General features: G+C 51.3%; 2 protein-coding genes across 6 annotated transcripts; one reads left to right on the plus strand and one right to left on the minus strand.

Moving 5' to 3' along the window:
- Window positions 1-5,394: 5,394 nt before the first annotated feature.
- NCKAP1L (NCK associated protein 1 like) lies at window positions 5,395-76,281 on the minus strand. Of its 2 annotated transcripts, XM_038378851.2 has the most exons (31): window positions 75,867-76,281; window positions 69,936-70,046; window positions 68,965-69,057; window positions 68,067-68,123; window positions 66,686-66,828; window positions 66,219-66,309; window positions 57,710-57,847; window positions 57,121-57,169; window positions 50,927-51,083; window positions 49,139-49,195; window positions 48,137-48,233; window positions 47,119-47,228; window positions 45,349-45,481; window positions 45,058-45,139; window positions 43,047-43,105; window positions 42,072-42,217; window positions 41,196-41,328; window positions 40,752-40,871; window positions 39,216-39,355; window positions 38,452-38,583; window positions 37,944-38,162; window positions 36,755-36,885; window positions 36,246-36,343; window positions 35,538-35,631; window positions 34,814-34,896; window positions 32,219-32,299; window positions 20,578-20,671; window positions 19,374-19,490; window positions 17,996-18,105; window positions 9,214-9,303; window positions 5,395-6,326 (listed from the first exon to the last, which is right to left on the minus strand). In XM_038378851.2, exons 1-31 carry the CDS (start codon window positions 75,966-75,968, stop codon window positions 6,201-6,203), a joined length of 3,393 nt encoding a protein of 1,130 aa, XP_038234779.1. In that variant the 5' UTR covers window positions 75,969-76,281; the 3' UTR covers window positions 5,395-6,200. The 2 variants fall into 2 exon arrangements, with proteins under 2 accessions (XP_038234779.1, XP_043362735.1); XM_043506800.1 differs by lacking the exons at window positions 5,395-6,326; window positions 9,214-9,303; window positions 17,996-18,105; window positions 19,374-19,490; window positions 20,578-20,671 and adding an exon at window positions 19,964-20,086 and having other exon boundaries at window positions 75,867-76,140.
- LOC119845976 (protein D7-like) lies at window positions 58,963-97,603 on the plus strand. 4 transcript variants are annotated; one of them, XM_043506801.1, is made up of 9 exons: window positions 58,963-59,010; window positions 72,596-72,728; window positions 75,732-75,804; window positions 83,428-83,525; window positions 85,848-85,971; window positions 87,592-87,681; window positions 92,747-92,822; window positions 96,737-96,828; window positions 97,438-97,576. In XM_043506801.1, the coding sequence occupies exons 4-9, from the start codon at window positions 83,433-83,435 to the stop codon at window positions 97,446-97,448; spliced, it is 486 nt and encodes a 161-aa protein (XP_043362736.1). In that variant the 5' UTR covers window positions 58,963-59,010; window positions 72,596-72,728; window positions 75,732-75,804; window positions 83,428-83,432; the 3' UTR covers window positions 97,449-97,576. The 4 variants fall into 4 exon arrangements, 3 of the variants coding, with proteins under 3 accessions (XP_043362736.1, XP_038234934.1, XP_043362737.1); XR_006278394.1 differs by lacking the exons at window positions 58,963-59,010; window positions 72,596-72,728; window positions 75,732-75,804 and adding an exon at window positions 79,655-79,798 and having other exon boundaries at window positions 97,438-97,521; window positions 97,557-97,603; XM_038379006.2 differs by lacking the exons at window positions 58,963-59,010; window positions 72,596-72,728; window positions 75,732-75,804 and adding an exon at window positions 79,656-79,798.
- Window positions 97,604-142,275: the final 44,672 nt, after the last annotated feature.

Genomic DNA, 142,275 nt, shown 5'->3' on the forward strand with positions numbered 1-142,275 from the left:
ACCCTGAAGAGGGATGGGGAGGTAGGGGGAACAGAAATAAATTGAAGAATATAACCCTGAGCCACAATACTGAGGACCCATTGGTCCGATGTTATAGAGGCCCAGGCCGGGAGGAAAGGGGACAGGCAGTTGAAGAAAATCCAGGAAGCAGGATCCAGAACACAGGCTGAAAGGTCGCCCTCGAGCGCACCCTCAAAATGCCCGCTCACCACCTCGCTGGTTGTAGGTGGAGCTCAAATGAGCGGAGACATTGGCTGGTGGCCTTACCAGCGCTTATAGGTCTTGCTCTTCTTGCGGAAGGGCTCCAACCAAGACTGACTTTGCAGCTTAAACCTCTTCCTTGCCAGCCCCGGGGTGTACAGGCCCAGGGTTGCCCTCAAGTCTTTTAGACCATGCAACTTGATGTCTGTTTGTTCAGAGAACAATGCTAGAACGTCGAACGCGAGGTCCTGGATTGACTGTTGAACCTCTGTGGAAATGCCCGAGGATTGTAACCAGGACGCTGATCTCATGGAGATGGCTGCAGCCATGGTTTGTGCCACAGAGTCTGCCGTATCTGAGGCCGATTGGACGGCTGCCCTTGCTACCGCCTTGCCCTCCTCGAGGATTGCCAGGAATTCCTTCCTGGGGTCCTCTGGCAGCAAGTCCGAAGACTTGGCCATGAACTGCCAGATGTTAATGTCATAGTGGCCCAGCAAGGCCAGGTGGTTGGCCACTCGCAGCTAGAGGCTGGAAGATGAATACATTTTTCTTCCAAAGAGATCGAGCCTCTTTGCCGCTTTATTTTTAGGTGTCACACCTGGTTGACTCTGCCTGTCACGGTCATTAACTGCAGACACCACCAGTGAGCTTGGGGCAGGGTGAGTGTACAGGTATTTATAACCCGTAGCAAGCACAGAGTATTTACGTTCTGCCTGCTTGGAAATGGGGGGGGCAGCGATGAAGGCGTCTGCCACAGGGACTTAGTAATTTTAGCTATCCCCTTGTGCACCTGGCAGGGGCTGCCGAACTTAGCACATCGAAGAGAGAATCTGAGGGCTCGGCCAGTTCCTCAGCTTCTAGTCCCAGGTTCAAGGCGACCCTCTTCAAAAGCTCTTGATGAGCCTTGGCATCATTCAAGGAGACCGGGTGAAAGGGCCTAGTAACAGCTTCGTCGGGCAAGGATGAAGAGGAGGCAGGTACCGGCGGGTCTGCCACCACCGATGCCTCCTCCACCCTAATCTCTCCTATACACACTGCAGAGGCCATCTACTCCAGCTCACGCTAGTACGAGCTGCAGAATCTTCAAAAGACATTAAAAAGCCATAAATTTAACGGCTTTTTATACTCTTTTTTTCAGCAAGAGTCAAAAGTACTGAATCTCTTGGAAACAAATAGAAGATACACTGGGACTCAAGTTCAAATTAGTCCAACCTGGGAAAATCTGCTGGCTTTCTCATGAGTGATACTTGACTGTTGTCTTAAAATTACTGCAACCGTTATTACTGGCTTTGGAAAGTATCCACAAAGATAGGACAGATCTAAGTAGTGAGGTTGGTGGACTACTTTTGTTATTAAGTGGAGAGAAGACTATCACCATTCTCTCTTTTGTAAGTCTACTGTTGAATCCACTTGGGTCATTAAACAATGTCATCCAGGCATCTGTTACAATAGTAGTAGATCTTTGTCCAGCAATAGACGCTACCCTTGGATCAATCAGAGATATCCATTGAAAATGTACTGGAAGAAGCAAAGACTTCAGTCCAGAAGTTGACTAATGAAGGTACTTATATTAACTCCTTAAGTGAAGAGGACAAGAAGAGTTTGTTAAGCCAGCTGAAAAAGTACACAGACTTGATTCTTACAAATCTACAATAGTGATTTCTGGATTCTACTCAGCCTCTACGTAGCTTTCACAGATGCCTGTCTTATAAAACACCAACGGTTGAGTGGAGTGAGGCACTACCAGCAATGGGGCTGCCGTGTGATCAGGACAGAATAGAGAATTTTGAACATAGCATGGAATATCATACAATGAATGAATGAAGATTTAACTTAAACTTCTTTATCATCACTAGTGGCTCGACCCGATCTTTGTGCTGTTTCCTGGGATGAAAGAAGTAGGAATTCATCTCTTGCTACTCCCAGTCACAACAGCTACAGCTGAGCGTTCTTCTTCCTCATTGAATAGAATTTTGTGTTCTGAAAGAAGTCGCCTTCTGCCTGATCATGAGCATATCATGAAGGACTGGAAGTAACAGATACACAAGAAGACACCAAAGAGTTGTGCAAAACTACAACAAGAAACTGAGACGGATGTAGATGGAATGCTTCATAGTAGGCTTGAGTAGCCAACTTTAATTTTTGTGATGATTTTAAAACATGCCTTAAATCTAATAAAATGGTCATGAAACATTTTTCAGTTTTTACTATGGTGCCATACAGCCCACCTTCGCCCTCACAGTCTCAACCCTCACCCCCACCCCCTGAATTTTCCAACACCGTCCCCTAATTTCCTGGGGAAAACACTGGGTCCATCTGACGTGGGGCACAATCAGATCAAAACCTCCAAAGCTGTGGTGGGATGGAGCTGTCATCCCACCCCAGCGTCATGTGCAAGCCTGTCCTGAGGACAGGAAGCCAGCTCCTTACTTCCAGCTCCTGTTCATGGGCCTTCAGACTCCCTCCGCCCTGGCCACACTCCCAACCTCAGGAGTCCCAGATGTAGCTCATCTGTGGCCACTAGTTCCACCTCCAGGGGCCTTGGGGGCTTTGCGGATGTGGATCCATCATGATGCCCACAGCGAAGGTTCCCAGAAATGTGCTCCACTCACCGGTGTCCATCAGTATCGGGTCCCACAAACTCCCAGTGCTCTGTCACCTGGCTGGGGCGTCAGCAGCACCGACTGAACCCAATAGCTTTGGATTTAAGTGTGCAAGCTGCAGAGTCATAGCTAAGGAGCTAGACTCCCTGGTGCAAAGGGTGAAGCAGGCTCCCAGGGCTCTGTATATGGAGTAGCCACTGGAGGGAAACAGAGCACCGAGCTGCAAGCGCAGGGGACAAAACATCAGGGGTGCCGAAATGGGGGTGGGCCCAGAGGGCTATGGCCCCATCACTTTTCTCAGCCATAAGTGCAAGCGACAGAGGGGACGGGCCAGAGAGGACTGGAGAGGTGCAAACGAGGGGGGGGCAGTCTTGGGAGGAAGAGGCAGCATGATGGCAGAGGCTGGTGGAGAAGGGGTGGAGTGAGCACGAGGTCTTGGGGAAAGAGGCGGAACGAGGGTGGGGCCTTGGGGAAAGAGGCGAGCGAGGGTGGGGCCTTGGGGAAAGGGGTGGGGTGAGGGCAGGGCCTGGGAAGGGTCAGCGCGATGGCAGTGGCTCAGAGAGAAGGAGCAGGGCCTCAGGGGTGTGGCATGGGGGGCAGGGCCATAGTTCGGGTGCCTTTGCCCCCCCCATCTTTAGGGCGCTTCCACTGCTCCTGCAAAAGAGCCAGGTGATGCTCAATGAAGGTGAAAGCTATGCATTAAACTCTTTGAAGCACAGGCCATAATTAACCTGTGGAACTCACCGCCACAAAGATTTGTGCTTAGTAGGGTTGGATCATGTGAACGTCCAGTCATGGTGGAGGGCATAAAGGATTCCTAGCTGAAGTCAGGCATCAGAGCCAGACTCACAAACAAGCTCAGCTCCATTGAGACACCTAAAGGAAACAGGTGGATTCCTAACATGCTCCAGCCCTGGTAGTTCCTCCTCAACCATGCCATGAGATCTCCCAAGGAGAGGGGCTCTGCTTAGGCTCTGGGACAGCTGGGCAGATTATTCAATAACTTCCCCCAGGGGGCTCTCACCCCTTGGTCTGAGACAGGAGACTGGACTAGCTGGATGCTTGGTCTGATCTGAATCAGCCGGACCCGTGCTCCTTCGGCAAGGCAGAGAGGTTTGCTTTGGAGGCTGTCGTTGCGGGGCTGGGCCAGGGGCAGTGGTGCTGATAGATCATGTGCGTGTGGGTCTAGGGATTGGGTCCCACATCAACAGGGCTCCCAGGGAGCACGTTAGGAGCTGAGCTCAGGCGACGCCATCCTCGGTGGAGATTCAATGTGCCAGGAACTGACTATGGCTGGTTTCAGCACCCCCCTGGCGGCCCCAGACCCGCAGGGCTGAGCGTGGCCCGAGGGCGAACGAAGGGATCTCCAGCTCAAACAGGAATTCTAGTGGGGCATGTCTCTGGCCTGTGCTGTACAGCAGCTGAGACCAGACAGTCACAGTGGTCCCTTCTGGCCTTGAGATCTATGCATGAGTGACCCCTCGTGCCCCGCTCTGCTCTCACTGGGGATGGGGAGGAGTTCACCCTGTCTCCCCCAAGGGAGGATGGATAAGTCCAGGAGGAAAGGTGTGGAGTGGGACTGCCCTGGGGGAAATCCTGTTCCCCCTTCCCCGAGCGCTGGGCTCCCCACTGACCCTCAGTCTGGCAGAGAATTCCAGGGTGGAGACTTTTTAATAAATCAAAATCCTTCCTTTTAAATAACCCCTGAAATGGCTGTGGCCTGGCAGCCCTGACTCTGCGGCCAGCTCCTGGCAAGGAGCAAAGCCATGAAGCGAAGGAGTCTGCACCATGGCTGGGGCTGCATGGGGCCAAGAACTGGCCAGCTGGGGCCAGTTCCCATGGGCGCAAGCCACTGTCCATCCCAGAGGAGGTCTAACCATCCCATCTCCCTGCCCTTCTTGGGGCTTCACTTCATTGCTAGCAAGTTCAGCTGAGGAGCAATTTCCATCTCTCCAGCAAGGGAGAGAGAACAGTTGGGAAGGGGCAGTTAGCTAGTAGGTGGGTCAGTATCATCATCTCCATTATAGAGATGGGCAAACAGGCTCAGAGACGGGCTGGGACTCACTCAAGTCCACAGCAGGGCCGCAAATAGAACACAGGAGTCCTGCTTCCTGCTCCTCTGTTCAAGCCCACTAGACCACACGCCCCTGCCAGAGCTGGGGGTAGAGCCCAGGAGTCCTGACTCCCAGCCTCTGGCTCTAACCACTTCACTATGCTACCTCCCTTTGGAAAGGGGATGCATGTTGCCACGCTGCCTGGAGCAGCTCACAACCGTGAGTGCCGAGTCAGGCAGACTGTCAGAAGCAGGGCAGATACCCCAAGCTGGTGGTATGTTCTGTAATCAGATTTCACCAAGCCAGTAACAAATGTGAACTCCTGAATTGCTGTATCAGCCTTACCATGGAATCACAGACCCTCCACTCAGACTCTCCAGTCTATCTTGCTGCCCATACAAACTGGACTTTGTGATAAGATGATTACTTACACTAAAAATCACAGCACATTTAGGTTGCTCCCAAGAGACTGGCTGTCACTTACCCCAGATCAATTGTACTTTAGATCTTACAAGAAAGACAACGCTGGCAGCCAATTCCACAGTAAACTAAAGATTTATTAGCTAAGAAAAGGAAATGAGAGTTATAGAGATGTTAAAGCAGGTGAACTACACACACAGGTGATTCACAGTTAGTAATGCCAAATGGTGGCAGTCATGTAATAAACTGACAGTTTTCTAAAAGTCTTTTCAGGGTACCCAGATTGTCTCTAGGAATCTCTGCTTTGCATCTGCTACACTTCCCTGTCAGAGTCCATACAGTCTAGAGATGAGAGATCTTTCCTTGAATCCAGACTTCCAGCTTCTCACAGAAAACAAGCTGTCAGGGTCACTACCCACGAGGGCTTTTCCTTTGATGACAGTGAGTGCGGAATTCATTTGCAAGCTTTGACCTCTGGTCATCACACACAATGACCATGCTGTGAAAGTTTTTTATTAGCACTGCACAAGGCTTCTTTCTCGTTTGATGATTTGTTTGCTGGGTTATTTAGTTACAGAGGAAAACACAATATAAATGTTTGCTACTCCATTATAATGGGATACAGAGAAGTGAAAACAATACAAGAAACATCCCACTAGTTTTCATGAAGTTTCAACACCAGCTACACTCTTATACATTTAACAATCACTTTGATCTACACTGATACACAAGGGAATTGGCCTGGGGCTCTGGCATGAGCTGGCACCTGCTCTGCCAGCATCACACATGGGTATGCAAATATGTACAGCCCTTAAGCCCTATGGCAATATGGGAGGCCGCTCCACGACCTGGAAGGTGCGCTCATTTGCAATGCGTCAGGGAAGGGGTGGGCAAAGGGAGTGGGGAGCCCAGGCTGCAGCTGTCAGTGGGCAGGGAGTTTGCTCAGCAGGAAAGCCCTGTGCATCTCGTGGTAGGCATTGCGGAGCAGCACATAGGGGAAGCAGGTCTCCAGCATGTCGACCGTCAGGAAGGACGACTCCTCCACGATCTGAAAGAGACACGCAGAAGAGCAGCATCAGGGCCTGTCCCCACCGCGTGTCCCAGCAAATTGCCCCACAGAGCAGGGGAACCCTGGGCATGGCTGCCACATGGGCCTTCTGGAGACCTCTGGGTATTTCATGGGGTGGCCAGCAGCAGGACTGGCAGTAATAATAGCAATTGCCCTAGAGAGAGCCATGTGGCTGGGCATGTAGACCTCAGGGACTGGGCACCCTAGCGAGTCAGGAGTAAAGGACCAGCTGCAGGGAATGTCAGGGGGAAAGGCTGGGCTGGTGGCTAAGGGACTGCCTGGGGACTCAGCAGACCTGGGTTCTCCCCTGTCTCCCTGGGGAACTCATCTCTGCTCTGTGCCTGAGTTCACCCATCTGTACTAGGGGGTGACCTACAGCAGTGAAGAAGGGATAATTCATTAATCTGTGATCCTGCAGGGCAACAGGCGAGAGAGGGGAGCGGTGACTTTCCTGAAGTCAGGGAGCAAGGCAATGGCAATGCAGGGGATAGAACCCAGGAGTCCTGGCACCCTTTGCATGGAACAGCGAGGCAGGGGAGACCAGTGTCCATAACTGAGTCTCTTGCCCTCCTTTTTGCTCTGCAGATGTTAAGGCTCCAGCTGTGGCAGAAATTCACACTGACCCTTGAGAAAAAGTGCTTCAGAAAGAAAGAACAGTGCTGCCCCTGGGGAATGAGGGGCCGGGAGGGGCCTGTGACGGCTGGACATCAGGGGAAAGCTGGGCCATGTCTCCAGGAGAGTCAAGCACAGCGTTCACATTCAAAAGGGCTTAGCCCGCTCCTTGGATGGGGCCTTCCTTCCCTGAAAGCCCTGGCAGAGCAGGGTGGGCAGACTGGGAGATGGGCGTGGGATCATAACTGGCAGCTCCCCCTTCCCCCACAGCACACCTAGCCATCACCCGTGGCTGGGGGACGAGGACGGGGCATCAAGCCGGGGGCAGAATGTCTCCCCTGAATCTTCCCAGCAGGGAGAGGCTGGGTGAGAGGGGAGCCTCTGACACCAGCGCTGGAGGAATGGAGAGGGGGGCCAATGGGTTTCCTTCTGTCTCTAGTGCATGTGGGTCAGGGGAGATGGACCCAGCACCCTCCATTCACAAGACCAAGGAGCCAGGGACAGGGGTGTAAGAACCGTTTGTACTGGTTCCCCAGCACCTCTCGTTCCAGAACCCCTGGGCCCTGGCCAGGGATGAGCCCAGGGCCTGTGCCCACTCTGCAGTCCCTGCTCCCCAGGCAATGCTGCATGGGGCGGCCCATCCCCCCCAGGCACCCAAGGGGATGGGGGGGGCTCAGAGTGGACATGGACTGCAACAGCCACGGAATCCAGCATCCCCTAACCCAGCTGTGGAATTTCCCTCTCACCCGGCTGCAGCCCTGCTGCCAGGCTCCGTGCTTGCCCGCCTAGGTGTCATAGGCCCATGGGTCTGGCTCAGCAGCCGAGCTAGGCACAAAGCCCATGTGCTGGGCTCAGCAGCACTCTCCCCAGATGGGGACAATGAGCCCAGGCAGCCTCATTCACAAGCTCTGGATTGAAACATTTGCATTTAAATTGCTTTGCTGCCAACACCCTGCTCCCCGAATACCAATCACGGGCAGCAGACAGGGGAGCCCTCGCCATCCCCAGACACAGCCGTCTCCTCCCATCAGGGCAGAAATCAATATCCTTCCAGTGCTAATGGAGACAGATAGCTGGCTGCCCAGCCTGCACGGGGGGTGGGACTGCCTGGCGCAAGGGGGTACAGAGTCTGGTGCCAATGGGGCAGCTCCAGGGGTAGCAGCTGCCTTCTTAGAGACCCCCTCTCACCTGCACCCCCTGCCCCACACATTACAGGGGAAAGACAGGTGCATTAAACGGCCAAGGAGGGGTCTCTCCCCAATGGAGAGCAGCTAGGAAGTGGGGGACAGGGGAGGCTGGGTGCATGCTGTGATCTCAGCCCACTGAAGAAGAGGCTGGACCTGCTGATCTAAATTTCTAGGGACTGAAGCCCGGACTCCTCTGACAGCAACTCAGCAGCCGCACCGAGGGTAAATCCAAGTAAGGGCCAACAGTACCCACAGTTCCAAAACCATCCACCAGGGACCAGTGAGGAGCACACACCAGGGCCCTGGCAGTGCAGGGCAAGAGGCAGTAGCTGTATGAGCCATTTGCTGAGCTCCGGACGCAGCCTGCCTACCGCCTGCTCTCCGACTCCTCGGGGAAACCTGGGCCTGGCAGGGTGACTGTGGAATGCACTGACTGAGGGGCGTGGGCACAGTGCCCACTAGCGCTGGCCCCAGGCACTGCAGCAGCTTTCCTTGTGCAGTGGCAGGGGCTTGTGTGTGGTGTTGGGGGTTCGACCCCCGCTGAGTGCCAGAGCACTCGCCTACACAGGGGGCCGGGTGAGCAAAGAGACAGGGGCTCTGTCCATCTATGGGGCCATGATCTCACCCCAGAGACAGCAGCTCGGTCCCCAGGAGGGGACAGATCAGGCTGCCATGAGAGAGCAGTCACCTGGGAGGCCATGGCCCACCACTGGGGCTGGATGTGAGAACCACCGGAAGCAGCTCGCCCTGCTCTGCCCCCAGCAGCACCAGGGCAGCTGGAAAGCCCAGGCTGTAGGGGGACAGCCTGAAACCTAACCCAAGGCCTGGGAAGGGAGCCTGTCTCTGCTCCGCTGACTGCTTTTATCCCCTGCCCTGGGAATAAGGAGGCAGGTGCAGGAGCTCATGGCTGAAAGCTCTCTGGGAGCCCAGCCTCACCTCCAGTCTGGGAGCAGCTCAGCACCAGGCCACCCAAATCCTACCCAGGCCCAGCGTGCCTGGGGGTGCCTCTTAGCCCAAGTGTCTGCCAGGGGGATCTGTCCATTGTCCCCAGCGCGCAGAGGCCTCACCAGGTGCATCAGCAGGGAGATGGATTCACGGTTCTTGGATCGGAGCTTGTCGGTCTCTTGTCCCAGCTGCAGGAGGCTCACGGACGCCAGCTGTGAGGAGGGAGAGAGAGATGAGCTCTCGGGCTCTGCCCGCGGCGCCTCAGCAGAGTCTCCAGTTAATGAGGGAAGCGAACCCACAGAGCCCCCTGGCCGGGTCTGTTGCTTTGCAGAGCGTGGCTGGGCTAGGGCCTAGGGCAATGCCCCTGGGGCGTGGCGGGGAAGGGGTGGAGTGTCCGCAGTGCGTGGGGAAGGGCGCCGAGGGCACCTGAGGGGCTGAACCTTGCTAAACATGTCTCAGTAATGAAAACTAGCTCTAAAGATTAAGACCTGTTGGCTTCTCCAGTGCCTGGGGATGGGGCAGGGCAGAGGCCTGCCCCGAGCAGGGGCCCTGACGGCTCCTATTCCAGCCCCAGTTTGGCACCGAGCCTGGAGAGGGGGAAAGCGTGCCTGAAGTAGAGACTCACTGGGCACAGGGAGGCGGCTCTTCACCCACCCCCTTTCCTGGCCCCTGGGTTGGGGACCAGCTGGGGAAGCTCCGAGCTGGCAGGGAGCTAGCGCCAGGCCCTTTTGGAGCTTGGAACTGGAACATCAGGGAGCTTGTGACAGAGCAAATCAGTGACCTGCCTTCACCAGGATCAATGGGACCAAAGAGACATCTGGGCTGGGAGACTGTCTCTGACACCAGCCTTAGCTGGGCAGGAGGAGCAAGGTGAAAATGCTCATGGGGCACCTGGTCAGCTGCCAACTGTGCATTGGCCAGAGCTGCAAAAGGGTTTAGCTCCCATTGTTCGAGGGGTGGCGGGGGGGGGGTTCTCCATTGCTCCTACTGGAGGGATTCTCCATTGTTTGCAGTGGTGGGGGCGGGAGGGGGACTCATCATTGTTTGCAGTGGGGGAGAGGGCTCTCCAATGTTCACAGCAGGGGGAGAGGGATTTTCCATTGTTCTCAGTGTGGGGGAGGGGGATTCTCCATTGTTTGCAGTAGGGGAAGGGGAATTCTCCATTGCTGTCAGGGGGAGCTGCTGGGTGTTCAGCACTTTTGACAGTCCCTCCCCACCTGTCCAATCCCATTAGCTGAATCTCAGAACCGGGTCAGCTCCCCATGCAGGGCACAAAGAGAGGGGCAGCCAGAGGCTCCCAGACTCAGGGGATGTTGACACACACCCAGGTGAAAGGCTGGCTTTGCTCTCCCTAGTGCTGGGCCTAGGGTGACCAGACAGCAAGTGTGAAAAATCGGGACGGGGTGGGAGGTAATAGGAGCCTATATAAGAAAAAGCCCCAAATATCGGGACGGTCCCTATAAAATCGGGACATCTGATCACCCTCGCTGGGCCCAGACTCATACCTCCACTTCCACCCGCCTCGCCAGTCCATGTGCGGGATACAACATCCCCCCGATCCCAGCCAGCTGTGGTTTGGGGGGGGCAAGCCACGGCCCGGTCTCCTCGGCCCCTCTCTGCCACTCACACAGTCAGAATTGCTTCTTCCAGAGGCCTGGGCCCACTCCCAGCTCAACCCCCTCCAACAGCCTGGGAGCTGCGTGGTTAGTGCTGCCATGTGCAGGAGATTACAGTCTGAGCCCACGTCTACATGACCGGGTCTGCAACAGTGCTGTAGACAAGCTATTGTAGTGGCATATTGTCAGCACTTCCTACAGCAAGAGAAGGGGTTTTTCCATTGTGCTAGGAGCCCCTCACAGCCCCTCGAGGGACGGTAGCTGGCTTGATGGAAACATTCTTCCCTCGACCTGGCTGCATCTCCACTGGGGGTTGATCACACACCCCTGAGCGCTACAGCTACATCGACCTAAACTTTTAAGTGTAGAACAGGCCAAAACAGACAGACTGACATCTCCGCAAGCAAGCACCCCTTTGCTCCATGCCGGGACACTGGGGTGGACGAGAACAGCGCCCCCAGTGAGTCGCCTGCACCACTGGCCCCAAGCCATGGTGTGATGGAATCCCCACCCCTGAAACATTCCCAGCTGTTGTGGGCTGTTAGCTGCCCAGGGGGACGGCACTGATGATCTAACAGGCTCTGTGATTCTTCATGCCCCCTGTGAAGGGCAACCCGGGCTTGGCACCAGTCCTCCGCATTATTTATCTCTGCAGATGCCTGGACACATCCCCATGCCCTGCATCTGTCTCCAGATCTCTGTGCTGGCCGATGAGTGTGCAGCAGCAGGCAGCGAACGGGCATGCAGAGCACAGATGGTTTGTTTTCAGCTGCCCCCCGCAGCTGAGAGCTCAGCGCTGCCTGCCCTTGGCATGCTCTCACTACCAGCCAGCTGTGAGGCTCTCCACTCCTCCACCAGTGCCTGGGCTTTGCAAAGTGCTTGGATTTCCTCCCTGTAGAATGTGCACATTGATGCAGGGGTCTGCCCTCCGCCACATGAGAATACGTCAATGTATCTGATCTCACACACACCGAGGTCAGTTAGGAGCAGCTTCATTGCAGTAAATGGAGATACACCAGTGCAAGCAAGATCAGGAGCAGGCCTGAGTAACCAGCCCCCCTCAGCAGCTGAACCATGCCAGTCACTCGGTGGCTTGGGCCTGCCAGACCCTTAGCCTAGTGCAGCGGGTCAGGATCTCAAAGTAGGTCAGGGCCTCGTTCTAATAGGGTCACCAGGGCTGCCTTGCTGGACTTGCTGGGGCCAAAGCCCAAGCCCAAGGGCATCATCCCTGGGTGGCAGGGCTCAGGTTACAGGCCCCCCATCTGGGACAGAAGCCCTTGGGCTTCAGTTTTGGCCCCACCAGGCTTTGGAATCCAGCAGGGTTCGGGTGGGCTCAGGCTTCAGTCTCCCCTCCTGGGGTCGTGTAGTGATTTTTGTTGTCAGAAGGGGGTCACAGTGCAATGAAGTTTGAGAACCCTGGCCTCGTGGATACAGCACTGCACTAGGACCCAGGAGACTAGGCCTGTAGTCCTGGCTTCCTGCTGGGTAATAAGGTGACCAGACATCCTGTTTTGAAAGGGTCAGTCCCATATTTAAATCCTCCTGACTTTTTCTTAAAAGCGGGCAAATTATCCTGTATTTTCTGTCTCCCCTGTCATCAGTACGGGCGGGTCCTGCTGTTGGCCGGATCCCTGCTTGCCAGCCACCTGCCCACCAGCGGTGAGTGGGGGGTTCAGTGGCCAACGAAGGGGGTGGGTGTGCAAGGCTGGTGGCTGGGCAAAGCTGCAGCATGCAGGGCTGGCCGCTCTCCCTGCTGGTCTGTCAGCGCAGCCTCTGCTGGTGCTGGCTCTCAGCCAGCAGGGACCTGCTTCCTGTCTCTTTTCCGGCTGGGATTGGCTGTGCACTGCAAGCTGCGGTGACTGGTGAGTGCGGGCCAGTGCCAGCTGGTTACATGTCACCTCTACTGCCCACCCATCGGCCCTTTACGTGTTCCCCCTCTCGCTGTCCTCTCCCTGCTTTGCCCCTTTGCCCCCCTGCTCCCTGGCGGAGCCCGTCCCACTTCCAGCACCGTGCAAAGAACCAGCCCCTGGTCAGAGTGCTCAGCTACCAGCAGCCTGGCCGGCAGGCTCCTTCATTCCCCCACTGCCTCTGGCTGGGCTGGCGCCCCAGGAAAGCCCAAGACCCCCCTGCCCAGGGCGCTGACCAGGAGAAGCCAAGCCCTGCATGTGCCAAAGCCCCGCACAGCGCAGGGGCTTAGAACCCTCTTCACCCGCCCCCCAGGGAGTATGGGGCTGCTCTGTCCCCTAAGCACCCTTCTCTGCTGAGCCACCTCTCTGGCCTGGTTTGCTGAAGCCCCTGCAGTCAGGTTCTGTGGGCCCTGGTGCACAATGCATCCTTAGGGCTTAACCCCTTCCTGCCCATGCTGTAGCCATGGGACAGGAGGCATCTGGATTATGCTGGTGGCCAGCAACAGCCTGGAGGTGTTAGCTGCCTTTCAACACTGTGTGGGCCAGAAGGGACAAGCTGCTTCCATCCACCAGGCGGGGTGATTTGGAGATGAGCTCTGCGAAGACACAGGCCACATCATGCGCACAAACACACCCACATGCCCACACCCATGCACCCCGCACCTGGAGACAGCTCCCATCCCTTCCCTCCCGCCCAAAAGGCTGTTGCTGGCCACATTCTGCTGTGAATCCTGGCAGAAATCTGAGGGGGTGGCGCATGTGACCCTGCATGCCCCTGCCCCACGTGTTGCCTTGGGAAGACGCCTCCCCTATGTGAGAGAGGTGTACGGGAGAGCGTGTGTGTCAACTCTCCCTGTGTGAACCCTAAAGCCTGAAAGATAAGAAGCTAAATAAAAAGAATCCAACTACGCAGGATTTCTTTTTAACAGGAGCTCAGTCACCTTGATGTTAATCTGAGCGTTTGTAAGGCACAGCTCTGATTGGTTGCCGTAGAACTCGCTTGAATATGAGTAATTTTACCAGGTGTCCCGTGTTCAGCATAGGGAAATATGGCCACCCTACTGGGTGACCTTGGGCAAAACTCTCTGCCTTGGATTCCCACCTGTAAAATAGGGACCATGATACTGCCCTCCTTTGTAAGGCACTTCAAGAGCTAGGAATGATTGAGACTGAGGTATTGTTAGCTGGCAACGGTAGTAGTCTGTTATCCTCTAGGTGGACCAGGGAAACACTAGGGGAAATGCAGTTTCAGTTCCCTGTTCTGACACAGACTTCCTGCATGACTGTTACTTGAGGTATGTCCACACTGCAGTTAAACACCCACAGCTGGCCTTGTCAGCTGACATGGGCTATGAGGCTGTTTAACTGTGGTGTCAAGTGGGGTGGGTCCCAGAGTCTGTGCTCAAGCATGAGCCTTAATATCTACACCACAATTCAACAGCCCCAGAGCCCGAACCCGAGTCAGCTGACAAAGGCCAGGCACGCATGCATTTAATAACAGTGTCGACATATCCTTAGTCTCTCTGTGCCTCAATTCCCCAGCCATATGATGGGGATGCTAGCCCTGCCCTGCCCCCGCGGTGCATGTGGGGATAGATACATTAAAGATTGGGAGATGCACAGATGTTATAGCAATGACTAAGCTAGACCGATGCACAATTTACAAGTCTGTTACACTGTGATGCTTCTTCAGTAGGAAGTGAACTGAGAATTAACAACTCGTTACACATTGTGGGCCATCAGGAGATGCCAGCTTTTGGTTACTATCACCCAGGCCAGACCTAAACCAGCAGCTGATCCCTGAGCTCTCAGCAGGGTTTGTGGCTGCAGGTGAAACTCGTCCACAGAAAGTATGGCGCTGGCTCGTTTTGCGATCTCTGATGTTTCTCATCAACAATGAATCAGGTTCACTCCCTAGCTGGCTGTTTTCCCACAGGCCAAAAATAATAGTCTGATGCACAAGTCTTTTCCAATCCCCCAATTCCTCTGTCAATCACTTACTGCGAGCCAGGGAGAATGGCACAGAGATTTTCCCTGGTGTCTGGCCTTGGGACTCCAGAATTGCACGGAGCAAGGGCTCAAAAGCATGAAAAGTCTGAAACACTCGGAGAGAAAAGAACCAGGAGGCACTGGGAACCAGGCAGTGGCTTGTCCCTCGCTAAATTCCCCCAGTTTAACAGATGGGCAGGCAAAACCCTGCCAAGATTGAGCTGTGCAGATAGGAGTAAATTGCAAGCTTATCCAATATGCCATCTTATTGCTCTCCAAAGGCTCTTGCTTGTTTCTCTTTCCTAGGAAGGAATTTAAATGCCTCTGAAGAGCTCAAACAAGAACTCCCCGGGGAAGGAATCACTGTTTATTGACAGCAGCAGCAGCAGCTCCCTGCTACCCTCCCCTGGGGCATGGTTAATTAATTTCTGTTATAGTACAGCAGGCCTAGAGACCCAAAGGACAGGGCTGGCCATGTAAACACTGGGAGACAGCCCCTGTCCTAAAGACCTTACAGTGGAGAAAACAGACAAAGGGGAGGGGGCACAGAGACAGGTGAAGTGACTTGTCCAAGGTCACACATCAGGTCAGTAGCAGAGCCAGGATTAGAACACAGCTCTTCCCAAATCCTAGCCTGGGCCTTACCCACCAGCCTATGCCAGAGCCTCCAGCCAGCCTTTACCCCATGTTCAGTCTGCACCCTGTTTGTTCAGGGGGGAACTGGCTTCCCAGCCAGCCCAGCTGGACTCATTTGGGAATCATCCACCTGGATTTTAAATGAAGCCACCATCCACTTTGGACCGCCCAGAAGAGTTCCTTTCCCCGCCAGAGTGACTGGACTGCTCCATGCACTAGGCCATAAACTTCGTCCTTGTTATGCTCCGGCTCAACCAGGAATTAGCCCCGGGCAGTGCCGTGGCCTGGGCTAGGCAGGAGCTCAGACTACATAGAATCACAAATCAGGATGTAAAGCCTTCAAGTTACAGAGAATCCGCCATTTACACTAGTTTACACCTGCAAGTGACCCATGCCCCATGCTGCAGAGGAAGACGAAACCCCCCACGGTCTCTGCCAATCTGACCTGAGGGAAAATTCCTTCCCAACCCCAGATATGGTGATCTTAGACCCTGAGCATGTGGGCAAGACCCAGAGCTCTCCCCATTTAGTGTCCCATCACTGGCCATTGGAGATATTTGCTGCTAGCTGTCACAGACTGGCTACATGCCATTGTGGGCAGTCCCATCATCCCATCCCCACCAGAAATGTATCAAGCTCAGTCAGCTGTGGTTTTTTGCCCCCACTGAAGGGCTGTGAATAAGAGAAAACCTGAAGAGAGATAACAGCACCAAACTCTGGGCTGGCATCAAACACCATTACATAACTGCCAGAAGCCAGCCATCCCACTTAGCTGTACCCTTCTCTGCTCAGCCCCCCCCCCCCCCCGCGGGCTCCTCTGAAGCCAATCAAGGGTTAGGGGTGCCAGGACCCAGCCGTGTGCCTGCCGGGCATTTTGCAGGTGTGAAAGTGAGGGTACAAACCTTCTCTGTGCTGAAGTTATCCCCCCAGCGGATATCCCCCCACAGCTCTGATTCTGAGGGGTGCTGAGAAGATAAAACACCAGCTAAACCAATATGAGCAGTGGATGCTCAGCACCTTCTGAAAATCAGGCCCAGGAGCCTTGAGGTGGAACCCACAAACAGTGGCCCCCCAAGTCATTCTTATGGATGTGGCTATCACCTCCTGCTATAACTGGGGGCCAGCCGAGCAGCCTGGCAGCTCTACCCCTCCGGCTGCAGGCCACTGAGAAGGGACTCACCCTTGGCTGGCCATAAGAGCTCAATTTGATGTCCTCAATTCTCAGCCCCTGGCTGCCTCTAGCAACCCAAAGCACTTTGCACATGTCAATGTACACCCACAGACTGGTCAGTATCACCCCCCTTTTACAGAAGGGAACAACTGGGGCCAAGAGAAGGGACTTGCCCAAGCTCCCACAGTAGGATCAGGAATAGAACCCAGGAATCCTGATTGCCAGGCCCCCAGCTCTAACCAATAGTCCACACTCTGTTCCTCAAAATAGAAGCCCGGAGTCCTGCCTCCCAGACTGCTGCTTACTCTGGGCCCACACTCCCTTCAGCACTCGGAGTAGATCCCAGGAGTCCTGACCCCAAGTCACCTTTGGCTAATGACGAGACCCCATAGAGCCCTCAGGCACATGCACACCCCATGTGGACGGGTTGGAACTGTTCTCAGTTAAAATCTCAGCTAGCAGAACTCACTGATAAGATTCATGTTCTTGCCAGCAATGGCCAGATTTCCACAGCAGCTCAGCCCCACAGCTCCCACTGGCTGCTTGAGATGGAGATGAGGGGGAGGGGGCTCTAGTGTGCTCAGTGACTCTCCTAATGCGCAGATACGGTGGGGATGGGTTCCCCATCACTTGCATGGGGAGCTGCTGGGTGCCAGGCAGGAGAAGGGAACCAGCTAGCATGTCAGCTACTTGCTCTGTTGCTGCCAGTGGGAATCCCTGGCAGGGAGGTGGCCTGGCTGGAACACAGGTGGCTGTGTCCATCCCTATCGCATTGGACACTCCATGCCAGCTTCCTGTCTGGCAGGGCAGCAGGGACAGCCGCCTACTGGGGCTGTCACCCTTCCCCCAATGCCAGCCTCCTCCAATGCCAGACACCTGGGAGCGGGAGGCCCCTCGGAACCCCGAATCCAAAGTCAGTGGGAGATGAATCAGGCAGGTCCAGCCGGCCTTCCCCTCCCACATCCCTGTGCTGTGATTGCTGCAGGGTGATGCCATCCCCCACAGACCCCTGGCTGCCTTCATGCTTGCTAAACACCTGGCAGTGCCTAGGAGGGGACCAATGATGACCCACCTCGTGGGACCCAGGCAGTATTTGCTGTGGTCACTGTGGGTGAGGCTCTCTGGCCGGTGCTAGGCAGGAGCTCAGACTGGGTGATCAGAATGGTCCCTTCTGGCCTTAGCTGGGGAGCTACCAGCTGTCAGGCAGGACACTGGAGTAGCTGAATCCCTGGCCATTCCCATGTGCCTGGGTTGGACCATTTGGAGGATAAACAGACTGTCTCGGGCATGGCCCACCTAGAAGCAAGAGGTAGCTATGAATTCACTGAGCACTTCATAACCCACATTCTGCAAGCACCAGTTCAGCTGGGGAGAACCATTCAGTTCACCTTTGGAGGCAGTACTCCCAGTACATCCTTGGGAGCAGTACTCACTGCACGCCCTTGGAGGCAGTACTCCCAGTACGCTCTAGAGTGCAATACTCCCAGTACGCTCTAGGGTGCAGTACTCCCAGCATGCCCTCAGGGGCAGTACACCTGGCACACAAGCCCGCTGCGTGGAATTAGACCTGCCCGCAGCCTCTCACCAGCAGGAACTCCTTGAGGTGCGTCTCAATGTTCTTGCTGTGGACGGTGAAGAGCGCGGCAGACACCTGGATGATGGCTTTGGCCAGGCAGTGGATATTGTTGCTGTAACCTGCAGGGAGAAGGAGACGGGGGGCTTGGCACTCACAGCTCACTGAACTGTGTCTGGACAGGGAGGCTCGGCTTGTCTCCCTACAGCACCCCCAGTGCACCCCCAGCTCTGCTATAAAGACACCACCCCCGCCTCTAAGGGCCCGATCCTGGGAGCACTTACACACGTGCATCTCAACCCCACTGAAGTCACTGGGGTGAGTCCAGCGCTTATGGCCTGAAGAGGTATTGGCAGCAGAGCTAGAGAAGAATTAATGCCATCGGCACAGCACTGGGGAGACCGCCTCCGGAATACCGGGGGCAGCTGTGGCCACCCTTGTTGATGGGAATGAGTACCGACTGGCAGAGGCACAGAGAAGGGCTGCTAAGATGGCCAGGGGATGGCGAACTGGTCTTACAGAGGAGACTGGGTCAGCCTAGCAAGTGAGGCTGAGAGGGAGGGGGCTGCTCTCTGCAAACCCTTCGAGGGGGGAAATGCCAGGGATGGAGCAGAGCTATTGAAGCTAAAGGACAAGGCTGACACAGGAACCCCTGGGGATAAACTGGCCAGGGATAAACGGAGACTGGAAATGAGAAGCAGGTTTCTAACCATCAGAGGAACAGCCCCCGCATAGGCAAGAAGCCTCTTGAGTTGGAAGATGGAGCTTGAGGTGTTTAGGAAGGGGATGATCTGGCGGGGCTGCCGGCAATAGTAGGAGTTGGGATGCGAGGGTCCTTCCAATCCTGTATTCCTGGGGCAGGATCAGGGCCTAATGCTGAGAAGTCCCCTGCTTGTCACTGATGTGACGTGCACGAGCAGCCCTGTCCCAGCAGGGAGAAGTGGGCATTTTTCTTCTTTTGTTTCTGTATTTTTCTTGACAAATGAATTATGGAAATAATTAAACACGTCAGTTGGGGCAGGTTCCCTTGAAATGTGAGTCAGGCCTGTGTTAAACAGCTCCGGGACCTCACTCAGCCTTTCCACTAATGCAAGTTGGGGTTGGAGTACGGAACAGCACTTGAAACAAGGGCCCGTTTCCTGGGAGTGTGTGTTTTGTAACAAGAACTTCCACAAACTGCCCTGCAGCCTCAACATTTGCCCCCGCCCCAGGGCCATTCACCCAGGAAAGCAAGGCGGTGTCTTGGGACGCCCCCTGCAGGGCAGGATGGGGAGCTAGTCATGGAGCACTGACGGCAAAAACACAGATGGCGCCACTGGGCCATTTATCGGCATGTGTGGCGGGTGAATAGATTCCGACGTTTGGAAAGCAGCCCATCCCGGCCTCTTACCGTCCATCTCGATGTTGTACATGGAGAAGGGGTCGGAGGCGAGGAGCGGCAGAGATACAGCCACGAAGACCAGCAGCAGACAGGCTGACTTGTACTCCTCCTCAGGGGACAAGCTGTCTATCAGGCAGAGAGGGAGAAGATGTACAACCAGAGATTTCAATAATAAGCTCGATTTACACTGTCCATTCTTCTCCCCGGCTTGGCCACTCGACAGACTTACAAATATATATATATATATATATATATATATATATAAAATCACCCAGCAGCTGTGACAGGCCAGTAAATTATTTGATAGATGGAGTCAGGTCCCTGCTGCTCCGGAGCCTTGAGTTTTGCTGAACATAACTGACAATGCTCAGATTCGCTTAAAGCTGCATGTGTACCATGGAAAAAAATGCCGAACTGGTGGGGTTAGTGAGAGCTCCCTTGGGAGTCCCAGGCCGGTGGGCGGCATGCAGACAGCTGGGGGACCAGAGCCGCAGGGATCCCAGCTGTGTTCTCAGAACATCCCTGGATCAGCTGTGGCACCTGTGACAATGCTACGTGTGTTATTAAGGTGTATTTGTCATCCCTGCCCAATTCCCCCTTCTAATGGGCTTCCGCTAATAACAAGCAGTTAATGAAGAGAACCCAAAGGTCACTATCATCATTCCCATTTTACAGAGGGGAAACTGAGGTACAGAGCAGGGCAGTGACTTGCTCAAGGTCACCTTAGCTCTTGTATCTTCAAAGCACTTGGCGAACTAAGACTTGGTCCTCACTGGAAAGGTGTCCTGTTTTGGGCCTGTCAGGTGTGGGGGGTGATATTGTACTGATATAGTCACACTGGCACCAGCCCTAGGGGGGATGCCATCCCATTCAGGAATAGCTGTACTGGCAATAAAGCCCCTTTAAACTGGAATAACTGCATTCCCGCTGGGTGGGGATGAACTGCTTGGACTAGACTGGGATAGTTAAAATGCTACCACTTTCTAGTGTAGACAGGGCCTAACCCATCCAGGGCCCCTCCCTTGTGGGAGCTGAGTATTGTTACAGACACAAACATCTCTAGCATACATGTCTGTAAACTGGGACAGAAGCATATGTCACAATTCACAATCACATGTTAAAACACAACTGAATGAGCGAGTGCAGCCAGAACCCAGGGCAGTGTCAGCACTGGGAGACTGGGCTAGAGGGCAGCTCCCAGCCTGGCTCTTACCTGTCTTCAGGTTGGAAAGTGCAGTCACCAGTGCTGGGTCAATGTCGCATGGGATCCCGGCAGCCGTGGCCAGCTCGAAGATGCTCAGGGTAACCTGGGGGAAAGACCAGGAGAAGGGAGGTTGTCAGCAAGCCTGGAGAGCTCCCAGGCTCCCTTGCTTCTGTTCCATGTAATGAAACAGCTGCATGTTTATGGGGAAAACAGGGCAGCTGCTTTGAGTGCCTGGTCAGCAGGCCATGAGCTGCTGTGAGCTGGGGAGAAACAAGCCACTTCTGCCACATATTGGCACAGCCTCCAGCAGGGGCCACAGACAGACCTGTCATTCCCTTGGGAGCATCTCCCTTCCATGCAGAGGAGCTGGGTGCCCTGAGCCCACTGGGATGTGGACACTGGAATGTGTGAGGCACCAGAGGCTGAAGAAAATGGAGCCTGGCAGGGATCAGAAACCCTGTGGGTCAGCAGTCAGGACTTTCTCCCTAGAAACATGCAGAGCACAGTGGAAAGGAGCAACAAGCTGGGACCAGCTGCTGAGAACTCTGCTCTCTGGGGTGTCCATCAGCACAGCGGGCAATTACTGGACCCAAACTGTGGCAGAAGTGCTTGATATTAGCTCTTACTACAAGCCCCTGGTGTAGACATGATTTATGCCACTGCAGCTGGCTGGAGGCCAAGTCATAAAGGGCTAGCCCCCCAGTATGGATCTAGGGTTTCAAACAGGAGTGTAGCTCCCCCATCCCACTGCCTGTATCACTACACTGCTATTTTTAGTGCCCTAGCTCACAGAGAGCTAGCGCATGTAGATGTACCTGAGCTGGGAATTATGCTTCGCAGTGGCCGTGCAGAGACCCCTAGGTGTGGGCTAAAGCTAAGGCACTTGAGACAGGAGCCTGCCCCAGGTCTGACTTTGCCATGCCCTGTGCCCAGCCGGGAGCCCATGCCTGGTCTGACCACGCCGTGCCCTGTGCCCAGCCGGGAGCCCGTGCGCGGTCTGACCACGCCATGCCCTGTGCCCAGCCGGGAGCCCGTGCGTGGTCTGACCACGCCATGCCCTGTGCCCAGCCGGGAGTCCGTGCCTAGTAGCAATGGCCGCATTTCCACAGACTCCGTCATTGGAAAAAGCTGCTGCAACTGTGCTGGGAAACGGCTCTGGGATCTCCGCGGGAAGGCGCGTCTCATCACTGGGGGGAGGGGTGCGTCAGTGAGCAGGTCATTCCCCCACCTCCATCAAGTCCAGCCTCAGAGAAGCCGCATCCCTGTCATACCATCAATGTGACACAGACCGAGCCAGGCAGGTATGTCACCCCGATATCCAGCCATCCGCTCAATATCTCCCCAAGAGGGGTTGTGTGTGGTCTCTGCCAAAAGCTAGGAACCAGCAGAGGACCGTGGCTACGGCCAGATGTTTGTACAGGAAACAGTTTGCGAGAGATGCAAAATGTAGCTCTTAGGTTGCAAAACTGCTGCAGTGAAACCTGTCACCTGAGGTGAGGGGGTGTCTCGGGGCTAACGCCATCAACACTGACAGCACTAAACACCTGTGCAGACAGCGTGGCTCACTGGCTGCACGAGGTGAAGACATAAGCATTTACAAAAACCAACCAACCCAGGAGAACACTCTGGGCAGAGACAATTGGAAGAGCCCATAACTGTACAAGAGCAGACAAAATGGCCCTTCAACTCCTGTAAAGTTAGTAAGTAATCTAGCTAGAAAATGCTTTAAGTTTTCTTTATTTTGGCCTGTAAATTAGCTGTGCTGGAGGAAATGTGTATTCCTGTTTTTGTGTCTTTTTGTAACTTAAGGTTTTGCCTAGAGGGATTCCCTATGTTTTGAATCAGACTGCCTGTAAGATTATCTTCCATTCTGATCTTACAGAGTTGTTCTCTTATCTTTTTTTTTTGTTCTTCTAATAAAGTTCTGATTTTTAAGAATCTGATTGGGTTTTTTGGGTCTTAAAAATCCAAGGGGTTTGTGCTCATCTTGTTTATTCTCAAGCCTCCCCAGGAAAGGGGGTGTAAGGGCTTGGGGAGATATTTAGGGGAAATAGGAACTCCAAGTGGTCCTTTCCCTGTTCTTTGTCTAAAACACTTGGTGGTGGCAGCGTTTTACCTAATCCAAGGGCAAAGACTTTGTGCCTTAGGGAAGTTTTAACCTAAGCTGGTAGAAATAAGCTTAGGGGGTCTTTCATGCGGGTCCCCACATCTGTACCCTAGAGTTCAGAGTGGGGAAGGAACCTTGACAAGCCCTAAGAGCAAGGTGCAGCCTCACAACAACCCCTAGAGACAGGCGGCGAGGATCAAAGCCCTAGGCCCTGTTACAGGCTGACGGGCTCTTTAAGGGCAGACAGGGCCCAGCCACCACCAGGACTGATTAGCTGCCTCCCACCAGAGACCTGATTCATATAAAGGGCTCAGCTCAGGGAGAGACTCAAAGAAGCAGGCAGGCTGTGCTGTACAGAGAGACTTGCCTTAGTCCTAGCTGGAGGGCCTGGGGAGTGCGGGGCTGCAGATAGCAGCCCGTGGCAGCTGGCCAGGGCTCCAGGAAGAGTAGCTCTGGGAGCCTGTGCCTTGTACGGGTGTGTCTGTGCTGTGTCTGGGAGTGAGCGACTTCTCGCTGCTTCCTGGTATATCCAGCATGACCTTGCCTTTCCTGCTGCTCCAGTCTCTTACTCAAAAGAAACACACTGAGAACAACAAACCACAACCTTTTCTTTACCTGTGAATCTCTGGGTATCTATGTTAACTGTATACAAGTGCCCGGAGCGTGACCCTTCGCTAACCAGCAAACTGAGTATAGATCCAGCCAACTATGTCACTGTGACGCTCCCCAGCGGTACCCAGGCCCTTCGCTACCACTTGCTCTTAGCGTGAGAGTCTTGTCTGTGCCTGCTGTGGATCAGCTCCGTGACTCCACCAGCCTCTGACAGCACAAGCCTGGTCTCCCAGGCCTGCGCTGGCCTCGCTCTGTCTGTACAGGTCAGCAATAGGCACACACCAGCCCTGAGTGCTCTGAGCGTCACTCTGGAGGGCTCAGCCCTGATCCAGAACAATCACAGAACCCGCCGAGTCTTGCTCCAAGGAACAGTGCACACCAGCTTAGTGGTTTAAACTCAGGATCACCACTCCGCTTAACACACCACACTTAGCTACAGCCACAGTGAAAACGAGAATGAGTTTATTATCAATGATGGTAGGTACGAGGACTGGAAACACAGGGTTACACATGAAACAAAATCATAACACGCTTTCTAGAGCCTCAACTTAACCCACAAGACAGGCTGTCTCTTGCAGCCTAGTTTACCCCCATGCCTTTTCAACCAGCATGGCTGGGATCCCCCTTCATCAGATCGACCTTGCTGGCAGCTTCTTGTCACCAGAGTGTCTCTCTGCATGCCCAGAAATACCAGAGCAGATCTCTGATCTTCTCCTTAAAACAGGCCCCCATCCCCCACTGTCTACCTTTTCCCGTTCCTTTGCTTCTGAAATCTCTGTGAGCTCTTCATTAGCATTTGACTCACTTCATGAAGAGACTTCTGGTGTGACACATACAATGCACCAGGGCGATAAGGTCTCCCATCTCCCGTCTGGAGGAGTTTGTCTCCAAGCATGACTGAGCGGCTTTTAATGATAACATCATTTTCAGCATATATCCAGAACTCCTCACATATTTTCTGCACATACGTCTCACAATGATTGATGTGTGTGACACAGGCTGTAAGCAGACACCTTACATGGCTTTGTTTTGGTGAACTCAGGGCAACCCTGTCCCTCTATGTCCCCCTCTGCCAGCTGGCATCAAGTGGTCCTTGAGTCACAGGGGTGGGGGGCAGGTTGGTATCTTCTCCAGAAAGGGGAGTGTTGTGGACACACTGAGATAATGGTCATTTATCATTTATGTTACGACGATATCTAGATGCTCAATCAAGACCAGGGCGCCAGGAGCTGCACAGACAGAACAAATGCGAATCACTGCCCCAAGGACTTTGTGGTTTAAGGAGGGACCTAGCAGCAGTAACAGCACAGACCAGCTCTGCACTACATCTGTGGCCAGGCAGCGACATGAGGGCAGCTCTCCAGCAGTCTAACAAGCACCAGCTTTCAGTTTCTTATCTGCATCATCCCAGAGCGGGGCGCTGGGGAGGGATTTGAAGCAGGATGAGCTGCTGGCTTTATGGATCTACTCAGGGAGCTTCTCCAGCATGAGGAGGGAGGATGGCGGGGATTATGGGGAATCAGGCTAAGGAGGGTGGGGTCTCTCTGACCTTGTGATATGATAGTAGGTGGGGAGACGTCGGGGGCTAAGCTGTGCAAGGTGGAGGGGGGAAGGGTTTGCCAGAGTGAGGAGAGACATCTGTGTTGGAAGAGGGGTAGCCAAGGGAGGGGTGCTGTGGCCGGGGTGACGACCCAGGCAGATGACCTTAGCAGCAGCATTCCAAATGGACAGGGGAGCGTAGGGGAACTGCAGGCATCCAGGCCAGAAGGGTCATGTTGTAGCTGCAGCATTTGGTGAGAGTTCTGGCCAGGTGAGCAGAGAAGGAAGGTCACAGCTTGGCAATGCTGCAGCAAGACGTGAGATGACACAGGGAACCCTGGTCATACATGGGGAGAGGGTGAATGGCATAATCCGAACCTCGCCCATGGCAGCTCTGTCTGACAGCATGAGCCTTCTCATCTTGTGTGAAACGACAGCTGGCAGGGAGATGCCTGAAGCTACTTCTGTCTATGCAACATGTGAGTTACCTGCAGCACCAGAACATCCCAACATCGGCTCTACCTAGGCAATTATCCAGCTCATCATCCTCATACCGAGCACCTGCTTAACAACCTCTCCTCACCTCCCCTCTCCCCCATGAGGAGGGAACTCCTAGCCCCATTCTACACAGAGGCACAGGATGAATCAAGTGCCTTGCATAAGGTCACGTACAGACTATGTGGCTAAACTGGGAATTGGACCCAGATCTCCCAAATCTTAGTCCAAAGCCTTAACCACACAGCCACCCTCCTCCATCCCCTAGGAAATGGTCATTTCACTGCAACACAATCCCCCAGACAAATCCCTTGACAGGATAAAAACAGAAACTAACAAAGAGGAAAGCGCAGTTGAATATCCAGGAAAGAGGAGAGGGTGCCTGGAATCTGAACCGCTAAGTGCTTGCTGTGAGCTCCTACCGAAGAGCCCCAGAGAACGTGGTCGGGTTCTATGGGCTGTGAGATCCTATGGAAGAGCCCCGGAGAACGTAGTTGGTTTCTATGGGCTGTAGCTCGGCTACACTAGGGAAATGGCATTTTGCTGACACTGGTTGGGAGAGCTGCATTCCGTCCCTCCATGCAGCAATGCAACTGGGCACTAGGCTGCCCCAGATTTGTCCATGGCCCAGTGTGACCCAAAGAGCCCCTTCCCAGTAATAAGGGGAGAGCCTAGCATGATCTGGCCCTAGGTCCAGCCCCACCTCCCTCTCTGTCAGAGGCAGCCACACAGGCTGCTCCTGGGAGCTGGCTGTTTCTGCATCTGCACCATGGATCCGAGAGACCTGCCAGGAGTCTGATACCAGAGTCTGGCAGGTAAATCTAGGGCAGTGTAGGGAGCAGGGCTGGCAGTGGGATAGGAGCAGTGCAGCCGTGGTAGGATCCAGAACTGGTGGAACACGAATGACTCCCGGTGACCCCACAGCCATTACTGCTGGGGGGACTGGGCCCCGGGGTCTCAGTCCAGCTTCTAGTGTCCATGGTGGTGGCCTGTGCCCACTACCTGGCCTCCTGGCTGGGATCTCAGGCTCCCGGCTGGCTATGAACAAGCCCTAATCCTCAGCGGGAAGGAGGCTGATGGGGACTGGATGGGCTGCACTCACTGTGCAGCTTGCTGGGTAGAAGCGGGGGGTGGGCTCCAGGGTGCCCAGGACAGAGCCCTGAACTCACATCGCTCAGATGGGATTATTCTTTAGACAGGTAAAGGGAGAGATGCAGGCAGTCCAGAGAGAGACAGACAGACCGACCTGACACTGAGAGAGACAGATGGTCAGCCATCACACACAAACACACACACACACACACACACACACAGATGGACGGACAGCTCCCTTCATGTCTCAGGAGCCGAGCTCATTGTATGGAGCAAGATAATGAGCTCGCACCTATCGCTCCTCCCTTTCAGCTGCACCTACAGGAATCTGGGGCCTACCGCTTGTGCCAGGAAGAGGGAGGCAGGAATCCTGGATTCCATTCCTGGCTCTACCACTGACCAACTGGCGACCTTGGGCAAGTCACTTCCCCTCCCTCTGCACTGCAACTTCCCCCACTGTAACATGGGGATAACAAGGGAGCCCCTCCATGTGAGCTCATTTGTGTCCCCAAGCACCAGGGTCCAGAAGCCCAGGCTTGTCTGTACTCTGCCACTGAGAGCAGGTCATCCTCAGCTGGCAGCTCCCAGTGCGTACACCAGAGAGCTGATACCCCATGTGTGCTCCAACACAGCCCCTGCCTGACAGCTAAGCCAGCTGCAAATTCCAGCATGACACAGACCCCTCGGCGGCTGGGCTTCCTTTCCCTGTGTCAAGCCCCAAGTCATGCCTGGGAGGGGTGGGTTTTGCTGACCTCAGCATCCGGCTCTCAGCCTCAGCCCCAGTTGTGTTCATAGATTCATAGATTCATAGATACTAAGGTCAGAAGGGACCACTCTGATCATCTAGTCCGACCTCCTGCACAGCGCAGGCCACAGAATGTCACCCACCACTCCTATGAAAAACCTCACCCATGTCTGAGCTATTGAAGTCCTCAAATCATGGTTCAAAACTTCAAGGAGCAGAGAAGCCTCCCTCCAGTCAACCATGCCCCATGCTACAGAGGAAGGTGAAAAACCTCCAGGGCCTCTCCAATCTGCCCTGGAGGAAAATTCCTTCCCAACCCCAAATATGGCGATCAGCCAAACCCTGAGCACATGGGCAAGATTCACCAGCCAGATACCCAGGAAAGAATTTTCTATAGTAAATCGATCCCATCCATCTAATATCCCACAATAATCCCATAATATTGTGTTATCACCCCACAATCTGATAAGGCCCATTGGGCAGCGCTGAGTGTTTGATTACTATCCTTCCACGCCTGCTGAAGGTGAGTAACCCCATTACCATTCTTCTCATCCCTCTATTCTGCTGGGAACCAACCTCCGGCCCTGCTTTCCTGTAATTGCTTTGTGGCTCTGGAGGCATTCGCTCCCTCACTACCGGTGCAAAATGAGTTGCACTCACTCCTGATCCATGCTGCATTGCTGATAATAAAGCCATTAATTCGGCAATGAAAAGTCACCCTACTTACATCCCTCTCACCATCCCCACCCACTGGCTTCACTGGGTGTACAAACACAAGATCGCTTTCTCCACCACTCTAATGCAGCCACCTCTGGGGTTGAACACAGCAGCAACACAACAGGAGAGGACCCATGGGCGCACAAGGAATATTGGTGATGTTGCTGAAATCAACACCCACCCCAAGGCCAAACCCAGACTAAATACCGACCTAGTTACACATCCATGGGTCTGAAATGGAGAATCAGAACATCCCTGGCCCAGCCTGACGTCCTAGCCCAGCGTCTCCATGGAGATCATGGAACAGAATAACCCAGTTCCCTCCCATTTCCAGCTTGACGTTGTTTGAAGATCTGGCCCCACAGCACCACCGCACAGTTCTGACCTGCCTGAATACCCCAGGTGAGCCCAAAGGGGCCAGCATGGCAACTTGCCGGACCCATCCCACCGTCTTTGAACACTCTCCTGCCTGTAACACGGTGCCCATCCCAGCTGTACAGAGAGGGGCTCCCCCCCAGCTCTGCCCCAGCAAACGCAGCCCCAGATGGCCCTGTCTTTAAACCTGCCACAGCACAAGGGAGCACCTAGCCAGAGGTCTAATGTCCTGTCTGCTACTGCCCCCTGGGGCTCATGCAGGGTATGACCACCCTGACACAATTACCCAGGTACTGATATTCTCCCAGCTCTGCTCAGGGCTCTTCCCTGCAGATAACACCACACTGCCCAGAGACCCAGCCCTCCCTGGGTGTTTCTCAGGCTTGTTCTCTGGCTGGTCCCCATCAATGGCCCTGGGAAGCACAAGCAGTAAAACGGGACAGCGCCTAGATGCATCCATCCCTCCTGCCTGTATTGGCCAAACTCCTGGGGATCTGCGCCGGTGGCATCCATCCTCTTGCACATGGATCAGGACACATGGCTGTGTCTCCCAGCCTTGCACACCTGTGTCTTGCTCCCAGCAATGCTCCCTGTATGCTCCTCACCACTGCTTGGACCCCAGCCAAGCGGGCGTTTGCATGTAGTGTGCTGGCAGATTCATGGAATTTCCCTCTCCAGGCCACTCAGTCCAGGCTGGGCCCTCTGGCTGCTAGAGGCACCATTTGGGCCTCCCTGCTCTTTCTAGCCAGGTGGCTGCTGACACCACACTAGTTCTACTGCAGCAGCCAGTTTCTTCCTCGCAGGTTCTCCATGCTCTGAGGGTGCAGCCCATTGTCCTGGGGAACAGCGGAGGGCCTGTCTCTGGCTGAGAGGATGAGGGATGGATACAGCAGCCCCAGGCATGCTGGGGACAGAGCTGCCAATCCCACCTGCACCTTCCCCACTGCTCCTGCATGCTCATCCCCCGTGACAGTGCCACAACCCCAGCTCTCAAAGCACTGGGCCAGCCCAGTCCTGCACAAGGACACTGGGGTCAAGGGGGGCATGGAGGACAGCACCCAACCAGCAGCTCCAGGCAGCTCTTCCCTATGCTCTCTATGTTTCTTGGCTCCCCTCCATCTCTCACTGATCATCACTGGCTCCAGCTGCATTAGCCTAGCCCCATGGTCCATCTGCCAGGTGCAAGTGGCATCCAGGCCTGGAGTGACTCATTCCCAGCCCTGCTGAGCACCTCCACATCTGACAGGCCTCAGCATGACAGATTAGCTCAGCCTGCAGATGGCAGGTGTGTGCTGCCATCACAAGATCCGGTGGCCGGAGCCCCTGTGTGATCTGCCTGAATCCAGCCAGGATGACAGGGGGGTGTGGCATGGGCCAATGTGCCACATGGCCAGATCCAATGCCCTCCTCTCAGTGCTGCGAAACCCATCTTGCTAAATGGAGCTGGAGTGGGGTTCCCAGCCCTCTGTCCATGGTTCTGAAATATGGGCAAGTGCTGGCGTGTGCTTCTCTGGCGGCGTGGGCATGTTCATACCCAGCTAGCCCAATGCCTGGCCATCACACACCACTACTTGACTGTCTATGGACTGTTGTACAGTAAATACCCCACTGCACCTCTGCATTCACACCCTGCATCATTAACACACCAAACCTGCCCAGCTCTGCATTCACACCCTGCGTCGTTCACACCCTGCATTAACACACACGCTGCCCAGCTCTGATTTCACACTGTGTCATTAACACACACATGCTCCCCAGCTCTGCATTCACACCCTGCATCTTTAACAAACACCCTGCTGTATTCTGCATTCACACCCTGCGTCATTAACACTCACCCTGCTCTGCTCTGCATTCCCACCCTGCGTCATTAATACACATCCTGCCCAGCTCTGCATTCACACCCTGCATCATTAACAAACACCCTGCCTGCATTCACACCCTGCATCATTAATACACACCTGCTCTGCTCTGCATTCACACCCTGCATCATTAACACACACCTGCTCTGCTCTGCATTCACTCCTTGCATCATTAAACACACACCCTGCTCTGCTCTGCATTTACACTCCACATCATTAACAAACACTCTGCTCTGCATTCATACTTTTTGTCAGTAACACACATGTGCTGCTCTGCTCTGCATTCCCACCCTGCATCATTAACACACACCTGCTCTGCTCTGCCACTACCCTCAGGCCGACCTTTCAAATATCAGTTCAAAGGATGGGTCCCATCTAACAGGCATGTCCCCTTGGTGCCCCTGAGGATCCCACAACACCAGCTTCTTTAGGTTGAAAATGGAGCCCAGCCAGGAAAGTACAATTTGAACTGGCAGCCACTAAACACAACCCTGTGAGCCACCACCTTGGGAGGGACCCGCCACGCCAGAATGTTCCCATCCCCCAAAGCCAGCAGGAGCCCACCGTGCTCGTACATCATGCCACGCCCCCAGGGACCAGCGCAAGAGTGGTATGGACCAGTCAGTGCCAACTGTATCTGCACATCCCAGCTCTGCCCAACTAGGAGCTGCCCATGCTGAGCCCAGGGCAAACTCTGGCTTACAGGGTTAAGTTCATCAAGTCCCACAATATGCTCCAACCCCAAGGACACAGCGTGTGTTTAGACCTCTCCACATGACAGAGCATCCCCAGACCCTGCCACCTGGCAGCGCAGCGTCTCTGTTCAGAGCAACGGTGCTGGCCGGGCTGGGGGCATGGCGCAGGGCTGAGCACAACACGCCACATGCCTCGGCAGCGCTCGGTGCAGCTCTGCCTAGCCCGAGAGAGGCCCCCAGCTGACCTGCACATCAGGCTGCCTGGGCACCTGCTCTCCAGAGGAGACTTCACTCCCACCCAGGGCTGGAGGTCAACGATCCCGCCAGGGCCCGGACACAAGATTGTCCGGCCAGGGCAGCCCTGGGGACTGCGGGCTGAACCACAACCCACTGATGGCAGAGGAGTTTTGCCACCAAGGCCCATGGGGCTGAGATGACACGTCCCCAGAGTCCTCCTCTGGCCAGTCACCCTCTGGTAGTGGACCCCCCCCCCGGGGCTTATGCCCCCAGCACAGCCTCCAAGAGAGGCCCACTCAGCCCTGGCACCAGGGTGGGAGTTGGGGGGTGTCTCCATTTCTTACCCTGGGTCTCTGCACCATTCGAGGCCTGGGTTCCCTCAGGGCAGGGCAGAGGATTCGCGGTGAGCTCTGAGCACTTCTCCCCTCTGCAGCAGCCCACAGCAGCTGCAATCACTGGCCCTGGCACAGGTAGCCACTAGCCCCAGCACTCCCCGCCTGGAGACTGCAGTTAGTGACCCGGGGAGGCTGCTGCTGGCTGGGACGATGCTGAGAGCTCTGTGGGCACTGCAGCACGCTGGGCCCAGGCCCTGCAAGGCGACAGTTCAGACAGACCCAGACTCCCTTTGTGGCGGGCAGGCGTCCAGCATCACCATCTCTGCTGCATGGGCAGGGGCTAAACTCAGACCCAGAGTTTCCATCACGCTCATGGATAAATATTAACCCAGGTGCAGAGGAGAGATCCCTGGTTCATGCAGCAGCAGCACCCCTCGCTCATCCTCGACTGGGTCTGCAGACCCCCGGCCGCCACTCCTGAGAACCTGAGCCAGGCAGCCACAAGGGGGCTAGATAGGAGGGTCAAAGCGAGCTGTGCTGGGGGTTGGAGGGGAGCTGTGATTTTTGTCTCTTGGGGGAGGGAGCGTCTCCCATGTGACTGGACAAACCCCCCAGCCCGTGGTTAGGAGGCTGCGGGGCGTGGCACACGCTGCCTCATGCTGGATCCCCAACTTGGGTAAAGGCCCCTGGCAGGAGGAGGGCCGCCCTGGCCAGTTGCCCCAGGGCCCTGGAGTGGACAGCTGCGGGAGGCTGCCCGCCCAGCAGCCCAGCCTGTTCTCTGATCTATCTGCTTAGCCGCAGAGCCTACCCACAGCAGAGAGAAGCGCGAGGGTCGCCCCCACCTTTATGTCTGTGTCTGGGGTGACAAAGTCCTTCAGGCACTCGATGGGGCCCATCAGAAACGGGCAGCGGTTGGAGAAGACCTGCAGCGAGGAGAGAGCCAGCTCTTGAGATGGCAATGGACACAGGTCGTCCCCTTCTCATGTAGCAGCCCCTGGCACCTGCCCCATTGCTCTGCCCTCCCTCTCTGCATCACAGTACCTATGATGATGCCCATACAAGCTCCCTTCCCTCTGCCCTTCCACCCCACAGGCTCCAATGGTATTGCATAAACTGTGCCAGGAGCACTTCACCCACCACTGATATGCAGCCACCGCTGGGGTGCCACAGCTGTTTAACAACTGCCCAGCAGCCAAGTGCAGGAAATGAGAAATGCAGTGGTTCTCCAAGCACTGAGGTTCTCCAAGCACTGCACAGGTGTTAGCCAATGAACTCTCCCCGCAGCCCCCGGAGAGGGGCTGGGGCCAGTTACTGTCCCTGCTTTTGAGAGGCCACCTGGGCAGAGCTGGGATCAGCTGCAGGAGTGTCTGGCCCCAGAGGCCTGTCCTAGGGAGGGATGCAGGACACTGACCACTCCTGCCCTGCTACATCCCCAGCAACAATAGGGCTGGGGGGGTCAGTAACTCCCCTCCACCGCAGCCCCATAATGCTCCACGAAGAGTGTGAAAGGCCAGCTCTCCAGCCCTGCCCCACACAGCTCCGATGCTGCCTTCCGGGCTGGTGCACAGTAGGAGCAGCCAACTCCTTGCCCCCAGCCTCGGGGGAGTGGCTGGAGCATGTGGCTCTCACAGTCGTCAGAGGCAGGGGTGACACAAAGCCGTCCCTCCCCCATTTCAGGTGCTCTCTGATCCCACGCTAACACATGCCCTCTGACACTCCCACACAGGGAGGGTGACACAGCCCCACCCCATGCCGCACTAGTGCAAATCACCCTGGGGGGTGAGGCAGAGGAGGATCACTGGGGACTCCCTGCGCTGCCACTTTGCACAGGGGCAAGTGACACACACCATGCCAGGTAGGCATGGATCGGGCATCAACTGTATTTCCTGGCAGTGCAGGGGCAGGGACTGCAGGAGCTTCCAGACTCAAACATCCCAGACTCAACAGTACTGAAGCATCTTTAAGGCCATCAGATTTTATGCTCATCCTGTCCTCCTCACGGCTGCACCAGGCTGTGAGCTGGTCACGTTACACCCATTGTCTGACCCTTGCTGCCCTCCCGCATCCTCCCCGGGACCCACTGGGCTCCCTCTACAACCAGGCTGTGCTAACAATTCCGCTGATGGTGTGTGAGCTGGGGCCGTCCTGCAGGGCCAGTGGGGACAGGACCCAGCTCCCTTATCCAGCGCTGGGCCGACCAAGGGCTGGTGGGGACAGGACCCAGCCCTCTTGCCCGGCGCTGGGCCAGCCCTGCAGTGGGAATGGGAGCACAAGGCTCTAGTCGGGGCTAGCAGATTTGCACCAGCCTTCCAGTGTGACAGTTCTCCGCTGTCCCTGTGCCTTGTACAGCCATTCACCCCGTGTGACAGTGGGTGCACGCTGCTCCCTGTTCCCAGTTGGACCTGAACTGTGACCCAAGTGGCAGGACGGTGCATGGGGCTGCAGCGCCCAGAAACAGGGAGCTCTGGAGAAGGGACTCAGCAGCACCAGACCCTCCCAGCATCCCAAATCCACCTGTCTGCATCTCCCCTGCCCCAAGCCCAGACCCTCCCGGCCTCAGGGCACACAGACCAGACTGGCCAGAAAGACATTGCCTTAGCTGGCTCTGAGCAAGCGTCAGCACAGGTTGTGTGCTAGGGGTGGAGCCAGGGGCAGGAGGGGGCAGAGCTAGAGTGTCACGTCCACACATATTTTGAGCTGTGCTGCAGCTCAGCTTGGCCGGCTACAAATTAGAGCAACCCCCAGGGCTGCTGCTCTAAGGGTCTGTGTACACTGCCATGAGACACCAGCGGCTGGCCTGGGCTCGCGGGGCTGTGTAACTGCAGTGTAGACATTTGGGACCCTCCCACTTCTCTGGGTAATTCACCCTCTGGAGCATCCTAGAGCCACCAGGGCTCAATACAGCTCACCCCCAGCTCGCCCCACAGAGACTCTCACTCCAGAGTCACGAGACAATTAACAAATGAGCAGGCCACAGCGGTTCCATATCTCAATGGGCCATATCTGGGTGCCTCACAGTTTCCCCACGCATCTCTGTGGGGCGGGGCAGGGCTAAGATCCCCATGGGACCGATGGAAACAGAGGCCCAGAGACCCACACTCACAGGGTCACCCAGGGATTGGGTGATAAAGCAAGGAATTAAACCTGGATCTCCCAAGTACCCATGCTAGCGCCCCGACCATTGGGCCAGTCTTCCTCTCTTCCTGGCCTCATGTTGCCAGCCACAGATGGGACAGGCCCAGCCTTGCGTGGGTGCTCCCCGCAGATGGATCAGCATCTCCCTCGCTCTGCCCCCCCGAGATGGGCCTGCCTTGGCCTTGCACCCCCCCACACACACACAGATGGGCCGGCTCTGGCCTCGCTCAGGCCCCCCCAGCCCCCCAGACAATCTGGCCCTTGCCTTGCACAGCACCCGCCCTAGACAGATCAGCACCCACCTCACGCAGCCCAGTCTGTGCCATGGAGCGGAAGCTCAGGATCTCCCCAATGATGGTCATTCTTTTCAGCACATTGTCAGCAGCTGGGGGAGAGCGGGGGGGGGTGAATTGCAAGGACACACAGGAGATGGGGCGGAGTAAAACACACAGAGTACAACATACCCCTTGGTCTATGCCTGTGAACTGCTTACATCTCACTAGCACCCCTCACTCCAACCCTCAGCCCCCCTTCTGAGCCCTCACCCCAACTCTCAGCCCCCTCCTGAGCCCCCAGCTCTGCCAGTGTCCCTCACCCCAACCCTCAGCCCCCTCCTGAGCCCCCAACTCTGCCAGTGCCCATCAACCAACCCACAGCCCCCTCCTGAGCCCTCACTGCAAGTTCTGCCAGTGTCCCTCACCCCAACCCTCAGCCCCCCTCCTGAGCCCCCAGCTCTGCCAGTGTCCCTCACCCCAACCCTCAGCCCCCTCCTGAGCCCCCAGCTCTGCCAGTGCCCCTCACCCCAACCCCCAGCTCCCTCCTGAGCCCCCAGCTCTGCCAGTGCCTCTCACCTCAACCATCAGTCCTGTTCCCCTCCCTCCGCTATTCCCCACCTGAATCTCCTCTCCATTCAGTGCTCATTGCAGCTCAGCCCTGAACTCCATCCTCGGCTGGCTGTGGATCGGGAAGGGGGTTCAATGCAGATGCCAGGGAGGGGGCGATGGGGGCGGGGGGAATGACACTTACACGTCAGCCTGGGCAGCAATGATGCCATCTGCTCAGGTCTGTAGAAGTTGGAGCGGATCTGCACCAGCACGTCCATGTTCTCGGTCACCAGTTTCTGCAACAGAAACAATCACCATGGTAAATGGGGGCCAGCCAGACCCAGAGCCAGCCAGACCCAGAGCCAGCCAGGCCCGACTGACCCAGAACCAGAACCAGCCAGGCCCAAATCACCCAATGCAAGAACCAGCCAAGCCCCATTCAGCCAGAGCCAGGGGCTGCTGCCATGGGACTCTTCCCTGGTATCATTATTTTGCCCAGTGCCAGCACCTCCAGCTCTGAAGGGAACTCCCAGACACGGATGTACTGAGCCCCATATAACAATCACATGAACCTAGGAGCGGTGGCCCTGTGCTCCCCGCAGTTAGCTGGGAGCTGAGGGGATATCTCCACTGGGGACACAGCAAGTCAGTGACAGGTCTGGCTATAAAGCCCAGGAGTCCTGGCTCCGAGACCCCCTGCTCTACCCCGCTACTCCACATCTCTCCCAAAGAGCCCAGGAGTCCTGGTTCCCAGCCCTCCTGCTCTACTGCGCTAACCCCATACTGCTCCCAGAGAACCCAGGAGTCCTGGCCCCTCTGCTCTAAGCACTGACTCCCACTGCCTGCCCAGCCCATAGCCCTGGGGAGTTGAGTGCAGCCAGCAGCGACTCCTCCTGCCCCAGCCTCCTACCTTCAGCTCCACCACCTGTGAGGTGATGTGCCACATGAGGTTGTCGCTCAGGAACTTCATGCCATAGGGACCCAGTAGCTCGGCCAGCGCCCGCATCTCTGGAGGGAGGGGAGCAGATCATTCACGGGGCGTTAGCTCCTTCTGGCCTGCTTGGGTCACGCCCAGGCCCTCGCACACCCCAGAATGGCTTGTTGTCCCCAGCCCCATCTCCAGAACCGTCCCGCTGCCATGCGTCCCCAGCCTCAGCCCCAGAGCCGGCCTCCGCCATGCATTCCCAACCCCGTTCCCAGAGCCGGGCACCATGTATCCCTATCCCCGTCCCCAGAGCCAGCCGACCTGTCACTGCATGTCTCCACCCCCTGTCCCCAGAGCCGGCTGTCCTGCCGCCACACATCCTCACTCCCGTCCCCAGAACCATCCAGAGCCAACTGTCTGACTGCCGAGCAGCACCCTCTGCATCCCGCCGTCATGCGGCCCCATCATCAGGACATGGAGCTGCCACAGCTCACCTGAGACGTCTGAGAACTCCTCTGCACTGAAGCTCTGCTCCCCCTCCCTGGGGACACTGATGAAGGCCTGCATGGCCGGAGAAAGCACAATTGCCCCAGTGCTGGCCTGGCGCAGCAGCGCCTCCAGGTACCTGCATGGAGCCAAAGAGCATCCACTTACACTGGACACCCAGGCCCAGCACTGTTCTCCCAGCCGGCTCCTAGTCTGCCCTGCCAGAGCGCAAACTCCCTTGTACTGGTGTGTGAGCATGGGATGGGATTGAGGGGCACTGGCAGAGCTGTGTGGGAGCCCAGGGCTGGGAATCAGAGTCTGCGGGTCAGGATTGAGGGGCACTGGCAGAGCTGTGCGGGGAGCCCAGAGCTGGGATATCAGGGGGCTGCAGGTCAGGACTGAGGGGCACTGGCAGAGCTGGGGGGGAGTCCAGAGGTGGGATAGCAGGGGGCCGCGGGTCAGGATTGAGGGACACTGGCTAAGGGAAGCTCTCACATGGGCAGCCTGCCCTCTCCTTGGCTCTAGAAGTAGGTTTTTGTTCCTTCTCCTCCACAGCCCTATTTGCCCAGAAAGTGCGAGATCGAGGGGCTTGTGTCTCCCATTGCTGCCCCATACAGGGCAGGGCCACCCGTCGCTCTCCAAGCACCGGCTTTCCAGCCCCATGGAATCCCCAGGTGCACAGAACCACAGAAATATGGGGCTTGAAAGGACCACAAGAGGCCACATAGGCCAGGCCTCTGAGCAGAGGCAGGGCACCGGGACCTTTCCTGATGGGTTTGTCCAACCAGTTCCTACAAATCTCCAGTGATGGGGATTCTACAATCCCCTCAGAGCCTGTTCCAGAGCCCAGCGACCCCAAGAGTCAGGAAGCTTTTCCCACTATCTAACCAAGATGTCCCTGGCTGCAAACAGGATTCCTTCATGTCTCATCAATGCACATGGAAACCAACTGGGCATCGGCCTTATTCAGAACAGCCCTGACCGTAGCTGAAGACTGTTGTCAAGTCCCCCTTTGGCCTTCTCTGCTCTACACTTGACATGCCCAAGACTTTCAACCTCTCCTCATAGATCAGCTTTTCCCACTTTCCCCATTCCTCCAGGCATCTCACAGGCTCTCCCGCCCCATGGCTCAGGGGTACTCAGGGCTCTCTCCTGCCCCGTAGTCCAGGCCAAGCTGCCCCCAGCCCAGGCACCCACCAGTTGGTGTAGATGGTGGTGAGGGTCTGCTCCCCGCTGGAGTCCAGGGGCTGTGTCTGCTGAAGCAGGACGTTGCGGATGATGCGGCTGGCGTCCACACACGTGAACTGCCCCAGTGACTGGATGAAAGTGATGTAGGAGCGCAGGCCGGCCAGCACCTCAGAGGGCCGTGCAATCTCCTGCGTAGCCTCGTTGTAGTTGACCATCCACACAAAGGATCTGTAAGGGGATGGGGGGCTCAGAGGGGGCCCAGCACAGACCCCCACCACCTCCCCCCTGAAAGCACCCAGCCCCCTTCCGTGTTCCCTCCAAATGGGCATCTCCCAGCATAACTCAGCTCAGAAGCTGGCTGGGGCTTGTGGATGTAACAGCACCAATAGCCAACTCAGTCTCCCCTGCCTAAGGGCCATGGGCAGGATCACGCCACATCCCCCTCCCCACCTGTCTGCCTGAGGGCCATGGGCAGGGACATGCAACGCTCAGCCAGTCAGCCACGGGGCCCACGTACCTGTTGAGCCGTGTCTCCAGGTGGCTGCTGAGGTACTCGGCAGGCGTGACCACGTGCTCAAACACGGTGAAGTTGGGGACGTGGTTGATGCTCAGGGAGAGCTCGCTCAGCATCTGGTGCAGCTTGTCCATGCTGGGGGCAGAGACACCAGCACAGTCACCGCTCACCGCAAATGGCTCTGGGGCCCGGGCCCAGGACCCTTCCCCACACTTATCAGCCCAACGCACCCTAGTGCCCAGACCCCAAATGCGGTGGGATCATTCAAATGAATGGGAAAGTGGGCAGCCCGGACGCCTGGGTTCACCATCCCCTATGCTCTGAGGGACGACAGGCAGTCCAGACACTTGGGTTCACCCCACCTCCGCTCCGAGGAGCAACAGGCAGCCTGGATGCCTGGGTTCACCCCACCTCTGCTCCGAGCAGCGATGAGCAGCCCGGATGCCTGGGTTCTCCACCCCCTCCGCTCTGAGGAGCAATGGGCAGCCCAGACACCTGGGTTCACTGCCACCTGCGCTCCAAGAGGCGATGGGCAGTCCAATGAACCAAGTGTATCTTGGGCAGTGGGCAGGCTGGGAGTGCTTTTGAAGGGCCAGGTACCAGTGTCGCTTCCCGGATCTGAGCCATCAGCCCCTCTGGGGACCCAGAACCTGTTCCCCCACTGCCCCGTACCCCCAGCCATCTGAGGCACAGGGGAAGGAGTCCTCTGAATGGGGCCCCCCAGCAGCTCTAATGCCCCTTGGGAGCCCCCCGTGCTGTGGGCTTACTTGGTCACCACAATCCGATCCTTCCTCTGGCTCTCGGCCCCCGGTTTGTCCCGCTCCGGCTCCCCCTTCTTGGGGGGCTGCTTGTGGGCCTTCTTGTTCCGTGCCTTGCTGATGGTGGAGGCGCAGTGTTTGGGCAGCAGCTTCCCAGGAAATTGAGACAGGGGCACTGAGTGAGGGAGGGGCTGGGAGCTTGGCGGGCCAGGACTTGGCAGCCCCCTGGATGCACATAGGGTCCCCTCCCACCATGCCCCAGTCCTGGTGTAGGACACACCTCTGACTGTGACAGCACGGCTGTGCCCAGGGTGAATCCCACCTGCCTGGCATCTGGCTCTCCTTGCCACAGAGCCGCTGGCCATGCTGTTGCCCACCCCCGACCGCCACCAGGGCTCAGCAAGCTGCAGTCACTGGCCATTTGGTTCCCTGACAAGGCTACATGACTCCAACCATGGCCATCTCCAGAGCCCCCAGCACCAAGCAGCCCTGCAGGGGTTTCCCATCCTGGAGAGCAGCCTGTGGAGGGCCGGCCACAGCCCTCAGTCAGTGTGCCCGGATGATGAGCAAACCTGATACATGTGACTGCTGCTGTGTGTTCAGGTGCCCCAGACTGGCGCCTCAACCAGATACCCCACCCAGGACCATGCCACACCCTGTGCCACTCGCCTGCCTGCTGAACCCCAGGATGGAAGCTCACCCACGCAGCCCACCCAGTGACATGTCATGCCCCAGAACCCCCCATTGCTCACTGATGTGCCCCCAGTCTGGCAGCTCCCCTGGCACCCCCCAGCACCATGCCGTGCCCCTCAACAACTTGCAGAGGTGCCCCCATGCTGGCAGCTGCCCTGGGCACCCCCCAGCACCATGCCACGCCCCTCACCTGCTCCCAGAGGGGCCTCCATACTGGCAGCTTCCCCGGGGCCCCCAGCACTGTGCCGTGCCCCCCACCTGCTCGCAGAGGGGCCCCCAGGCTGGCAGCTGCTCCTGGCACTGCCCCCTGGGTGGAAGCTCCCCCGGGCACCCACCAGCACCGTGCCATGCCCCTCACTTGCTCATAGAGGTGATCCATGCCCCCAGGGGGAAGCTCCCCTGGAACCCCCCAGCACTATGCCGCCCCCCTCACCTGTTCAGAGAGAGGCCCCCAGACTGGCAGATCCCCCGGGCACCCCTCAGCACTATGCCGCATCCCCACCTGCTCACAGAGGGGCCCCCAGTCTGGCAGATCCCTCTGGGATGCCCCAGCACCGTGCCGCCCCCCTCACCTGCTCACAGAGGGGCCCCCAGTCTGGCAGAGCCCACGGGCACCCTCCAGCACCGTGCCGCTCCCCTCACCTGCTCACAGAGGTGCCCCCAGTCTGGCAGATCCCCCGGGCACCCCCCAGTGCCATGCCACTCCCCTCACCTGCTCACAGAGGGGCCCCCAGTCTGGCAGAGCCCCCGGGCACCCCCCAGCACCTTGCCGCCCCCCTCACCTGCTCACAGAGGTGCCCCCAGTCTGGCAGAGCCCCCTGGGGCCCCCCAGCACCATGCAGCCCCCCTCACCTGCTCACTGAGCTTGCGCTGCTCGGCACACGCATCCATGATGCAGTTGGCAGCCTGCTTGGCGATCTCCTCTAGGAAGTTGTTGCACAGAGCCAGACTGCAGCTCTTCAGGTGGGGATACTGTAGAGAGGCCAGGGACGGCTCACGGCTATGCCTCCCACACTTGGCACCTTCCAGCCATGGATCTCAAATGCCAGCCACTGAGCTTCTTACCCCATGGGGGAGGCAGTTGGCACCCCTGCCCCTCCTCCCATGCATTGTCTTGTGTGTCCCCCGCCTGCTCCTCACCCACACATCTCCCCTCCTCCCCTCAAGTTCTCCCCATATGCATCATCATGCATGCCCCCCAGCCCTCCCACAGGGGGTTCTCTTCCCTTTTATATTGCCCCCCATGTGCCCCACGAATGCATTACCGCGCATGCCCCCAGCAACAGTGGCACGCACCTCCTCTGGGCACATGGGGTGGGTGCAGTGGGCAAAGTGTCTGCAGATGAGCGGGAAGGCGATGGTGAAGCGCAGCATGGCCGGCTCCTCCATGGTCAGAGCAAACAGCTTCTCAAAGGGGCGGATGTAGAAACTGTCGGGTAGAAGGACACATCAGCGCAGGTGGGGCAGAGAGAGTCTGCCTGCAAATCTGTGTGCACACACACGTGTCTTTCCATGTAGGTGTGTGCGTGTGATTCCGTGTTTGTTTGTGTTTGATTCCATGTGAATGTGATTCTGTGTTTGTGTGATTCCATGTGAATGTGATTCCGTATTTGTGTGTGTATGTTTGTGATTCCGTGTTTGTGTGTATGTGTGTGATTCCAGGTGCATGTGGTTCCGTGTTTGTATGTGCGTGTCTGACTCTGTGTGAGCAACACCACCCCAGCCCCTTCACATCCCGCTCAGGGACCTGGATCCCACTGGCTGCTGTGCCCTCTGCAGCTGCCATCTCTGTCCCTCAGACTCTGGATCAGAGGCAGGTTCCACCTGCGTGATGCCATGTGCACACGTGTGTGTGTGGTTCCCTATGGGAGGGCTGTGGGTCTGAATAGGCCGAGCCCAGGACCAGAAGCCAGGCCTTAGCAACACTGTTCGGCTAGCTGCACCAACTCTCCCCACCCACCATCTGACTGTCCAGGGCTCCCAGAGTGACCCCTGCACAGAAACGTCAGCAAACAAGCCTCACACCACGGCTCCGAGGGCAGCAGATCCTCTCCCGCAAAACATGGTGTGATGGGGAAACTGAGGCACTGATGGGGTTGAGGCAGGGCCAGCACCGGCCCCAGGGCTCTGCCCGGTGCTGGCCTGCCCACGACAGGTGCTGTGCATACACACCAGAAGGCCGACAGATCCGACGTCTCCACTACCAGCTCCTCCAGTGAGTCCAGCATCTTGGAGTGGAACATGATGAGGTTCATCACACGGCCCACGTCCGGGCTCTCACACAGCTGCATGGGGGCCTTGGCCACACTGGTGTAAGCCTGAGGGGCGATGGGGGGCAGAGAAGTGGGTGAAAAAGAGCCCAGCTCCAGGGTTCAGGGCAGCCACATCACCCCTCCCCCACCATCAGCCCTGCGGCCCCCCAAGTCGAGCAGAGTGACTCTGTTAGCTGCCAGGACAGGGCGCTGTGCGCTTGGTGCTGCTGGCTCCAAGGTCAAGCCCCGCCAGCTTCCGCTCCCTGTTGCCTTTCCCATGGGCCTGTGGCTGGGCAGGGAGAGCTCCCAGGGCAGGGGAGCCCAGAGTCAGGCCCTGGCCCTAGTTAGTGAACAGAAATGGAGCAGAACTGATGTGGGTGTGGCAAGGGGTAGGGTTGCCAACTGTCTACTCACACAAACCCAAATGCCCTTGCTGCGCCCCTTCTCTGAGGCCACACCCCCACTCACTCCACCATTGCTCACTCTCCCTCATCCTCACTCACTTTCACCAGGCTGGAGAAGGGGGTTGGGGTGTGGGACTCTGTGTGGGCTCTGGGCTGGAGGGTGGGATTGAGGGGTTCAGAGTGTGGGAGGGAGCTCTGGGCTGAGCCTCAGGCAGGTGTTTCGGGTGCAGGAGGGGGTGCAGGCTCTAGGAGGGAGTTTGGGTATGGGAGGGGACTGGGGCAGGGGGTTGGGGAGCAGGAGGGGGTTCGGGGTGCAGGCTGGGTGCGGGAGGTCACGGGTTGCCAGTTGCTGCCTGTCAGGGGGCTGAGCAGGGGAGGGGAGGGGAGGGGAGGGGAGGTGTTGCTGGTGCGGGCCTGGCAGGGGGCTGGGTGGGGTGTGTGCGCCCTGGGAGATGCCCTAAGGGGATGCAAATTTATGGGGAGGGAGTTACCTGCAGCCGGAACCAGTCCAGGCGAAGCCCTGAAAAGTCAAACTTCTCCTTTTTGTCAACTGCAGGAAAGAGAAGCAGCATTAGAGAGCTGGCAGTAGCCGCATGGGCTGGGGGCTCTCCCCTCTGTGCTAGAGTTGCCAACCCTCCAGGATTGGTCTGTAGTCTCCAGGAATAAAAGATTAACCTTTAATTAAAGATTACGTCATGTGATGAAATCCCCAGGAATGCATCCAACCAAAATTGGCAACCCTACTTTCTGTCTTCTTGCCCATAGCAGCAGGGGCAGAGACAGGGCCTTGGGGCTGCAAAGCTACCTGACTCAGTGCACCTGTGCATGGGGCTGCTTGCATGGTGCAGGAGAGCCCAGCTGGCAGGGCTGCTCCCTTCTCTAGGGTGGCTGTGTGACAAAGTGGGACTGTTCTTAATGTTCTCTCTGAATACTGAAGGGGTGCCTCAGTTTCCCCTATGCATTTCTTAAGTCTCTAGGTGATGGAATAAGGGGGTGCAATTGTTATAGAGCAAAGGGCTAGTGTACATAAATGGCCGACACTCTGTCTCCTGGCAACTGATGGCCTGGGCCCTTCCCCCCTGAAAGGCGATAGCTAAAGGTGTTGGAGAACAAAGGAATCAGGTGACCTCCTGGCCTGGGAAAGGGACAAAGCCCAGAGGAGGAGGGGTTGGAGAGTGAGTCAGTTTGGCCCTGGCTGGTGATATGGAGTGAAGTGCAAACGTGATTGTCTGGCTCACTGCCCCCCAAATGGACCCGGCTGAGGGATCCTGTTCTCTGTACCTACAAGCTGTTTTAGACCGTGTTCCTGTCATCTAATAAACCTCTGTTTTACTGGCTGGCTAAGAGTCACATCTGACTGCGGAATTGGGGTGCAGGACCCTCTGGCTTCCCCAGGAGCCCCACCTGGGCGGACTCGCTTTGGGAAGCGCATGGAGGGGCAGAGGATGCTGAATGATCCAAGGTCAGACACAGGAAGGTGGAGGCCGGGTGAGCTGTTTGCCCTGCAGACAGGCTGCTCCCAGAGAGGAGGCTCCCCAGAGTCCTGCCTGGCTGCGTAGGGAGCAGGTCCAGAGCATGGCCTGGGGACGCCGTGACAGGCTGGTCCTGGCCACTGGTCCTGGTTGGCTGCAGCGTACTGCCCTGTCACATCCACTCAATGCGCAGCGCCAGCGGCAGCCAAAAAAGCAAACAGAATGTTGGGAATCATTAGGAAAGGGACAGATAATAAAACTGAAAAAAGCATGTTGCCTCTATAAAAATCCGTGGTACGCCCACACCCTGAATACCACCTGCAGATATGGTCGTCCCATCTCAAAAAAGATATATTGGAATTGGAAAGAGTACAGAAAAGTGCAACAAAAATTATTAGGGGTATGGAACAGCTTCCATATGAGGAGTGATTAATAAGACTTGGACTTTTCAGCTTGGAAAAGAGATGACTAAGGGGGGATATGATAGAGGTCTATAAAATCATGACTGATGTGGAGAAAATAAATAAGGAAGTGTTATTTACTCCTTCTCATGACACAAGAACTAGGGGACACCAAATTAAATTACTAGGCAGCAGGTTTAAAACAAACAAAAGGAAGTATTTCTTCACACAACGCACAGTCAACCTGTGGAACCCTTTGCCGGAGGATGTTGTGAAGACCAAGACTATAACAGGATTCAAAAAAGAACTAGATAAGTACATGGAAGATAGGTCCATCAGTAGCTATTAGCCAGGATGGGCATGGATGGTATCCCTAGCCTCTGTGTGTCAGAAGCTGGGAATGGGTGACAGGGGATGGATCACCTGATGATTACCTGTTCTGTACATTTCCTCTGGGGCACCTGGCATTGGACATTGTCAGAAGGCAGGATACTGGGCTACATGACCTGGTCTGACCCAGGATGGTTGTTCTTTAGTTGTGGGCTGGAGCTGTGGCCTGGGGCCTGAACACCCCCCAGGGGGACCTGCTGCTCCGGGCACAGCAGGGAGCAGTGGGGGCACCTGCATACCTTGTTTCAGGGTGAGAGACGACAGGGTGCTGACAAAGGACGACATGATGATGGACTCCTCCTCAGGGCAGACGGTCAGATTCTGAAAGTGATGGGCACAGCTTAGGGGGGCTTCTTGGAGGCAGCTGGGCAGTCGCATTCCAGGGTGTGGAGAGCCCATGGTGATGCCCAGAGATGGGGCTGGCTACTGCAGGGCTCCCACGCCCCAGAGAACTTTCCCCTCCCAGGGTTGCATGCCTCACTGCTGGAGTCCTGGCTGCATGGATCTCAGAGCCCTTCCCCTCGGTGTACCTGGATGATATCGCTGAGCAGCAGGGCGTCGAAGCGAGCCAGGTACTGGATGTGGTAGCGCTGGATCACGGTGCTGTGCCTGTACACCAGGGTACGCAGCTGCTCCATGAGGAAGAGCAGCTCAGCGATGTGACTGCAGGGGTGACATGGGGCTGGGTCAGGCTCCTCTGAGGGAGACAGAGCTGCCTGGGTTCCTGCAGACAAGAGTCACTGGGGAGTACAACCCTCCCCTCGTATCGCCTCACCTGGGGATGGGCAGGGCTGGATCCGAATCTGACAGCTTCAGGGTATCCTGGAAACGGGGTATCCCAGGGCAGCCCTGTGCCTGTTATGGTGCCATGGGACTCCTGCCACGCCCCCACACAGATGTCCAGACAAGTGCTGACCAACCCACCAGCCAAGCGCACGTCACTTTCCCCTCTAGATTCCATGTCCAGAAGGGACCCCTCTGACCACTGAGTCTGGGCTCCTGCATAGTGCAGGCCACAGGACTTCCCCCAGTTCATTCCTGTTCAAACTCGAGCAGATCTTTTTGAAACTGCCGGTGGCGGAGAACCCCCCACACCCGTGGGTAATCTGTTCCAATGATTTAATTATTTCCAGCCTAAATGTGTCTATCTTCAGCTACCAGCCGCTGGAGCACATCAAACATTTGTCTGCTAAACTGAAGCGTCTCCATGCACCATTTTCAGTTTCCCTGGCCGCAAGTACTATGGACTATGACCTGCTCTTTGTGAAGATAATCCACGGAGCTCCTGCAGTGTTTCGCTAGAGTATTTTCCAATGCTACGGGGCACTGCTTTAGCTCTCCTGGCATGAGTCTGGCCTGCGGTGCTGGGGCTGCCGACTCCCCAATCCCCAGGGCAGGATCCACGACAACTCCCCTTCCCTGCAGGGGTCATTTCCCCTCACTCACTCTCGGCCCGCGTCCCCTCAGCGAGTGCCACTTGGGCCTTGCAGCATCCACGCCCCCTTTGCACTCCTGCGCTGGGGGATGACACACACGCGCTCCTGGCTGAATTGGGCCCAGGATGGTCACCGGAGCAACAAATTGCTGCCATGTCTCTTGGTTCCATTTTCTACCCCCAAACCAATGCCCCCACACTGTGGGGCCCTGAATGGAGACCCCGACCTTCTCCTCTTTCCAGAGGGCCCATGGGTCCAGCACACCCCACTCAGCATGGGGCCCACACGGCCTCCCATGTCTCACAGCAAACAGTGTCTGTCCCCCACCCCCGAGAGCCAGACCCCTTCCAGGGCCTGTCCCCTCCAAGAGCCAGCCCCCCGACCCATGCCTACCCCTCACAGAGCCAGACCCACCATGGGCCTGTCCCCCCAGGAGCCAGACCCCTCCACACTGCCTCCCCTCCCCAGAGCCAGACCTGCCCAGTGCCTCCCCCTCTCCACGCCAGACCCGCAATAGGTCAACCCCCTCTCCCCGCACAGAGCCAGCCCTCACCAATTCCCCTACACACAGGGCCAGACCCCTCAATGCCTGTCCCCCTGCAACAGAGCCAGACTCCCTCAGAGCCCCCCAGCCCCGATAGCCAGACCCACCCAGGGACTGGCCTGCCCCGGACAGTCAGACTCCCCAGGGCCTGTCACCCCCAGAACCAGACCCACCCCCAAGATCCAGACCACCCCAAAGCCTGTACCCCTGCCCCCAACAACCAGACCTCACCTTGGGACATCCCCCCTTGGCCAGGACAGTCTAGACCCCATCCCTGCAGTGCCCACCCCACCCCCCCACAAGACTGGCCCTACCCTGACCTGTCAGCGTAGTCCTCAGGGGTCTTGGTCTTGGTGACATGCTCAGCATGACGCACCAGCCAGTTCATCTCGTCACGGCACAAGGAGAGTGCCATGAAGACGCAGAGAGCCTGGCAGGGCAGAGATCGGTGGGGTCAGCTCCAGGCAGGGACAGCTCTGGCCTGGCTGCATGCCGGGCACCTCACAGGCACCACCGCAAACCAGACAGCAAACGGGGGAGGGGCCGTCAGAGCCAAATACCCCCACCCCCCCACGGGCAGCCAGGGGGAGAGGGGTCGTTCAGGGCTACCTGGGATGCAGGGAATCACTTCACAGGGGCAATGGAAAGGAAACAAACCTCACGGCATGGCCCCGGCCCACATGTGCCCTGGCGGTTAGATTATGTCTGTGTCTGACCATTTCCTCCCTATGACACTGAAGAGGGGCGAGGGGGGGCTCTGCCGAGAGCTAAGAACTAGCTGATTGTCCTGGGATTGCCAGACCTTGGTACGGGAAAACAATGTCAGAGCTATGGGACCTGTGGGCTGTTAGGCTCCAAACTCGAGGAGGGGAAACCTGTCCCAGGGCCAGGGACAGCCCAGGGCTGAGCCCGCTCGCCTTCCTGTCCAGGAGGATGCACCCTTGAGCCTACCCAAGACAAAGGAATCGCAGGGGAGGTCTCGGCTGAGGGCCGAGGGTTCAGACACTGACTGGGACTGAACAAGAGATGAGAGGGAGCACACTGTGTGCTCTGTCCCCGTCACAGGGGGAGACTCGCCAGCGGCCTGGGACTGCTGGAACTGGAGGAGCGCTGCAAGGTCTGATCATTGGGCGAGACCCCTAGTCCCCCAGACCTGGGACTGCAGGGAAGACACTGGAGCACTCCCTGTCAGTGAGACAGGCAGGATGTGGGGTGGACGGACACTGGAATAAAAACACATGGTACCACAGTGACCATACATGTTCACACACATGCACACACACACACACACACAAACTCACTCCCCTTCCCAGTTCCAGCCCTGCCCCGCCCCCTTACCTTGGGGCCCAGCAGCCCAGGCTGGTCGGTCAGCAGCGCCTCCAGCTCCCGCACCGCGTTGCGTAGGAAAGCCCGCCGGTTCCGGTGCAACTGGCCACTGTGCAAGAGGGGAGCAGGTGATTGCACTGGACACTGCGCTGCCCACCCCGACCCCGGTCCCATGCCCACCCCACAGCTCGGCCCAGGACCAGGGAGTCCAAGGCTGCTCACTCCACCATGAATGCAGCTACAAAAGGGCAAGTCCAGTGTCAACCCACAGTCATGCAGGGAGGTTGTGTGGGGCAGCCGCATCAGGGGAGTTACGGTGGGCAAATATCTCTCATCCCTGAAACCAGTGTGCCACAGCAAGGACCCCAAACAGCAGGGACTGTGCAGGGGAGCCCAGGGCTGGGATAGCAGGGGCCGTGGGGTGGGACTGGGGGCACTGTCAGAGCTGGGGGGAGCCCAGGGCTGGGATAGCAGGGGCCATGGGGCGGGGACTGGGGGCACCAGTAGGGTGGTGGGAGGGGCAGGGGCCACGGGGCAGGACTAGGGGCACTGTCAGAGCTGTGGGGGAGCCCGGGGTGGAATAGCAGGGGCCGCGGGGCAGGACTAGGGGCACTGTCAGAGCTGTGGGGGAGCCCAGGGGTGGGATAGCAGGGGCCGCGGGGTGGGACAAGGGGCACTGTCAGAGCTGTGGAGGAGCCCAGGGGCGGGATAGCAGGGGCCGTGGGACAGGACTAGGGGCACTGTCAGAGCTGTGGGGGAGCCCAGGAGTGGGATAGCAGGGGCTGCAGGGCAGGACTGAGGGCACTGATAGGGCAGTGGAGCAGGACTGGAGCAGCACAAGGTGCCGTGTGTTAGCAGAGGCGTGTTGGATGCCTGTCCTGCCCATACTGCAATGGGCACTGGCCAATGCCAAGGGGACCTCCCTGTCACAGGTACTAAACCCCGTCCCTGTGGATGGCCCAGGACCCACGTGTGTATGGGGATGGGAGGGCTCGAGGCCGAGACAGTCTGTACCTGTGCGCCACAGCGTGCTCCTTGCACTCCTTGACATCAGCCACCCGCTTCCCGTACCTGCGGAGAGGGCGAGAGTGAGTGCTGATCGCCAGGGCAGCCCCCAGCCAGCCCTGAGCCCTGGCACAACCCCCAGCGCAGCCCCCCGAAGCAGAGCCCCGGCACAGCCGCCAGCGCAGCTCAGCCCCCTCCCATCCCTGACCCACTGGACTCCAGCACAGGCTTCGCTGCATGTGACAAAGTGGGAATTTTCTGTAATATTTTTATGACACCTGTGCATGCCAGGAAGTTTAGACTTGAAATCAGACAAAGGTTTTTAACCATCAGAGGAGTGAAGTTTTGGAATAGCCTTCCAAGGGAAGCAGTGGGGGCAAAAGATCTATTTGGTTTTAAGATTCTACTTGATAAGTTTATGGAGGAGATGGTATGATGGGATAATGGGATTTTGGTAAGTAATTGATCTTTAAATATTCAGGGTAAATAGGCCAAATCCCCTGAGATGGGATATTAGATGGATGGGATCTGAGTTACCCAGGAAAGAATGTTCTGTAGTATCTGGCTGGTGAATCTTGCCCATATGCTCAGGGTTTAGCCGATCGCCATATTTGGGGTTGGGAAGGAATTTTCCTCCAGGGCAGATTGGAGAGGCCCTGGAGGTTTTTCGCCTTCCTCTGTAGCATGGGGCATGGTTGACTTGAGGGAGGCTTCTCTGCTCCTTGAAGTCTTTAAACCATGATTTAAGGACTTCAATAGCTCAGACATAGGTGAGGTTTTTCATAGGAGTGGGTGGGTCAGATTCTGTGGCCTGCGCTGTGCAGGAGGTCGGACTAGATGATCAGAATGGTCCCTTCTGACCTTAGTATCTATGAATCTATGAATCTATGCCTCAGTTTCCTCCAGAGTGTGCATTGCTATCCAGTGAGGGGGACAAGGGTTAAGTTTGCACTCAGGGCTGGTTAAGAGATGGGGCAGGGGGTGGGGGAAGGCTCGGCTGGCTAACTGATCCTGAATAGGTCACTAAAAGTCTGGCTGAGGCTGACCCATCTCAATGGAAAACCCAGTCGCCAGGACGGTCACACCTCGTGCCCAGCACCCAGTGGGAGGAGAATGCCCCACCTGCCTGGGCAGGGGGAGGTGGGTGCCTGAGTGTTGGCTGCTGGAAGAAACCCCCAGCCCCTGGGAGCTGAGGAAGTCAGAGAGGGAGACATGAGGCCTGAAAAAGGGGCTCCCTGAGGCCCTGGGCTGGTCAGGTCGGCCTGTGCTTTCCTCTTTGGGTCGCTCTGCTGAGGACTCCAGTGCTGGGCTCCAGGGGACACAGCTGGGCTGGGGGACGAGTGTCCAGCCTTGAGGAGGGGACCCGGCTGCACCAGGAGCCTGACTCAGGTGGAGTGGCTGAGCAGAGCTCTCGGCTTGGGTCAGGAGGTTGGAGCCCCGAGGGTCAGTCTCAGGAGGCTGAGAGGCCCCACGGCTGCCCTGGAGGAAGTGAGATCCCCTGGGGGTCTGGCACATCAAAGGGGTCCCTCCAAGGGCCTGTCCCAAAGCTGGGGTGTGGCACCGATCCTGGGATCCAGGACTCTGTACTAGTCACTTTGGGCCCTCCCTGCTCTTCCCCTGGGTCTGGTGGGGATCCCCCTCCAACATCCACCAGCCACCCACCCCCACCAGCTGCCCCTGCCCTCCGCCTCCCTGCCCCGCCACCTGCCTTCCACCTCCCACCTGCCTTTCCCCTTCAACCCCCCTCCATGCCCATGCCAGCCCCCCCCATCAGCATCCCCCCCAGCACCCTGTTACCCTTTCAGACTGCCGAAGAACTCCTCAGCGACCTTGTGGATCTGCAGGGCGTCGTCGCGGATGAGGCTGATGTAGAGCGAGCCCTGCAGGCCCAGCTTCCACAGCTCCAGGCACGGCGGGCTCGAGCTCAGGCAGCCATGGCACAGGAGGAAGCCGACTGCAGGGAGGGGCAGAGGGGACGGGTCAGGGGCACGGCAGGGAGGTGAGGAACACAGGGGGTGGGGCGGCAGGAGGCACAGGGGCTGGGGTGGCAGAGGGGAGGGGTCAGGGGCACGGCAGGGAGGAGAGGAACAAAGGGGGTGGGGCAGCAGGGGGCACAGGGGCTGGGGTGGCAGAGGGCGAGGGCCCTGGGGTGGGGCATGGCAGGGATACAGTAGGTGGAAAGGCAGGGGGAGGAGGGGTCAAGGGCACAGCAGGGAGGTGAGGAACACGGGGTGGGGCGGCAGGGGGCACAGGGGCTGGGGTGGCAGAGGGCGAGGACCCTGGGGTGGGGCATGGCAGGGATATAGTAGGTGGCAGGGCATGGGGAGGAGTTGGCGGGGTGAAGGGCACAAGGGTACAGAAGAAGGAGAAGGGACGCAGCGGGGGGATGTCAGGGGCGCAAGAGGCACAGAGGAGCCACCAACCCCAACTCTCCATCCTGACCCCTCCCATCACTAGGGGGCAAGCAGGCACTGCCAAGCATCCAGAGGTCAGCAGACGCGGGAACTGCTGGGCCAAACGGGGCAGTGATCCCCAGGACTGAGGCCCCAGGTTGGGGCTCCTAGTATGAGGTAATGGGCCGGGCTCTAGGACCGGGCACCTGGCTGGGCTGAGATCCCAGACTGGGCTCCTGGCTGTGCTGTGCTCTCTCTGGTCTCTGGTGCTTGTGACTTTCAGAGAGGTGGGACCTGCCTGATCCCCCAGGACCAGGCTGGTGATGCGGTGAGTGTTAACCCTTCCTTGCCAACTGCCTGCCCACCACACTGGGCGGCCTTGTATTGTGAAGGGGGCAGAAAGCACCAGCCTGTGAGCCACTGGGGAGGGCATGAGCACCAGGAGAGAGAGAGACGCCTAGACAGATGTGGGGGGGCCATTAATATCAGTAAAAAGAAAAGGAGTACTTGTGGCACCTTAGAGACTAACAAATTTATTAGAGCATAAGCTTTCGTGAGCTACAGCTCACTTCATCGGATGCATTTGGTGGAAAAACAGAGGGGAGATTTATATACACACAGAGAACATGAAACAATGGGTTTATCATACACACTGTAAGGAGAGTGATCACTTAAGATAAGCCATCACCAGCAGCAGGGGGGGGAAAGGAGGAAAACCTTTCATGGTGACAAGCAAGGTAGGCCATTTCCAGCAGTTAACAAGAATATCGGAGGAACAGTGGGGGGTGGGGTGGGGGGGAGAAATAACATGGGGAAATAGTTTTACTTTGTGTAATGACTCATCCACTCCCAGTCTCTATTCAAGCCTAAGTTAATTGTATCCAGTTTGCAAATTAATTCCAATTCAGCAGTCTCTCGCGGGAGTCTGTTTTTGAAGTTTTTTGGTGAAGGATAGCCACTCTTAGGTCTGTAATCGAGTGACCAGAGAGATTGAAGTGTTCTCCAACTGGTTTTTGAATGTTATAATTCTTGACGTCTGATTTGTGTCCATTCATTCTTTTACGTAGAGACTGTCCAGTTTGGCCAATGTACATGGCAGAGGGGCATTGCTGGCACATAGAATCATAGAATCATAGAATATCAGGGTTGGAAGGGACCCCAGAAGGTCATCTAGTCCAACCCCCTGCTCAAAGCAGGACCAAGTCCCAGTTAAATCATCCTAGCCAGGGCTTTGTCAAGCCTGACCTTAAAAACCTCTAAGGAAGGAGATTCTACCACCTCCCTAGGTAACGCATTCCAGTGTTTCACCACCCTCTTAGTGAAAAAGTTTTTCCTAATATCCAATCTAAACCTCCCCCATTGCAACTTGAGACCATTACTCCTCGTTCTGTCATCTGCTACCATTGAGAACAGTCTAGAGCCATCCTCTTTGAAACCCCCTTTCAGGTAGTTGAAAGCAGCTATCAAATCCCCCCTCATTCTTCTCTTCTGCAGACTAAACAATCCCAGCTCCCTCAGCCTCTCCTCATAAGTCATGTGCTCTAGACCCCTAATCATTTTTGTTGCCCTTCGCTGTACTCTTTCCAATTTATCCACATCCTTCTTGTAGTGTGGGGCCCAAAACTGGACACAGTACTCCAGATGAGGCCTCACCAATGTCGAATAGAGGGGAACGATCACGTCCCTCGATCTGCTCGCTATGCCCCTACTTATACATCCCAAAATGCCATTGGCCTTCTTGGCAACAAGGGCACACTGCTGACTCATATCTAGCTTCTCGTCCACTGTCACCCCTAGGTCCTTTTCCGCAGAACTGCTGCCGAGCCATTCGGTCCCTAGTCTGTAGCGGTGCATTGGATTCTTCCATCCTAAGTGCAGGACCCTGCACTTATCCTTATTGAACCTCATTAGATTTCTTTTGGCCCAATCTTCCAATTTGTCTAGGTCCTTCTGTATCCTATCCCTCCCCTCCAGCGTATCTACCACTCCTCCCAGTTTAGTATCATCCACAAATTTGCTGAGAGTGCAATCCACACCATCCTCCAGATCATTTATGAAGATATTGAACAAAACGGGCCCCAGGACCGACCCCTGGGGCACTCCACTTGACACCGGCTGCCAACTAGACATGGAGCCATTGATCACTAATCAATAACTAATAACATGATGGCATATATCACATTGGTAGATGCGCAGGTGAACGAGCCTCTGATAGTGTGGCTGATGTGATTAGGCCCTATGATGGTATCCCCTGAATAGATATGTGGACAGAGTTGGCAATGGGCTTTGTTGCAAGGATAGGTTCCTGGGTTAGTGGTTCTGTTGTGTGGTGTGTGGTTGCTGGTGAGTATTTGCTTCAGATTGGGGGGCTGTCAGTAAGCAAGGACTGGCCTGTCTCCCAAGATCTGTGAGAGTGATGGGTCGTCCTTCAGGATAGGTTGTAGATCCTTGATGATGCGTTGGAGAGGTTTTAGTTGGGGGCTGAAGGTGATGGCTAGTGGCGTTCTGTTGTTTTCTTTGTTGGGCCTGTCCTGTAGTAGGTGACTTCTGGGTACTCTTCTGGCTCTGTCAATCTGTTTCTTCACTTCAGCAGGTGGGTATTGTAGTTGTAGGAATGCATGATAGAGATCTTGTAGGTGTTTGTCTCTGTCTGAGGGGTTGGAGCAAATGCAATTATATCACAGAGCTTGGCTGTAGACAATGGATCGAGTGGTATGATCTGGATGAAAGCTAGAGGCATGTAGGTAGGAATAGCGGTCAGTAGGTTTCCGATATAGGGTGGTGTTTATGTGACCACAGCTTATTAGCACCGTAATGTCCAGGAAGTGGATCTCTTGTGTGGACTGGTCCAGGCTGAGGTTGATGGTGGGATGGAAATTGTTGAAATCATGGTGGAATTCCTCAAGGGCTTCTTTTCCATGGGTCCAGATGATGAAGATGTCAACAATGTAGCGCAAGTAGAGTAGGGGCATTAGGGGATGAGAGCTGAGGAAGCGTTGTTCTAAGTCAGCCATAAAAATGTTGGCATACTGTGGGGCCATGCGGGTACCCATCGCAGTGCCGTTGATTTAAAGGTATACATTGTCCCCAAATGTGAAATAGTTATGGGTGAGGACAAAGTCACAAAGTTCAGCCACCAGTTTAGCCGTGACAGTATCGGGGATACTGTTCCTGACGGCTTGTAGCCCATCTTTGTATGGAATGTTGGTGTAGAGGCTTCTACATCCATAGTGGCCAGGATGGTGTTTTTAGGAAAATCACCAATGGATTGTAGTTTCCTCAGGAAGTCAGTGGTGTCTCGAAGATAGCTGGGAGTGCTGGTAACGAAGAGCCTGAGGAGGGAGTCTACATAGCCAGACAATCCTGCTGTCAGGGTGCCAATGCCTGAGATGATGGGGTATCCAGGATTTCCAGGTTTATGGATCTTGGGTAGCAGATAGAATACCCCAGGTCGGGGTTCTAGGGGTGTGTCTGTGCGGATTTGTTCTTGTGCTTTTTCAGGGAGTTTCTTGATCAAATGCTGTAGTTTCTTTTGGTAACTCTCAGTGGGATCAGACAATACCCACCTGCAGAAGTGAAGAAACAGATTGACAGAGCCAGAAGAGTACCCAGAAGTCACCTACTACAGGACAGGCCCAACAAAGAAAATAACAGAACGCCACTAGCCATCACCTTCAGCCCCCAACTAAAACCTCTCCAACGCATGATCAAGGATCTACAACCTATCCTGAAGGATGACCCATCACTCTCACAGACCTTGGGAGACAGGCCAGTCCTTGCTTACTGACAGCCCCCCAATCTGAAGCAAATACTCACCAGCAACCACACACCACACAACAGAACCACTAACCCAGGAACCTATCCTTGCAACAAACCCCGTTGCCAACTCTGTCCACATATCTATTCAGGGGATACCATCATAGGGCCTAATCACATCAGCCACACTATCAGAGGCTCGTTCACCTGTGCATCTACCAATGTGATATATGCCATCATGTGCCAGCAATGCCCCTCTGCCATGTACATTGGCCAAACTGGACAGTCTCTACGTAAAAGAATGAATGGACACAAATCAGACGTCAAGAATTATAACATTCAAAAACCAGTTGGAGAACACTTCAATCTCTCTGGTCACTCGATTACAGACCTGAGAGTGGCTATCCTTCAACAAAAAAGCTTCAAAAACAGACTCCAACGAGAGACTGCTGAATTGGAATTAATTTGCAAACTGGATACAATTAACTTAGGCTTGAATAGAGACTGGGAATGGATGAGTCATTACACAAAGTAAAACTATTTCCCCATGTTTCAGAGTAGCAGCCATGTTAGTCTGTATTCGCAAAAAGAAAAGGAGTACTTGTGGCACCTTAGAGACTAACAAATTTATTAGAGCATAAGCTTTCGTGAGCTACAGCTCACTTCACAAGAATATATGAGGAACAGTGGGGGGTGGGGTGGGAGGGAGAAATTTCCCCATGTTATTTCTCCCCCCCATATATGAGGAACAGTGGGGGGTGGGGTGGGGGGGGAGAAATTTCCCCATGTTATTTCTCCCGCCCACCCCACCTCCCACTGTTCCTCAGATATTCTTGTTAACTGCTGGAATTAGCCTACCTTGCTTGTCACCATGAAAGGTTTTCCTCCTTTCCCCCCCCTGCTGCTGGTGATGGCTTATCTTAAGTGATCACTCTCCTTACAGTGTGTGTGATAAACCCATTGTTTCATGTTCTCTGTGTGTGTATATATCAATCTCCCCTCTGTTTTTTCCACCAAATGCATCCGATGAAGTGAGCTGTAGCTCACGAAAGCTTATGCTCTAATAAATTTGTTAGTCTCTAAGGTGCCACAAGTACTCCTTTTCTTTTTGTGAATACAGACTAACACGGCTGCTACTCTGAAACCTGTCATTAATATCAGTGGAGACTTTCCCTTGGATTCTACTGATTGGTGGGTAGGTGGGTGGATGGATAGATATGGATGGGTGTGTCCCAGGAAGGGGGATGGGCGTGTATTGGCAGGGCAGGGGTGGGGTGGAATGATGAGTGTGTATGGGGATAGGTGTGTATGCGGATGGGTGGGTGGAGGGGTAGGTGCTCATGGGGAACAGGAGAGATGGGTACGTCTGGGGAGTGATGGGTGCATATGCGGATGGGGAAGGATGGGTGCGTATGCAGATGGGTGTGGGTGGGTGGAGGGATGGGTGCATATGGGAATGGGGAGGGGTGGGTGTGTATGGGGATAGGTTGGTGGAGGGATAGTGGGTGCATATGGGGATGGGGAGGGATGGCTGCGTATGGGGAGGAGTGGCTGTGTATGGGGATGAGTACGTATGGGGATCGATGCATATGTGGATGCAGGGGGTGGCTGTGGATGGGGACGGGGAGGGGTGGCTGTATAGTATATGAGGATAGGTGCGTATGGGGACGGGTTGGTGGAGGGGTGGGTGCGCATGGGGAGGGATGGGTGTGTATGGGAATGGGTGCGTATGCAGATGGGTGCGGATGGGATGGGGAGGGGTGGGTGCGTATGCGGATGGGTGGGTGGAGGGGTAGGTGCAGATGGGGATGGGCCCTTCCCGCCAGGTGTGGCGTGACTCACTCAGTATCCAGCGCTCCATCACCTCCAGTGACAGGTACTCGCAGGCCATCTGGGGAGAGAGCGGCCATTCCTCAGCGTTGCTCTCTGCAGCCCTTCCCAGCCACCCACCACCAGGAACAGGCACTGGGGCAGAGCCACTGTCCTGGCTCTCGACCCTCACTCTCTTCTCGGCCCTGTGAGCTGGCCCAGCTTCTGCCCTCCCAGCCCCGCCCCCATGGCCAAGCACTTGGGATCACTAGGTCCTACCTGAATGGCTACCTGGGCCGGATCTTGGCAAGGGCCTGGCTGTGGCAAGCACAACCTGGTGGCTCCCAGCCCTGTCGTCACGGGCACCAAGAGGCACCCTGGCATGGCGGCCTGCCCTCGGCTCCACACAGTCAGGGATCGGAGCAGCCCCACTGCCATGCATGCTGGGAGTCCCTACACTGGCCCCTACACTACTGGTCTGCCCCCGCCCCCTGGGATCCCCTCAGCTGGGCGAGCCGACTGCGGGCAGAGCCATCGTACAGTGTCCTGTGCGCAACACCCCCCGAGCTCTGTGCTCAGGGCCCCCCGTAACGGCCCCCAGGCCCTGGAAGGCCAGACTCACAACGTCCGAGCTGGCTGGGCTCAGCATGGTGGCAGAGTTGTTGATCAGGCTCAGGAGCTGGTCGCTGCGCCACTGCTCGGCCGACTGGTTCCTCCGGGCAAAGAGGAAATGGAGAGACAGGAGGGCGCTGGTCACAACCTGGAGGGGGGCAGGGGGCAGTTAGCAGGGGCAGCAGCAGCAACAGCAACAACTACAACTACACAGCCTCCTAGCAGGAAGGCTGGGAGCCAGAAAGGGGCCTATAACCATGTGCTGCCCCCGGGAGAGGATAGCACCACAGAGGGCATGGGGCAGGTCATGGGGCCAGGCATAAGGCAGGATGTGGAGCTAGGTTTGGAGTTGGATGCGGGGCCAGGCCTAATGGGGCAGGTTCAGATCTCAGCTGCTCCTGGCTGCGAAACTGGAGTGAGCCGGGTGCTGTCCATTCCACACCTCTGGCCTTGCACACATTGCCCCACAAGCAGCGTCCAGCCCCCTCACATGCACCGTCAGCATAAGCACACAGGAAAACCAGGCCAGGCTGGAACAATTGCACGCCGCTTGTGCCTTACTGAATTCCAGGTGGCAGGCGGGCACAAGCCTGTCTGAATCTAAAGGCCCCTCCCCAAACCTTACAGGAGGAGCCACTGAACCCAGGGTTCAACTGAGGACAACTAAGGAAGAACAGGGTCGGGAGTGGGGATCTGTGACATTCTATATCATGGGGGAGTGTCCTGTAACCCCCATATTTCTCATTTTCATATAATCGTGATCTTACATACAAAGCAGAACTTGTAAGGTATCAGGGGAAAGGTTATAATCTGCTGAAAGTCATTTCTCTATCCATATATGTGTATCATTAATGCACATGAAGTTATGAGAATTGTGTTGTATGGTTGTCACTAAAACATGCTGTAAGTTGGGGAATCAGCCAGATATTAGCTCCCCAGAGGCAACAGCAAGGAAAGTAATCAATACCCGGGTGGGGTTTCAAACAACCCATCAACAGCCATTGTCTAGCAAGGGAGCTACAATGCAATGACTGACCTGCAGGAGGCCACACCAGGGAAATTGCTCAACCTTGCCTGGAGACTCAGCAATACCCCCAGACCTGCCTGGATTTGTGTTTTCCAAGCACATGAACTGAGGGTATAAAACAGACAGAATGAACAGACAGAGGGTATAAAACAGACACACTGGGCCTTTCTCCTTCACCCACCTATGCTGCAAGCATCAAGGACACTCTGAAGACTCCAACTGAGGGGACTGGCCCAGATTGCATGGAGGAAATCCGTGTACTATGGACTGCAATATCCAGTGGGGTGAGAAAAACTGCTTAAGCTAGATGTTGCCCAGTCTAATAGGATCGAGAGTTTAGACTGCATGCTTATATTTTCTTTTCTTTTGGTAACTAACTCTGACTTTTTGCCTATCACTTACTATGACTTAAAAGCTACCTTTTACAGTCAATAAATATGTTTAATTGTTTATCTTTACCAGTGAGTTTGTATGAAGTGTGGGGCAAATCTGCTCAGGTTTGCAAAGGCTAGTGTATATCCACTTTCCATTGTTGAAGTGATGAACCAATTAATAAATCTGCACTGCACATTTTGAGCAGTGCAAGACAGTATATTCCTGGGGTACAGTGCTGGGAGCTGGGGGGATCCGGCTCTGGTGCCTCTTTCTCTGTGTGATTCATGAGTGGCTCTGGGAGCATCCATGCAATCCAGCTGGGTGTGGGGCTCCACATGCTGGTTTGCTGAGTGATCACAGCACCTGGAGGGGTTTGCTGCTGGTCACTAGCAAGGCATTGTGAGAGACACCCCAGGCTGGAGAGAGTTAAAGGGGCACAACAGTCCCAGGCTGCACCTCAGGGATCCCATCACAGTGGCGCAGCAAGCAGGGTGTGTGACAGGGTAAAATGCACAGCTTGTACTGAGCAAAATTTGCACTTCATATGCTGCTGTAAGGATTTTAAGTGTGGTGGCTAAGGACAGTCAGGGGGAGGCTACCAGTTTGTTATTTTCTGCTTGCTTATTTTGGGAAAGGGAAGTAGAGACAGAAAATCAGGAAAATGAGTGAAATCGGTGAAGCGATTGTGAAGTTGGAGCTTTTTAAGCTGCAGATTGCAGAAAAGGAGAGGGAGCACCAGAGACTATTGGAACTGAAAGAACTGGAGATAAAGAAGTGGGGGAAAGAGAGCAGGAAGAAAGAGAGAGCAAACACACCAACTGGACCTGCTAGAGAAGCAGAACCAGAACCCACCAGCCCCAGCAATTCCCATTACACCAAAAATCCACAATTGGGACCATTTATGTCCTGCATACAATGAGGCAGACAATATTGCTGAATATCTGAGCACCGTTGAAAGGTTGTGTGCAGTGCATGAGATCCCTAATGCCAAGAGAGTTCCTACCCTGATTTCAAAACTAACTGGTAAAGCTCTAAATGTATTAAATGAAATGCCTATTGAGGATGCTTCAGACTACTGTAAATTTAAAAACACTGTTTTGCAAAGGTTTCAGATTCCCCCTGAAACATATAGAGTTAAATTTAGGACTCTTAAGAGGGACATTCGTATGAGTAATAGGGAATATGTGAACAAAACGAAAGATTTGATGAGAAAGTGGGTGAGCGGCAAAGGTGTTATAAGCTTTGAGGGAACATTGGATCTTGTTGCTCAAGAGCATTTCCTAGGCATGTGTAAGGCTGACGTGAAGCAGTGTACATGGGACAAAGATGTCACGTCTGTGGATGAGATGGCGTCTCTTGCTGATGCCTTTGAACAGACCCAGGCATCTATTGAAAACAAACCACAGAAAGAGGTGTTTAAAGCTGGTGGAAAGGGAAGATCACATTTGATCCCTAGCAAGAGGGAGGGTGGCTGGAGGCCGAGTGCTCACCTCCCCAAAAACATTCCTCTAACCCTTGTCCCAAACATCCTGTAAAAGCAGAAGAGCCCAAAAGGTGCTATCAATGTAATTCCAATGAGTATTTGAGGAATAAATGCCCTGTGCTAGGAGGAAGCAGGCAACCAATAGCTCATGTTAGTTCTGCTGTCCTCAACCCAGAAATCCCCCAAGCAATTGGAACCTATCATATTGGTTTTGTGAGATTAGTCTCTGCAGCACCAGATATGGAGCACGTTAAAGTTGTCAAAATTGATGGCAGGGAATACTTGGGGCAGAAGGATACTGGGGCTAGATCTCTCTAGTTAAGCAGAGTGTGGTCCCAAAGGCCAGTATGTTGCCTGGCCAAATGGCAGAGATTGGGCGGGTGGGGGGGGGAGACTAAAGCAGATTCTTCATACCACTAGCTAAAATCCATGTGGTTTGGAAAGTGTTTTCACTGTGGGGGGTATGGAACACCGCCTAGTTGACCTGCTCCTTGGTAACTATTTTTTCCATAAAAAGAAAAGGAGTACTTGTGGCACCTTAGAGACTAACCAATTTATTTGAGCATAAGCTTTCGTGAGCTACAGCTCACTTATGCTCAAATACATTGGTTAGTCTCTAAGGTGCCACAAGTCCTGCTTTTCTTTTTGCGAATACAGACTAACACGGCTGCTACTCTGAAACCTGATTTTTTCCATGTAGCTCAGGTTAAGGTATTTGCCCACAGCAAGAAGGAGTTTTATGCTGGGATCCCGAGGGAAAGGGTAGAGTCTCAGGAACGGTTGAGAGAATGGGAGAGAGTCTCCTTGATTCCTCTGCAGCAGGGGGAAGCCACATGCTTCCAGGTGGGAGGATGGTTGAGACCAACTCCTGCACTGCAGCTGGAGGCAACACCACATCAGGAAGGGATGGGGGTGTAACGCCTGTCAGGGAGAGAATTGTCCAGGTTGTTAGCTGCCAGCAAGTTGCAGCTTGAACCAGAGACAAACCCGGATCTAGGAAGCATAAAGCAATGTGTCCCAGAGGAGAGCCCAGAGAAGGGACAGGGGATCTCGGAAACAATTGAGGTGGGTGAGGATTCCTGTAACACTGTAACACAGGGAAGCAGGGTGCTTCCAAGTATGGGAGGGGCTGAGACAAGCTCCTTTCCAGCAGAAGGCAACATGTCCTCAGGCGCAGAGGCAGGAGAAGTGTTGTCAATGATTAAGGAAACTGTCCCAGTTGTTAGCTGGAAGAGTTTTGCAGATGAATGAGGGAGGAGACCCTTTCCTACAGAGCACAGAGAAATGTGTCTTAGGAGAGGGCCCAGAGGAAGAGACCGGTGAAGGAATCCGATGAAGTGAGCTGTAGCTCACGAAAGCTTATGCTCTAATAAATTTGTTAGTCTCTAAGGTGCCACAAGTACTCCTTTTCTTTTTGCGAATACAGACTAACACGGCTGCTACTCTGAAACCGGTGAAGGAATAGTGCAAGTATAGGAATGTCTCCTCACTGGTCACTTGGGACAGAATGCCCAGGACACTAGGAGGATGGCTGAATCAGCATCTGTGCACCTGGCAATCAGCCTGTGACCCAGGTTTTGAGAAGGAACTGTGTAACTGACCTACTGGAGGGGAGCAGTCACACAGCTGACTTCTCAGGGATAGAGAAAGGGATGGTGGAGGGTACCCCAATCCAGGTCCCAGTTTTTCAGGATGCTATTTTTGATCAATGTTTGGAACGTAACTGTCTCTTTAAACCAAGTTTCAGAGTAGCAGCCGTGTTAGTCTGTATTCACAAAAAGAAAAGGAGGACTTGTGGCACCTTAGAGACTAACAAATTTATTAGTGCATAAGCTATCGTGAGCTACAGCTCACTTCATCGGAGTTGTAGACCAAGCTGGATGAGCAAGCATCTTAGAGAGGTGATTAAGAAGAAGCAGAAAGCATACAGGGAGTGGAAGATGGGAGGGATCAGCAAGGAAAGTTACCTAATTGAGGTCAGAACATGTAGGGATAAAGTGAGACAGGCTAAAAATCGAGTAGAGTTGGACCTTGCAAAGGGAATTAAAACCAATAGTAAATGGTTCTATAGCCATATAAATAAAAAGAAAACTAAGAAAGAAGAAGTGGGGCCGCTTAACACTGAGGATGGAGTGGAGGTTAAAGATAATCTAGGCATGGCCCAATATCTAAACAAATACTTTGCCTCAGTCTTTAATAAGGCTAAAAGAAAAGGAGTACTTGTGGCACCTTAGAGACTAACAAATTTATTAGAGCATAAGCTTTCGTGAGCTACAGCTCACTTCATCGGATGCATTTCCACCAAATGCATCCGATGAAGTGAGCTGTAGCTCACGAAAGCTTATGCTCCAATAAATTTGTTAGTCTCTAAGGTGCCACAAGTACTCCTTTTCTTTTTTCTTTAAACCAAGATGCAGCTCCAATGCCTGTGACACCAGAGGAGATGAGACCAGAAAATTGCCAGGTGGTAGTTTGTGAGAGTGCGAATGACCCAACTGACAGAGAAGGGGGTGTTTTCCCCCAGGCTAGTGAGACACAGAGAGCAGTTTTGGGAAAGCGGCTTGAAAAAGGTGCATCTGATCAAAGGATAAACAAACCTAGCCCAAAGAGCACAGATAACAGCCCTCTGGGGGCAGGGAAGGGCTCAGTGCTGGGAGGGGGAAACATGGGGTAACCTCAAAAAGGGAACTGGATTTTTTGCATATGTATAATCCTAGGGTTGGGAGGTAGCCCCCCAAAGGGCCAGCCAATGTGCAGGATCCACCTGGAGTCTTATCTGGCCAGACCCTGAAATATCAAAACCCCAGAAACGTGGTTAAATTAAGAGCCCACTAAGAAGGTAACACTGGAGGGAAAGAAAAGCCAGTGACTGATTACATGGGAGAGAGTCAAAGGACACCCAGGGTAATGAACAAACTAACCTCAAACTACACTATCTGAACAGAGGGCATGCTATCATAAAGATACTTGTAAACACCCATCTGTGATTAAAAAAAAATGTTAAGTTTTGGGATAAGAATTTTGTTATTGATGTTAAACCTTATGGTAATGCTAGTTCTCAGTTAATACCTGTAAACAGATTTAAAGCTTATCACAGCAGAGAAACCATAACAAACCTGGTTTGCTGTGTATAAATGGGGAAACTGAGGCACGCCACCTCATAGCCTTGATGGCTGGATGCCAAGAGAACTATAACACAAACTGCCTTTGAGTTAGTCAGTGACTAACCCTCTTGCAGTAACCTAAGGGGGAAGGTGTGACGTTCTTTACCTCCCAGGCTGCAGACAGTAAAGAGGGCACAGCAGTCCCTGCACCCAAGGGAGCCTGTCACAGGGTCATAGGTATAAAAGCAGGGATACAGAGGGGGATGCAGAGCAGAGTACCCCGGACAGTGCCCACTGTTCCTCAAAGGCGTTTAGGGAGCCAGTGGACGCGACCCATAGGAATTCTGCCAGGATGCATGAGACAAGGGAGGAACGGAAATAGGCCCCGCAGTCCAGTTGCAGAGCACCCCCTCATCTAGCAGCTTCCTGCTGCTGCTGTAGACGGGCACTTTGGCCAGCACCAGGAGGAGGTCTCGTGACTTAGATTCATAGATACTAAGGTCAGAAGGGACCATTCTGATCATCTAGTCCGACCTCCTGCACAGCGCAGGCCACAGAATCTCACCCACCCACTCCTATGAAAAACCTCACTCATGTCTGAGCTATTAAAGTCCTTAAATCATGGTTCAAAGACTTCAAGGAGCAGAGAAGCCTCCCTCAAGTCAACCATGCCCCATGCTACAGAGGAAGGCGAAAAACCTCCAGGGCCTCCCCAATCTGCCCTGGAGGAAAATTCCTTCCCGACCCCAAATATGGCGATCAGCTAAACCCTGAGCATATGGGCAAGATTCACCAGCCAGATACCCAGGAAAGAATTTTCTATAGTAACTCAGATCCCATCCATCTAATATCCCATCTCAGGGGATTTGGCCTATTTACCCTGAATATTTAAAGATCAATTACTTACCAAAATCCCATTATCCCATCATACCATCTCCTCCATAAACTTATCGAGTAGAATCTTAAAACCAGATAGATCTTTTGCCCCCACTGCTTCCCTTGGAAGGTTATTCCAAAACTTCACTCCTCTGATGGTTAAAAACCTTCGTCTGATTTCAAGTCTAAACTTCCTGGTGGCCAGTTTATACCCATTTGTTCTTGTGTCCACATTGGTGCTGAGCTGAAATAATTCCTCTCCCTCTCCTATATTTATCCCTCTGATATATTTATAGAGAGCAATCATATCTCCCCTCAACCTTCTTTTAGTTAGGCTAAACAAGCCAAGCTCCTTAAGTCTCCTTTCATAAGACAAGTTTTCCATTCCTCGGATCATCCTAGTAGCCCTTCTCTGTACCTGCTCCAGTTTGAATTCATCCTTTTTAAACATGGGAGACCAGAACTGCACACAGTATTCTAGGTGAGGTCTCACCAGTGCCTTGTATAATGGTACTAAAACCTCCTTATCCCTACTGGAAATGCCTCTCCTGATGCATCCCAAAACCGCATTAGCTTTTTTCACAGCCGTATCACATTGGCAGCTCATAGTCATCCTATGATCAACCAATACTCCAAGATCCTTCTCCTCTTCCGTTACTTCTAATTGATGCGTCCCCAACTTATAACTAAAATTCTTGTTATTAATCCCTAAATGTATAACCTTACACTTCTCACTATTAAATTTCATCCTATTACTATTACTCCAGTTTACAAGGTCATCCAGATCCTCCTGTATAATATCCCGATCCTTCTCCGAATTGGCAATACCTCCCAGCTTTGTATCATCTGCAAACTTTATTAGCCTTGGTGGGGCTGCGGACAGGGTGTGTGTATGTGAAGAGGTGTGGGGAAAAGTGCAGCCAGAACCTCAGCAGGAGGTTCTGGAGGAGCCAAAAAAGGGGCTGCGACCTGGTGCATTCCAGACGGGCGTCAGTGTCTCCCTCACGCTGCAAAATGGGCAGATGTCAGGATGGGAGTGAACTGCGCAAGGTGCACGCCCGTGCTCACGGCTCCATGAAGGAGTGGCTAACCGATGTCCCCAGCGGGCCATGGGACCAAAGTGGAGGACAGGCTGATCCACCAGGGCTCCTCACCCTCCGCAGGTGGTGAAAGGTCCCACCACTTGGTATTGGGGTGGGACACAAGGGTGAGAAAGTGAAACATGTGCAGCACAAGTGTGTAGAGGCGTTCCCTAGGCGCAGTTCAGAACGAACCAGCTACAGGGCTTGCAGCCGAATGGGGTTGCGGAAAGGAGTGGGCCAGGGGGCTCGTGGGGCAGGAGCCCAATTAAAAGGTCTGGAGGGCCAGCAGTTATCACTAGTGCCAGCCACCCCCCTCCCCCCCATTCCACAGCCCCTCACTGTGCCCAGTGGCTATTACTAGTGCCAGCCATCCCACAGCCCCTCGCTGTGCCCAGTGGTGATCACTAGTGCCGGCCACCCTCCTCACCCCAGTCCACAGCCCTTCACTGAGCCCAGAGGTTATCACTAGTACCAGCCTCCCCTCCCCCCATCCCCTCACTGTGCCCAGTAGTGATCACTAGTGCCAGCCGCCCCTCCCCCCACGAGCACAGCCCTGCTCCAGCATCGCTCACCTTGGTGTGAGGCCCAAACTCCTCTGTGAGTTTCTTGAGTGGGGTGTCGTACTCCAGCACCATCTGGGCCAGCCGGGCGTAGCTGGGGTCGCTGCAGGAGGACAGCAAGGGCAGAGATTTGGTTCATACCCCCATGGCAAACTGACCTCCAGTGCCTGGGTCACGCACCCCCCAGCAAACTGCCCTCCACTGCCTGGGTTGTGCACCCCTCACTAAACTGCAATGCAATGCCCGGGTCACGAACCCCATGGCAAATGACCTTGCAGGCTCTGCCAATGCCCTTCATTCCTCCACATGGGCGCTACTTCTGGGATTTATACACTGCCCCCTGGAGCCCTCTGATTCCCACATACCCTGCAGCAGGAAGTCCCACTGGTTAACTCATCCCGTGACCCAGCCCAGCACTGTGTGAGCCACCCTCTCCTGCACAACCCCACTTAGTCCCCTCTCCCCCAGTTCCTTCTCACCCGCTGCCTTGGATCATCTCCTGGGCACAGTTGTACATCCCGATCAGGGCTTTGCGGTCCTCGATGCGTGACAGCAACAGGATGACAGATGTGTAGGTCACCACCAGGTCCAGGTAGTTCTTGGTGAGGTCATAGTTCACATGCTGTGGGGGGGCAGTGTAGTGGGGGGTGTCAGTGACCGGAAGCAACAGTGTGTGTGTGTGTGTGTGTGTGTGCACGTGCAAGTGCTGCCCCCTGCTGGAGGGGAGGAGCCCTGCTCTGTGTGTGTCTCCATGTGCATGGGGGGGGCATGTGTGTGCTGCCCCCCACTGGAGGAGATGAGCCCCGCAGTGCAATTGCACTGTTGTCTGCAGTGCATGGAGACGGAGGGTCCGGCAGAGAGGAGAGCAGCAAAGCCAGGGGTGTGGTACAGACTCTCCCACAGCCCAGCACCCCCCAGGCTGCTCCTTGCACACAGCCCTGCTGGCTCTCAGTGTCGGGAGACATTCCTGGGGGAACAGCAGCCCCCACAGGGTGGGACGTTGCCCGATGCATTATGGGCCCACCAGAGATCGGGGCCCCAGGTGCTGCATGGAGACAGAGCAAGAGGCCGGTCCTGCCTCTGGTAACACCCTCAGGAATATCCCTACTCTGCCCTGGGGCAGCTGGGGCCCAGAAAGGCTGAGAAAAGATGGCAGGTGCTGAGGGCACTGTTGGGGACAGTGCCCAGCCAAGCACCTGAGGATCCAGCCTGAGGTCACATTAGAGATCTGTGGCTGAGCTGGGACTCAAAGCCAGGTCCCCTGACTCCCAGCCCAATGCATCATCCCCACAATCTTCCTGCCTCCCCAGGGAAACAGAGACACCAGCAGTCTGTCCTCTGCTCTGCCCCTACCCACACGCTTCCCCTTGCAGCCCCATTTCCATGCGCCACCCCCGCAGCCCTCTGTGCCCCTGCCCACACACTTCCCCTTGCAGCCTGTTCTTCCTCTGCCCACAAACCACCTCTTGCAGCCCCCTGTCCATGCATCACCCCCGCAGCCTGCTGTGCCCCAGCCCACGCACCGCCCCTTGCGGCCCCCATCCACGCACCACCTCTTGCAGCCCCCTGTCCATGCATCACCCCCGCAGCCTGCTGTGCCCCAGCCCACGCACCGCCCCTTGCGGCCCCCATCCACGCACCACCCCTTGCAGCCCCCTGTCCATGCATCACCCCCACAGCCTGCTGTGCCCCAGCCCACACATTGCCTCTTGCGGCCCCCTGTCCATGCCCCCCACCCACAGCCTGCTGTGCCCCGGCCCATGCACCACCCATTGCGGCCCCCTGTCCACGCCCCCCCTCCCCACAGCCTGCTGTGCCCTGGCTCAAGTGCTGCAGCCAAGGGACCTGCCCGGGACTCACAATGTCAAAGTAGCACTGGCTGGCATCGATGGTGTTCAGCAGCTCGTACACATGGTCCTGCCAAGGGAAGCTGTGTCAGTCGCACCTAACAGTCAGGACCCCACAGCCCCCAGCTGTGATTCACCCCTCCCCCAATCCTCAGCCCCAGCAGCCCCACACCCCGGCATTACAGGACAGCTGGCAGTGTCTATAGGGGCGGAGGGCTCCGTTACACACCTACAAGCCGTGGGTACACTAAGGAGGGCAGGTGGCTTCCTCACTCAAGATTTGGCACCTACAGTAGGGTAAAGAGTCTTCCCACCACCCCCCTTCTGCTCCAGGAGCAACGGGCCCTGGTGTAACTGGTGCCCATGGTGCAGGGATGCAGACACCAGGCTTGGAATGAGCCATGGGGAAGCGCTCACGTGGAAGCTAGGGCCATGGGAACGGCCACAGCCCCGTGCAGCCTCTGTGACACGGGCAGAAGGTTTAAGCAGCACCTGCTCCATCCATCATGAACCGACTCAGATTGGTGCAAATCAGGTGAGAGCTGGGTCCAGCATCCCCCACGTGTCCCATGACCTCAGCATCTGGGCACCCAACAATCTTCAATGGAGTTACCCTCCTCCCCACATCCCCTGTGGTGCAGTGCTGAGCAATCAGCTCCATGGCGCAGAGGGATTAAAGCCCAGACCTGAAAGGTATTCAGGCATTTGACTCCCACAGGGCGGCTGGTCCAGGGGAACCCAAGGAGTCTGTGGCAGAACCAGGTCTTGTGAATCCCAGGCCAGCACCTCATCCACTGGGCCACCCTTCCCCCCCCCCCCGCTGCCACTCCCACAGCCTGCCTCCATGCCCCCAGCCACTGGCCAACACCCGCTGTCTCCCCAGGGCCGTGGCACCCCCTGCAGGAACTCACCCGGAACTCCATCACGTCCACAAAGGACTGGTAGTAGCTATTGAGCACTTTGATGATCTCTGCCTTCTCCTTGTGCACCGGGCCCAGGTGTTGCTAAAGCAAAGGGGAGATAAGGGGAGCAGATTTCACCCTGACTGGCCATGGGGGGAGCCAGCCATGTGGGTGAGAACACACGGCCCTGCCATGGAACCAGCTACCCAGCCCCTCACAGCTGGGGACAGAGATCATGGACACACCAGGGCTGGACGCAGCTGCCCTGGTGCACTCACCCCTGGCCATCTGCAGCCTTCAAGCTGGAGCTGGGTTGATAGCCCCCATGCCAGGGTGGTGCTGTGCGGATCCAAGCACTGTACCGACGGGGGGTGAGGCTGTATGGATCTGAGCATTGTGTTGGCAGGGGAGGGGGGACCTGTACAGATCTGAGCGCCGTGCCGGCAGGGGAGAGGGGGAACCTGTACAGATCTGAGCGCTGTGCCGGCAGGGGAGAGGGGGGACCTGTACATATCTGAGCACCACGCCAGTGGGGGTGGGGGCTGTACAGATCTGAGCATCGCGCCGACAGGGGGCAAGGGGGCACCTGTACAGATCTGAGCATCAGGCCGGCAGGGGTGGGGTTGTATGGATCTGATTGCTGTGCTGGCAGGAGGGAGGGGGAACCTGTACAGATCCAAGGACCGCGCCGACAGGGGGGCCTGTACAGATCCGAGCACCGTGCCGGCAGTGAGGTCTTGTACAGATCCGAGCACTACCCTGGCGGGGGTGGAGGGTGTATGGATCCGAGCACTGTGCCAGCATGAGGGGGTGCCTGTAGAGAACTGAGCGCCACGCTGGTGGCAGGGGAGGCTATATATATTCGGGTGCCGCATCGGCAGCAGGACCTCTCCAGATCTCAGCAGGAGGCCTGTACAGATCTAAGTGGGAGCTTTACCATGGGGCAGGGGCTGAGCCTCTGGCTGAGGGAGGCTGCTCACCGTGCTGCTCCGCGCGTCCACATTTGGGAACTTCTTGTTGATGTATTTGATGGAGGGCTCCATGGTCTTCTCGGTGAAGAAGGGGGGTTTGGACCTGGGGTCTGAGCATGTCTGTAACAGAGAAAGCCCGAGGGCGTCAGCAGGAATGAGCCTCCAGGCAGGGCAGGGACAGCTCCAGGGGTTCCTGCTGTCCACAGAACTGTCCCTGCACTCACCCAAACAGGTGCCACCTGACTGCCAGAGAAATCTATCCCCTGCCCAATAGTGATGCTCCTCAATGAGTGCCCACAGCCCCTGCTATCCCAGCCCTGGGCTCCTCCCCATTCCCCACCCCAGCTCTGTCAATGCCCCTCAACCCTGGCCTGCAGCAGGGGTGCCAGTTAGTAGGGACAGTTTAGTACAGGAGGTGGGCTCTTAACTGCACAGCCTGAGTGTGGAACGTGCGTTGGCAGAGGAGACCTGCTGCTCCCAGCTTGTGCCGCTGGGCAGGGAGTCAGGATTCTGTTTACAAACAGAGGCAGAGTGATTAAGATAAGAAACAGGGTTCAGAGTAGCAGCCCTGTCAGTCTGTATTCGGAAAAAAGAAGAGGAGGACTTGTGGCACCTTAGAGACTAACAGATTTATTTGAGCATAAGCTGTAGCTCACAAAAGCTTATGCTCAAATAAATTTGTTAGTTTCTAAGATAAGAAAAGACTGGTAATAAAATTAAGGATCTGGAAGTCCTTAGATGAGCCTCTGGGGGTGGAGGGTTTGAAGAGAGAACAGGGGACTCAGAAGACATACAGCCAAACCCTCTAAGCCAAGGTTGTATTCAGAAAAGAGGTAGATTTGAGGGCGTAGGTGAAAATAAGTGGTCAATAGCCCGGGAAGGGCTAGCACTGTATAGAGAAGTTCCCACTCTACCTGTGAAAAAGAAAAGGAGTACATGTGGCACCTTAGAGACTAACAAATTTATTAGAGCATAAGCTTTCGTGAGCTACAGCTCACTTCGTCGGATGCATTTGGTGGAAAAAAATTTTTTTTTTAACTTGGTGCCCCAAATTTCGTGGTACCCTACGCAGCTGCATGCTGCTCCAGCCCCTGCTTTGCCTCTTCCCCATGGCCCCCACCCCTGCTCCGCCTCTTCCCACCCCTGCTCCGCCCCGCCCCCAATCCAGCTCCTTCCCAAAGCCCCACCCTGCTCCGCCCTGCCCTTACCAGCGGCGGTAAGTAGAGCAACCCAGCCCCAGCCCACTCCACTCCCCTGGCTCCCAGTCGTGCCGCCAGTGAGTGCTGGGGGCCAGTTCTCCCTGTCCCCCAAGCCTGGGAGCTAGGAGAGCAGAGCGGAGCAGGCTGGGGCCTGGTCACTCCACTTCCCGCCGCCCCATGAGTGCGGGGTTGGGCCTGCAGATATGCTAAACATTCATATGCCCCTTCATGCTTCAGCCACCATTCCAGAGGACATGCTGATGATGCTCACTAAAAAAAGAATGCATTAATTAAATTTGTGATACAATTCTCCCCCAGAGAATTGAATGTCTCCTACTCTGTTTACCCGTATTCTGCCATATATTTTGTGTTATAGCAAACTCGAATGATGACCCAGCACATATTGTTCATTTTAAAAACACTTTTGCTGCAGATTTGACAAAAAAAAAAGTGTGATTTTTTTTTTTAAAGATAGCTACAGCACTCGACCCAAAGTTTAAGAATCTAAAGTGCCTTCCAAAAATTTGAGAGAGACAGGGTGTGGAGAATGCTTTCAGGAGTCTTAAAAGAACAACACTCAGATGTGGAAACAAAAACAGAACCAAAACCACCAAAAAAGAAAATCAATCTTCTGCTGGTGGCATCTGACTCAGATGATGAAAATGAACATGCGTCAGGATCATTATTGAGCAGAACCCGTCATTAGCATGGACGCATGTCCTCTGGAATGATGGATGAAGCATGAAGGGACATATGAATCTATAGCGCATCTGGCATGTAAATATCTTGTGACACCAGCTACAACTGTGCCATGCGAATGCCTGTTCTCACTTTCAGGTGACTTTGTAAATAAGAAGCAGGCAGCATTATCTCCCGTAAATGTAAAACTTGTTTGTCTGAGCGATTGGCTGGTTGACCAAGGAGTAGGACTGAGTGGACTTGTAGACTCTAAAGTTTTAGATTGTTTTGTTTTTGAGTGCAGGGTTGTTTTTTTGTTTTTTTGTTTGGTTTTTTACATAATTCTACATTAGAACTTATTTGTAAGTTCAACTTTCACGATAAAGAGATTGCATTCCCGTACTTGTATTGGGTGACTTGAAATACTATTTCTTTTGCTGCTTTTTTACAGTGCAAATATTTGTAATAAAAAATGAATATGAAGTGAGCACTGTATGCTTTGCATTCTGTGTTGTAACTGAAATCAATATATTTGAAAATGTAGAAAACATCAAAAATATTTAAATAAATGGTATTCCTTTATTAACAGTGCAATTAATTGTGATTAATTTTTTTAATTGCTTGACAGCCCTAGTTTTCTATATTCTCCTGTGAAAATTGCAACTCAATCATTGTAGTGTTGTTTCAGAGCCTTCTGGAAAGTAACTAGCTTTTAAACAGAAGTGAAAGCAGTGTTGCCAACTCTCATGATTTTGTCATGAGTCTCATGATAATTATTGTTTTCCTTTAAAGCTCCAGTTCTTCGAGTCAAATGGATGTGTGACGATTTCAGCCTTCATTGTTAAAGAAAAATAATATTCCCTTGGCTGTGGAGACAGCTTCAAAATGTGACCCTAGCAGGCCCTAAAGGCTCAAAAAGCAGAATGTAAATAAAAAGAACACCAATGCTATTATTTTTACATAATCTCATGATTTTAAAGCCAATTTCATGATTTTTGGTGAGCCTGGTTCATGAGTTTTGAACATTTGGGTTGGCAATATTGTGAAAGTGACTTGAAAGTCTCACTCAGAGAGCCCTAGGTAGGTGCAGTATAAACTCACGGAGCCTTGCCCTAGTAGGATGTTTCCAAAGGTTAAAAGGTTAACCAAGCTTGGTGAACTACAAAAATATGATAGAAAATCATCTAGATTTTTCTACATTTGGTTAAATTGTTGTATTCAAGAGTAAGAATATACATTAAAATTGTAAAGCTAACCAGTGTCCCTTGAGTGACTTGACACAAGATGTTGAAACATGTTTGTATTAGAGCTGAGTAGCTCTAATAGTTATTTAGTTTTCTTTCTTTATATGGGAATTAGATACAGTGCTGCTATCAGCGAATTTTAAACTATTCTGCAAAAAAACTAGAGTTTTCAGGTGCCTAAGTAGCCCTTGGCATCACAGTTAAAGTTGCCGCCCTCCCCCAAAAATTAAATGGCACACCTGGCCTGCAGCCTCTCCCAGCCCTGTGGAGCAGTGGGTGGATGCAGGGACTGGGTGCAGTGAACTCATGATGCCATTTAACCTTCCATGGGTTGGCTAATAGAAGGAGCTGGCTGGGGTGTCTGTTCATCACTGCCCCCTACTGGGTTGAAACAGAGCTGCTCAACTGTGTGGAATAGACCATGTACTGCAGGGGTGGGGGGGAGTCAATTATTTTTTGTCAAGGTCCAAAATTCTTAGTCAAGGTCCAGACTCCAGGGAAACTAATACAAACTAACACCAGTGATAACAATAAGTAAATAAAAAGATTTTGGGCTCCCTTCAAAAGTGTCTGGTGATCCAGATGTGGCTTGCAGGCTGCCGATTGGCTACCCCTGCTGTATGGCAAGCAGCGAGGGAAGAGTCCCCTGGGGCAAGCGGAGAGCTTTCAGGCATGGTAGGGCTCTCCTGCTGCTGTGGCACACCCAGAGTTCAGGATCAATGGGTTAAATCAATCTGTGTAAACAAAGGCCAGGAACTTCTCCCCCAGCTTGGGGAGGCCCAGCGGGGAGCCCTAGGGAAGAACAGTCCCGAATGGGAGCAGGGCAGGCCGCTATCACCAGGCCCAGATGGGAAAGAGGAAGCTGCCAGCCAGTCCCACCAGGAAGGGGGCAGGTGGCAGCTGTTTCCGGTTATGGCTGGAACACCTCCAGCAGCCTCTTGCCCCAGCTGGGTGCTGACCCCCAGGGCACTGGCACATTAGCCAGTCTAACTGCAGCAACCTAGCAATAGCCAAATCAGGTGACCCTCAAGTGTAGAGAAAAGGCCCCCTCCCCCATGCTAACCCCCACTCTGATCACTGTCCCAGTAATGCCTAACATTCATCATCCAACAAGGATCCTCAGTGACTTCAGATAGCTGGGTCCATCTCCTCCTCCTCATGTCACAGATGGGGAAACTGAGACACTGTAGGGGTGGGGACACAGTCAGGGGCAGAGCCTGGGAGGGAATCAGGAGTCCTGTCTCCTACCGCTGCAGTCTGCTAGGCCCATGCTCCCAGCCCCAGCAGCACACACAAGCTAGGATTTTGCCTCCAGCCATTGCTGGTTGGGAGGGGGAATGTGGGTGTCTGTTAAGCATGTTACAATCTTGAGGAACCCAATAAATGCAAGAGCTGCTGAACCTGCCAGCCCAGCATAGGATGGGGCAGCCCACAATGAAAGGGGCCAGGGTACAGCCAAGCTGGGGTTCAGGGTGAGTTCACTGATTACCTGTTCGTGCTCTAAGCAGATCACACACTGAGCTGGGATCCCTGGGGATTGGGAGTCACTCCCCCTGCCCCTGCCTCTGCCCCTACAGCAGGATCTATAGCCAGAGGAGCCTGCCTCCAGGCTGTGCACTGGGTGTGGCTCGCAGGAGATTTGAGGCCCTGGGGTGGGCCCACCTGGGAGCAGCCGGTTTCCTGAGGTTTCCACCAGCTGGGTCCAAAATCTCAGGGAGCAACTCAGTGGGTTTGAGCCTGAACCTTCGCCCTGCATTGTCCTCAGCTGAACCTTAGGCTGAATTCCAATCCAAACCCCCCTCCCTTCCCGGGCACCTCAGGAATGAACCCTCATAGCTGTCATGAAGGAGCTGTTAGCCCATGGGATAGTGAAAGAAATCAAGAAGAACAGGAGGACTTGTGGCACCTTAGAGACTAACAAATTTATTTGAGCATAAGCTTTCGTGAGCTACAGCTCACTTCATCAGATGCATTTGGTGGAAAATACAGTGGGGAGATTTATATCCACACACAGAGATCATGAAACAATGGGTGTTACCATACACACTGTAAGGAGAGTGATCACTTAAGATGAGCTATTACCAGCCGGGGGGGGGGGGAGAAAAACCTTTTATGGTGACAAGCAAGGTGGGCCATTTCCCGCAGTTAACAAGAACTTCTGAGGAACAGTGGGGGGTGGGGCGGGGGGGGAGAAATACCATGGGGAAATAGTTTTACTTTGTGTAATGACTCATCCACTCCCAGTCTCTATTCAAGCCTAAATTAATTGTATCCAGTTTGCAAATTAATTCCAATTCAGCAGTCTCTCGTTGGAGTCTGTTTTTGAAGTTTTTTTAGTTGAAGGATAGCCACCCTCAGGTCTGTAATCGAGTGACCGGAGAGATTGAAGTGTTCTCCGACTGGTTTTTGAATGTTATAATTCTTGACGTCTGATTTATGTCCATTTATTCTTTTATGTAGAGACTGTCCAGTTTGACCAATGTACATGGCAGAGGGACATTGAAAGAAATCAACTTCCCCTAAGTCCTAGAACAAGTCTGGCAGCACTGGGACCCCCGACCACCTCTTCCTGCTCTAACTGCTAGACCCCACTCCGGTCGCTGGGCCAGAAGTAGAGTCCAGGCATCCTGGCTCCCATGCACCCCTGCTCTAACCACTAAACCCCACTCTCCTCCCTGGACCAGGAATGAAGGCATGCTGGCACCCAGCCCCTTGCTCTAATCACGGAAGAACCATCCTTTCCCAATCAAGCCAAAGGTAAGGCTGGTGCAAACTCAGCCTCCCCTCCCCCCCGAACCCCGGAGGTCGGCCACACCCACCTTCTTGATGTTGTACATGCGGATGAGGACGCCCTTCCCCCTGTCATTGAGGATCGTCAGCTTCTCCGCGAACTTGTGCTGGTAGATGGAGGGCAGAGACATCTCCCCAGGCGAGATCTCACCCCTGCTCCACACCCAGTAACCCACTGGAAGGAGAAGGCCAGGCCTTCCAACGGCTACACACCCGGCAGGCACCAAGCCACCAAAATGGCAGGTCTGCGCTGCGGGGGAGGGGGCTGCATTACTGCTGCTCCTCCAGTTGGTGCTTCCTCTTCGACTGGGGCGGGGGGGGGTGGAGGTGGGGCAGGGGGAGGGGAGACAGCAGGGATCCCACTGTCTGATTGGTCCAGGCACTCGAAGCCATCGCAGAGCCGAGCTTCACTCCACAGCGACACTTCCCCAAGTGCTGGCAGCAGCTTCCCCTTTTGGGCCGTGGCTTCCTGGGCTGGGCTCGAGGGCGGGGACTCAACAGGGCCTCAGGGCCGTGCGGCAGCCCCCATCGCACGGAGCAACGGTCTGCTCCGCTCTTGCCAAACCCCGGCTGTTTGACAGCCCCTGAAGATTCGCCATCAGCCCTTGGCCGAGCGGGGCCTGAGCTGGACCCAGGGGTGCAAGGCTCACTCCTCAATGCCCCCTGCCGTTCACACCAGTACAAAACAAGTGAAAACACCAACACCCTGATCCAGGGGCGACAGATTCTGCCTAGAAGTGGGGGGGGGGGGCATGAGGCCCTGCACACTTTGTGGCCACACCATTCTCTTCCCCAAAGCCCTGCCCTCCCAGCCAAGTCACAGCCGGGCTGGGCCAGGGAGCCTCCATCCTGTGTCCCCACCCCCTGGGCCCCCTACCCAGGGCAAGTAAAAAATCCATGCCTCCCCACATTTGCCCAGGCTCCCTGGGCTGGGCTCCACTTCCTGCCTAGCTGGGAGGTGGGGCCTTGGGGGGAAGAGGAGGGGCAGAGGGCCAGGTGAAAAGTGGACAGGCCAGGCCTCTTGCCCCCCCATCTCTGTTCTGGTGCCCCTGCCCTGATCTGGCCTTGCATGACACCCATGTTGCATGGGCCTGGCCCTGGATGATGGCTTGAAGTACAAGGCCACAGAGAACCAGGGCCATGAGCAGCTGATACAAGACTCGATTAATAACAAATTAAAGGAGCGTTATGTAATTCATGCAAATCAGCAAGGATTTATGGAAAACAGATCCTGTCAAACTAACTTGATAGCTTTTTGATGAGATTACAAGGTTGTTTGATTAAGGTAATAGTGTTAATGTAACAGATTTAAACTTCTGTAAGACATCTGACTTGGTGTCCATGACATTTTGATGGAGATTCTAGGGAACAATTGTTTCAGAGTAGCAGCCGTGTTAGTCTGTATTCGCAAAAAGAAAAGGAGTACTTGTGGCACCTTAGAGACTAATAAATTTGTTAGTCTCTAAGGTGCCACAAGTACTCCTTTTCTTTTTTAGGGAACAATTGTGACACCTCTTGGCACCCTCCAGCTCCTGCTTTGCCTCCTAGCAAGGGGCACTCCCGCACTTTGAGAAACCTGGAAACCTTCCAAATGAAGGGTGCTAGACAAGGATCCATCCACGACACTACAGTCACAATGGAGCCAGGGAACCTGGGGACAAGATGTTTCCAGTCTGTGGGATGGATGGGAGAGCAGCCCGGGGGGCAGTCTAAAGAAGGAAACTCTCCCAGGAACAAATTCCTCTGGGGGAACTGACTGGCCTTGTGGAGGATTATGGCCTCTTGTGCAGGTTCTGAGGCCTAGCTCACTGCCTCAAGAGTGCCCCCTCTACTAGGACACCTGAGTGGGTCATAAACTGCCTGTGTATGAGGCCTAATCAGGTTAGAACACCATGCTCTAGCCTTGGATCTTAACCTGCTCCTACCAGACAGCTCCCTCTCACAGTGTGGGCAGCCCCACGGCCACAGAAAGTCATTGCCTTGAGCTGTGTATGGGGGAGGGTGGGGGTCAGTCTAATTCCTAGTGGCCCTGTTGCCGATTCACAGGGTCTATGGCCAGCCTGTAACCTGTCCCTTGGGAGTAACCCTGGTAGTGTGCCTGGCCCCATGGACCTGCACAGTTCCACAGAGCCAGGCCCATGGCTTCCACGATTCCAAAACTTGATCCTTGTCTCTCCTTGGCACCACACAGAGAAACCAGCAAGCCAGACCCCTGCTGGAGGCTTGTACTGACATTATCTGCTTCAGGGCACAGCGTCCTCAGGGAGGATTTGAAGCGACATCAGCAGCTTTTCAAAACAGATCAGGGTCTTTTAGTGAACTGGAACCGAGCATGGGAAGTCCTTAGGTCAGCAGAGAGAAATAAAGTTAAAGAAAGACTCCATCTGGCCAAGCCAGAGCAATCCACCAGCCAAGTGATCAGGACACCAGTTCTGATTCTGGCTCTCTGGCTCACTCAGTTTGACCCAGGTGAGAGCAAGCCAGCCTCTTCCAAAAGCCAGGTCTGCTTCCCTTCCTCCACCTCTTACTGGAGATTAGTCCTTTGTCTTCAGGCAGAGCCACCCTGAGTTCACATACTGCCTGCCTGAGCTTCTCACACTTTGGTGTCAATTGTTCAGCCCTTGGGACTTCCATTGTCTTTTCAGATTCTCTGTTGTTATATGGGTGGGTTTCCACCAGTTCCTTAAGGACCCATCCTTCCATCTCAGACAGTGATTTAACTCTTTTGCACCTACTGAGTAGCAACGCAAATTACAGAGGGAAACCGCAGTATAGGTAGGAGTCATAAAAATATTACAGACTGTCCCCATTTCGCCACTGGCCCTAACTGGCCTCCTGGCTGGCAGTGCCAGGAAAGAGACAAAGACTGAGCTGAGCTGTTTGCGGGGCAGTGCAAGAATCTTTCATTGCCATTTGCGTGTTGGGGGATAAGGAGATGAATGAGCCTGTAGCACCAACTCTCTGGCACCTCCCACCATCAATATCACCACACATAGTGGCTCACTGGCCAGTTGATCATGATGTAAGACACAAGAACACCTAGGGGCCCAACCGAAATTAGGGCCCTGTCATGCCAGGCACTACACAGACACAAAGCAAGAGACATCCCTGCCCCAGGGGGTTCACAGTCTGAATGGACAGGACAGACACAGAGTGGGTGGGGAAACAGAGGGCAAGCAACTTGCCTAAGTCACACAGCAGGCCAGGGAATAGAAGCCATGTCTGAGAACTCCCAAGTCCCAGGCCAGTGCTCTCCCCACTGGGCATTGCTGCCTGCCTGACTCACTTGCTGAGCCCAAGAGGCACTAGGGAGACAGATTTTCAATAGCTTAGGATCCCAGGATCAACTTGCATTCCCTTGGAATCTATCACAATTGCAAGTGTCAGGTTCCCAGCATGGCACCCACCAGGGGTCTCTAGGGAAACCACCAGCTCCGGAGTCCTCAGCATCATCAGGGGTCTCCCATCCAGGCGCTGTCCCAGCACAGCCCTACTGAACAAGGGGAGCACCAGGCTCCAGCCCAAGCTGGCATTAAGGCTCCCCCGTGTTGTCTGCGTACACCACGCAGCAGCATAGGATGATGTCACTGAGCAGTCTGAAAGCTCCTTTGCCATTGGCCAGGCCCTCAGGGGCACCTGCACCCAGTTCCAGAACTTAAACCATGCAGCTGTTTAGCCTTCATTCCATGGGAACGGCAGGGCCCCATCCCTGCACAGGGACCCCCAAGCTGAGCCAAGTAAGGAGCCATATAAGCCAGCCATAGCCACCACCAGGGGGAGCTTGTTTTCATACTTGGGAATAGATTGAAGGGAGGATTTTATCGGAGAGATAAGGTAGGAATTTGCCCTCACCTGTGCTAAATAAGTGGCCTATAAAAGGAGCTGAACAAGCTGCTTGATGAGAAGAACAGGGGTGGCTGGCCAGGGCATAGCAGCCAGAGAAGGACTGTCTGTGGGGGTGGTGAGTATAGACAAGACTCTGTGGGAAGAGTTATGGTGGAGTAAGATCAGGGTTTGGTGCTTAAAATTAGCCTTAAAGAGACTGTCTCTCTGGGATTGTTTAGTTGGTGTCTGGTTTCTAGCTCCAATGCTGGCCTCTCTTTACTCAGAGGGGTAGGGGCTGGGAGGGAAAGTAGCTGCTGTGGAAACCTAGGGAAAACTGGAGATGGGAGTTGAAAAAAAACTAAAAGCAACCTAGCTTCTGAACCGAGTGGTATCTCGGCTTGAGTTGAGATCCTGGGAAGGGGGTGGAGAGCTAGCAAAGGCACTTACAAAATATTCAGTGGGAGGCTTTCTAGCTACCTTAGCCTGTTGAAGCTGCGATAATAGCAATACCTAGGGTTTCTACTGAGCCAAACCACTCCATATCTCAAAGTGCTTGGTGCTGGGCAATGGAGCAGTGCAATGTTGTCTGCATTTCATGGCTGTGATGCAGCAGTATGTGTGCTGGGCTTCTTAGCTCTATGAGCCAGGTCCTTGTGCTGACCCTGTAAGGCAGGGGTTCACAGAAGGTTAGGACTGGAAGGGACCTCAGGAGGCTATCTAGTCTAACCCCCTACTCAAAGCAGGCCCAACACCAGCAAAATCATCCCAGCAGGGCTTTGTTAAGCCAGGCCTTAAACCTCTAAGGATGGCGATTCCTCCACCTCGCTAGGTAACCATTCCAGCACTTCACCACCCTCCTAGTGAAATAGTGTTTCCTAATATCCAGCCTAGACCTCCCCCACTGCAACTTGAGACCATTGCTTCTTGTTCTGTCATCTGCCACCACTGAGAACAGCCTAGCTCAGGGGTGGGCAGACTATGGCCCACAGGCTGGCCCATGAGCTGTTTTAAGCAGGCATGTGAGCTCCTACTGGGGAGCGGGGTCTGGGGCTTGCCCTGCTCCACCTAGGGTGCTGGGTCAAGGGCTGCACCATGGGGCTCCTGGAAGCCATGGCATGACACCACTCCGACTCCTACACATTCCAGTGGCCCCCTCCAGCACTCCAATGGGAGCTGCAGCGGCAGTGCCTGCCAATGGGTCAGTGTGCAGCCAGGGCCGGCAGTATGTTTTTTTGCCGCCCCAAGCGGCAAAGGAAAATCCCGCCAAAGAGGGAAGCGGAGGAGCTGCTGCTGGCATGCCTCCGAAAGCCGCCACAGTGCCGCCCTTTCCTGTTTGCCACCCCAGGCACCTGCTTGCTAGGCTGGTGCCTAGAGCCAGCCCTGTGTGCAGCAGAGCTGCCTGGCTGCACCTCTGTGTAGGAGCTGGAAAGGGGAGATGCCACTGCTTCTGGGAGCTGCTTGAGGTAAGTGCTGCCTGGAGCCTGTACCCCTGAGCCTCTCCCCATGCCCCAACCCCCTGCCCCAGCCCTGATCCTCCTCCTGCTCTCCAAACCCCTCGATTCCCACCCCAAACCTCTCATCTTCAGCCCCACCCCAGAACCTGCACCCTAACCAGAGCCCTCATGCACCCCCAATTTTGTGAGTATTCATGGCGCACCATACAACTTCTATTCCCCGATCTGGCCCTCAGGCCAGAAAGTTTGCCCACCCCTGGCCTAGCTCCAGCCTCTTTGGAACCCCACTTCAGGTAGTTGAAGGCTCCTATCAAATCCCCCCTCAGCCTCTCATAAGTCATGTGCCCCAGCCCCCTAATCATTTTTGTTGCCCTCCGCTGGACTCTCACCAATTTGTCCACATCCTTTCTGCAGGGGGGGGCCCAAAACTGGATGCAATACTCCATTGATAACTAGTGAGGTCACATCTGTTTTCTTTCCGAGGCCCTGACAACATCCTATTAAACTCCATAGCCCACTTGTACCACAACAACTGTGTTTTGGCATATGAAAGCCAAGACCAGCATGGGGGGTGGGGGAGGTTTCAAGCAGGGCAACTGCCTGGTGCCCTAGGGTGTCCAGTGAAGCTAAGTTGCTCAGGCTTCAGCTTTAGCCCTGGTTGGCGGGGCTTGGAGCCCCTGACTTCATCCCCCTGCAGTGGAGCTTTGGCTTTGAGTGCCAGCAAGTCTAATATCAGCCCTGCTTGTGCTGCCCCCCCCCCCCCCCCCCCCGGGGACCCTGACCCCTGGTTGAGAACCACTGCTGTAAGGCACTGGGGACCTGATCTGCCTTGCCTGGCCCCAGGCATTGATGTGACTAGCCCAGGATGGAAATGTGTGATGTCATTTCATAGCAGTGTAAAGTCAGCATGATTCACAAGAGAGGTCTGGCCCTCTGTAAGCAGCATGGTTCTTGTTGGTGCTACTTTCATGGCTGTGTCCAGAGGCAAATCTACTGCTCAAGCCTTGTCTGGGGAAGGAAATCTTCTCCCTCCCCCCCCCCCCCCAAAAAGTTTTTGCCAGAGCCTTTGCTTTATCCACAGAGATAATTGTGGGAGGGGGGCTAGAGCACTGAACTGGGACTCCACAGACCTGGGCTCCTTTCCTAGTTCTGCCACTGGCCTGTTGGGTGACCTTAACCAAGTCGCTTCCCTTTCCTGTGCCTCCATTCCCCATCTGTAAAATGCTGCAGAGCACTCTGAAAGAATGAGGTATTTATTATGTTGGGGGCAGAGGGAGAGAGGGTCATTGACTGGCATAGCTATAATGGTATAACATTAGACTAGTCCTGCCAGTCGGCTTCCCAGTGTAGCCAAGCAACATTGCTCAAATGGAGCAGAGTTCTCTTGGTGCTTTGCACACACATTGGGGCTGAGCTCCACCGGGTGTCTCTGAAGAACACTCAGGAGTCCTTACCGTGCAGAAAGCAGCACTTAGCACTCTGTAAACATTCGTCACTTGTAGGCCAGGCCTCCGCCTTCAGTCTGCCTCCACTTAAAACTGAGGTGGCTGCAGCTAAGGTGCTGGAGGAGGTGGCTTTCCTGCAGTGACAGGAGGAGCCCATCTCTCAGTGTAAGCTGTGTCTGAGCTACAATGTTATGCCAGCATAATTACAGCATCGCAGCTATGCTGCTGTAGACCAGTGGTTCTCAACCTATTCACCATCGTGGGCTACATATGTGGCCCACAATGTGTTATGTGGGCCGCATCCAGTACTACCTGTATGGCCATGAGGATGTCATATGGGCTGCAGCTCTGGGCTTATTAGGCCGTGCAGGTTCAGAGCCACTGCTATAGACCCTGTAGTGTAGACAAGCCTTTGCGCTTCAACAGCTGTCTGCATCCCCAGCTGGGTGCCAGCTGAAGTGTCAATATCTCTTGGTGAAAACCATGCTCCCAACCTTGCCTGTCTGCTGGTGTATCTGGGATGGCTCTTTGCCAGCTCCTGTGTCATCCCCATGGCAGGTGGGCAATGCTAGCAAGGCCTGTGGCTCTTGCCTTGAATCTATGGAGCCTGGTGTCTAACACCCCAGCTCCTGGAGATGTGACACTAGGAGGAGGATGCTGGCCTCAATGTAAGGGGGGGGTGGCTGGCCGGCCCCTCACTGGGGTTCCTGGGTTGACCCTCTCCCAGTACCCAAAGGAAAGGGGACAGTCAGTCTCAGGATCTTGATTTCTCACTGGCCCTTCCCCAAGGCCAATGAAGGCATCACCCCAGGCAGCCTACCCCTCCTTCTGGCCTCACTGTGCATTGTGTGCCTTCTGTTATACAGGTGTAATGGATCCTGAGCGGCTCATCCCATGCCCCTATAACAAAAACCACCAGATCCGAGCCTCCAGGTTCCCCTACCACTTGGTCAAATGTGAAGAGGTAAGAGCAAGCTACCCAGTGGGACAGAGTCTGAGGTGCCCAGAGAGGAGATGGCCATCTGTCTCTGTTCTCTACAAACTTTTTCTCTGCCTCCAGTGCAAACTCAAAATGGGAAATGACTGCCTAGGAAGGAGCACTGCAGAAAAGGATCTGGGGTTTATAGTGGATCACAGACTAAATGTCAGGTTTCAGAGTAGCAGCCATGTTAGTCTCTATTTGCAAAAAGAAAAGGAGGACTTGTGGCACCTTAGAGACTACAACTTTATTTGAGCATAAGCTTTCGTGAGCTACAGCTCACTTCATCAGATGCATACCAATATATGTAGCTCAGGAAAGCTTATGCTCAAAGTTGTTAGTCTCTAAGGTGCCACAAGCCTCCTTTTCTTTTCAGACTAAATGAGTCACAATGTACTATTATTGCGTGGTTTGTTTGTTTGTTTCAAACATTATTCTGGGATGTAATGGCAGGAGTGTTGTAAGACAAAAAAAGTAATTCTTCACCTGTATTCAACATTAATAATACCTGAGCTGGAGTATTGTCCTGTTCTAGGCCTATCACTCCAGGGGAGATGTAGACAAATTGGAGACAGTCCGGAGGAGAACAACAAAAGTGACTAAAGGTCTAAAAAACATGACCTACAAGGAACAATTGAGAAAATTGGGTTTGTTTAGTTGGGGTGGCTAATAGGTCTTGAAGTAGGTAAAATTTCTTATAAAGAGCAGAGTGATCTATTCTCTTTATCCACGGAGGACCAAACGAGATAATGGGCTTGTATTGCAGCAAGGGAGATTTAGGGATCATCTAGGGAGACTTTTAAGAACAGGTTAGATAACACTTGGTCCTGACTCCATGCAGGGGACAGATTAGATGACATTTATGTGAAACTCACACTTGGGGCTTCTCTTCACTGCCCAGTTAACTCTGGTATTGCCCCTACCCTGGCTTCTGTCCATCCACACAAATCCTCTGGCCCATGTGTGGTGGTGCTTCACACCTGGGTTAGCTGGCCCATCCTGGAGTAGGAGGGAGTCTGATTGCCTCTCTTGGTAATCTGCCCACTCTGCACTGAAGACCCAGACTGAACCTGATAGTCCTTTAATGCCTTCCTACAATTCACTGGGGGAAAACATCAGAGCAGCTCAGCTGAGAGCCAGCAGCTACACCTCCTCCTCCCCCTCCTCTGTGGGCCGCTCCCACCCCCAAGAAGTCTGAGCCTTGCATGAGTGAGTGTGGCCCCAGCAGCTTGGGCAGGGCTCTATGGTCTGGCTGTTTACCTGGGCTAGGCCAGCTCAAATGCTGATCACCTGAGTTATGTCTTCACTGCAGGGTTAACCCCTGGAGACACCCAGGCTCCAAAAGCTCCTGAATTTCAAGGCAGCTTAGATCCAGGCCTGCCCTGTGTCACAAAGGGGCTCCAGTGCCTTAGTGAGGTTACACTAATGTCCTTTTAGGATACTCTGGCTGCACAAAGGGGCCTGAAGTGTGTGGAAATGGTCTCCTGGGAAAACAGCCTGCAAAGGGGCCTCCTTGGGTTGGGTGCTGGTTCCAAGCTAGCCCTGCTCCATGCCCCAACATAGGGGACAAGTTGTGGCTGCATTGGGTGTAACTAGAGTAGCTGTGCCCTAGCTATGCTCTGCTTCCCATGGCCGTGAGAAGTAGTTGCTCTAATTTGCAGCAGCAAGGGCGGGAGCTGCTTAGCCAGAGTCTAGGGGGAGCTAAGGTAGCCTGAAGAAAATTCCCCTGTTCCGTTCCCCACCGCTCCCCGCCTCTTCCTGGACTGGGCTGGAGCAACCAAGGATCAAGCTCAAGAAATTCATCACTGCTGCAGATGCCCCAGATTCCCTGCATATATGGGTATGTCTATATGCAGCAGCTAGGGGAGAGTCTCCTGGTCCAGGTAGATGGGCTTAGAGTAGTGGGCCTTGAGCTAGTGCAGTTAAAAATAGTAATGTGGATGTTGTGGCTTGGGCTCTTAAGCCCACTTCTCCCTGTAGGTTTGAAAGTCCAAGCTCCAGTCCACACTATAGTGTCCACGCTGCTATTTTTAGCATGCTACTTTGAGCACCACTAGCTCAAGTCCATCTGTCTAGGCGGGAGGCTTTCTCCAGCTGCAGTGTGTAGACATACTGAGTGGTGCTCTCACTAAGCACTCGGCAAGTCAATGCTTTGTTTCCAGCTCGCCAGTCTTCTGGCTCTGATGCATCCCTAGAGATACTGTTAGCTGCCTCCCCTTATAAGCACCTGTGGAAGCACTGAGCAGAGGCCATGGCAGTACCTCCCTGCAGTCTCTGCATAGTGGCATCTTGTGGCTTCTCTTCCAGAATAACAAGAAAAGAGCCAAAGAGCTGGCCACGTGCCCGTACAATGCTCGCCACAGAGTCCCAAAGCAAGAGCTCCAACTGCACATCTCCACCTGCACGGACAGGGTGCCAGAACTGTTCAGTGGTAAGCTTGGGGGAGGGAGCCAGTGGTAGCACACATGCTTTAATACATGCACGCTCCTGCTGAGTGACTTGACCTGCCCAGCCAAGGGAGTCTGGACTAGGGCATCTTGCTCTTGACACAAATGTAACCACTAAGCAATCTGTAGCTCATGTGATGAGTGCAGGGTATGCACGCAACTACTGTAGGTGCACTTGCTCTGAGCAAGGCTGAGCGCTGTTGCCCAGCACTGTGATGGTACAGAGGGATCAGGTGCTGGCTTAGCTGTACTGGTATAAATTGTGAACATGCAGAGTTTGCCCTAGTGGCTGAAGTCCCAGTGTAGAGCACCACAAGCCCCCCTGTTTTCCTCATTAGCAGATTCTACAGGAGTTGGCTAGAAATCCCTTCCCCTCCCCAATGCCCATAGCCAGCTATTCATCTCCTGCAGGCTAAGGAAGTAGCCTCATGACTAGCTGGGGCAAGTGCTCACAGCCCAGCACAGCAGGGGGCAGTCACCTGGCATCACTGAAGAGTCGTGGTCTCTACCCATCTGCTCACTGGGGCAGGAGCTACTGACTCTACCGTCTCCCGGGGGAGGAGGGAACAGCCTGCAAGCGTGCTCTGCTTTCTGGATGCAGTGGGGCCAGCATTTCTGAAGTGCCCAATACCAGGCTCAGCGTGTTGGAGCCCTACTGAATGGCTAACTAGGTGCTGAGGAGAGCCAGTGGGGAATGTCAAGGAAGCATTTTTGTCAGAAAACCCTGATCTCCGTGAACACCTTGTGGGGAAAAGGGTTTTTTGGGCTTTGACACAAATGGCAACTTGGAAAATCTGAGTCCCATTGTTTGGCTCTTGAAACAAAAAATCCAGTTTCTGGTTCAAAACAACCGTTTGAAACTAATTGTAGTTAAAATAGTTCAAAACAAACATTTTTCACTTGAACCAAATTGGGGGAGGGGGGCTAGCTGATTCTGGTGGATTTTTTTGTTTTTGTTTGACTTACTTTTTATCCTGCTTTGGAACAGGAAACTCGCATTTCATTGGGCAGGAATGGGCTTTCCTGTCCCAGCTGTGATGAGAACCTGGCCCCACAGCTGTAACAAGAACTCTGGAGATCAGTGCGTGTACTGAGCCCCATAGGGTCAATGGTATCAGCTCTGCATGAGCTCTGTTTGTTGTAGTGGAACCATATTGACCCCATTGCGTAACATCAGGGTGCTTGTGGGGAGTTCTCTGGCCTTCCCAGCTAGGCTTGTAGGAGCCAACACTTCTCAGCTTGTCAAGCTGTTTGGCTTTTAAAGACTTCCCCATTTTGTGTGTGGCAGGAACTTGGGGGTGGATGAGCTTGTGCCCTGGGGAACAAAGGCTGTCCAGCTGGCTGTAATGAGCTGGGGCCACCACAGGAAACAGACCCTGGACACACTTCAGTCTGACCTGAGCCTGGCTCTGAGGAGAGTTCAGAAAAATCTCCTCTAAGGAGCATCTCAAGTTAAGCATGGCCTCTGACCTCTTGTAATGCTGGGCCTCTGGCTAGCAGAACTGAGCCCTGATCCACATAGACAACCATGTTTCACTCCTAGACCAGCTACCTGACTTCTCCTCTTCCTTCCAAGTCTTGTAACATGTCTCCTCTGCTTGCAGGGACATCAATGACTTTCTGTCCCAAGAAGGAAAAGAAAGAGATGCCAGGATCCTGGCAGTGTCCCCCCTGCCAAGAGGACTGGGAGGCAGGTGAGTGTCAGTGAAGAAGCTGTTGCCAATGATATCAGAGATATGTACCTATGCCTTATAGGACTTGACTGAGGCTATGGTTACACTACAAGTGCTATAGTGTAGGTACTTACTGCAATAGTGGAAGGGGTTTTTCAGTCACTGTAACTAATCCACCCCCTCGAGGAGGCAGCTAGGGTCTTCCATTCACCCACCAGTGTCCATACCAGGGCTTAGGTTGGCTTAACTACATCTCTTGAGGGATGAACATTTCACACTCCAAAAGGACATAGCGAGGTTGGTGTATGTTTTAGGTGTAGACCAGGCCTTGGAGCGTGAAACCACACACCATGATGCCTTTAGCTTTAACAGTCACTACTATACCTTGTCTACACATGGAAGCTGACTGTCATTGCATCACACAATAGCTACGCATCAGTGATACTTCCATGAGTATTTCAGAATCAGTGACTTTGATTCTAGAATAATTAGTGTGCTTGATAAGCAAAGTAATCATGGAATAAAAATCATGCCTGTTAAGAAATAGCCCCCAACTCATTTGGGCACTATCCCAGAATAGCTACTCTGGTCAACTCCCCCTCTAAATAACCCAGTTTAGACCGCTGTGGGCTCTTCCTTTAAATAGGATTAAAGGTTTGGTGCTTCTGGTGGCTAGTGTTTCACTCAACCAGTTTAACACATGCTAAAGTACAACTGCTTTGTCTTGACTAGCTTATTAAATTAAGCTGTATAATGCAGTATTTACCACATGTAAATGCTAAACAAGGTGTACAGTGGCAGGGGTGTGTGTGGTTAACCTGTCAAAAGCCTACTATGGCCAAAGCATGCTGTAACTGACAAGGCTGTCTCCACTTGGGGAATTTTGGGGGCACTGGCAGGCTTCCCCCCAGCCTTGCCCCTGCTGAGCTCCCACAGCTTCAATGTTGGAATTTGACATCAAGGCTCTGGGGCTGCAGGTTTAATATGGTGGCACTTTGTTTCTAGCTGCTGAGGTTTCTCCTGTGCCTGGGTCCTGCTGCCTTATCCAAAGCAGTGGGGCTGCAGGGAGGAGATTCCCATAGCATGGACAAGGCCAGATCCCTGCTGCTAAAATCAGTGAGCAACCATTGGCTCCTCCAGGGCAGGACTGAGCCCTCCTGCTGGCTCTTGCATAAGTAGTTAACACATTTCAAGGGACCATTCATGGTGAAGTGGCCTGTTAACTCCTCTCCAGTCATAGGAGGTGGGGGGAGTTAAGTGGATTATAGATTACTGTACTAAACCATAAATCTAGTCTCTCTTCAATCCATGATTTTTAGTGACTAGCAAAGTTAGGAATTTCAGCTTTCAGGCTTGTCTCTTCCAGGGGTTGTCTTCAGGTGAAGCCTGCACAAGGACTGAGGCCAGATGTAGAGGGCTTGCCTACACTGGCAATGCTAAAGCGCTACTGCAGCACTGCTTTAACATGGCTGGTGTAGTGGCAGCACAGCACTTGGAGAGCTCTCCCCATGCTCTTCTTAAAAAAAAAAACCACCCATCTCCAGCACCAGACCCTGCTTTGAGTTGCTGTGTCCTGGTCTGTGGGGAGCTTGCTTCTGATGATCTTGGAGAGGCTGGCGAGTTGTCTGAAGACCAGAAAATGGGGTTCAGGAAAGATTTCAGAGGTCCCCATTGAGTATGGGTTATAGTTAGAATTGTAGGACTCGAAGAGACCTAGGTCTCCTAGTCCAGTCCCCTGCACTCAAGGTAGGACTAAGTATTGTCTGGACCATCCCTGACAGGTGTTTAGATGTTTTTAAGAGCAGGTTAGACAATGACAGGGATTCCACAACCTCCCTAGACAATTTATTCCAGTACTTAACTTCCTGTCAGGGCAGTTTTTTCCCTATGACTAACCTAAATCTCCTTTACTGCTATTTAAGCCCATTGCTTCTGGCCTATCTTCAGAGGTTTAAAGAAGATAGCTTTTTTCCCCCTCCTTGTAACAACCTTTTATGTACTTGAAAACTGTTATGTCCCTCCTCGGTCTTCTCTCTAGACTGAACAAACCCAATTTTTCTCTTTCAATCTTCCTTTATAGGTAAGGCTATGGTTTAGTTACTGGGTTTTTTAGTAAGTCATGGAGAGGTCATGGGCCATAAACAAAAAGTCACATCCCTTGACCTGTTCATGACTTGTACTATACCCCTGACTAAATCTTGGGAGTGCCATGGGTGCTGGGGCAGGGAACTGTGCCCAATGGGAGCTGCTGGGGCAGGGAACTGTGGGTGGAGGCAGTGCACAGAGCTAGGAGCTGAGGGACATGTTGCTGCTTCCAGGGGGCTGCCCGCTCCCCACAGGTAAGCATCATCCAGAGGCTTCACCTCTTCTCACCCAAACTGCTCCTCCTGCTGTTGGGTGGGGGGTGGCCAAGACTGACCCAGCAGCAGCTAGTGTAACTGGCCCAGGTGCTGCCCGAGTTCTGCAGCAGCCAGTGTCTGGCTCCAGGGCTGCCTGAGCAAGTCACAGAGGTCATGGAATCCATGACTGACTGACTCACAGCTTTACTCATAGGCAGTGTTACTTATTTTTTTCCATCCATGTGTAGAATACATTTTTGTTATATGCACTAAAGTATGTGTGGATGTGCACCTCCAGTAGAAACAAAAAATCTAATTTTTGTTTTTAATATAGTTTACCATAGGGATAATTACTCCAGCTAGGACAGGTTAGGCATTTTAGAACTCACTACTCAAACTACCATTTACTTCAAACCATTTCTCCAGTTTGTCCAGATCACTTTGAATTTTAATCATATCCTCCAAAGCACTTGCAACCCCTCCCAGCTTGGTATTGTCAGCAAACTTTATTCATGTGCTCTGTGTGCCAGTTTGATATCCAATATGGATTCCAGTGTGAGGTGGCAGAGGTGTGCAGTTGAGGTGGGGGGAGGGGTATTCCTGTATTGGAGCAGGTTCTCTTGGAGTATTTGGGTGTCCCATTCCATGATGGGGGAGCTACTTCTCTGGAGTGCCCTTCTTTGGTAAAGGCAGTCTTCAGTATGTTAAGGTATATATCCTGGACTTGCTCCTTGAAGCATATTCTGTGGTATCGTAACATCTACCTGTAGATAACAGATTTTTCTTTTTTTTTTTTTTTGGCACCCAAATAGCCTGAGAACCTGCTTCAATAGGGAAATAAAACACCCCCTCTGACTACACACCCCTAGTTGTCACCTACCACCCCATGCTGCAACCCAAACCAGTACAACATATACCAGGTAGGGACCCCTCCTGAACCACCTCTTCTGCAGCTCCAAGCTTATCAGAAGCAAGGTCCCCACAGACAGAACACACCAACTCACAGCAGCACCAGTCCCATCTAGAACAACAGATGCAAAACTTGTAGATGCATCTCCACTGCTACAGTGATCAAACCCCCTCCCTACAACACATCTTTAAAAATGCCAGGGGGCCTTCATATGCCTATCAGATAATGTGGTATACTAAAATGCCCCAATAACTATGGGGGTGAAACCAGACCATCACTGTGCTCTCGAGTAAACTCTCTCTCAAAAGTGTTAAGACAAAAAAATCCTCACCTGTGGGTGAACAATTTTTGAAGTCCTCGCTCCCTGACTTCAGTCCTCATCCTCAAAGGAAACCTGCACACACCCTTCAAAAGACAGGCCGGAGAACTTAAATTCCTAACTTTGCTAGACATTAAAAATCATGAACTGAAGAGGATTTACAACTCTTTATATCAGAGGATAACTGGATTTATGTATCAGAGGGGTAGCCGTGTTAGTCTGTATCCACAAAAACAACAAGGAGTCCGGTGGCACCTTAAGGACTAACAAATTTATTTGGGCATAAGCTTTCATGGGTTTAAAAAAAAAATCCTACTTCAGATGCATGGAGTAAAAGCTAGAGGCAGGCATAGATATACTGAGATATGAAGAGGAGGGAGTTGGTTCTCCACTTGTAAGAGAACTCCCTCCTCTTCAAATCTCAGTATATCTATGCCTGCATCTGTAATTTTTTCACTCCATGCATCTGGAACGGGACTTTGTTTTGGGTTTTTTTTAACCCATGAAATCTTGGTCTTTAAGATGCCACTGGACTCCTCACTGGATTTATGGCTTATTACAACAATCTGTAACCCACTAACAATCCCCCCAGCTGCCTTCCCCCTCTTCCTTCTCCTCCCCCCACCCTCCAGTGATTGGAGGGGTTTTAACACTTCACATTGAATGGTACCTTTGTTTAGAATATATGCCATCTGTTCCACTTGTGTTTAGCTCTGAAGCAGCTCTGAGTAGCTTTCCCAGCCCTGAAGATGAGCTCTTTGTGGTTCCAAAGCTTATCTCTCACCAACTGATATTGATCCAATAAAAGATTGCCTCTCCACCCCATCTCTCTCATCCTGGGACAGACACTGCTACACCAATACTGCAAACATCTCATGAGTTATCAGTCTTGTGATCAGGAAAAGTCTCTTGCAAACAAGCCTATATCCTCTCCAAGCCTCTGGCAGGCCCTAGCCCTATCAATTGCAAGCTTAACTGTTTGTACAGGTATAAAACCTCTCTGGGCTGTTACTGAGGGCCTGAGCATGTAACCCTTCAGGGTGTTGGCAGTGCTTTCAAATCCCAAGAGAATCCCTTCCACCAGACCGGCTAGCACCCTGGCATTGATTCCTCTGCTTGTCCATGCCCCTTATGACTCAAGAGGGCAGCAGGATCAGGGCTAGCACAGTGGGCATTCATAAGAATAGCCATACTGGGTCAAACCAATGGTCTAGCCCAGTATCTGGTCTTCTGACAGTGGCCAGCACTAGCTGCTTCAGAGGCAGTGAACAGAACAGGTCAACTTCCAAGTGGGCCACTCCCAGCTTCTAGCAGTTAGGCTTAGGACACCCAGAGCATGGAGTTGTATCTTCCTTCTGAAGCACAACCAAGGAGAACTCTGGAACAGGATCTGTTCCAAGTAAGTGGGCTGGGGAGAGAGCAGGGCCTCCTTTTCATGTGATCTGTGGGTGTAGAGTCTTGGTGTGTTAAACCTGTCCAGTAGCCTTTCATTGTGCACTCTAAGCTTTTCCTCCTCAGAAGCAGATGAGCCAGCTGCCACTTCTCCTTTTGTTCTTGGCTTCAAGGCAAATTGCACCTTAAGCGCAAGTCAAAGGTAAGAGCCAACTCTCCTTTCATGTCTTCTAGCAGCCACTTTGCACCCCTTTGGGAAAAGAGGGCCACAGATCAGGCCGGGTCCCCCACTGGCATGAATGACCCAGCTCTATGGGCGTTGAGCTATGGCACTGGCAGTGCTGCTAACTCGGGTAACTATATTGAAGCTCATGATCCTTGGTGACTTTTTTGTAAAGCCCCAGCAGCTGGGAAGCTGAGTGATTTCAAACAAGTGTCGCCCTCCTGGTTGAGAGAAAAGGTTGAAAACACATACTGTGTAAGCCTAAATGCTCCATAACCAGCAGACAAAAAGAAACCAACTCCTAAGATTTCATGGGGTTTTGGGGCCTGACTTTTCAGTTGGTTTGTGTTTTAATATTGTGGCTGGCCACACTGTCTGGCCAGCTGGGTTCTTGCCCTTCGAATAACTCCGTGCACTCCTGCAATAGTCACTCTTGGATGCTGCCGTTCTAGTTGGGTGACCAGAAATCTAACAGAACTTCACTAGAAACACCCCTGCGATACCCAAGGCTGCTGTCAGGGTTCCCTCCCCACTCTGAACTCTGGGGTACAGATGCAGGGACCCGCATGAATGACTGCCAAGCTTATTTCTACCAGCTTAGGCTAAAAATTCCCCAAGGCACAAATCCCTTTTGTCCTTGGATGGTATGCTGCTGCCACCAAGTGATTTAAACAAACATTCACAGAGGGCCACTTGGAGCCCTAGCTCCCCCAAAATATATCCCCCAAGCCCTTACACCCCCTTTCCTGTAGAGGCTTGAGAATAATATCCTAACCAATTGGTTATAAAGTGAACACAGATCAACCCCCCCCGGGTCTTAGGACACTGAAAATCAATCAGGTTCTTAGAAGAACTTCCTTTAGAGACAAGGTAAAAGAATCACCTCTTTAAAATTGGGGTGGAAGAGAACTTTACAGGGTAACAAAAGATTCACAAACACAGAGGAACTCCATCTAGGCTTAGTTCAAAGTTACAAAAAACAGGAATAAACCTCCCTCTAGCAAAGGGAATTCACAAGCTAAAACAAAAGATAATCTAACATGCCTTGCCTGGCTTTACTTTCTATTTTTCTAATATTAGAGGCTGGTTCAGGATTGGTTGGAGGAAATAGATTTTGGCCTGGCCTCTCTCAGTACCAGGAGAGAGAACACTCCACAAAAAGCACCAACATAGTGTCTCCCCCCCCCCCCCCCAAGATTTGAAAGTATCTTCTTTCCCCATTGGTCCTTTTGGTCAGGTGCCAACCAGGTTATTTGAGCTTCTTACCCTTATCCTTACAGGTAAGGAGGAATTCTAGGCTAAACTTAGCTTTAGGGTTCTGGCAGCTGTAATTGGCCTGCTTCTGCTCATGTTACACCCTTGCAATCTACAGCCCTTAGTCAGGCTGTGCAGGTGTAACTGAGGTCAGAACTGGGCCCAGAGGTGAAAGTAAGTCTGGGGACTTACTGGTACAGGGCTGGGCTGGGGCTGGCTCTGGCCCCCGGAAGGGGTGAGGCCTCAGGTGGAAGGGATGGGGCTGGGGGAGGTCACCCTGTACTGGCAAGTACCTCCTTCCCCCTCCCCAGGTAACAGCAGCAGCTTGGACCTCTGGCAGCAGTTTAAAGGGCCCTGGGTGGTAGCGGCAGCTTGGGCCCTTTAAATCGTCCCCAGAGCCCCACCGCCACTTCTCCAGGGACAGAGCTCCAGCTGCTGCTACTGTCCTGGGCCCTTTAAATCACTGCCCCACCACCGCTACCCCAGGGCTCTGGCAGCAATTTAAAGGACTGGGCGCTCTAGCCACTGCTGGGAGCCGCAAGCCCTTTAAGTTGCTCCTGGGGAAGCCGATCCACCCTGGTACGGTGCACCAGCTCTTGTCAGTACACTGTACCAGGGCGTACCAGCTTACTTTCACCTCTGACTGGGCCATTACATGGTTCTGCTGAGCATAAATGGAGCCACAAAGAGAACTGCTTGGAGACTCCTGCCTGAGTTTGCAGGGGTGGGAAAGAACTGATGTGCCCAGGTCTCCCAGATAATGTGAACACTGTCACAGAACCGCTGGCCCCATAGGCCTTGGCCCCATCTGTGACATGTTTACCCCCAAGTGGGGAAAATGGAGGTCATGTGACTGAGTCATGTGCCTCACCAGTGAGGTCTCTGTGATAGGTAAGGAAAAGTCCTAGGGAAGCTGCAGAGAAGAAGGTGGCTCTAGCTGGGTAGGACTGGGAGCATCCTGCCAAGGCTAGAAAGGCCTGTGAGTCGTGTGATACAAAACCTTTAAAATATATACTCTTGATTGGGGCTTGGAGGACTCTGTTTTGGAGCTGTTTGTGCTAAGTCAGCCTCAGTAAGGGCGTAACCGGCTGAGAGCCTCTGTGAAACCACTGAGGAGCCCTCAGGACAGGGAAACTGAAGCTGGCCATGCCAGAAGCTGCCTCCAAAGCACCTGCAATCCTATTAGAAATACACTGCTGTGTTCCCTTCTCCACATGTGTATGAGGAGGGAAGCCTAACCCAATTTCTGTTCCTTTGGATCTATCAGGATCCAAAATGTCTGTCTGGGCCAGAGTCTCTGAAATTCCATTAACAATTTCAGACATCCTGGAGCATCTCCTAGCTTGTACCCATGTAACTGAGCATTGGGGCTCCTTGGTCCTTAACCCTTCTCATGGGTTAGGGCTCGTCTTCATTTACGGTGCTACAGCTGTAGTGCTTTAGTGAAGATACTCCTGTGCCAATGGGAGGGCGTAGCTAATACACCTCCCCAGGAGGCAGTAGCTATGTCGATGAGAAGCCCTCTTGTTGACCCAGCATTGTCTACATGGGGGGCTAGGGTGGTATAGCTACATGGCTCAGGGGGAGGGGCATACACCTGGTCTTGGACAATGCAGTGTGGTGAGTTACCAAGCTCTTGAACCCTGGCAGTTACAGGGGCACGAGGGGCAGGGGATCCAGAGTTCAGTGGAATGGAAGCCACACTGTAGCTTTGGGGGACAAACAGCTGAACACCAGAGATGCAGGGGGATCTTGCTGGAAGTGAAATGTTTCCTAAGGAAATGCAGGTTGAGTTCCAAGGCAAGACTGGATATGCAGGAGCAGTCAGCTGTTAGCTGCTTCACCCTGAAATCCTTGCTTTGTGAGTGGAACGTGTCCCGCTCCTTCCCCCATTTAACACATGGCTGGTACCCCATGGCAGCAGGAAATGCTGACTTATGCCTGCTAATGTAAATGCATTTTCTAAGCAGGATCAGAGTGGTGGTAGCACCTGGGGACTTCAGATGGGGAGCAGGACCCCACTGTGCTAGGTGCTGAGCAAACAAGCCAAGACTGTTCATGCCCCAGCGAGCTCATGATCCAGACCCTATGGGCATGTTCTCCACAAACCTTCCTGGCCAGGAGTAAAATCCAGGCAGGTGCCTCAACAGCTGCTGTTTGCCAAAGTGGGAGGGAGCCATCGTTCACCTGGGCTGAAGGTCCAAGCTCAGATGTGGGCTGCACTGGGAAAGCACATGGCAGCTTACAACCAAGGCATTGCGTCTGCCCTGGGGACAAGACTTGCCTGTTACCAGGGGTATTGTGGGGAAACAATCCAGTGCACGCTGGCATGGAATGGCATAGAGACATACTGCTGGAAAGCCCAGCTGGCAGAAGGGGGACCCTCAAGCGCACACAGGTAGCAGATCCCAGGGAATGCCATGGGGTCCTATTTAGAGCCGGCCTTCAGAGCTGGGTAACCAGGACTAAGGTGGGGACATGCTGACAAGTCTCTTCAGCTAGCACTGGGAGTGGGGCTTATGGAGGCAGTCCCGTGATGCAAGCATGTCCTATGGACTATCTGGCAGTCTGACATGGGCCATGCTAACTCCTCATCCTGGTGTATGTACTAACTCCTCTGTTTCCATCTTATTGTCCAGTCTTGGTGAGACAGGCCAGGATGGAAACCGGCAAATGCAGGCCAGGAGCACCGCAGCAGCATGGATTCCAAAGGGTCACTCCTGGAGAAATGGTACAAGGCGGAGGCACCATGGGAGTGGGACTAAACTGTTCTAACTGTCTGGGAGGTGGGGAAGGGTCATAACTTGATGCTTCAGAAGCTGGTCATAAGACCCTGCATGTCCTAGCTGCACTGGGTCAGCCCTGGGTCTTACTGTACTCATGTCTTGGGCATGTCTTGTACTCATCTCTAGGACATTTGCTGTCTGATCTCTGAAGGGAAGAAACATCTTTATTTCTACTTCCACTAGTTACTAAGGTACTTGCTCAAGGCACACTGCTTTCATGAGCAAAACGTGTCCTCCCTCTTTCCATGGGATTGTTGCAGAAGTGGAATGAAGATACCAAATGGGGGTGGAGGCTAGCAAAGCTGCTCCCTGCCCAAAGTGAATATTACTGAACCAGTGTCACTTCCTGAAAGCTTGGTGTCCTAGAGGACTTTCCTCCACTGCTAGAAATGGGCTGGTGTTGTTTTTGAGTCAGAAGCTCTTGGGAGGGCTAAATAGTGGACACCAAAATAGTGCTGCCTTGTATAAGTAACACATGACCCTAAGGCCTGCTTATAAATGTAGTGCCTTCCCCCACCTGTATTGTCATAATTCCTGGCTTTCTTTCTCTGCAGGCTCTCTGTGAGGCTCTTGCTATGGGAAGGTGCAGCCTGGAGAAGAGTTGAAGCTTTTAAACTTTTAAAAATATTTTTAAACTTGTAGATTTCCCAATGGCTGGGTTTCTTTTAGACATGTTCTTAGTGTCTAGACTGAGAAATAAAACCTCCCTTTGTATAAACAGTGTGGTGGTGTGTTCTCCACTCTGAGAAGAGACCATATCGATGGCCTGACAGGTGCCACGTTAACCCTTATGGAAAGTGCATTTCCCATCTACTCTTCCTTAACAGATGGCATGAACCCTTCATTGCCTATGAGGAGCAATTAATAAGTCTGGGACTTTTCAGCTTGGAAAAAAGACAACTAAGGGGGGATATGACAGGTATATAATATCATGACTGGTGCGGAGAAAGTGAATAAGGAAGTGTTAGTTACTCCTTCTCATAACACAAGAACACTAAGGGTCACCAAGTGAAATTACTAGGCAGCAGGTTTAAAACAAATAAAAGGAAGCATTTCTTCACACAGTGCACAGTCAACCTGTGGAACTCCTTGCCAGAGAATGTTGTGAAGGCCAAGACTATATAACAGGGTTTAAAAGAACTAGATAAGTTCATGGAGAATAGTTCCACCAACAACTATTAGCCAGGATGGGCAGGAATGGCATCCCTAGCCTTTCTTTGCCAGAAGCTGGGAATGAGCAACAGGGAATGGATCACTTGATTACCTCTTCTGTTCATTCCCTCTAGGGCACCTGGCATTGGCCAGTCAGAAGACAGGATACTGGGTGAGATGGTCCCTTGGTCTGACCCAGTATGGCCCTTCTTATGCCTCTTAAGATCTAGTGGGCCCCTTATAGCCTGACCTAGTTATCACAAGCCAGGAACTTCTGTTTTCCCCCTCCTTTCCCCCCCATATCAAGCCTAGTAACCTGTTTGAGTAAAGCATCTTCCAAAAGGCCTCCAGCCTGGATTTGAAGACCTGGCTCACAAGAAGGAGAATCATCCCCTTCCCGTAGGAGTTTATTCCAAGGGTTAACCATCAGCACTATGAAAAATGTGTCTTATTTCAAATGTGAATGTGTCTGTCTGCTTCCACCTTCAGATACAGCTTCTTGCTCAACTTTCTCCTTGAGACTGAAGAGCCTTTTAGATCCCAGTATTTCTCCTAAGGGAGTAACTCTGATATTTCTCAATCGCATTGATATGATGAACAGCCTGAGCTCCCTGGGTTCACCGCAAGACATCTTCTCCAGTCCTTGAACCATTTCTCTAGCCCTTTTCTACACCCTCCTTAATTTTTCAACACTTGTTTAAATTAGGGCTCTCAATTAATTGTAGTGAACTCTCACAATTAACTCAAAAAAATTAATCATAATTGCACTATTAAATAGACTATCCCCTGAAACTTGTTAAATATTTTGGATGTTTTTCTACACATTCAAATAAATCAATTACAACACTACAAAGTGTACAGCCCTCAATTGTTTCATTACAAATATTTGCACTGTAAAAATGATGGAAAAATAGTATTTTTTTCAATTCACTTCATACAGGTACTGTACTGCAATCTCTTTATCATGAAAGTGCAACTTACAAATGAAGTGGGGTTTTTATTTGTTGCATAACTGCACTCAGAAACAAAACAATGGAAAAAACTTTAGACCCTATAAGTCTGCTCAGTCCTACTTCTTGTTCAGCAAGGCCATGTAAAAACATGAACAAAGAGGCAGTTCACACCTTGTCAGCACATGGATGGGACAAACCCAGCCCTGCTCAGCCTCCCAGGAACAGTGGACACTGGCTCAAGCAGTAACAAAAGAATCTGTTACTCCCTGGAGGAGTCACCCCCTGTGACATTATTGACATAATCTGGGCCCATACAGATTATTGTTGCAACCAATGTATAAAGGGGGTCAAATAAGGTGTCTAAGACAAGATTATGATTTGCTGGTTATGATTATGCTGTCTATATGTGGGTATCATTTTTGTAGTTAAAGTTATGAATGTTGGCTCTATACTATCTATTTCAAATTTATGCTATGCTTCTGGGTGACACCCCAGACAAGTTGGTGTCAGCTCTGCCTAGCCTGCTTGATGGCCCATTAAGGACCATCAGCTATACAATTGACCACTTGAGAGAAGGCAGATACACCTAGTGACTCAGCAAAGTATGCAGGGACTTGCCCATGTGACTCCAAACTCCATTTTGCTGTAATTTTCCACAGTAAGAACAAAGAGGTGTTCTTACATGTGGAAAAGACTATAAAAGGCTGATGCCTTCATCTCATCTTCAATCCTGCTTCGTACCTTGGAGGAACTTTGCTACACAGAAGCTTTGAACAAAGGACTGATGACCCATCCCAGCTGTGGATGTACTCCAGAGACTTGATTCGAAGCTGCAGTTTATTCCATCACTGCTACAAGCATGAACTAAGAACTTTGCCATTACAGTATGTAATTGATTCCATTTAACCAACTCTTGCTCTCATCTATATCTTTTTGCTTTTATAAATAAACCTTTAGATTTTAGATTCGAAAGGACTGGCAACAGCGTGATTTGTGGGTAAAATCTGATTTGTATATTGACGTGGGTCTGGGGCTTGGTCCTTTAGGATGGAGAGAACCTTTTTTCTTTTACTGGGGTATTGGTTTTCATAACAGTTTGTCCTCATAATGAGTGGCACTGGTGATGATACTGGGAAACTGGAGTGTCTAAGGGAATTGCTTGTGTGACTTGTGGGGTGAGACCAAAGTCTGCTCTGTTTGGCTGGTTTGGTTTGCCTTAGAGGTGGCCTTGGGCTGTAACTGCCCTGCTTGAAGCAATTTGTCCTGAATTGGCACTCTCAGTTGGGTCCCGCCAGAACCAGTATCGTTACACCCCCCCTTCCTTTGGGACTGTGATGAGATAATGCTCCCCTGACTCTGAAGGGGGGGGCTAAGCCAAGAGGAAAGAAAGGACATCGTAAAAGGGAGAGACATTTTGCTGTGCTCTCTCTCTTCCATCCACATCTACAGACACCACCACAGCTGAAAAGTAACCAGCTAGCCTGTGGTGAGAAGCATCTAAGTTTGTAAGGACATTGAAAGTGTTAAGATCAGCTTAGAATGTTTTACTTTTATTTCATTTGATCAAATCTGACTCGTTATGCTTTGACTTACAATCACTTAAATCTAGCTTTATAGTTAATAAATCTGTTTATTTTACCTGAAGCAGTGCATTTGGTTTGCAGTGTGTCAGGAACTCCCCTTGGGAGAACAAGCCTGGTACATATCAATTTCTTTGTTAAATGGACAAACTTATATAAGCTTTGTGATAAACTCAGGACAGCTGCAAGGGCAGGGTAGAAAACAGTCCCAGAAGGGTAAAAGACCCTCCTCCCTATCAACTGAGGAGGCGTGACTACAGGTCCATCAGGTTCAGCTGAGATGAGGTTACCAGAGATCAATTAGGATCAGCTGATTCCAACTAAGGGCTGCATGAGACCTTTTTAAACCCTCCATTGCTGGGGAGAGAGGGAGTGGGGAAGTCAAGCTGCCAGTAGGTGAGAAGCAGCAAGACAGCAGACCTCACCAGGAGGGGAGGCTGCATTCCCTTCCCTAAGGGAGAAAAACAAGCCTAAAAGATTGGCTGAGAGAAGGAGCGGACTGTCCCTGTACAGCCAAGAGGGACTACTTTACCCCCAAGCCCATCTTGCCAAGGATAACAATAGCTGAGGCTAGTGAGACCAAGAAGGCCCTGTGATGGGTTGGATCACAGAAACTGCCTTGGGGTTGCCAACTGATGTGCCAAGACTACTTCTGCCCCCTGCTTTCCTTCCCTGGCAGCTTAGGACTTTGGTGCCCTGCCTGGTTTGAGCCAGACCTCCTAGCCTGCTGCAAACCAAGACCCAGGTCTGAATCACATCCGCTAACAGCTATAGTCTCAATTGAAAGCAGCTTACAGAAGTATTCCTATCTTTAACACTCAGATGCCCAACTCCCAACAAAGTCCAAACCCCAAATAAATCCATTTTACCCTGTATAAAGCTTTCCCCCGCTACTGTTCCTCAGACGTTTTTGTCAACTGCTGGAAATGGCCCAGCTTGATTATCACTACAAAAGGTTTTTTTTTCTCTCCTACTGGTAATAGCTCACCTTACCTGATCACTCTTGTTACAGTGTGTATGGTAACACCCATTGTTTCATGTTCTCTGTGTATATAAAAATCTCCCTATTGTCTTTTCCACGGCATGCATCCGATGAAATGAGCTGTAGCTCATGAAAGCTTATGCTCAAATAAATGTGTTAGTCTCTAAAGTGCCACAAGTACTCCTTTTCTTTTTGCAGATACACACTAACACAGCTGTTACTCTGAAACCTGTCATTATGCAAGGCAGTGAATTTAGCCATATGGAGTGGAAATCAACTTCATGAAAAAACTTGTACAGATACAGACAGACATCATCTTCCTTTCCAAATGCAAACAGATGGACATCATACCAAAAGGACTGAAGGTAAAAAATCCATTATAATCTACATACCACACAGACTATGCTGACAGATTGTGCCACACGCTCTCAAAGAAACTATGGAAACACCTGATCAACATCCTACACAGCAAACAGGGAAAGATTCAGAATGAGCTCTCAAAACTGGATACTCTCATAAAAAAACAATCTTCCACACAAACTTTCTCGTGGCTGGACTTTACAAAGACTAGACACGCCATTTACAACACACACTTTGCTTCTCTATAAACGAAAAAGGACACTAAACTATCTAAACTACTACATGCCACAACAGTAGTTCCCTTAACCCACCCAACAACGTTGTTAATCTATCCAGCTATACTCTTAGACCAGCAGAAGAATCTCGGGGCCTCTCCTTCTGCCCCTCCACCCCCACGAACAGTTCTGTGGTGACCTAGAATCCTATTTTTGACATCTCCGACTCAAGGAATATTTCCAACACATTTCTGAACAACATACTAACCCACAGAATCCTTCCTACCACCACTATAAAAAGAAGGATTCTGGGTGGACTCCTCCTGAAGGTCGAAACAACAGACTGGACTTCTACATAGAGTGCTTCCACCAATGTGCATGGGCTGAAATTGTGGAACAGCAGCATCGCTTGCCCCATAACCTCAGCCGTGCAGAACACAGTGCCATCCACAGCCGCAGGAACAACTCTGACATCATAATCAAAAAGGCTGACAAAGGAGGTGCTGTCGTCATCATGAATAGGTCAGAATATGAACAAGAGGCTGCTAGGCAGCTCTCCAACACCGCTTTCTACAAGCCATTGCCCTCTGATCCCATTGAGGGTTATCAAAAGAATCTACACCATTTGCTCAAGAAACTCCCTGAAAAAGCACAAGAGCAAATCCGCACAGATACACCCCCTAAAATCCCAACCAGGGGTATTCTATCTGTTCCCAAGATCCATAAAACTGGAAATCCTGGACACCCCATCATCTCAAGCATTGGCACCCTGACAGCAGGATTGTCTGGCTATGTAGCCTTCCTCCTCAGGCCCTACACTACCAGCACTCCTAGCTATCTTCAAGACACCACGACTTCCTGAGGAAACTACAATCCATCGGTGATCTTCCTGAAAACATCATCCTGGCCACTATGGATGTAGAAGCCTCTACACCAACATTCCACACAAAGATGGACTACAAGCCATCAGGAACAGTATCCCCAATAATGTCACGGCAAACCTGGTGGTTGAACTTTTGTGACTTTGTCCTCACCCACAACTATTTCACATTTGGGGACAATATATACCTTCAAATCAGCGGCACTGCCATGGGTACCCGCATGGCCAGACAGTATGCCAACATTTTTATGGCTGACTTAGAACAACGCTTCCTCAGTTCTCGTCCCCTAATCCCCCTACTCTACATTGATGACATCTTCATCATCTGGACCCATGCAAAAGAAGCCCTTGAAGAATTCCACCAGGATTTCAACAATTTCCATCCCACCATCAACCTCAGCCTGGACCAGTCCACACAAGAAAGCCACTTCCTGGGCACTACGGTGCTAACAAGCGACGGTCACATAAACACCACCCTATACTGGAAACCTACTGACCGCTATGCCTACCTATATGCCTCCAGCTTTCATCCAGACCACACCACATGATCCATTGTCTACAGCCAAGCTCTACGATACAACTGCATTTGCTCCAACCCCTCAGACAGAGACAAACACCTACAAGATCTCTATCAAGCGTTCTTACAACCACAATACCCACCTGCTGAAGTGAAGAAACAGATTGACAGAGCCAGAAGAGTACCCAGAAGTCACCTACTACAGGACAGGCCCAACAAAGAAAATAACAGAACGCCACTAGCCATCACCTTCAGCCCCCTACTAAAACCTCTCCAACGCATCATCAAGGATCTACAACCTATCCTGAAGGACGACCCATCACTCTCACAGATCTTGGGAGACAGGTCAGCTTAGAGACAGCCCCACAACCTGAAGCAAATACTCACCAGCAACCACACAACAAAACCACTTACCTAGGAACCTATCCTTGCAACAAAGCCCGTTGCCAACTCTGTCCACACATCTATTCAGGGGACACCATCATAGGGCCTAATCACATCAGCCACACTATCAGAGGCTCATTCACCTGCACATCTACCAATGTGATATGTGCCAGCCATGCCCCTCTGCCATGTACATTGGCCAAACTGGACACCTCTAGGCAAAAGAATAAATGGACACAAATCAGACGTCATGAATTATAACATTCAAAAACCAGTCAAAGAACACTTTAATCTCTCTGGTCACTCGATTACAGACCTAAAAATCACAATATTACAACAAAAAACCTTCAAAAACAGACTCGAACGAGAAACTGCTGAATTGGAATTAATTGGCAAACTGGACACCACTAAATTAGGCCTGAATAAAGACTGGGAGTGGATGGGTCATTACACAAAGTAAAACTATTTCCCCATGTTTATTTTTCCCCCTACTGTTCCTCAGACGTTTTTGTCAACTGCTGGAAATGGCCCACCTTGATTATCACTACAAAAGTGTTTCCCCCATCACCCCTGCTGGTAATAGCTCACCTTACCTCATCACTCTTATTAGAGAGTGTACGGTTACACCCATTGTTTTATGTTCTCTGTGTATATAAAATCTCCCCACTGTATTTTCCACTGCATGCATCCGATGAAGTGAGCTGTAGCTCACGAAAGCTTATGCTCAAATAAATTTGTTAGTCTCTAAGGCGCCACAAGTCCTCCTTTTCTTTTTGCGGATACAGACTGACATGGCTGCTCCTCAGAAACAACCCTGACATTATAATCAAAGAGGCTGATAAAGGAGATGCTATTGTTGTCATGAACAGATCTGACTACCAAAAGGAGGCTGCCAGACAACTCTCCAATACCAAATTCTACAGGCCACTTTCCTCCGATCCCACTGAGGAATACACTAAGAAACTGCACCATATACTCAGGATACTCCCTACACTAACACAGGAGCAAATCAACATAGAATAACCCCGGTCGGGGCTCTAAGGGTATCTTCTACTCAAGATCCACAAACCCAGAAATCCTGGATGCTCCATCATCGCAGGCATTGGCACTCTCACTGAAGCATTGTCTGGCTATGTGGACTCTCTACTCAGACCCTACGCCACCAGCGCTCCCAGTTATCTCCGTGACACCACTGATTTCCTGAGAAAACTACAATGCATTGGTGATCTTCCAGAAAACATCATCCTAGTCACCATGGATGTAGAGGCTCTCTACACAAACATCCCACACTCAGATGGAATACAAACTGTCAAGAATAGTATCCCTGATGATGCCACAGCACAACTGGTTTCTGAGCTCTGTGACTTTATCCTCACCCACAATTATTTGAAATTTGGTGACAATATATACTTCCAGAAAAGTGGCACCGCTATGGGCACCCGCATGGCCCCACAATATGCCAACAGTTTTATGGCTGACCTGGAACAACGCTTCCTCAGCTCTGGTCCACTCATGCCCCTTCTCTACCTATGCTACATTGATGACATCTTCATCATCTGGACCCGTGGGAGGGAAACCCTGGAAGAATTCCACCATGATTTCAACAATTTCCATCCCAACCATCAGCTTCAGCCTGGACCAATCTACACGGGACATCCACTTCCTAGACACCATGGTGCAAATAAGTGACGGTCATCTTAACACTATCCTATACTGAAAACCCACTGACCGCTATGCCTACCTTCATGCCTCCAGCTTCCATCCCCGACACACCACACGATCCATTGTCTACGGCCAAGCGGTGAGGTACAACCGCATTTGCTCCAACCCCTGAGACAGAGACCAGCACCTACAAGATCTTCACCAAGCATTCTCAAAACTATGATACCCACACGAGGAAATAAGGAAACAGATCTTCAGAGCCAGATGTGTACCCAGAAGCCTCCTGCTCAGAGACAGACCCAAGAAAGAAACCAACAGAACTCCACTGGTCATCACATACAGTCCTCAGCTAAAACCTCTCCAAGGCATCATCAGTGACCTACAACCCATCCCTGGACAACGATCCCTCTTTCACAGGCCTTGGGAGACAGGCCAGTCCTCGCCCACAGACAACCTGACAACCTGAAGCATATTCTCACCAGCAACTACACACCGCACCATAACTCAGGAACCAATCCATGCAACAAACCTTGATGCCAACTCTGCCCACATATCTACACCAGCGACACCATCACAGGATCTAACCAGATCAGCCACACCATCACCGGTTCATTCACCTGCACATCCAACAATGTAATATACGCCATCATGTGCCAGCAATGCCCCTCTGCTATGTACATCGGCCAAACTGGATAGTCCCTCATAAAAGGATAAATGGACACAAATCAGATATTAGGAATGGCAATATATAAAAACCTGTAGGAGAACACTTCAGTCTCCCTGGAGACACAATAGCAAATTTAAAGGTAGCTATCCTGCAGCAAAAAAACTTCAGGAACAGACCTCAAAGAGAAACTGCTGAGCTTCAGTTCATTTGCAAATTTGACACCATCAGCTCAGGATTAAACAAAGACTGTGAATGGCTCGCCAACTACAAAAGCAGTTTCTCCTCCCTCGGTGTTCACACCTCAACTGCTAGAGGAGGGCCTCATCCTCCCTGATTGAACTAACCTCGTTATCCCTAGCCTGATTCTTGTTTGCATATTTATACCTGCCTCTGGAAATTTCCATTACATGCATCTGACGAAGTGGGTATTCACCCATGAAAGCTTATGCTTCAATATGTCTGTTAGTTTATAAGGTGCCATAGGACTCTTTTGCCACTTTTACAGATCCAGACTAACATGGCTACACCTCTGATACTTGAAGCTTTGTAATGATACCTTACAAGAGACCTTTTGCATGAAGCATATTCCAATTGCATTATATTTACACTCATTAGCATATTTTCATAAAATCATATAGAGTGCAATGTCACAGGCCCCTTGGCACAGCTTGCAGCATCCAGCGGGCATAACTGGACACTGAAAGACTGAGGTTCCCAGGGTTTTGTCTGGGACTGGAGATATTGGCTAGTGTCATTAATTTACAAGTAGCTGGGAGCAGCTTACAGGATAGAGGCTGTGTGTGAACAGCCCAGGAGTGGGGCTTCCCACACCAGAGAAGGGTAAAGCTGGATTCCAGAGTCGAGGATTGGAGTGGCCTAGCAGATCACTGGTCCAGACAACACTGGAGGGGAACATGTCAGTGGCACAGCAAGCAGGGTGTATGTACGGCTTGTTACTCCAAGTAAAGTTCACACTTTAAGCACTGATATTTGTGACTTTAAGTCTTAAGTGCAGTGGCTAAGAATAGTCAGGAGGAGGTCACAGTTTTATTTTCTGTTTGCTTATTTTGGGAAAGGGAAGTAAGAACAGAAAAGCAAAAAAATGACTACCAGTGAGGCAGCTACAAAACTAGAGCTGGCCAGAATGGAAGCGGAAGAGAAGGCAAAGAATCGCGAGTTCCAAATGTGGCAGGCGGAAATGAGGCTCAAAGAAGAGGAAGCTGCAAAAGAAGGGCCATGGAAAAGAAAGAGAGGGAAGAAAGAGAGTGAAAACACTAACTGGACCTGCTCGAGAAGCAGAACCAGAAACCCCTGACTCCAATGAGTCCCATCACTCCAAAAATCCACAAATAGAACATTTATGTTCTGCATACAGTGAGAAGGATGATATTGCTGAATATTGGACTACCTTCGAAAGACTGTGTGTAATACATGAAATCCCTGATAAGAAAGTTCCTACCCTGATTGCAATATTAACTGGCAAAGCTCAAAATGTATTCAATGGAATGGCTACTGAAGATGCTTTAGACTATTGTAAATATAAAGATACTGTTTTGCAAAGTTTTCAGTTTTCCCCTGAAACATATAGAGTTTAATTTAGAAATCTTAAGAGGGATATGGGTATGAGTAATGGGGAATATATAAACAAAATGAAAGATCTGTTGGGAAAATGGGGGAGGGGCAAAGAAATTGCAAGTTTTGAGGGAATGTTGGATCTTGCTGCTCAAGAGCATTTAAGGCTGACGTAAAGCAGTGTCTATGGGACAAAGATGTAAAGCCTGTGGATGAGATGCCTTTTTTAGCTGATGCCTTCAAACAGACTCAGGCGTCTTTGAGGGCAGGCCGCAGAAAGAGGGGTTTAAAACTGGTGGGAAGGGAGAATCCCATTTTGCCCCTGGGAAGAGAGAAGGGGGCTGGGAGCCTAAACAGTCTCTTACACAAAAACATTCCTTTACGGGTAATGCCTATCCCAAATCTCCTGTAAAAGCAGAAGAGCCCAAAAGGTGCTATCAGTGTAATTCCATTGATCATCTGAGGAATAAATGCCCTGTGCTAGGAGGAAGCAGGCAACCAATAGCTCATGTTAGTTCTGCTGTCCTCAACACAGAAACCGCCCCCCCCAAGCAACTGAAACCTATCATATTGGTTCTGTGAGGTTAGCCTCTGCAGAACCAGATATGGAGCATGTGAAGGCTGTCCAAACTGATGGCAGATATTACTTGGGGCAGAAGGATACAGGGGCCCAGATCTCTCTGGTTAAGCAGAGGGTGGTCCCAAAGGCCAGTATGTTGCCTGGCCAAATAACAGAGATTGTGGGGGTGGGCAAAAGCACATTCCTCATACCACGAGATAAAATCCATGTGGTTTGGAAAGTGTTTTGGCCATGGGGGTAATGGAACACCTCCGATTCAACCTGCTCCTGGCTAATTATTTTTTCCGTGTAGTTCAGGTTAAAGTAATTGCCTGCAGCAGGAGGGAGTGTTATGCTGGGACCCCCGAGGAAAGAGTAAGGTCTCAGGAACAGCTGAGAGGATGGGAGAGACTCTCCTTGTTCCTCTGCAGCTGGGGGAAACCACATGCCTTTCCATGAGGTGAACTGAGGCGGCCATCTCAGGTGCCAGATTGGGGCGGGTGAGGTGGGGGTGCAATAGGACCCAGAGTGTAGAAAATTGTGTCTGCTGCTGGTGCATACGTATTCGCTCTGCTCTAGATGCACAGAGATGGTGGAGTGCGGTGCTGGAGGAAGGAGGGCACAAGAGACATAACTGGCAGGCAGGAGAAAAGGGGAGAGGGAATAACAGAAAGCAGCTGGAGCTGCAGGGAGAGAGAGGAGGAGGAGCCTCTTATGTACCTCCTAGCACCCCCAGGAGCCTGCACTGATTAACACCAGCTTCTCAGGGAGCTTCCTGTTTCCTGCTGCTTCCCTGAACCCACTTGAGGAGAACAGGCAGTCAACTGAAGTAGTAGGAGCCAGTTAGGACCTTAAGACGCTGATATCTTCCCTCACTCAGGCTCTGCTACCAGTCTGCTTATTTGTCCCCTTCAACTGAGTGTTGAGAGCCACTCTAGCTGGCACAGAACAGCAGCCATGAGTGAAAGAAGAAAACGCCCCTTTGGGGCAGCATTCAGAAAAAGAAAGAAAGCAAAGGAAGCTTTTCTATCTGAGCAGGAAGGAGCTCTCCTGAGATACATAGACACAAACATTCACAGTGAGCCTTCTGGCCCCAGTGAGGATGTGAGTGGTGAGGAGATGCCTGATCTTCCAGTTAGTCAGAGTGCAGGTGACCTGGCAGCTACTGCAGCATCCATATCCCCATCTCAAATGGATGTAACCATGCACGTTCCTGAAGAAAAGTGTACATCAGAGAAGAGTGTGGTGAAGGAGCAAGAAACAGCTGCTGCTGAGTTTAGTTCCTTAAGTCTATATGATCCAGGACTGTGGACCCACTTGAGCAGTAGCCTGAAAGACTTCCTTGTACTGCATGGGCCACAGCAAGTGAAAAACTTCATGTTCCCCAAAAACAATGAAAATAGAAGTTTCCATCCAACACATTACTGGTGTGAAATCCCCAAAGGTGACATGGCTTATGTACTCAAAAACCCAGAATGCTGCATACTGGTTTTGTTGCAAACTCTTCCATTCTAATATTCCAGCCACATTGGGTTCTATAGGAACAAAGGACTGGAAAAATTTGGCACGCCATGAGAAGGCAGCAAATCACCAAAGAGCATTCCATAGGTGGAAAGAGCTTGAGATGAGACTAAGGTTAAAGTATCAAGAGAAGATTGCATTGGAGGATCTTTACTGGCAAAATGTTCTGAAAAGGCTCATTGCCATTGTGAGAATGCTTGCTACCCAAAACCTAGCACTGTGTGGCACTTCAGATCAGCAGTATGTGCCAAACAATGGAAACTTCCTTAAAATTGTGGAGCTGATGGCTGACTTTGATATTGAACTCCAGGAGCATCTAAGAAGAGTTACCACACACACCACTACCTTGGAAAAACAATTCAAAATGAGATCATACAGTTACTAGCAACAGAAGTCAAACAGAAGATTGTGGCAGTTCTAAAGTCAGCAAGATATTATTATGCTCAAATAAATTTGTTAGTCTCTAAGGTACCACAAGTACTCCTTTTCTTTTTGCGAATACAGACTAACATGGCTGCTACTCTGAAACAAGATATTACTCTGTTATTCTGGACTGCACACCTGACATTTCAAAGTTTTGGCCAAAGCAAGGGGCATGGAGGCGTCATTTGAGCTCCTGGCCTCAGGTGCAAAAATGTTGTGGGCCGGCCCTGCACGTTTTCAGGTGGGAGGGTGGTTGAGACCAACTCCTGCACTGCAGCTGGAGGCAACACCACATCAGGAAGGGATGGGGGTGTAATGCCTGTCAGGGAAAAAACTGTCCAGGTTGTTAGCTGCCAGCAGGTCACAGCCGAACCAGAGACAAACTTGGCTCCAGGGAGCATAGAGCAATGTGTCCCAGAGGAGAGCCCAGAGAAGGCGCAGGGGATCTCGGAAACAATTGAGGTGGGTGAGGATTCCTGTAACTCTGTAACACAGGGAAGCAGGGTGCTTCCAAGTATGGGAGGGGTTGAGACTAGCTCCTTTCCAGCAGAAGGCAACATGTCCTCAGGTGCAGGGGCAAGAGAAGTGTTGTCAGTGAATAAGGAAACTGTCCCAGTTATTAGTTGGCAGAGTTTTGCAGCTGCACAAAGGACAGAACCCTTCTTAGGCAGCACAAAAAAATGTGTCTGAGCAGGGAGCTCAGAGGAGGAAACTGGGGAAGGAATAGTGGGGGTACAGGAATGTCTTCTCACTAGTCACTTGGGGCAGGATGCCCAGAACACTAGGAGGATGCTTGGGTCACCATCTGTGCACGCAGGCACTCAGCGTGTGACCCAGGTTTTGAGAAGGACCTCCTGGAGGGGAGCAGTCACACAGCTGATTTCTTGGGGACAGAGAAAGGGGTGGTGGAGGGTACTCCAATCCAGGTCCCAGTTTTTCAGGGTACTATTTCTGATAAGTTTTTGGTAAGTAACGGTGTCTCTTTACATCAAGATGCAGTTCCAACATGTGTAACAGCAGAGGAGTTGAGATCAGGAAATTGCCAGGTGGTAATCTGCCAGAATACAGATGAGCCACCCCTCAGAGGTGGGGGTGCTTTCCCCAGCCTGGTGAAACTCAGAGAGCAGTTATGGGAAAGCTGTGGAGAAGAGGTGCAGCTGATCAAAGAGTAAACACACCTAGCCCAGAGAGCAGGGATCACAACCCTCTCGGGGGCAGGGAAGGACTCAGTGCTGGGAGGAGGAAACACAGGGTAATGCCAAAAAGGAGCTGGATTTGCTGCATGTGTACAGTCCTGGGGTTGGGAGACCGCTCCCCAAAGGATCCCCCTGGACCCTTATCTTGGCAGACCCTGAGATATCAAAATGCCAGAAACATGATTAAATTAAGAGCCTATACAAAGGGAAACACTGGAGGGAAAGGTTTCAGAGTAGCAGCCGTGTTAGTCTGTATTCGCAAAAACAAAAGGAGTACTTGTGGCACCTTAGAGACTAACAAATTTATTAGAGCATAAGCTTTGCATCCGATGAAGTGAGCTGTAGCTCACGAAAGCTTATGCTCTAATAAATTTGTTAGTCTCTAAGGTGCCACAAGTACTCCTTTTCTTTCTGGAGGGAAAGAAAAACCAGTGACTGATTACATGGGAGAGAGTCAAAGGATGCCATGGATAATGAACAAACCAACCTCAAACAACACTATCTGAACAGAGGGCGTGGTATCATAAAAACTCTTCTAAACACCCATCTGTGATAAACATTTTGGTATTAATGTTAAGTTTTGGGATAAGAATTTTGTTACTGATGATAAAACTTCTGATAATGCTACTTTTCAATTAATCCATATAAACAGGTTTATAGCTTATCACAGTAGAGAAACCATAAAAAACCTGGTTTGCTGTGTGAATGGGGAAACTGAGGCACATTGTCTCATGGCCTTAATGGCTGGATGCCAATTGAACTTTAACAACAAACTGCCTTCAAAATAGTCAGTGACTAACCCTCTTGCAGTAAACTGAGAGGGGAGGTGTGCCGCTCAGTACTTTGGGGGGAACACCCTACACTCCCATGTTCATCTTTATAAAATGATTGTGTGATATCTAATGCAAAGTTTGTTATGTTGGGTGTCTTCAGAAGGCTCAGAATGCACTGAGCATGGTTGTTATAGTGACGTTATAGTAATAGTTAGTTAGGTTACAGGTTATAATGTCATTTATATAGTTATGAGGCTGAAAATGTATCCTCATCGCTTAAAGCAAGGCCATGCAAAAGCTCTCCAAGAACAGGGAGGCAGTTCACACCTCAACAGGGCATGGATGGGACAAACCCAGCCCAACCTCACAGGGACAATGGACACTGGCTCAGGCAGCAACAAAGTAATCTGTTAGTTAGACCCAGGAGGAAGTCACCCCCCACTTCCTTTGTGCAGTTTGGGATTGCGATGGGGTAATGCTCACCTGACTCTGAAGAGGGGGGGCAAAGCCAGAGGAAAGAAAGGACATGATAAAAGGGAGAGATATTTTGCCATGCTCTCGCTCTTCCACCATCTACAGACCCTCCCTCCCCCACAAGCGACTGAAATGCTGATCAAAGGGGAGAGCCTGACTGAAAGGCAGCCAGCCAGCCTGTGGTGAGAAGCATCTAAGTTTCTAAGGGCAGAGAAAGTGTTAAGATCATCTTAGAATGCATTTTGCTTTTATTTCATTTGTCCAAATGTAACTTGTTATGCTTTGATTTATAATCACTTCAATCTATCTTTGTAATTAATAAATCTGTTTGTTTATTCTACCTGAAGCAGTGTGTTTGGTTTGAAGCGTGTCAGAGACTCCCCTTGGGATAATAAGCCTGGTCCATATCCATTTCTTTGTTAAATTGTTAAACACAATTGTTAAATTGACGAACCCATATAAGCTTGCAGCGTCCAGCAGGCATAACTGGAGACTGCAAGAAGGAGGTTCCTAGGGTTGTGTCTGGGACCGGAGATATTGGCTCGTGTCATTTAGTTGCATAATCCAAGGAGCAGCTTCCATGCCAGAGGCTTTGTGTGAACAGCCCCGGATGGGGGTTGTCACAGCAGAGCGGGGTAAGGCTGGCTCCCAGAGTCAAGGACTGGAATGACCTAGCGGATCACTGTTCCAGATAATACCAGGGGAACGTCACAGGCTTCCGCTCTTCCCTAAAGGTAAGTACTATGGCCTCAGTGCCTCAGACTGAGCCTCTGGGCTCCAGCACGCCTGCTTCACACAGTGCGCTCTGCCCACGGGCTCCAAGTGAGATAGACCCTCTTCAGACCTTGCCCTTGGCAGGGATCGTTGCACCTCAGCATGGCTTTGTCATAACCCCAGGCAGCCTTTTCAAAAGAGGTCAGAGCTTCTTGTGTGTTGGATCACAACAGCCTTACGGTAGCACAGCGAAGCCGTGGTAAAGACAGGTCAGAATTCATGCAGGCTGCTGTGGTGGTGGTACCTAGCCACGCTCCTCTCTCTCTGTGTCCCTTTGCCAGTCCCCTGGGGCAGCTAGTATGTCTCTCCAAAGGCCAGCCTAGATCCTAGCCTGCTGTCATCCCTTTTCCATTGTCTTCCTCCTGCAGCCCTCGCTGAGCTCACATGTTCCACCTGCCACAAGTCTCTGGGGCGTCCTCTTCTCTGCCTGGGTTTCAGCCAGTCCTTAATAATCTATTCACGTCACTCCAGGCAATTGAGACCCAAGCACCACATGTCTCTTGCTTTGCTGCAGGAGCATTTTGACCCTTCTGCATCCGCTGGATAGCAACCCCTACTCAAGGAAGTCCTCACCCTGCCCCTCATTCATAAAAATATAACCAAAAATTCCCACTTGGCCACACTCTGCAGCAGGGTCTTCTCTAGCTCAATCTTTTGGTTTTTACCATGTTCAACAGTATCACAAATGCCTCAAATTGCAGAGAGGTGGCAGCCGGTAGGGGCTGAGGCAGCCAAGCAAGGACCCTTTGCACACTGAGACTTTTCTACAGTTCTGGACTATCGGCCCTGTGCTGATTGGCTGTTTGCTCCAAATGCTTCCACCCACCCTCCCACTCCCTTTCCATAGAGCTGCTCTCCTCAGTCACTCCCCCCTCCCAGGAGAAAAAAATCCTGGCACCAACATGCCATTTGCTCCCATTGTCTTGTTTGCCCAGCTGGTGTGTTCTACCCCTTCCCCACCCTGTGTCCGTCTGGTCTGCTTAGAGTGTGAGCTCTACTGTGTGTGTACAGCACCTTCAGCACTATTGTAATAAACAGGGCATTTCTCAAACAGAACAGGCCTCAAGGAAATGAACCTGTCTCAAAACAAGCTAGGGAAAGAATTTAAGAAAAATACAGCAGAGGCAGCTTTCAGAGGGGTAGCTGTGTTAGTCTGTATCAGCAAAAACAACGAGGAGTCCTTGTGGCACCTTAGAGACTAACCAATTAATTTGGGCATAAGCTTTCGTGGGCTAGAACCCACTTCATCAGATGCATGGAGTGGAAAATACAGTAGGCAGGTATAAATATAAGTAGATGCAGAGAAATCACATGAAGTGACTGGCATCAAAAGCTCTGTGAAGGCATCTACAAGCCAGGCCTCTAGTGCTCCTTCTAAGGGGTGGATCCTCCCCTAATGTAAATTGATTTGAGGTGGGTGGTGCAAAGATGCATGAGACAAGCACAGCCTCCTCCAGCTGGTGGAGCTGAGGACCAAGTGGGGCTGCAGAGGACATATCACAGAGCCACTAGAGACGCATGGTCACATGAAGTGTCATTTTGATGAGCAACTGAAATCCCAGCACATGGTGCTGCTGAATTTGTACAAGTGCATCTTCCCTAAATAGACTTATGACCCGCACTTGCCGGAGCCGGTACTGTGGGTGAGAAACGAACAGCAGCTCCCTGTGCAGGAGGTGGAGATGGAATAACCCTCCAGGCTTAGTGTGGCTGCTGTGGTTCCCACCTCCTGCACCCCACATGGGTGCTTGGGTGTTCCAAGCCCCGTAAGAACTAGGGAGAACTGCCCTGGACTTGTTAATGCTGTGTCTTTCCTGGGGGTTGTGTCCAGCATTCACACTGGCTGCTGCAGCATTAGATCTGGTGCACAACTGCCAATGCCCTGGCTGCCAATGTCAGTTTATTTTAATGGCAACTATATCTTCACTTCAATTAAAGTCCAAGTGCCTGGCTTTCTTGCGGGGGGCAGGGGGTTGGCTAGATCGAGTTATTGTGTACTGGGTATTGTGCACATTGGGCCAGCAGACTTTGTTCATTCCCTCCTGCCAAGCTAGAAACTCCTGAAGGTGCATGAGGGATTGTGTGTTTCGCCCCCTCCCTTGCCATTTGTGTGTAACTTGAGAACATAAAAAACATAGGCTGCCACACGGGGTCAGACCAGTGGTCCATCTTGCCCAGCATCCCGTCTCCAACAGTGGCCAGTACCAGGGGGGGAAAAAAAAAAGCTGGAAGCTTAAGGCAGGGCCTCGAAGGGAAGCTAGCCTCTCTAGCACCCCTGCGAAGAACAGTGATGGGGAGCGCTCAGCAAGGCAGAGGAAGTGGGATTTCAGAGCTGACCCAGCCCTCGGTTCACAGATTTTAAAGTCAGAAGGGACCCAATTTATGTCATCTAGTCTGACCTCTGGATAACACAGGCTGGGGCATTTCATCCAGGAACCCTGGTACTGAGCCCACCAGCGAGGGTAATATTACGGAACCTTAATATAAAGTGTGAAGACTCCCCCTTTGGGTCCATCCCACCAAACAAATCCATCCCCATCTCCCTATCTACAACCTAAGCCCCAGTTTTCACCAGGGCTTGCCCCCTCGTGGGTATGTGTGTGATATTTTTGAATAGAAAAATGTTCCCATCAAAAAATGGTGTTTTTCATGCAAAATGTGACTTTTTGACAGCTTCTTCCTCTGGGAAATTTTAAAACTAAACCAAAATTTTGTTCCTTTTTTAATTGCATTTTTCCATTTTGGGTTTTCAAACCTGACAAACCTAGATTTCTTTTTATTATTATTATTATTATTTATAGTTTTCTCTCTCCCCCTCTCTATTTTCTCCTTTTTCTCCACTTGAAAAAAGAGGTGGAAGGGAAGGATGTAAAGAACTTTGTTGGGGATTGGTCCTGCTTTGAGCAGGGGATTGGACTAGATGACCTCCTGAGATCCCTTCCAACCTTGATATTCTGTGATTCTGATTCTATAACTTAAACTGGGGGGAGTATGAGCTCTCCCTTGTCCACTTTTTTTTCTTGACTGTAAAAAAATATGTATAAATGCATTTGTAGTATTGTACCACCTGGCAGCCCATGGCCCAGGCCCCCACTGTACCAGGTGCCGTACAAACACAGAACCAAGAGACACTCCCTGGCCCAAAGAGCTTACATTCTTGTGATGCTGGCAAACCAGGTGCCAGCTCATGCCAAGGCCCCTAACCTCAAATGCCACAGCTGGAAACCAGTCTGGCTTATCTGTATTAGTATTCTTAAAATAGGTATTAGATTTGTTTCGACTGTATGAAATGCATGTAAGTTGCTCTGTAACTATGAAAGTGTTCGCTATAAAACTGGAAACCCTCAGTCAGGAGAGAAGCATTACAAAGTGTGAAATACTAGTTTACTGCAAGAGGTGTCATCTCCTGTCCAATGAAAGGTCTACAGCCATCAGACAAACCATTGTGGAACAGCTGTGGACAAAACTTTGTTATTGTTCCTCCTACTCCCACGAAGAGGAGACATGCACAAACACTTGTCCCATCAGTTTGAACTCTGGGGGAAGGGAATAAAAATGCCTGACCAGAAGGAACTTTATCTCTATGCTTTTTGAACATGGAGAGGCAAAGACTTCTAAACATAAGCAAGAGATCCCCAGCCGTTTAACTTGGGTCAGCCTTAAAGGACACATACAAGTCTCTATAATAAGCAAGCTGTATTACCTTTAGAACCTAAAACTTTAACTCATGTGTGTGTGTATGTTTACTCTCATTTCTTTTTCTTACCTAATAAATCTTTAGTACAATTATTATCAGCTTGGCTACAAGGATTCTTTGATATAGAATCAGAAATGCAGTTGACCTGTGGTAAGTGACTGGTCCTTTGGGACTGGGAGTATCCTGAATTTTGTTTTGATATATTTGGTGTGAGGAGCCATCTATCACAAAGGCAAGTTTTATGATGGTTAAACCACAAACCAGACTGACCACATGTCAGGAGACCGGGTTGTAGGCGGTCAGGCATAGTGGTCAGAGTGGGAGTCATGCCTAGTGGCGAGTGTCCAAATGCCAAAAGCAGGGATTGAGACAGGGCCAAAACCAAGAAGGAGCTCCAAAGATTAGAACTAGAGTCAGAATCCAAATGCCAGAGCCAAGAATCAAGTAGGGTGACCAGACAGCAAATGTGAAAAATGGGGACAGGGGTGGGGGTAATAGGAACCTATATAAGAAAAAGACCCCCAGATCAGGACTGTCCCTATAAAATTGAGATATCTGGCCACTCTCGAATCAAGAGAGAGTCGGAGTCAGGAATCAGAGCCAAGGGTCAGAACCAGATCACCGGGGGCAGGGAAGTTGGGAGCAGGGCTGGTTCTGAGGCAGGAGCAAGGCTGGGTGTAGGACAGGATCTGGGCTGAAGCTGTGGAGGAGCAGAGCAAAAGCAGGACTTGGCAAGAGCTGAGCACAGGGAGGCAGAGAATCACTGAGCACCCATCGAGTGACTGCTGCTGCTGAGTTTAAGAACCAGACAGCTAACGTCTTCAGCCAATCAGGCAAGGTGGTCCAAGCAGGACGGTGTAGCAGGATGGTGCCATGGGGAAGGCGAGCGGAGTTTCATCATCGCGGTCTTGCTTCTAAGCGGCGCCATGCCTTGTGGTGCCAGAGGTCTATCTTGCCTGGTGGGAAACTGCGGTGCTATCATGGCAATCAAGTCCCTGGCCACCTCAAACGTATCCAGGATGGAAGGGAGCTCCAGCTCCTCCACCTGGCACTCTCTAGCTGGAGAGTCCAATGGCACCAGACTTGACGGATCCCTCTGCAGGCCCAAAGTTCAGAGGTGCTTAATGCCAAGTCCTGCTAGCCCAGAGCTGGCAGGGGATGGAGGGCTGCCTCCATAAGGAGTTGTTTCAGCCTGAAGTCCCTTTCTTTCTTTGTTCTCAGGTGGAGAACTTTGCAGATCTTGAAGTGATCTGTTTGATGTGCCTCCCCCAGACACTTTAGGCAGGAGTGCTGGGGGTCGCCCATTGACATCAGCTTGTGGCAGGTCCTGCACAGCTTAAACTCTTGGGATGGAGGCATGTCCCAAACCCCAAGAGGGGAGGGAATTGGGGTTGGAGAAACCCCCCACTTCTATCGAACTAATTATTGAAAACTAACACTAACTAATTAACTATTTATAGGTTAAGAGAAAGTCCAATCACTGTGGAAACGCTTGCAGAGGCAAGAGAGATATACAGCTCCAATGACCGTCACAGGCAGTAAGAACGAATTGAAGAGGTGGCGGGTCGGCAGGGACCTATATACACTGCCATGAAGGCGCAGCTCCGGGGGGCTCCACAGCTGATCCGACGGGTACTGCGAGGGGAAAACCTTCCAAGGACTGTGCACGTGGCATACACACACCTACTTGGAATCAACATGAGCAAGCACTCGAAGAACTTGGCAGATTCCCCCACAATGAAACCCTAATGCAGGGCAGCTTTACCATTAATCTGTGCATTAGATTAGGAGTCAGCAAGCACCTGACAGGGCTGTAGCCATGGGTGGGCCTGAGTGGGCTGCGGCCCACCCACTTAGCATCCAGGCCCACCCAAATTGGGGCTGGAGCCCCCCGAATCCACAGGCTGGGACTCCCAACACTGGGTCGGTGTCCATCCGCGTCCTGCTCCTGCCGCCCAGGCAGCCTCATTGTCAGGTGCCTGCTGAGCAGTAAAGGACGGCTGGAGATGGTGGGGGAGGCAGGTCGCCCTACCCCCAACCGCCCGTCATTGCCCGCCCAGTTTCCCTATCCTAGCTACACCACTGCCTGTAAAGCTTTTCCTATAGAAGGAGAGTGCTCTCTTCAAATCACCACCCCACCAGCAAAAATAGCTGAAGACTGGTTCTTATCATCCTTCCCTTGAAACTTCAGCAAAGCCTTAAATACAGGCCATGGGAGAATTCATCTGAAAGGAGATCCCAACAAAGGTGTGGTGAAGTCAAGGTGTAGTCAGTCTGTATAGCAGAGGGAACAGCCTCTTAACAAAGAAACAGGCCTTCTATCCCCAATATTCAGCTAAGCTCTATTCATGCTACCTCTACCACTACCCGAGCACAGAAAAAGTCTCATTTAAAAGAGGCTCTCTGAAAAGGCACCGTTTGTACACTGGAAAGTGATCTCAGCAGGATTAGAATTAAATCCCATTTCCTTTACCCTTTTTAAGAACACTAGTCCAGCTGTTTTAGTCTCCCGAGTGTTTTAGAAGCATTCCCAAGAGCACCTGTGTGAGACAAGTCATCCCATCTTACTAGTGAGGAAAAAGCAGGTGCACAGAGCCTGACACGTTTCAGGCAAGTCACTTAATACTGAGAAAACTCTCAGGAATCCTGCTAGAAGCTGCCGTTACGCAATAATGGTGAATTTACTACATTTTCTTTTCTATGACAATCGTGTGATGCCACAAACCCAGGATAATGACACCATAGCAGGCTCAAGTTCAAGGCAAGGAAGAACTGGGTTACAGCCATGCATATATTTTATTCTCATGCAGAGACTCAATAACAACAATCATATCCAACATGCAAATGCAAGCTTTTACAGCACTAAGTTCCAAATTTATATACACCCAGAGGTAACAGTAGCAGGGGCATGTCTAAATGTAAGTAACATTTAATAGGTTTTTAAAGAATGCAAATGGTTCAGTTCATAACCAGCATTTCTAAAAGCAAATAAAAACTCATCACCCCCTTTTAGAAGGGGAAAAAAGATACAAACTATTAAGATAGTCTGTAGGTTTTTCACAGCGGGTAAAAAATATCCTGGATACAGTGATTTTACCAGTTGTCCGTGAGGTGACTTTGTATCTGTGATTTTAATAAACTCACCTTCCAGTCAGGGCTCCTGCCCTGTGGAGTTAGGCCTGGCTCCCCGCTCCCCATCATGATGGAGGGGCTGCTAGGCCAAACCTGAGCATCGCTGCAACCCCATGCACCAGGTTCCAGCACCCAGGAACGGAAGCCAGGCAGGACAGGAGCTGCCACAGCAGGGTGAGTGTGGGGCAGGTTTGTTCTCCATCCCCATCACCACCTCACTCAGGCCCCTCCTCCTGGTTTGTCATGGCATTTTTGTTTTAAAATATCAAAAATCAAACCTGTGACTTTACTAAATTTAGCATGATTGCGCTGTGATTTTTGATAAAAAATGCTATGACAAATCTTAAGCACTAGTTATCATCTGAGATGTAATGCCCTCTCTCAAGTCTGTATATTTTTGAAGATTTTATCTACTGAGTTTTCACACAAGTAGGTATTACTCACGCAACTCTTTCAAGAAATTGCTTTAGGGAGCAAATAATTAATTTAAATTGTTCCTATCCCAAGAGTATGATTCTATTAAATGTTGAAAAATTAAAGATTTTTAGAAAACAACCTACTTAATGACATCAGAATTTTCCAAATAAAAACAAGAAACACTGCATCATCTTTTTCAACTGAATTTAATGCCATTGGAAGAAAATGCATTGCCAGCACTAGAGAGTAAAGTCTTATTTACCTGTAGAACAGGTACAGCACAAATGAGCTTTCACTCTACCTTGCAGGACCACTTCTAAGAATGAGAGGACAGTTCAGTCTCTTAACTATTCAACTATGCGTATTTGTGCTAATTTTTGTAGAGTTTTTTTATATATATCTGTGGAGGATTGATAAAGACAAATTCACTTCACATAAGCTGTCAAACAGCCTTCAGGCAGTAATGGTTTTTAGTCCCTTCTGAGCTGTACCTAGCTAATCAGGTTATTAGTTTTCTTCCTATGATCAACACACACAGCTACCTAGTTGCAAACACTCAAATGCAAATCATAATTAAATATGTACCTGGCTGTTCTTCCCACTCTGTGAATGTATGTATTTGCATCCTCTGGACAATCAAACTGAATGACCCAGTTCACTGCAGGGAAATCTGTGGAGAAAGAGAAAGAGATTAAAGTTTTAACACGGTGCAATATTTTATTCTGCAGTACTATTCTGAGAGAGCCATCATTCAGATCAGTTTGTAGACACTGCCTGTGAGCAATCTCCTGAATTGAAAATTAATTACATATATCAGCATATCATAAACAGCTATCCCCTTTGTCAAAGTAAACTAAAATTAATGGTGTCTTCATTTCCTAAGTATTGACAGAGCACTGAATGGAACATAATTTCACACCTGGCAAGGACAGGTTTTACAGATAATAACATGCCCTGGCATTTAATGATTGAGTAAGTGATTTGACCCACTTTTTATGGAGAATATCAATTTACTATACAATCAGAGCTTGAAATTAGTTGTGGTCAGCTGCTTCTACCATATTTATCCAGGTAGTAAAATACCACTTTCTATTTCTATGACAGCAAAGATGGGATTGCTAGGTAAGACTGAACAGTCCACGTTGAAAGGCAGGCATAATTAAAAGGAAGAAAATTTCAAATTTAATGGGCATTCCAGGCTAACAGCAACAAAACTCTGTTGCACTGTGTAGAATCAATATTTATTTGATTATGGTCACAGAATATGCAACAATTATCCATACAACTGTTTCTAAACAGATGCATCCAAATAAATTCCTTAGCAGTGAGAACCAAACAGTATGGAAGGTAGAGATGGAGTCCTAGGCTCTATCTCCTCCTAATTTAGAGTATTTCCCTCTCCTAATTTGTTGGAGACAAGATGATATTTTGGGCCAGTGAATTTTACTTCTGAATGTTTGAACCCAACTTCCAATGTCAGACAAGTGCAAGTGAGCTCTTGAAAGCATGTTGAACAATTACATCTAATCACTTTTAAGTTATTAAATATGAAAAATTATATTGTAAGATACAAAATCAAAATGAGAAAACAAGGGAACAACTAATATGCTTTCCTGCTAACAAAAAACAGTCAAAGGAAAGCAAGACCTACACAAAACTACTTCCATCAATAGGAATCTTCTTGTTCTTGCCTCAGCTATTGTTTTACCTCGTTCGAAGCAAGAAAGGAGAGTTGATTTTTCCCACATTGACATTTCAATTCAGAGGCAGGCATTACAAAAATCCCTCCAACTTCCTCTCATCAGCTACTGGTTGGCTGCTCATTTTATCTACTTTTTAGACTAATCCATGGAAAGCAAGAGGCATCAGAGTATTTAAAACCTTTGAAAAATCTCCTTCTGGCATTCAGGACATCCCATTCTTCTTATCTATTTCCTGAACACAAATTACCAAGTGCTGGAACAGCTGGACGGTCTATGGATTAGAGAGCCACACAGCTTCAATTAAACGCATCAGTAATAAACAGCATTACAAGATTGCTCAAAACAGACGTTTTACAAAGTCAAACAGGAATAAACTAAGTACAGATTACTGAAGTGATGCCTCGTTAAAGAGAAAGACCGCATTGAGGAGAAAGTATTTTAATTATTTTAGTTTTTGGATATAATGACTAGCTTTTAGATAAGGAAGCAACAAACTAAATGTAGACTTATCTTGTTTTAAAAATGCTTCTTAAAGCCTGTTGTCTAATAGAATGCACCGCTAAGGTATTGGAACAGGCTTGGAACATCACTCCATGGATACACTATTTTACTGAAGGCTACCTACCCAAGCCTCAAGCTGAAACATCTGCAGCAAAAAGCACTGCTGATTTCTTGCAAACAAAGTCATTGTAGACCTCCATTTTTTTCATCCGTTGCTGTTTGCCATGGAGAGCCAGTTTAGGTATGCCAGGGCGGAGCCTACAGAACACTCTGAACAAATACTGAACCTGTTGGTCAACGAGTCAAAGAGAAGTGAATGTGATATTTCACTGTGATGGTGATAGTTCTCTACTAAGAAGTAAATATATTCTTAACATTTAAAGCAAAATAGCTTTCCTCCACCCCAGAGATGGGATGGGATCTGATTATATGATTGGAGAGAGGTTATCACCCTTCCCCCCAAATACTGAGACAGGAAGCTAAAGTGCCATACTCCACAGAGCAGGAAGCACCGCCTAGCGAGAGCGTCAAGTCCTGCATAGAGCTGAGCAGTGAGCAAGAGAGATGGGGTGTTGCACCTTAGCAAGTCAGAAGTGTATGGGCTAAACCAGATCTTCCCAGTATTGCCGCTTTCACAGGCACTTCAGTGCACATGCACAAATACCAGGATTGCAATCAGGGTAAATCCACCACAGCCTAATTTTAGTATTTCTACCAAGAGCACTTTCTTTCACCAAGACATTTGTTGCCTGTTTATTATGGTGCACAACAATGTGTGATTTTTTTTTAAGTGCCAAGAATTCTTTTTTAAACTAGTAGTTAAGGAATCATAGAATCATAGAATCATAGAATCATAGAATATCAGGGTTGGAAGGGACCCCAGAAGGTCATCTAGTCCAACCCCCTGCTCAAAGCAGGACCAAGTCCCAGTTAAATCATCCCAGCCAGGGCTTTGTCAAGCCTGACCTTAAAAACCTCTAAGGAAGGAGATTCTACCACCTCCCTAGGTAACGCATTCCAGTGTTTCACCACCCTCTTAGTGAAAAAGTTTTTCCTAATATCCAATCTAAACCTCCCCCATTGCAACTTGAGACCATTACTCCTCGTTCTGTCATCTGCTACCATTGAGAACAGTCTAGAGCCATCCTCTTTGAAACCCCCTTTCAGGTAGTTGAAAGCAGCTATCAAATCCCCCCTCATTCTTCTCTTCTGCAGACTAAACAATCCCAGCTCCCTCAGCCTCTCCTCATAAGTCATGTGCTCTAGACCCCTAATCATTTTTGTTGCCCTTCGCTGTACTCTTTCCAATTTATCCACATCCTTCTTGTAGTGTGGGGCCCAAAACTGGACACAGTACTCCAGATGAGGCCTCACCAGTGTCGAATAGAGGGGAACGATCACGTCCCTCGATCTGCTCGCTATGCCCCTACTTATACATCCCAAAATGCCATTGGCCTTCTTGGCAACAAGGGCACACTGCTGACTCATATCCAGCTTCTCGTCCACTGTCACCCCTAGGTCCTTTTCCGCAGAACTGCTGCCGAGCCATTCGGTCCCTAGTCTGTAGCGGTGCATTGGATTCTTCCATCCTAAGTGCAGGACCCTGCACTTATCCTTATTGAACCTCATTAGATTTCTTTTGGCCCAATCCTCCAATTTGTCTAGGTCCTTCTGTATCCTATCCCTCCCCTCCAGCGTATCTACCACTCCTCCCAGTTTAGTATCATCCGCAAATTTGCTGAGAGTGCAATCCACACCATCCTCCAGATCATTTATGAAGATATTGAACAAAACGGGCCCCAGGACCGACCCCTGGGGCACTCCACTTGACACCGGCTGCCAACTAGACATGGAGCCATTGATCACTACCCGTTGAGCCCGACAATCTAGCCAGCTTTCTACCCACCTTATAGTGCATTCATCCAGCCCATACTTCCTTAACTTGCTGACAAGAATGCTGTGGGAGACCGTGTCAAAAGCTTTGCTAAAGTCAAGAAACAATACATCCACTGCTTTCCCTTCATCCACAGAACCAGTAATCTCATCATAAAAGGCGATTAGATTAGTCAGGCATGACCTTCCCTTGGTGAATCCATGCTGACTGTTCCTGATCACTTTCCTCTCCTCTAAGTGCTTCAGGATTGATTCTTTGAGGACCTGCTCCATGATTTTTCCAGGGACTGAGGTGAGGCTGACTGGCCTGTAGTTCCCAGGATCCTCCTTCTTCCCTTTTTTAAAGATGGGCACTACATTAGCCTTTTTCCAGTCATCCGGGACTTCCCCCGTTCGCCACGAGTTTTCAAAGATAATGGCCAAGGGCTCTGCAATCACAGCCGCCAATTCCTTCAGCACTCTCGGATGCAATTCGTCCGGCCCCATGGACTTGTGCACGTCCAGCTTTTCTAAATAGTCCCTAACCACCTCTATCTCTACAGAGGGCTGGCCATCTCTTCCCCATTTTGTGATGCCCAGCACAGCAGTCTGGGAGCTGACCTTGTTAGTGAAAACAGAGGCAAAAAAAGCATTGAGTACATTAGCTTTTTCCACATCCTCTGTCACTAGCTTGCCTCCCTCATTCAGTAAGGGGCCCACACTTTCCTTGGCTTTCTTCTTGTTGCCAACATACCTGAAGAAACCCTTCTTGTTACTCTTGACATCTCTTGCTAGCTGCAGCTCCAGGTGCGATTTGGCCCTCCTGATATCTTTCCTACATGCCCGAGCAATATTTTTATACTCTTCCCTGGTCATATGTCCAACCTTCCACTTCTTGTAAGCTTCTTTTTTATGTTTAAGATCCGCTAGGATTTCACCATTAAGCCAAGCTGGTCGCCTGCCATATTTACTATTCTTTCGACTCATCGGGATGGTTTGTCCCTGTAACCTCAACAGGGATTCCTTGAAATACAGCCAGCTCTCCTGGACTCCCTTCCCTTTCATGTTAGTCCCCCAGGGGATCCTGGCCATCTGTTCCCTGAGGGAGTCAAAGTCTGCTTTCCTGAAGTCCAGGGTCCGTATCCTGCTGCTTACCTTTCTTCCCTGCGTCAGGATCCTGAACTCAACCAACTCATGGTCACTGCCTCCCAGATTCCCATCCACTTTTGCTTCCCCCACTAATTCTACCCGGTTTGTGAGCAGCAGGTCAAGAAAAGCGCTCCCCCTAGTTGGCTCCCCTAGCACTTGCACCAGGAAATTGTCCCCTATGCTTTCCAAAAACTTCCTGGATTGTCTATGCACCGCTGTATTGCTCTCCCAGCAGATATCAGGAAAATTAAAGTCACCCATGAGAATCAGGGCATGCGATCTAGTAGCTTCCGTGAGTTGCCGGAAGAAAGCCTCATCCACCTCATCCCCCTGGTCCGGTGGTCTATAGCAGACTCCCACCATGACATCACTCTTGTTGCACACACTTCTAAACTTAATCCAGAGACACTCAGGTTTTTCCACAGTTTCGTACCGGAGCTCTGAGCAGTCATACTGCTCCCTTACATACAGTGCTACTCCCCCACCTTTTCTGCCCTGCCTGTCCTTCCTGAACAGTTTATAACCATCCATGACTGTACTCCAGTCATGTGAGTTATCCCACCAAGTCTCTGTTATTCCAATCACGTCATAATTCCTTGACATCACCAGGACCTCCAGTTCTCCCTGCTTGTTTCCAAGGCTTTGTGCATTTGTATATAAGCACTTGAGATAACCTGTTGATCGCCCCTCATTCCCAGTATGAGGCAGGAGCCCTCCCCTCACAGACATTCCTGCCTGTGCTTCCTCCCGGTATCCCGCTTTCCCACTTACCTCAGGGCTTTGCTCTCCTTCCCCCGGTGAACCTAGTTTAAAGGCCTCCTCACTAGGTTAGCCAGCCTGCTGGCAAAGATGTTCTTCCCTCTCTTCGTAAGATGGAGCCCGTCTCTGCCCAGCACTCCTCCTTCATGGAACACCATCCCATGGTCAAAGAATCCAAAGCCTTCTCTCCGACACCACCTGCGTAGCCATTCGTTGACCTCCACGATTCGACGGTCCCTACCCAGGCCTTTTCCTTCCACGGGGAGGATGGACGAGAACACCACTTGCGCCTCCAACTCCTTTATCCTTCTTCCCAGAGCCACGTAGTCCGCAGTGATCCGCTCAAGGTCATTCTTGGCAGTATCATTGGTGCCCACGTGGAGAAGCAGGAAAGGGTAGCGATCCGAGGGCTTGATGAGTCTCAGCAGTCTCTCCGTCACATCACGAATCTTAGCCCCTGGCAAGCAGCAGACTTCTCGGTTTTCCCGGTCAGGGCGGCAGATAGATGACTCAGTCCCCCGGAGGAGAGAGTCCCCGACCACCACCACCCGCCTTCTCCTCTTGGGAGTGGTGGTCGTGGAACCCCCAACCTCAGGACATCGCATCTCATGCCTCCCAACCAGCGGAGTCTCCTTCTGCTTTCTCCCCCCAGACATATCATCTGGTCCACTCTCCGCATTGGTACCTGTGGAGAGAACATGAAAGCGGTTAGTTACCTGTGTCTGTGTTACTGGAACCCGGACATTCCGCTTACCTCTTCTGGAGGTCACATGTTGCCAAGCTTCTTCACTGGCCTCTTGGCTCCTCTGTGCAACCTGCTCTACATCTTTAGAGCTTTGTGCCCCTAGAAGCCTATCCTGAGTTTGGTCCAGAAAATCCTCAGTCTCTCGTATACAACGCAGGGTCGTTACCTGTTGCTCCAGACCTTCAATCTTCTCTTCCAATATGGAGACCAGCTTGCACTTTGTACAGACAAAGTCGCTTCTGTCCTGTGGAAGAAAGACAAACATGGCACATCCAGTGCAGGTCACAACAGCTGAACCCCCCCCTTCCATATCACCTACCTACTATGAGCTTCCTCAGAGACGTTGGCAAGATGTAAGCCTCACTGGGCTCACTCCAGGCGAACTCCCAGGCAAACTCCTGCTGTGAGCTGCTCTGCTGTCCCCGCTGCTCAGCTGGTTCGCGAGGCTCTGGCTATTTTTAAACAGCCAGGCTTCCCTGACGCAAACACACAGACACCCTAATGCCCGCCCCCTGCAGGCTAGCAGCCAATCAGACACTCACTCAGGCTCTCTCCCTGCCCTCCCAGCAAACACACGCTCGGATACTTCCTCAGCAAGGAAACTACATATGTTCCCTGACTCAATAATAGAAACAGAATTTCTATCAAAAAATTAATCTGTGTCTTCTCTCTACACTGAAGTCAGCAATATGGCAACATGGATATTCATACCTTCTTATATCAGCGAGATAGCAGAAATTGGCTTTTACAACTCATTTAAAAGACTTGAAAAATAAATACATCCATAAAGCCTTTCAAATAAGGTAATCTGTAAGGCTGCTATTTAAACAGTCAGTAATTATTAATTTTCAGAGTAGCAGCCGTGTTAGTCTGTATTCGCAAAAAGAAAAGGAGTACTTGTGGCACCTTAGAGACTAACAAATTTATTAGAGCATAAGCTTTCGTGAGCTACAGCTCACTTGAAGTGAGCTGTAGCTCACGAAAGCTTATGCTCTAATAAATTTGTTAGTCTCTAAGGTGCCACAAGTACTCCTTTTCTTTTTAGTAATTATTAAATATCTATGGCATCATAGTGCAAACACTTAAGCACCAATACTTCAATGGACTGCTCGCAGAAGTAAAATTACTTTCACAATAAGTGTTTGCAGGATCAAGTCATATGACCATAAGAAAGTTTTTCCATACTCTCAACTGCCTTCTCTTCCTTGATACCACATAATTATTCATATCACTACCTTTTAAAGTCACCCCTTTACACATTATGTAAATAAAGTACAAAATGTCCCACACCAGTTAAAAATACAACCAACTCTTACTGAAACAACTTTTACCATCTATTTTTTTAAAACACACCTGTTAATTTTTGCACTCTCATTTGACCATTTAGGTCTCTCTTGCAGATTTCAAAATAATTAGTTTCATTCCCTCATACTTGATTATATCCAAAAAGAAAGAGATACATATGAATGGTATCTCCTTACAACTTGCATAAAACACAAGGCTCTTCTTATTCAGGTGACTTCTCAGGAAGGAATACAACATGTTTAGTTTTTGCTGCAGCCCACAAACAATATAATTCTGGTCCATAGTTGCTGGGGTACTGAAAAACAAAGGTCGAGTTAGACTCTTCTCATATCATTTACATAAGAAAACCAGAAGAGCCACACAGAATACCTACAGACCTGCCACTTGGTTAAATTTAAAGTTTCACTGCCTCATAAGAATGGCCCTACTGGGTCAGACCTAAGGTCCATCTAGCTCAGTATCCTGTCTTCCAACAGTGGCCAGTGCCAGGTGCCCCAGAGGGAATGAACAGAACAGGTAATCAACAAGGGATCCATCCCCTGTTGCTCATTCCCAGCTTCTGGTAAACAGAGGCTAGGGACACCATCCCTGCCCATCCTGGCTAATAGCCTCCATATTAATTACGCTGAAAATGTCTTCCCTATTTTCAGAAGCATGCGTGGAAGCACCAATGAAAGGCTCATGCTTTTTGAAGACTTATGATTTTCTTACTAATAGCTTCACAATTTTTAAGTGACTTTTTAGATCCAGTTGACCCTTAAGCCAAAAAATGCCTGTGTGTGAATAGTGACATTCAAACTGTCTTGACCTAAAATGCAAACCTTTCTTTTTAGTCCTCCTAAAGCATCATTTGTGCTTACAGCAATGTCAAAGCAGAGTCTAAATGTACAAGAAAAATAAATTTTTAACTGACTGCACTAGTTACCTGACATGCAGAGTGTCTCTGTAAAGGTCTACATTGCCATCTTAAATTACTTTCAAGTTCTTTAAACAACAAAAGAGAATAGCTCATGAAAGGTTAGTTCTTAACTTACCTGAAAATGCTGCTCTGATGCTTTCTACTTTCCACCCCATATTGACCAAACTGAAATTAAAAGTAACTTGAAGGTGCCATTTGTGAGGATGAAACTGCAATGCTCTGCTCTGATTTTTATTCAGCTAGTGGTGCTCTAAGTTATGCTACAGTAGCTGCCATTTTGTAAATCTCTTGGAGGAAATTGTTTTTCTCAAACTGATGAAATACTGTGTACCAAGGTCATAGTTCTAAAACAAAACAAATATTCTCCGTTTATTTGTTGCTTCACCTTGTCGTCTAACTGGAGCTACTGAAATATTTCAAAAGCTCTTGTGAGGCAGCATTACAGTAAAGACATTCCCTTCTCAACAGGGAAATGCAACTGAGTGTACAAATAGCTACACCAGCCCTCAAGCTAAGGTAGCTATATATTTAATTAGGTCTTTTTATCCTTTTCTACCAAGCAAAATGGGGATTAACAATGTAAATTGTGTTTCTAATGTTTCCAACTATTCAGGATCCAATTTTTTAGGTAATACTATCACAAGTGTACACGAAACAACGGATTGAGAAGCTGGTTAGAGTATTGGAGTAGTGGACTCAGAGTCAGAACCTGGGTTCTGTTCTCTGCTCTGCCAATGTGTGATCTTAGGCAAGTCATTACTTCAGTGCTCTTTGTTTTCTGTTCCATCTGTACGTTAAGTAGCCAAGTATTTTTATACCTAACATGGGAGTTGATGGATTTAATCATTCAAGCTGGTCAGAAATTTTTGTTGGAACAGTTACCTATGGGAAAATGTGCTTTCAATTTATCAGATTTTTTTCAAAACTTTGTATTAATTTTGCTGTGAACGTGAAAAGTTTTTCTTGGAAATTTTCAAAATTTCATTTCAAAACAAAGCTCTAGTTTCAAAATTAATTTGACAGGTTATTTCATTTTATTTTTACATTTCATGATGGTAGTGGTAATACTGCCTATGTCATATGTCAAGTCTTGTCAGAGGATGCAATACTGCTATTATCAACAGGTCACTATGACAAAACCTTCAAAAGTCTATTTAATTTATTTATTATTTAAACATTAAAAGCAGCTGCTACATAGGAAATGAAACATTTTATCTTATTTTCTAGACTAAAGAGTCTCCTATTTTTGTTCTAATATAACAGTTTGGTGCTAACATTATCAACATAAAAATAAGCAACATTCAGAGTACTAATTCTAAGAGCAGCTGTTTTCAATAAACTTGTGTTAGTCTGGAATCATTTTTCTAGGATATTGAAAAACAGCTGGTCCTCTAATTTTTATAGCAAGTGTTTATCTTATTGTCTAGATCCAGACATCAAACTGTTTCATAACAAAACAGACGAGATATTAATCTAGAAAATAAGATGTTCCAATCTGTACTGAGTACCAGCTGCACTTAATGTTTTTGCAAACATAAAATAAAAATATAAAAAGGAAAAAATAAATTTCAAAATGAAGATTTTGAATTTTTTTAAATCTAATTGTTTTAGAATTTCCATTTCATGGAAAATTGGAAAATATTTGTTTTCATTCCAATTTAGAATAAAACCAACTTCTGAAATGTCATAATTTCTCATGAAACAGGAATTCTGAATTTCTAACACTCCATTAAACATTCATCTTTGTAAAGTCATTTGAAATCCTCGGAGAAAACAGCCTACAGAAGTGCAAGATTTTATTGTATTAAATACTATTATCTACACCTGGGTTTGCTCAGCTTCCCCTCATCCTCCCAAATATAAATGCCACTGAAGACAACATGAACCCTTTTGCATCTAGTTATAGCTAAAAAGTCAGATCAAGCTAAGGCACCTTGGGGAAAATGAGTACTTGTGGCAGGTACTTGATGCATCCGATGAAGTTAGCTGTAGCTCACGAAAGCTTATGCTCAAATAAATTTGTTAGTCTTTGAGGTGCCAAAAGTACTCCTTTCCTTTTTGCAGATTCAGACTGACATGGCTGCTACTCTGAAACCTGTCAATATGAGAGAAGTTAATCTGGGTTGAATCTTGAAGAAATAAGGTTCCTGGAGACTGATTAAAAGAGCATACCCAACGTAAACCGAATAGGTTGGGCTATTAGTCATCACTTCAGGTGATGCAGGGAAGAAAGGTAAGCAGCAGGATACGGACCCTGGACTTCAGGAAAGCAGACTTTGACTCCCTCAGGGAACAGATGGCCAGGATCCCCTGGGGGACTAACATGAAAGGGAAGGGAGTCCAGGAGAGCTGGCTGTATTTCAAGGAATCCCTGTTGAGGTTACAGGGACAAACCATCCCGATGAGTCGAAAGAATAGTAAATATGGCAGGCGACCAGCTTGGCTTAATGGTGAAATCCTAGCGGATCTTAAACATAAAAAAGAAGCTTACAAGAAGTGGAAGGTTGGACATATGACCAGGGAAGAGTATAAAAATATTGCTCGGGCATGTAGGAAAGATATCAGGAGGGCCAAATCGCACCTGGAGCTGCAGCTAGCAAGAGATGTCAAGAGTAACAAGAAGGGTTTCTTCAGGTATGTTGGCAACAAGAAGAAAGCCAAGGAAAGTGTGGGCCCCTTACTGAATGAGGGAGGCAAGCTAGTGACAGAGGATGTGGAAAAAGCTAATGTACTCAATGCTTTTTTTGCCTCTGTTTTCACTAACAAGGTCAGCTCCCAGACTGCTGTGCTGGGCAACACAAAATGGGGAAGAGATGGCCAGCCCTCTGTAGAGATAGAGGTGGTTAGGGACTATTTAGAAAAGCTGGACGTGCACAAGTCCATGGGGCCGGACGAATTGCATCCGAGAGTGCTGAAGGAATTGGCGGCTGTGATTGCAGAGCCCTTGGCCATTATCTTTGAAAACTCGTGGCGAACGGGGGAAGTCCCGGATGACTGGAAAAAGGCTAATGTAGTGCCCATCTTTAAAAAAGGGAAGAAGGAGGATCCTGGGAACTACAGGCCGGTCAGCCTCACCTCAGTCCCTGGAAAAATCATGGAGCAGGTCCTCAAAGAATCAATCCTGAAGCACTTAGAGGAGAGGAAAGTGATCAGGAACAGTCAGCATGGATTCACCAAGGGAAGGTCATGCCTGACTAATCTAATCGCCTTTTATGATGAGATTACTGGTTCTGTGGATGAAGGGAAAGCAGTGGATGTATTGTTTCTTGACTTTAGCAAAGCTTTTGACACGGTCTCCCACAGCATTCTTGTCAGCAAGTTAAGGAAGTATGGGCTGGATGAATGCACTATAAGGTGGGTAGAAAGCTGGCTAGATTGTCGGGCTCAACGGGTAGTGATCAATGGCTCCATGTCTAGTTGGCAGCCGGTGTCAAGTGGAGTGCCCCAGGGGTCGGTCCTGGGGCCCGTTTTGTTCAATATCTTCATAAATGATCTGGAGGATGGTGTGGATTGCACTCTCAGCAAATTTGCGGATGATACTAAACTGGGAGGAGTGGTAGATACGCTGGAGGGGAGGGATAGGATACAGAAGGACCTAGACAAATTGGAAGATTGGGCCAAAAGAAATCTAATGAGGTTCAATAAGGATAAGTGCAGGGTCCTGCACTTAGGATGGAAGAATCCAATGCACCGCTACAGACTAGGGACCGAATGGCTCGGCAGCAGTTCTGCGGAAAAGGACCTAGGGGTGACAGTTGACGAGAAGCTGGATATGAGTCAGCAGTGTGCCCTTGTTGCCAAGAAGGCCAATGGCATTTTGGGATGTATAAGTAGGGGCATAGCGAGCAGATCGAGGGACGTGATCGTTCCCCTCTATTCGACACTGGTGAGGCCTCATCTGGAGTACTGTGTCCAGTTTTGGGCCCCACACTACAAGAAGGATGTGGATAAATTGGAAAGAGTACAGCGAAGGGCAACAAAAATGATTAGGGGTCTAGAGCACATGACTTACGAGGAGAGGCTGAGGGAGCTGGGATTGTTTAGTCTGCAGAAGAGAAGAATGAGGGGGGATTTGATAGCTGCTTTCAACTACCTGAAAGGGGGTTTCAAAGAGGATGGCTCTAGACTGTTCTCAATGGTAGCAGATGACAGAACGAGGAGTAATGGTCTCAAGTTGCAATGGGGGAAGTTTAGATTGGATATTAGGAAAAACTTTTTCACTAAGAGGGTGGTGAAACACTGGAATGCGTTACCTAGGGAGGTGGTAGAATCTCCTTCCTTAGAGGTTTTTAAGGTCAGGCTTGACAAAGCCCTGGCTAGGATGATTTAACTGGGACTTGGTCCTGCTTTGAGCAGGGGGTTGGACTAGATGACCTTCTGGGGTCCCTTCCAACCCTGATATTCTATGATTCTATGATTCTATGACCAAGAGAGGAAGGAAGAGGGGGCAGACACTTTTCTGGGATGGGTGAAAGATAGAAGTACAGGTCTGAAAACTATATCAAGAACAATACAGTGCTACAGGGGAGTTGGCTGAGGCCAATGTTGACCAAGGAGTTCCTAAAAAATACTGTGGGTTCCAGGCTTGCTTTTAGACTCTCTGCTACCATGCTACCCTGGGGTCGGGGAAGAAAAAAGTTGTATCTGTACATAGCTGAAAATCCCTTACATTTCATCTGGGCTCTGTTAATTAAGAAGTAGCCAAGGAGCAGCAGTGCAGGATCTAGCCAAAAGAGCTGTAAACAGGAGAGTTTGAGTGGGTGTTTGGGAATGGGTGGTAGTGTTACGGTTTTGTTTTGCTGTTTGTTTGGATTTGCGGGTTTGTTTGTTTGTTTTGTTTTCCTTGACAGAACTTTAGGCAGGAAGGCTATGACAGATACAGAGACAGCAATGGTAGAAATCCAAGGAATGGAAGAGAGAATGAAGATGACTGCATATGGAAACTGTCATGTAACATGATCCTGTAATGGGTACCTGAAAAGAGTTTTGTTTGTAATGAAGTGTCGCCTGATAGAGCTGATGGAAGGGAAGATCCGAGGTTTTGAGATGCAGCTGGAAACTCCATTTGAGTTTTGAAGGGGATTTAAGCAGAGGATGGAGAGAAGGTGAGAGGACGCTGAAGGGAAAAGTCAAGATTCACAGAAGTAAGCTGGATTGAAGAACTCTGATGGGAGACTGCTGGGTGAGGAAAGTGACCAGTGGAAGGAGGTGACTACAAGGAAAACGAAAAGAAAAGCTGGTGAAGGAGTCAGGAACATGTTTGCTGAGTTGGAAAACAAAGAAGGAGCACAGCAGGTTGTAACTGAAGGAGGGAGGACAAGGAAGAGTAGAAGAGCGGCTAGTCCTGTAACAAGAGGGGAAGAGCCAGTGGAGATACCCGGAGTTCACAACCCCAGAGGATACAGGATGCCTCACAGAAGATTGCAAGGGAGAATAAAAGACAAGAGGACTTGCAGCCAGGAAGAAGGCCGGAGAATCACAATCAATCAACAGGAAAAGGCGGGTCTATGTGATTGGTGACTCCTTACTAAGCCCAGGTCTACACTAGGTGTTGAGGTCAAATTTAGCAGCGTTAAATCGATGTAACCCCGCACCCGTCCACATGACGAAGCCCTTTTTTTCAACTTAAAAGGCTCTTAAAATCAATTTCCTTACTCCACCCCTGACAAGGGGATTATCGTTGAAATTGGTTTTACTGGGTCGAATTTGGGGTACTGTGGACGCAATTAGATGGTATTGGCCTCCGAGAGCTATCCCAGAGTGCTCCATTGTGACCGTTCTGGACAGCGCTCTCAACTCAGATGCACTGACAAGGTAGACAGGAAAAGGCCTGCAAACTTTTGAATTTCAATTTCCTGTTTGGCCAGTGTGCCAAGCTGCAGGTGACCATGCAGAGCTCATCAGCAGAGGTGACCATGATGGAGTCCCAGAATCGCAAAAGAGCTCCAGCATGGACCGAATGGGAGGTACGGGATCTGATCGCTGTATGGGGAGAGGAATCCGTGCTATCAGAACTACGTTCCAGTTTTCAAAATGCCAAAACATTGGTGAAAATCTCCCAGGGCATGAAGGACAGAGGCCATAACAGGGACCCGAAGCAGTGCTGCGTGAAACTTAAGGAGCTGAGGCAAGCCTACCAGAAAACCAGAGAGGTAAATGGCCGCTCCAGGTTAGAGCTCCAAACATGCCATTTCTATGATGAGCTGCATGCCATTTTAGGGGGTTCAGCCACCATTACCCCAGCCGTGTTGTTTGACTCCTTCAATGGAGAGGGAGGCAACACGGAAGCAGGTTTTCGGGATGAGGAAGACGATCATGATGAGGTTGTAGATAGCTCACAGCAAACAAGCGGAGAAACCGTTTTTCCCGACAGCCAGGAACTGTTTCTCACCCTGGACCTGGAGCCAGTACCCTCCAAACCCACCCAAGGCTGCCTCCCAGACCCACCAGGCAGAGAAGGGACCTCTGGTGAGTGTACCTTTTAAAATACTAAACAAGATTTAAAAGCCAGCATGTTTAATGATTAATTTGCCCTGGCATTCGTGGCTCTCCTGGATATACTCCCAAAGCCTTTGCAAAAGGTGTCTGGGGAGGGCAGCCTTATTCCATCCACCATGGTAGGACACTTTACCACTCCAGGCCAGTAGCACGTACTCGGGAATCATTGTAGAACAAAGCATTGCAGTGTATGTTTGCTGGCGTTCAAACAACATCCGTTCTTTATCTCTTTGTATTATCCTCAGGAGAGTGATATCATTCATGGTCACCTGGTTGAAATAGGGTGCTTTTCTTAAGGGGACATTCAGAGATGCCTGTTCCTGCTGGGCTGTTTGCCTATGGCTGAACAGAAATGTTCCCCGCTGTTAGCCACGCAGTGGGGGGAGGCAAAATGCGACCTTGTAACAAAAGCACATGTGCTATGTATGTAATGTTAACAGCAAGTTTACTGTGAAAGAGTGTGCCCATTGTTTTATAAAATGTGTCTTTTCAAATACCACTGTCCCTTTTTTTTTCTCCACCAGCTGCATGTGTTTCAAGGATCACAGGATCTTCTCCTTCCCAGAGGCTAGCGAAGATTACAAGGCAAAAAAAACCGCACTCACGATTAAATGTTCTCTGAGCTCATGCTGTCCTCCCCCGACTGACAGAGCACAGACAAATGCAAGGAGGCAGACAATGTCAGAGTGCAGGAAAGCACAAAACGACCAGGAGGAGAGGTGGCGGGCTGAAGAGAGTAAGTGGCGCGCTGAAGAGAGGGCTGAAGCTGAAAGGTGGCGGCAGCGTGATGAGAGGAGGCAGGATGCAATGCTGAGGCTGCTGGAGGATCAAACTAATATGCTCCAGCATATGGTTGAGCTGCAGGAAAGGCAGCAGGAGCACAGACCGCTGCTACAGCCCCTGTACAACCAACCGCCCTCCTCCCCAAGTTCCATAGCCTCCTCACCCAGACACCCAAGAACGCGGTGGGGGGGCCTCCGGCCACCCAGCCACTCCACCTCAGAGGATTGCCCAAGTAACAGAAGGCTGGCATTCAATATGTTTTAAACTTTTAAAATGCTGTGTGGCCTTGTCCTTCCCTCCTCCACCACCCCTCTTGGGCTACCTTGGTAATTACCCCCCTATTTGTGTGATGAATTAATAAAGAATGCAAGAATGTGAAGCAACAATGACTTTATTGCCTCTGCAAGCGGTGATCGAAGGGAGGTGGGGAAGGTGGTTAGCTTACAGGGAAGTAGAGTGAACCAAGAGGCAGGGGGTTTCATCAAGGATAAACAAACAGAACTTTCACACTGTAGCCTGGGCAGTCATGAAACTGGTTTTCAAAGCTTCTCTGATGCGCACCGCACCCTCCTGTGTTCTTCTAACTGCCCTGGTGTCTGGCTGTGCGTAACCAGCAGACAGGCGATTTGCCTCAACCTCCCACCCCGCCATAAACATCTCCCCCTTACTCTCACAGATATTGTGGAGCACACAGCAAGCAGTAATAACAGTGGGAATATTGGTTTCACTGAGGTCTAACCGAGTCAGTAAACTGCGCCAGCATGCTTTTAAATGTCCAAATGCACATTCTACCATCATTCTGCACTTGCTCAGCCTATAGTTGAACAGCTCCTGACTACTCTCCAGGCTGCCTATGTATGGCTTCATGAGCCATAGCATTAAGGGGTAGGCTGGGTCCTCAAGGATAACTATAGGCATTTCAACATCCCCAATGGTTATTTTCTAGTCTGGGAAGAAAGTCCCTTCCTGCAGCTTTTGAAACAGACCAGAGTTCCTGAAGATGCAAGCATCATGTACCTTTCCCGGCCATCCCACGTTGATGTTGGTGAAACGTCCCTTGTGATCCACCAATGCTTGCAGCACTATTGAAAAATACCCCTTGAGGTTTATGTACTCATGACTTGGTGCTCCAGTGCCAAGATAGGGATATGGGTTCCGTCTATGGCCCCACCACAGTTAGGGAATCCCATTGCAGCAAAGCCATCCACTATGACCTGCACATTTCCCAGGGTCACTACCCTTGATATCAGCAGATCTTTGATTGTGTTGGCTACTTGCATCACAACAGCCCCCACAGTAGATTTGCCCACTCCAAATTGATTCCCGACTGACCGGTAGCTGTCTGGAGTTGCAAGCTTCCACAGGGCTATTGCCACTCGCTTCTCAACTGTGAGGGCTGCTCTCATCTTGGTATTCTTGTGCCTCAGGGCAGGGGAAAGCAAGTCACAAAGTTCCATGAAAGTGCCCTTACGCATGCGAAAGTTTTGCAGCCACTGGGAATCATCCCAGACCTGCAACACTATGCGGTCCCACCAGTCTGTGCTTGTTTCCCGAGCCCAGAATTGGCATTCCACCGCATGAATCTGCCCCATTAGCACCATGATGCCCACATTGCCAGGCCCCGTGCTTTGAAAGAAGTCTGTGTCCATGTCCTCATTACTCTCGTCACCGCGCTGATGTCGCCTACTCGCCCAGTTTCGCTTTGCCAGGTTCTGGTGCTGCATATACTGCTGGATAATGTGAGTGGTGTTTAATGTGCTCCTAATTGCCAAAGTGATCTGAGCGGGCTCCATGCTTGCCATAGTATGGCATCTGCACAGAAAAAAGGTGCGGAACGATTGTCTGCTGTTGCCCTGACGGAGGGAGGGGCAACTGACGACATGGCTTACAGGGAATTAAAATCAACAAAGGGGGTGGCTTTGCGAGAAACTGAATGGCCGCCTCAAGGATAGAACTCAAAACGTCAAAGATAGAACTCAAAACTGGGTTTAGCAGGCCATTGATTTCACAGAGGGAGGAGAAAATGAATACAAAACAAATCTGGTCTATTTCTTGTTTTGAGCCACTTCATCTATCTTTATACATCATGCTGGCAGCAAACTGTGCAGTAGGACTGCTAGCCATCATCACCTCCTGGGTGCTCGGCAGAAGACGGTGCAGTATGACTACTGGCCATCGTCCTCTGCTAGCTGCAGATTAAAAGACAGTACACTGCCAGTAGGACTCAATCGCCATGAGATGAAACAAGGGAAATCACCTGGCTGAGTCATTCCCATGTTTGCCCAGGCGTCCGGTTAAAAGAGCACCCAGGGCTATGTCGACGACGGCTACCAGTCATACTGCACTGTCTGCTGCCAAAAGACAATAAACTGCTGCTGTGTAGCAATTCAGTACCACGTCCGCCAGCACCCAGAAGACATACGGTGATGGTTAGCTGAACGGGCTCCATGCTTGCCATGGTATGGCATCTGCACAGGTAACTCAAGAAAAAGGGCGCAAAACGATTGTCTGCCCTTGCTTTTATGGAGGGAGGGAGGGAACGGGGGCCTGACGATATGTACCCAGAACCACCTGCGACAATGTTTTAGCCCCATCAGGCACTGGGATTTCTACCCAGAATTCAAATGGGCGGTGGAGACTGCGGGAACTGTGGGCTAGCTATGCACAGTGCAAAGCTCTGAAAGTCGACGGTTGCCTCGGTACTGTGGACACAGTCCGCCGACTACATGCACTTAGAGCATTTGTGTGGGGACACACACTCGACTGTATAAAAACGCTTTCTACAAAACCGACTTCTATAAATTCGACCTAATTTCATAGTGTAGACATACCCTAAGAAGCACAGACAGGCCTGTCACCAGAGCTGATCTGGAGAATAGAAGGGTGAGCCATCTGCCATGAGCTAAGATACCAGATATAGAATCATAGAATCATAGAATATCAGGGTTGGAAGGGACCCCAGAAGGTCATCTAGTCCAACCCCCTGCTCAAAGCAGGACCAAGTCCCAGTTAAATCATCCCAGCTAGGGCTTTGTCAAGCCTGACCTTAAAAACCTCTAAGGAAGGAGATTCTACCACCTCCCTAGGTAACGCATTCCAGTGTTTCACCACCCTCTTAGTGAAAAAGTTTTTCCTAATATCCAATCTAAACCTCCCCCATTGCAACTTGAGACCATTACTCCTCGTTCTGTCATCTGCTACCATTGAGAACAGTCTAGAGCCATCCTCTTTGAAACCCCCTTTCAGGTAGTTGAAAGCAGCTATCAAATCCCCCCTCATTCTTCTCTTCTGCAGACTAAACAATCCCAGCTCCCTCAGCCTCTCCTCATAAGTCATGTGCTCTAGACCCCTAATCATTTTCGTTGCCCTTCGTTGTACTCTTTCCAATTTATCCACATCCTTCCTGTAGTGTGGGGCCCAAAACTGGACACAGTACTCCAGATGAGGCCTCACCAGTGTCGAATAGAGGGGAACGATCACGTCCCTCGATCTGCTCGCTATGCCCCTACTTATACAACCCAAAATGCCATTGGCCTTCTTGGCAACAAGGGCACACTGCTGACTCATATCCAGCTTCTCGTCCACTGTCACCCCTAGGTCCTTTTCCGCAGAACTGCTGCCGAGCCATTCGGTCCCTAGTCTGTAGCGGTGCATTGGATTCTTCCATCCTAAGTGCAGGACCCTGCATTTATCCTTATTGAACCTCATTAGATTTCTTTTGGCCCAATCCTCCAATTTGTCTAGGTCCTTCTGTATCCTATCCCTCCCCTCCAGCGTATCTACCACTCCTCCCAATTTAGTATCATCCGCAAATTTGCTGAGAGTGCAATCCACACCATCCTCCAGATCATTTATGAAGATATTGAACAAAACGGGCCCCAGGACCGACCCCTGGGGCACTCCACTTGACACCGGCTGCCAACTAGACATGGAGCCATTGATCACTACCCGTTGAGCCCGTCAATCTAGCCAGCTTTCTACCCACCTTATAGTGCATTCATCCAGCCCATACTTCCTTAACTTGCTGACAAGAATGCTGTGGGAGACCGTGTCAAAAGCTTTGCTAAAGTCAAGAAACAATACATCCACTGCTTTCCCTTCATCCACAGAACCAGTAATCTCATCATAAAAGGCGATTAGATTAGTCAGGCATGACCTTCCCTTGGTGAATCCATGCTGACTGTTCCTGATCACTTTCCTCTCCTCTAAGTGCTTCAGGATTGATTCTTTGAGGACCTGCTCCATGATTTTTCCAGGGACTGAGGTGAGGCTGACCGGCCTGTAGTTCCCAGGATCCTCCTTCTTCCCTTTTTTAAAGATGGGCACTACATTAGCCTTTTTCCAGTCATCCGGGACTTCCCCCGTTCGCCACGAGTTTTCAAAGATAATGGCCAAGGGCTCTGCAATCACAGCCGCCAATTCCTTCAGCACTCTCGGATGCAATTCGTCCGGCCCCATGGACTTGTGCACGTCCAGCTTTTCTAAATAGTCCCTAACCACCTCTATCTCTACAGAGGGCTGGCCATCTCTTCCCCATTTTGTGTTGCCCAGCACAGCAGTCTGGGAGCTGACCTTGTTAGTGAAAACAGAGGCAAAAAAAGCATTGAGTACATTAGCTTTTTCCACATCCTCTGTCACTAGCTTGCCTCCCTCATTCAGTAAGGGGCCCACACTTTCCTTGGCTTTCTTCTTGTTGCCAACATACCTGAAGAAACCCTTCTTGTTACTCTTGACATCTCTTGCTAGCTGCAGCTCCAGGTGCGATTTGGCCCTCCTGATATCTTTCCTACATGCCCGAGCAATATTTTTATACTCTTCCCTGGTCATATGTCCAAGCTTCCACTTCTTGTAAGCTTCTTTTTTATGTTTAAGATCCGCTAGGATTTCACCATTAAGCCAAGCTGGTCGCCTGCCATATTTACTATTCTTTCGACTCATCGGGATGGTTTGTCCCTGTAACCTCAACAGGGATTCCTTGAAATACAGCCAGCTCTCCTGGACTCCCTTCCCTTTCATGTTAGTCCCCCAGGGGATCCTGGCCATCTGTTCCCTGAGGGAGTCAAAGTCTGCTTTCTTGAAGTCCAGGGTCCGTATCCTGCTGCTTACCTTTCTTCCCTGCGTCAGGATCCTGAACTCAACCAACTCGTGGTCACTGCCTCCCAGATTCCCATCCACTTTTGCTTCCCCCACTAATTCTACCCGGTTTGTGAGCAGCAGGTCAAGAAAAGCGCTCCCCCTAGTTGGCTCCCCTAGCACTTGCACCAGGAA

The sequence above is a fragment of the Dermochelys coriacea genome, chromosome 20 (assembly GCF_009764565.3).
Source record: "Dermochelys coriacea isolate rDerCor1 chromosome 20, rDerCor1.pri.v4, whole genome shotgun sequence".
Lineage (NCBI taxonomy): Eukaryota > Metazoa > Chordata > Testudines > Dermochelyidae > Dermochelys > Dermochelys coriacea.

Excerpts from the sequence above, each read along its gene's own strand:
- NCKAP1L (XM_038378851.2), bottom strand. The coding sequence starts at position 75,968 with ATGTCTCTGCCCTCCATCTACCAGCACAAGTTCGCGGAGAAGCTGACG. Across the intron at positions 45,482-47,118 it reads CCTGAGGACTACGCTGACAG|TCACATCGCTGAGCTGCTCT; the intron begins GTCAGGGTAGGG and ends TCACCCCTGCAG. Across the intron at positions 34,897-35,537 it reads ATTGCTGCCCAGGCTGACGT|CTGCTGACAATGTGCTGAAA; the intron begins GTAAGTGTCATT and ends GCTCTCCCCCAG.
- LOC119845976 (XM_043506801.1), top strand. The coding sequence starts at position 83,433 with ATGGATCCTGAGCGGCTCATCCCATGCCCCTATAACAAAAACCACCAG. Across the intron at positions 85,972-87,591 it reads GGTGCCAGAACTGTTCAGTG|GGACATCAATGACTTTCTGT; the intron begins GTAAGCTTGGGG and ends CTCTGCTTGCAG. Across the intron at positions 87,682-92,746 it reads CCAAGAGGACTGGGAGGCAG|AAGCAGATGAGCCAGCTGCC; the intron begins GTGAGTGTCAGT and ends TTTCCTCCTCAG.